A 127,522-nucleotide genomic window follows, 5' to 3' on the forward strand; every position below is an offset into this window, starting at 1 on the left:
CTCTGGCCTGGGCCTTCCGTACGGCCCAGTGGGAAGCCGAACAGGCGCGCGCCTGCCCAACTTCCGAGGATCGTGATAACGAGGCGGGCGGCGCGCGTGGCAACCGCGTAGATCGAGGATAGTGCGCATGGGAACCGCTGATAACCGCGCAGGCCGAGGGAGATTCGCCTGGCGCTCACGCCGGTCGAGGAATTTCGTCTCACCGAACGTGCCGCGGCAGGCGTCATTTGAAATCCCGAAGATATAAAAAGGAGAGGGGAACGAACCATTCTCCCTTTATGCCATCTTTGCGATCAAGCCTTCGCCTTCTTCCTTGCGCTCCAGAACTTTCGCCCTTCCTTTGGCTCGTAGCGAACCCTTCCTCCCCCACCGTTCCAGCACACTCCCCACCCCGAAACAATGCCGAGGGCAGGAAGCAGCCGCCGTGACAAGGGGGTCGACAGCATACTGCCGGAGTCACGGATCATCAACGAGAAGAGGCCAGGCGAGAAAGGTCATCGGCTAGAGCGTTGTCGCAGCGAGATATATACCGCAGCTCCAGGTCGTCGAAGTGCCTCTCCAGCCTCCTGATTTCCGCCACGTACGCCGCCATTTGAGGATCTGTGCACTGGTACTCTTTCGACACCTGGTTGACCACCAGCTGGGAGTCACCCTTGACCAGGAGGCGACGAATCCCGAGGCCCACCGCGGCCCGGAGGCCAACGATGAGGCCCTCATATTCCGCCATGTTGTTGGTTGCTCAGAACTGCAGCTGCACGACGTATAGGAGTTCTTCACCCGTTGGGGAGGTGAGAACCACTCCGGCCCCCATGCCTTTCAGCATGAGGGAACCGTCGAAGTGCATAATCCAGTACCCGGGCGCATCGTGCCCGGGATATGCGGAAATCTCTTCTTGGTCGATCTCGGGTACGGGCGTCCACTCTGCCACAAAGTCAGAGAGCGTCTGACTTTTGATCGCCTGGCGGCTGACAAAATAGAGATCAAACTCCGCCAGCTCCACCGCCCACTTGACGACGCGCCCAGTGCCCTCTCGGTTCCGGAGGATGGGCCCCAGCAGATACGTGGTAACCACTGAGACCCTGTGTGCTTGGAAGTAGTGGCGCAACTTCCGGGAAGCAACGAGCATGGCATAGAGCAGCTTCTGGGCCTGGGGGTACCTTGTTTTGGTATCTCGGAGGACTTCACTGACGAAGTACACCGGTCGCTATACACGGTGGGCCCGGACTGCGGTTTCACTCGAGGGCTTGTCACAGCCCCCGAGCTCAGCGACGTGGTCGGGGCTGGCCGAGTGCTCGGGCTCGACTCCTTGGTTGGGAGGAGCCGGGTGCTCGGGCTCGACCCACTGCTCGAGGGGAGCCGCGAGGACTAGGGAGTGCTCGGGGGCGACCGGGAGCTAGGACCCAGCACCTTGCCCTGAGCACTCATCACGCTCCACCACCAGTACCATGCTCACGACCTGAGGTGTGGCCGAGACGTAGAGCAGTAGTGGCTCGCCCTCGAATGGGGCCACCAGTACGGGCGGCGAGGTGAGATATTTCTTCAAATCGCGGAAGGCCTGCTCGACCTCCAGCGTCCAGTCGAAGTGACTGGTCTTCTTCAGGAGTTTGAAGAGGGGAGCCGTCGCTCCCCGAGCTTGGAGATGAAGCGCCCGTGGGCCGCCATGCAGCCGGCGAGGCGCTAAACTTCCTTGAGTCGAGCCGGGGGTCGTATCTGCTCAATAGCCCGGATCTTCTCTGGGTTGGCCTCGATTCCTCGGCTAGATACCAAGAAACCGAGGAGCTTGCCCGCAGGCACCCCAAAAACACATTCTCGGGGTTGAGCTTTAAGCGGGTAGTGCGGAGACTATTGAAAGTCTCGGCTAGATCTTCAAGCAGGGTGGTGCGATCTCAGGATTTGACCACGAGATCGTCGATGTAAGCCTCGACGTTGCGGCCAACCTGCGAATCAAGGGTAATGCGCACAGCGCACTGGAAAGACGACCCAACGTTACGCAAACCAAATGGCATCGATACATAACAATAAGTCCCCACTGAAGTGGTAAAAGAAGTTTTTTCTTCATCCTCTATGGCCATGCGAAGATCCTTTTTCTTTACCCCGCGGTTGCATCTACAATCTGATCTATGCGGGGTAAAGGAAAATGATCTTTTGGGCAAGCCTTGTTTAAGTCGGTATAGTCGACGCACATGCGGAGCTTGCCGTTGGCCTTCGGGACGATGACTGGGTTGGCTAGCCACTCAGGGTGGAGGACTTCTCGGATGAAGCCGGCGTCAAGGAGCTTACTTACTTGCTCCCGGATGAACTCCTGGTGCTCGGGCGCCTGCCGCCAGACTTTTTGCCTCACCGGCCTTGCATCCGGGCGCACAGCCAGGTGGTGCTCGATCACCTCCCTAGGAATCCCGGGCATATCGGACGGCTGCCATGCAAACACGTCGACATTAGCCCGGAGGAAGGCGATGAGTGCACTTTCCTATTTGCCGCTCAGGTCACCGCCGATTCGGACGACCTGGGAAGCGTCTCCGCCCACCACAACCTCCTTCGTAGGAACGGAGGTGTCAGCAGCGAGTCGGGGTTTGGATGAAGAGGGTCCCTGGCCCCCTGGATGACCTTCGACCTCGGCCCGAGCTGAGACCAAGACCGAGTATAACTGCTCGGCGCAGGAGATGGCGCTGCCGGTCTCGGTGGACACGGAGATGGGGCCCGCAGGGCCCGGCATCTTGACCGTGAGGTAAGCGTAGTGGGTGACCACCATGAACCGAGAGAGCGTCGGGCGCCCGAGGATGGCGTTGTAGGGGAGGGGAAGCTCCACGACATCGAAGATGATGTTCTCCGTCCGAAAGTTATCCCAGCTCCTGAATGTCACGGGCAGCTCGACCCGCCCGACGGGTAGGGAGTGCCCGGGCGTCACCCCGTAAAAGAGGAGCGATGGCTTTAGCCGCCTAGAAGGCACCTGCAGCTTCTCGAAGGCCTCCCGGGAAAGAAGGTTCAGGCCTGCACCCCCGTCGATCAGTACTCTGCTGACCTTTACGTTGCAGATGATGGGGGACACTACCAGGGGTAGTCACCCCACGCCTACAGTACTTGCGGGGTGGTCGGCCAGGCTGAACGTGATTGGGGAGTCCGACCACTTCAAGGGCCTTGCGGCCTCTGCGCTCGGGGTCGCCGAGCACACCTCGCGCCGCATGGTCTTGACGCTGCGGCGGGAGGAGGGCGTGTACACGCCTCCGTCGATGAAAGCGATGGTGTGCTCAGGCTCCTAAAAGCTAAGCTCTTGGTTGTCGGGGGCGGCTCTGTCGTCGCCGCCCCTGCGGGGCTCCTCGCGGTCCCTCTGGCGCTGCTCGATGAGACCTTTGACCGTGCGACACTCTGTGAGGTCATGCCACTTGGTCTGGTGGATCTGGCACCATTTTCCCAGCTTGAGCCTCGTGGGAGCGGGGGCCCTTGCGGGAGCAGGAGCCCTCGCGGGAGCCAGGGCCTTAGGAAGGGCTCAGGCCGGAGCCCTCACGGGTGTGGGCCTTCTGTCGGTGGCCGCCCGGCGCGCTGGCCAGCGGTCAGGCTCCTAGGCTGGCCCATGGGCGGGGCCCTGGGCCTGCTCGACGAGGACAGTCTCGCGCCTCCTTCTCTTTTTCTTTTCCCGCCTGTCGGAGCGGGAAGGACCTGGTTGATCGGTGGCAGGATGCTCAGGGCGCGGAACATGCCACGCCCGAGCCTCCGCTGCCTTGGTGCACTTGTCGGCCAGCGCGAAGAGTTCCGCGGTGGTTTTGACCTCGTGCATGCCCAGCTTCTCGAGTATCCGGTCGTCGCGGACACTCTGCCGGAACGCGACAATGATAGCGTGGGGGGTTATCCATGGGATGGTGTTGCGGACCTAGCTGAAGCGTTGTATGAAGCATCGCAGCGTCTCCCCCTCCTGTTGTTTGACGGCGTGGAGGTCGCACTCCAGACCGGGGCGTGTGAATGTGCCCTGAAAGTTTGCCACAAACTTGTGGCAGAGGTCATCCCAGGAGCCGATGGATCCTAGGGGTAAGTTCATAAGCTAAGAGCGGGCAGAGCCCCTCAAGGCAACATGGAAATAATTGGTCATCACTTTTTCACTGCCGTCAGTCACTTGGACAGCGGTGGTGTAGATTTGGAGGAACTCGACAGGGTCAATGGACCCGTCGTACTTCTCCGGCGGTTCTGGCCGGAACTTGGTGGGCCATTTGACCCGGCGGAGCTCGGTGGTGAACGCGCAGCAGCCTGTGCCGTACCTTGCTGCGCGGGCAGCGCCCTTGGGCAGTGAACGCTAGCGAGCCAGGGAGCCCGGCGGTCATGGGTTGGCATGGAGGAGGCCTAGTCCTCAGCTTCGGCCTCATGCCGGGACTCCCGTTGGCGCTCGAGGGTAACACGCGCATCTTCGACGGCCCTCCGCTCGTTGAGGTGCAAGCGGAGGTCCTGAGCTCCGGTAGTGGCCAGGGGGGTGGCACTTCGCTTGGAGGCCCCCCGGCCAGTTCGACCGCCACCTGATGATGGGCCAGTCTTGGCTACGCCGCGGTGGGAGGTAGCCCGGGAGCTTTCGTCCAACACCTGACGGTGAGCCGTGCCCACCAGAGTGGCCACCTCCTGGAGCCAGCGACCTTCTGGGGTTTCCCCCGCCGCCTGGACTGGCAGGTGCCTGAGGAGAGCTTGCGCCGCAAGCAGCGCACTCCCAGGACTGGCCTCGCCAAAGGCGAGCCTACGCCGCAACGGCGCCCGGCGCTGTCTAGACGTGGATCTAGCGGCAGGAGTTTCTGCCGCCTGCTGAGACTTAGGCGATGTGCTAGCGACGGCGGCGGTGGCGGCCCTGCTGGGCCCAGCGCCATAGTCCCCATGAGAGGGGAGCACCGTGCATGCGGACCGTGGCTGCTGCTGAGGAGCAGCGGCGACTGGGGCCTCCTGCACGAGGGGCTCCATTTCCTCACTGGAGCTGGAGCCGGTGCGTCGAAGACGATGGCCACCTACCATTTTTTCTGCAGGAAAAACAAACAAATTCAGGGATGCAACCCCCTTACCTGGCGCGCCAGCTGTCGGAGGGTGAACTCCTAAAGCAGGTATCCCGAGGGACCCCCTTTGAGATTCGACCTGGGGGATGATTCTGAATCTGTTTGCGGGTGAAGTAAATGGGCGTAAATGCGATGACAGGTGGAATGGAATGATTGAATGCAGAATGCAGTAAATGCACTGGAGGGATTTTTAGACAGGTTCGGGCCGCACTGAGCGTAACACCCTACTCCTGTGTGTATGCTATAAATGCACTGATAATGTTTCTCTGGGATGTTGCTGGTTACAAGAATGTTTGTCTATCCTAGAGCTTCGGGCTCCTTGTTCTTCGGTGGTCTCAGCTTCTGTGCTTGTACTGGGGTGTTCTTCTGTCTTCGGTCTTCGTTCCCGTCCGAGAGAGAGAGAGTCAGAGAGCTGGATCCGGCCTGTGTGTCCCTTCTTGTCCGTGCCCACCGGCTCTCTTAAATACTCACCGGCGGTAGCGTGCCTCGAAAGAGAGGGCACGAGTTCAAAGGCGCCATAAATGGAAAAGTAGTCATCATGGGCTGTTGCGCGAAGTGACAGGGGGGTTGAAAACGTGCCCCCCGCCCGGTCTCGGTCGTCATGATGCGCTCGGCAACGGGCGCCGTGGAGAGGGCCCACTGGGCATCCACAGAGCGGCCCGGCGTGCCCGCCCGGTCTTGTACCCCTGACACAGCAGGGCGGCAGGCGGGGCGCCTTGGGCCTCGCGATGCTATCCTGAGGCACGCCGGATGACATGGGATGGGACCCGTGCATTAAATGTCCCCACGCCCTCTTGCCAAAATGTGGCAGGGACTAACACCGAGCGTGGCTGGAGCAGTTGGAAGTGACAGGCCATGCGCCCTCTTAAATGCGACATCGGGCCTTTCACTGGCTGACACCTCACCGTTGGACCCCTGTGGGGGTCACCGGCGAAGGACTTCTAAGCCCGTCGGGGAACCGAGTACTCGGGGGTCACTGTTCACAGCCCCAAGCACTCTCTCCCGGATATACCTTTTCTTGGTCCTCGGGGAACCGAGTGCTCGGGGGCCACGGCTCGCGACCCCGAGCACTCTCTCCCGGAACTTAGCTTCTTTTGGGTCTTCGGGGTACTCGGGTGCTCGGGGGCTACTGTTCACAGCCCCGAGCACACCCTTCCCGGTACTCAGCTTTTCTGATCATCGGGGGACTTGGATGCTCGGGGGCCACTGTTCATGACCCCGAGCACTCTCTTCCCGGCACTTGGTCTTCGCAGATCGTCGGAGAACTCGGGTACTCGGGGACCACTGTTCATAACCCCGAGCGTCCGCTCCCGGGACTTAGTCTTCTCGCGCTTCGGGGAGATCATCCCCGCGGGAGGTCGCCACGTGGCAACCTGCTGGTCTGGTCTCGGGACTCGGGGACCCCCAGTTCCTGTGTCACCGACAACACCCAGGAGGAATACTCCGGTGTGTACAAAATCCTGAGCACCGAGCCATCTGATAAGGTTATTTTTCCTAGGACTTATCCAATTCAGTTCAAACTTTGTTCTGGTTTCGGTAACATCTTTAGGTATTGTATTCAAAAGATCTACTAACATATAATCTTAACAAATATGTTAGTATCAATGACTATATTATCATTAATCACTAAAATTATAATCATAATTTAATAGGACTATTTTCGCTAATCTTGATAGAACTATTTGTCCAGGTGTGCTCAACCGAACGATCCTATCATCTTCACCAAAAACCAAAGCAATTCAATCATCATTCATCAATGTGCCAGCAGTGATCAGCACAGCATCGCTGAATGCATTGAGCACATGATCATCGATGTGTTAGCACATCGTCGCCTGTCGGTTTCCTCTGAATAACTTTCTATCACACGGTATACAATATACAGAGCAGGGATGAGGGCAGAGATACCATTGGCACTACTCTGCTTAAACTTGTGAAACGCTTGGACACAAATCAGCGGCAGGTGAAAAATTCTCAGAACACTGGTTCTAGTAACTAGTAACTCATTAGGAGCAGGTTGAGCTCCTTGCATGAAGCGCAGATAGGGCATCGGGGAGAGACACCAAACAATGAGTCGTGAATGTGACAAAACACAAATGTAAATTTGATTTAGCATCGATTCATATAAGCTATTTCACAACTATAAATTTTGCAGCAGCAGATCATATCCCCGTGATTCATCTAAGACAGCATCAAAGCTCGAGATGAAATACCAAGCAGTAGTGACGTTACACAAAAACCAAACAGAACTTAAATGCATGGCAATGTGACTTATTCCTCCTGGGAGGCAGACGACTTCTTCTTGGCAACTGAAGACCTCCTTCCCTTGAGTGTCCAGCAGTTGTTCTTTGTCCTCTGGCCACGAACTGGAAGCCCCAGCTTGTGCCGGATGCCCCTGTAGCACCTAATCTCCTTCGTCCTCTCAATTGCCACACGGTTGAAACGTTTCTGTAAAGCATGCCAAAGAACAGAGGTCCAATATTCAGTATTTTCATTCCTTTCGAAGCCAACATCAATATAAAACAAAGTAAAATGTCAGATATGATCGACGGAAGTTAAAAAAAAAGAACTATATATGTCAGCAGAATAAACTTTAAGCCTCCAAACTTTCAAGGAATCATTGATATGCTAATTAGGGTAACCATAGGAATCACGAATCATCATGAACTACCAAATCAAAGAACTGCAGTATTGAATTAGCAAAGGGATCAGGGACATTACAAGGTCTCCTTCAATCATGTACTTGCTGACCTCCTTACGGAGGGTGATGGCCTCCTCCTCAGAGAGCTCCTTTGTGATCTTGTTGTCAAAATTGAGGTCCAAAAGGATCTGTCGGGAGCGTGTCCGCCCAATGCCGTGTATGTACTGCAATGAGTACTCCACCCTCTTGTGGTTTGGAATCTCAACACCACCACACACACACACACACACACACACACACACAAAAAACCAACATGAGGCTAGGTGTGAAGGGTTATCAGAATGAGAATAACAAACAACTCCTATTATCGCATCCACATCAATATTCCAACTAAAAGAACCATCCTTTTCTTTGATACCAGAATCAGACACACATTGCTGTACAATGAATGGCGTTATTCGACAATGTGCTAGGGCAGGGGATTCATATGCATGAATCAATATAAACATCATTTCCTAACATTGCGGCAAGAATTCATCAAGTCACAGAACAGAAGACCATCCTTCCAACATTGACACCACCATACAATTGCACACATAAGCGGCATATACAGACTAGCAGCACACCACAATAGTACTAGCAACTTAGTCCCTTTCGTTCAAACCTCCAAGTACAAGGTCGTAGAAACGCAAGAAACAAGCCGTGTCAATTACCAGCACTCCGGCCGCAGGTGTCAGGATGCAGCGAGCGAACTCATACAAGCACAGGCACGCACAAACCCAAGAATGGTCGCGATGGGGAGAAGAGGAGAAGGATGGCGGGAGAAGTCGTCACTAACCTTGGGAGCCGGAAGGAGAGGGAGGAGCCGCGGCCCCGGGTGGAGAGGGGAAGGGAGGAGGGGGCGATGGGGACGGAGACCATAGAGAGGGTCGCCATTGCTGCTCTCCTGTCGAGCCGCGGAGGGTGAGGGCCGTGCGCTCTGTCCCGGATAGAAAAGAGCCCAAAAGGGGGATGCCGATAAAATTGCTGAAGGCTGCTCCTGACCTGGGCCTGGGCCTCGCCGGAAGGCTTCTTTTGGGCTCTGCACGGTCTAAATGATTAGAGAGTTCGGCCTCGAAAAGCCGTCAAGTCCCCACTAGGACAAGCACAAGTATGCGGACAACGTTCCCTCCAAATATGGCCAAATGGGCCATTCGGGCCGGCCCGGCATGGGCCCGGCTCGGCATGACCCGAACGACCCATCTACTGTAGCAGATCGTGCCGTGTCGGCTCGCGTGCCTCCCCTCGACCCACGACACGGCCTGTCGGTGACCGTGCCGGGCCGGGCCGGCACGGGCACGATTTCGGCCCGACGGGCCGAAATAGATAAAAAAAATATATAGAAAATAAATATATATATATATATAATATAGAAAAAATATATAGAAAATAGATAAAAATATAAAAAATAGATAAAAATAGCTACAAAATTAATATATATATATATAAATAGAAAATAACCGAACATTTACGTGCCGGGCCGTGCCGGCCCGTCGTGCCGCGCGCTCAGCCCAGGCATGGCCCGTGGCCTCGTGCCGTGCCTGGACCGTGCCTACAGTGCCGTACCTCAGACCGGCCCAGTAAGCATGGCCCATTTAAACGTCTTTAGTTCCCTCGAAAAAGAAAAAGCGAATGCTGCCAACGTTCCCTAAAAAAAAGTGAATGCTGAGAGGGTCATATTATTAGCAATACATTTTTCTAGATAATATAATTATCAATACTTTTTTGAGATAATATAATTAGCAACACTGAGAGTGATACAGAACAACTGAGCAACTCTAGGTTTCAGTTGACATAATTAGGTGATACAGGATAGCAGCTAACATCAGACCAGCGGATATTGTGATAACGTCATCTGGTATTAAGGGAAGTATTCAAGTTGTTACATCTCTACAACTAGCATTGGATAGGTATATACAATATCAAGAAAACAAAAGAAAGGGCGAAAATGCTAATACACCGAGCATCTGAATGCAATAGTTGGATGCGCCCAGGCATCATTAGTATGTTCTCTTCCTTTTCAGGATTGTTGGAACGACTACGGCAGATCCAATGAGGAATAGAACAACTAATGTCTTGAAGTCATACAACTCTCTAACTGATTTCAGATCGCCAAGAGCTCTACCAGCCTGCAGGATAATAACAGCAATGATCATTAGCAATTATGAACTCGTTCTTCAGGAGGAAAGAAAAACTAGGGAAGATGCTTCCTAAAGCAAGCAACATGATCGTCAGACACAAACAGATCGACATAAAACGCTAACTTAAAACAAAAGCGGGACTCATTATTTCAGCACGAGATAAAAGTTTGATACGGCCACCGCACACTAGAAATCTTCTTTCTAGCAATAAGAAAATTCTATACAGACCAGTGTTACCTGGACACAGATAAGGGTGTCGGAATCCGACTCGGACTCGGTGTTCGATTCGGCAAAGAAAATTTGGACACGCGAAATACAACTCGGAATCCAACGCGGGTGTCGGAATCCAACTCAGATTCGGAGTGTCCGATTCAGCAAATAATTTTGGACACGAGTGTCCAGGTGACACTTATACAGACTCTCCAATAATGGGACAAAAAATACAAAACGTCCATTGGAAAGAGGAAAACATAATATGGATACCCAGATGGTTGAAGCTCAGGTAGTTTCTGGGTCAAGGAAGTAGCCTTTCAGCACATAACAATTTAACTCTGAACTAATTTAGACTCAAAGAATAATTGCATGCGATGGCCATTCAGGATAGAGTCTAACAAGGGTCCTTCAGATTCCTTGGAATTGAGAACAGATATAGGCTAGCATAGCTGTTTCCTATTCAGAGCCCCAACCACCCCGATGATGATGTTTGCTCATCCAGCATCCACTAAAACCAAGAACCAAGGATTTAATGACACTTATTCTGTTGAAGGCTTGAAGCCATAGCGAAGACATGCTTAGGTGGTTCATGAAACATGATGCCTTTCATCTCCATTTGTACCCAAAATTTCAGCAAAAGTACGACACCATTATATTAAGAACCCAAGATGCTATGGTATTTCGCAGTCTTGATGCTTAAGCACTCAAGTCCATTTTGCAAGTGATTTCTTACCATACAACATGGACTTTGGTTCAGATTATTGATTTGCTCTAATAAAAAAAAAAGTCAAACAATAATATCATTGCATCTGTGGTTAAGAAGATGTTTACCTTTACAGTAATAAAAGATGCTGGGATGAGACCCACTAGTGTTGCAGCAAAGAAAATATGGAAAGGTATGTCAACAATGGGTGACGCCATATTGATGAATGTGTTGGGTAAAGTAGGCGTTATTCTCAGAAAAAGCATATAGTTCAATAGTTTTTCTTTCCTCTTTGCAATCTGCACTAGGAGCAAAAATATTTGTTATACAAAACAAGTTTTTTTTTGTATGAAATGAAGAAACAGCTGAACTCTGCCATTTGTGGAAAGGATCTCAAAAAAGTGCTAACCAACATGCTAGCAGAATACTACCTCTGACTGGAAATATCTCAGTTTTTCAGGCCACAACCAACAAATCAAGGGTCTGCCAATCAACTTGGAGACAAAATAGCAAGATGATGCGCCAGCTGTGGCAGTGAAGACGACCAAAATGCCACCTTTAATCACTCCATAAAGAGCCCCGGCGAGTAAAGACATGAATATTGTTCCGGGGATCATAAATGTCTGCATGAAGATGTATATTGAGCAATACCCCAATATAAAATTTACTTGATGATCTCTTGCATAAACAGCAAGATTGTCTCTGCAAGTTTCAGGGAAACATGTTAGCAACAGATGTCGTATTCCAGAACTATATCCACTCATTTCATTGCTAACATATTCTATAAAGATTGCAGATATGAACAATTACTACATAGTCATCACTATGAATACGAAGATAGCAAGATTTTCTTGTCATCCACTAATAACAGAGTCAAGCAGAAAATCAACCAGAACGAATTGGCTATGCATTTAGTACCATCTGTAATAACAACTAAGATTCAAAATTCTGAGAATACTATGGTTAAACCAGTATATGTAAAATGTTCAAATAGGAAAAGAGCATCAGATGTATTCAGCTGTATTTTTAAACACTGTAAGTATTAAGTAGTAACCAAAATGTAAAGACACCTCAATGTGCTACATTTGGTAAGTGCTAACAATTGGAGATCATGGACACATTCTAGTACATGAAAACAAGTGACACAACAATATTAATGTCTTGATCGTCTATAGAATTGTCAAATTAGCCAAAACTAAAAGGAGTGGTTATGTTGTAACAAGAAACATAAATGTACTACAATTTGGTGAGCGGTTGGCTGGTAGCAACAGATATGCAAGGTTACATCCTAATATATCAGAACAAATGACAAAAGGAGCAAGAGAAACAATCCTATAACATGCAAGTTAGTTGAATGGAGGTCAAATGTTCTGTGAAAGATTGAGTTGGACAAAAGAACAGAACTCCACTGATTATATTTCCAGTCTAAGAAACCCAAATTTCTTGAATAAATGTTCAAATTTACATTTGAAATGGCTAAAGCAGATATATTTATCTACTATCTAGTGTCAACGTTAAATCATGTTTTCTTGATAGAAAACTGCAAAAGGAACTTAGCTCTTGAATCGTTTTAAATCCATGATCTTGTATTCATGTTGCTAGTTTACTAATTGAAATTTTCGTATTGAATGAACAACAAATCAAAAGGAACCTTAACAAACACTATGGGCAAAAATGAAAATATGTAGTTTATCTAACTAAATAAAAAAGGAGATGATAGTCCAAAAAACTACAAATGATTAATTTCGATAGTACAGAAAACAGGCATTGTTCAGTGCTTATATGTATAACTACATACTTCTCTGACATGTAGTACGTAGAGCCAAATATAAATGTGGATAAGATCTTTCGTCTTGCATGGATGACGGTAAAGGGGGCTTTGAAAAATTAACAGATAAGGCCAATATACTTACAAACTTCCCCTTTAATTAGCCAGACCCTAGTGAGAGATAATTTTTTCAGCAAGAAAGTAAGCAAAACGCTGCCCACAACAAAGACCCTAGTGAAAATCGTACAGCAAAAGATCTCCTAACCCTGCCTAATCTCCAACGATGGTTTGACTTGGACCAAGTCCCATTGCTGCAGCCGCTACAAAATCAACCAGGAAAGGGATCCTTCGTGTCCTCTTCCAAGCAATTAGCAACCACCTCGCCGTTTGTTCCTAATTGTCTGATTTGCATCTACCAAAACATAACTTCACCTTGGTTTGATTCTAACGCGTGTACTGACTCGATCTCACCGCGTCACTAATCCCAAGTCTCGATCAAATTCTCGGAATGGTAAAGTATAGCCTAATCGTTAGAAATCGGAAGCCCAAAACTTGCACCAGTAAATCAATAGGCACCTTGCTTGGTACGATTCAAACTACGCTTTCTGAGACACAAACAGCTTCGATCCAAAATACAAGGCCGATCAGAGAGAAAAAAGAGCAAGCGGAAGGGGGATGCTTACTTGAGAAGGCGGACGTCGGCGAGGCTGCGCGGGAGGCGGAGGATCTGCCCGAACTCGCGGCGGGGCGAGGAGAGGAAGACGCAGAAGATCCCGGCGGTGAAGAGCGCGAGCACGGCCGCGAATGCGAACGCCTCGGACCGCGTCAGCGTGGGGCGCACCCCGGCGAGCTCCGGCTTTCCCTTCTTGGCGTCCGGCGAGTCGTCGTGGCCGTGGCCGGCGCCCGCCGCCTCGATGTCGCGGCGCGCGAACGGCATCGCCATGGCGGCGGCGCGGGGGACTCGGATGGCGGGGAGACGCGGAGGAGGAGGCTCCTACCGGGGCTACGGGGCATGTCTCGGAGGCGGACTCATGGGGTGGCGAACGACGAGTCGACGACGACGAGGGGAGGAAAGGAGGCGGCGGTGCGGTGTTGTGTGTTCTGTGCCGCGTCCGCGTTTTTGTTTGGTTTTTGTTTTGTTTTTTTGGGTGTCCTTGTTTGATCCGTTGCGTCGATTTGGGACTTGTCCTTTGACCGAGGAGTTCGAGTCAGAATTGGGCCGGGCTCTCTTGGGCCGCTGCATGCAATAAGCAGTTTAGGAGAAAATAGACTGACAAACGCTATATTTATTTAAAAAAATATTTAGTTTGTGGTATCTGTCTAAAAATACTGAGCTGAGTTTCTGTATGATTTACTGAATTTAAAGATGTATGAGCGGATATAAGAGTTGATATTATGATAGATTACTCGTATAGAGATAATTTTACGATACTGATAAGTGGATCCGTCTGCAAGAGCAGATACATAGTCTATATTTGTTAGACCATTCTGCGGGGTCAGAATGATATCGTATATTCGCATCCACCATAACAAGCTGCAACAACAGATACAAATAATCAAACGAGTTTATTTATTTATTTTACGTATCTATTAAGTCAAGATAAAAAATGCACGAATATATATATATATAGGAAAACTAGTCTGTACTTTCATAGTACATACTATAGTGCTGCCGCTGTCCTCTCTTCCGAGCGATTGTCTCCTCCACGTCTTCCTCCGTCCGAACCTCGTCACCATCTTCACCTGAAGAGACATGTCGACCGAGGATATATCCTTTGTGGAGCTCCAACGTGAAATAGAGATGACATTCATGTCATCGATACCATGAGATAAAAATTCCTTGTGTTGAGTTTGTCTCTCTACCTTATTTACGTTTTCGTATTTACATACTTGCAATTTATCTTGCTAGAGTATGTTGCAATCCTCTTAAGCGGTAGAGTAGACACATTAGATAAATCTAGAGTACATTGAGATAGAAATTAAGATAGGTTTATCTTGTGAAGTTTTTGGAACTGAATAGTTTCTAAGTGTCCTAATTCACCCCCCTCTTAGGATGTCACCGTTCCTCACAACCGTTCCTCATAATAAGTCAGTGCACGCCAGACCATCCGACGTTCAAAAAAAATGGGGTAGTTGGGCAACGGCTAGATTTGGACCTCTAGCCTATAAATACATCCTCACTCGGTTTCATTCATCTCTCTCATGGCCCAGAGGAGTTCATACATTATGTGTGTCATCAAGAAGCAAGAGAGAGCACCTGAGTTGATTTCCAAGTCCCTAATGAACATTAAAGATTTCAAGAGTAGAAATTGTGCATCTAGCTGTAGTTTAGGCATGATGTTGATTAAGTGAAGCTATTGGCTTATTACTTTTGGTGGTTGGCAACACCTAACCAGTCTTTGGTGATTGGAGGTGTCTTGGTGAGCTCTTGAAGTTCTTGTGGGAGCCCCGGGAAGAGCGATTTTGCTTGGTTTGATGCCCGTTAATCCGGAGATAGAGAAGTAGCAATCAAGAGGGAGCACTTGAGTCTTGGTGACTCAAGGGGGAGCTATATCCTTGGTGGATACTCCAACGAGGACTAGGGAGAGTGTCAACTTCTCGATACATCGGGAAAAGATTCGGTATTCTTTTGTCCATGTATTTCCTTTCCTGTATTTACTTTGAGCATTTATCTTCTTGCAAGTTTTAAATTTCACAATTTGATTAGTGTCTTTGCTTGCTTGTACAGTTGCCTTGCTCTAGCTTGTTAGCGTAGTTGTTTTACATTTCTTCTAAGATAAGGTTGCTACCTTTTCTAGTACTCGGTTGAAGTATTTTTAATTAGTGCCCAATTCACCCCCATCTCTTGGGTCACTCGATCCTTTCACCTGTATCTGTATCCAAACAGATTGGATCAGAAACTATCGGTTCCGCTTTCATCCCTAGCGTTCGGTTGCCCAAATGTGCAACGTACCATGGTTATCGAACAAAATTTTCAACTATGTACACCCATCATTAAAGTTTTAGACCAACCACTGTTGTCGAGCCGAGCCCGAGCCCCAAGTCCTTCCAGGTGCTTGTCGTGGGTATCATCCACGATGGTATACTGGCCCTCCAAAACTACGGCTCCAAGAGTGACGTCTGGGGCTCAATATTTCATCCCAACACCGGTGAACTCCTGATGCCCTACCATGACTTCTACGCTGCACCCAGTAGTGTGACAGGGTGCCATTCACTGACTCTAAAGCAATGTGATTGATTACTCATCGAGCAAACAATTCTACTTTGAGGAAATCACACATACTGCCACAATGGACATACACTACTACATAAAGGTACTTCAATGCCAACTCTAAAGGGCCATTTAGAGTGGATTTTGCATCTGGTAGTGATTGGTCGGCACTGAAAGTCATGCCCCAATCACTACTGGTTGTACAACCGACACTAAAAGTGGTACCTTAGAGCAAAAAAGTAAACAAGCTGGCTCATTTGTTGCCACTGTCACGCCCTCTCACCCCTCTGCTCAGCTCGCCGGAGCAACCTTGCTCTATCCTGCATAAGAAAACACGAGGGCACTAAGGCCGCCACTATAGGATATGCTGAAGACACCGACCGTGCACTCCTCGCCGACCACCCTTGCCATGTGCTCCTCGACGACAAAGGAGCAACATCAGTCGCTATGGCCGGATTTGGCCACGACCACAAGCCAACCTCCCCGCCAACCCCCACAATGACCACGGCACGAGGCGGATCTGGCACAGTCGTGACAGCAGCGAGGAAGGGCGGGAAGGCCTCGTGTAGCTCAACGGTGAAGAGGAGGGGCTCACACAACGGTGAAGGTGCCCGATGCTAACACGTTTCCACTCACCGCTATAGCTAGAGAGATCCAGCCTTGGATCTTTCATCCTAGCAAGATCCATGGTCGGATCCGCCGAATCCCACCGTGGATCTCGTAAGGGGCGGAGTTGCTGGTGGGTGAGGATGGAGGAGGAGGCCGGTGAGAGAGAGAGAGAGAGGGAGAGAGAGAGAGAGAGAGAGGCCAGTGAGGGAGGCTGGGACTTAGATAATCGGATGGAGTGTGGGCGTTCGGCCAACCTGAAGAGATAAAAGAGAGAAAGAGAGAGAAAGAGAGATCGAGCTGAGCCTGAGGGCATGAGCCAAAATCAGAGCGCATCAAAATTCCGTGTCCACTCCAAGATTCACTACAGGCTCGAATTATAAACCGACAGTGATAGTATCAGTCCCGATTTGTGTCAAGAGTCGGCACTGGTATTGAGTATCAGTGTCGAAAACCTGGCTCAATCAATGATTGATCGTGGGATGTTACGAACTGGTATTGATACTTCATTAGTGTCGATTCTGGCCTAGACGACGCGGATGACCTATTCTGTTGTAGTGATAAGCATTGTCAAGTAAAGATGACGAGGCTATCGAAGCAGTGCTGGATGCGTAACCATGACATATCGATGAACGAAATGCTAATGATGTGTCATCGTCCGTTCGACGATGATGAGTCCTTGCTTGTCAGAGAAGAAGAAGGTTCGAGAAATATAGGTAGGAGGAAGGAACACGATGATGTCGTGAGTTATCCTTTTAATCTCCAGCTCAATCGTGCTAATTACAGAGAGGTTCCAGTCCTATTAACCCCTAACCGAGCCAACCCACCCACATGCCAGTGTGGCTTACGTCATGCCAACGCCCTAGCTTAACGCCATGCCCGCACAACTCTAACCATCTTACTTGCCTTCTAAACTTGCCTATCGCTACTTGCCTGGCGACTTATAGCTCGTGCCGGACGAAGAGCAAACAAAAGTGCGGACTATAACTGAAGGTTTATCTAGCCCCTAAATATGGTTTTGATAATTAATAATAATTTCTATGGATTAACAATTATGTTGAGAATTATTTGTAGTACGTTCCATATATGATGCATGATTGATAGAGAATAGATTCATTGAGGAATACCAAGAAGATCAAGAGAGATGCATCGAGATCAATGAGTTCTAAGTGATGCTCATGTGATTAAGGAGAAGCTAGACTGGAAGAGATTTGAGAGGTTGAGGATGATCTTAATAAGATTGATAATAAGCATGAAGACCAAGTTACTTATGTAGATCAAGTAACTAAATGTATGAAATTATCAATTAAGTTTTATGAATTAACTCATGTGTTTTGTGCTTGAGAGTGAGTTGGGGTTAGGTTCCATAAGAAGGCATGAGTTGAAGTGAGATATTCAATATGTCAAGTTGGATGAGCAAGATCAAGACAAGCTTAGTGGACAATTTATATGTTTGATGCTTGCGGTTCATGCAATAGTGGTGAACCAGATGAAGATAATGAAAAGAGAGAAGTCTTTCATGCTTGGTGCATAGGAAGCAATCAAGTAAACTTCATCAAGCTTTCGAAAGATCAAGTGAAGATAAAATTAGAAGCTAGGATGATCATCGTCATCAAGAGAAGAGGAGTTGATGACGAGTCTTGAAGAACTATAAGAAGCGTCAGGGCTTAGACGATGTGTTCGTCAAGTCTGATGGGATAGCTCAAGTTAAAGGTATAACTAGAATTTGGTTTCTTGTTTTGTCGATCTAAAGATGCTTGGTCGGAGACCGAATTATAGGATCGATAGTCATACTATCAAGAGAGGCCGTCGAAAGCGTTGCTCGATTATTGTGCTGAATGCTCAAATCATGTATTTAGTGCGGGATGGATTTGTGTTGAGAGTTCGTTTTATGAGTCCGAGGTATCTAAATAGTATTTTGGATTTAACCCTTTGTTGTTGCCAGCCTTAGTGGCGAAAAATGGTTGTGGCCAAGCCTTGGGGGATTAAGTTTTGTACAATAGGTAGAAGCATCTGAATCAGCTTTCGCGGTGTTTCTAGTTTTGATCTAATGTTGTTGAGATCATGAATTCAGTAGGTATGTGTAGCCCTCTGAATAAACTTTCTATAGAATCTAAAATCACCGAAATCGGATATCGGGATCAAAAGTTATCGCCGTTATTTTAGTGTTAGTTGTGCTGCTCGGATGTTCCGATGAACAGTTTTGGATGTTCCAATGAACAGTAATTTCAAACCATCCAATTTTAAGAAACTCGGTATTCTCAGGTTGGAGTTAATTTTTGGATCAGATGTTTCGATGAACAGTAATTTTGAAACTTAGGTTGGAGTTAATTTTTGGAGCTTGGGTTGCTCGCACATGTCGCATTAGTTGCATGTATTTGAGCACTTGGTGTTGATTGTGCGCAAGTTCGGGAATTTATTACTCTTACAGACCATCATCTCCTAGACGGCTCGGTGGTGAATTATCGGCGATCCCCTCAAGTGAAGATTGTGAGGAGGCCTAGAAGTAGTTGCAGAGTAGGGGAATAGTTGGCCATAGTAGAGATGAGGAGTGCATTGTACAACCTCATGAGGAAAAGAGTTGAAAGAGATCAGGTTCAGTGTGACCGAGCTTCCTCAACAGAGATATAGGATATCGGTGGATATCCAAACTTCGATAATATATCATTTGTCTCTGTGTTTCCTTACTCTTGTGTATTACATTAATATTCATGCTTCTATGCTTATTTGTATGTGTATTAAGTTAATTTTATGATATTCAAATATATCATTTTGCACTGATTGGATGCTCCCGATGAACAATATTGGAACATCGGATGAAAAGTAATTTCAGAATATCCGATTAGAGTTTTCTGCATATCTTGCTAGAATTGAATAATATTTATCACCCTAGGATTGTAACACTCATATTTGTTTAGGGTGATTATGCACTAGTTGAGCCTAGCATATTTAGGTTTTTTACTTGTGAAAATTTTGTTAGTTTATTTTCGTTGACCAATTATCAAAAGGGGACGGAGTTTTGCAAAAATATATATTCACCACCCTCTACGCGACATCATTGTCCTTTCAATAACATTCCTCTCCCCTTAAGCAATGGCTTGCCCCCAAGCCGGTGAATCGGGAAATCGATGCTGCAAGTCTTCAATATCTTCATAAGTTGCCATGTTTGTATCCAGACCTTGCCATTTGATCAGACACCAAGTGATTGTGGAGCGTCCTCGTTTGATCAACTTCTGCTCTAGAATACTCTCGGGCGCCTGCATAAGCTGCAAAACAGAAGAGGAGGCAAGAAGTTGCTTACTGACAATAGTACTTGGAGTAATAGCTTGCTTCAGCTGGGATACATGGACCACAAGATGAATTTGACTAGATAATGGAAGATCCATTTGTCTGCCACAACGTCGTCTTTCGATAGAATGGCAAATGGGACATCTATCTGAATGCAAGTTTCTGGTTAGGTTAACGTGCCACCGAGGACTGAATATAAGGTTGCAATTTCAGATAAACCTTATCTCCGACTTGAAATTCATGTGCAGTACGATGCTTGTCAGTTTGTTGTTTCATGCGGTTCTGAGAATGATTGAGATGGTGATGAAGCAAGTCACGCATGACCTCACGTTCTTTCAACCATGAAGCCAAGTCAGGAACAGTGTAGTCAGCTATTGCCGGAACTCCAAAATCGTGTGGTTGGTACCCAAACAATGCTTTAAAAGGTGTAATGCCTAGAGATGTATGGTAAGATGTATTATACCAATACTCCACAAGAGAAATCTAATGTAACCAATTCTTAGGACAAGCATGTACGGCATAGCAAAGATAGGTCTCAAGACACTAATTCACTTGCTCGGTTTGATCATCCGATTGTGGGTGATAAGAGGAATTCATTTGCAATTCAATTTGAGATAACCTGAAAAGCTCTTGCCACAATGTGCTTGTAAAGATCCTATCACGATAAAAAAACAAGAGCTTGCGGAAGACCATGGAGTTCGAACACTCGACTCATACATACTTTAATCACCTGAAGTGCTCTGAAGGGGTGTTTCAAATGGATAAAATGTGCATACTTACTGAATTTGTGCACCACCACCAAGATAGTGTCATACTGAGCTGATTGGGGAAGTCCCTCGATGAAATCCAAGGTCACCACATGCCAAGCTTGGTCTAGAATGTTGAGAGGTTGAAGCAATCTAGGAGGTGCAATTCATTTAGTCTTTGCCTACTAACACACTGCACATTCTTGCACATAATTCTTGATTACCTGTTTCATGTTAGTCCACCCAAATAAGCGTTTGATACAATGATATGTTGCTAAGAAACTGGAATATCCCCCCAAGGCACTATCATGGAGAGCTGAGATAATGTGACGATGAATGGTACTGTCAACCCCAATCCAAATACGACCTCTAAACATGATAGCTCCATCTTTGAGAGAGTAGTCTAAACGAGTGTTACCTGGTAAGGACAGTTTCACCAACAGTTGTTTAGTGAATGGGTACTGGGTGTAACTGTGAACAATAGTATCCAGCCAAGTAGGATGGCATACTGTGATTGTTAATGCTTCATTCGATAACAAATGAGGTCGACGAGAGAGAGAGAGAGAGAGAGAGAGAGAGAGAGAGAGAGAGAGAGAGAGAGAGAGAGAGAGAGAGAGAGCATTCTCCACCTTGTTAATTGACCCTGTTTATACTATATTTGATAAGACAAGCCCATGAGTTTAGTAAGGGCTCTTTGTTGAATCGATGTGCGAATATGTTGCTCTGTCAGATTGATCAAACTTTGGTGATCAGTGCAGATGATAAATTCTGAATGCTGTAAATAAGCATGTCAATGGTCCACTGCCAAGATCATTGCAAGACACTCCTTCTCATAAGTTGCCAATCCTTTGTTCTTGGGGCCTAAAGATTTACATAGATAAGCGATAGGATGGCCACATTACATTAGAATGACGCTGATTCCACAATCACTGACATCGACCTCCACTACAAACTGTTTACTGAAATTCGGCAATAGAAGCATTGGTGCCTGATCAGTCTATCTTTGAGCTCCTAAAATGCTTGTTATGTTGTGGGTGTCCAGTTGAAGATGGCCCCTTTCTTGAGCATATATGTCATTGCTTTGCATATAAGACCAAAATCATTCACAAACTTTCGATAATAATTGGCAAATCATAGAAAACTCTAGAGCTCTTTAGCATCAGTAGGTAATGGCCAGTTTTGAATGTTTATGATCTTATCCCCGGGAGAAACTCCATCTTTTGAAATAGTGTGACCTAGATAACTAATGGTTTGCTAAGCAAAAGCACATTTGGAAAGCTTCACCTTTAATCCTTGCTCACGCGATATATTGAACACTTGTCAGAGATGGACACAAAGCTCTTCCAAAGAACGAATATACACCAATATATCATCGATGAAAACTAGTACACTCTTCCTTTGTAATGGAGCTAGAATCTCGTTCATTGCATTTTAGAAAGTAGCCAGCGCATTACACAACCCATAAGGCATCACACGAAATGACCATAGTGGGTTTGAAATGTGGTTTTATGTTCATCCTCTTCATGTAACCAAAATTGATGATAACCCGCTCTCAAATCCAATTTGGAAAACCATGAAGCTCCTGATAATTCATCCAATAGTTCATCGATGATCGGTAACAAGTACATGTTCTTTACTGTTATCGCATTCAGTTGTTGAAAGTTTATGCAAAAGCGACAGGTACCTTCCTTCTTCCTGACCAACAGAACCAAAGAGGAGCATGAATTGTTACTGGTCTTAATTAACCCAGTTTTTAGCATCTCGGCAACCTGAGTCTCAATCTCGGCCTTCTGCTCCAACGTGTACGATATGGTCGAATGTTGACTAGATTGACTCCATGAATTAAAGGGATGTGATGACCCCAGTGACGATGAGGAGGTAAGTTTGTTGGTTCAATGAAAATATCAGTAAATTCCTACATAATTTCCTTCACTATATCAGGTATGACAACATCGCCCAGTGGAACTTCTTATGACAGATAAACAATATGTTCATCTGAGTTATTCTTCAGTAAATTATCGAGCTGTATAGCGAAAAGCACCTTGTAGTGATCCAGTTGAGGTGTCACACCTTGTAGCATTATCGGTTTTCCTTTATATCTAAAAACCATCCTTTTCAAGTCCCATTGATTCACCATTGGACTGTGCTCCTCGAGCCAATCTATGTCCAAGATTATATCATAAGAACCAAGAGACAACACTCTGAAATTACTCTCCAAAGTGTGTCCATGTGTCCACCATTTGCATTGAGGAATCTCTCGGTTACATTGCATATAGCCACCATCAGCAATCTTCACACTTATTGATGGAATTAGGAACTATTTGTCTGAGATTTTGGCAGCAGTGTGAGAATTAATGAAACTGTGTGAACTGCCAAAATCCACAAGTATCATCATATCTTGATCGACAATCATACACAACAATCGCACCGTCCGAGCATCATTACCTCCAGTGACCGCTACTTGTGATATTGTCATCATTCTGTCACTGCCAGACTCATCCTCTCGAGCTTGAGCCTCCATTGAGTTATGATCTTGAGGCATCTCTAATAACTCTTTGACCATATGAAGTTGCACAGTAGCTGCACATATATGTTGTTGTCCCCACTTCTCTCCACATTTGAAGCATAGTCCCCGAGCTTGACGATATATGCTCTCAGCATTAATAGATGGTCTTCAGTCTGACGATGATCAGTGGCTCTTGCACTCTCAACTCCACGCTGATTTGTTGTAGGTCCATCTGCAGATGCCTTTGCAGAAGGAACCTGGGCCATTGGTGCACGTAGTCCTCCTCGAACAATGCTCATGCCTTCTCCCGCACGGTTGCTCCGAAATCGGGGTGGCACACCCACACTTTCCTATAGTGAAGTCAACGCATGTGCCATATCGAGGTCCTTTGGCTGGTATAGCACAATCATGGCTTGGATATCCTCCTGAAGCCCATCAATAAAGCATGCAGTGAAAAATATAGGATCAAAAACTTGGTTATGCGCCAAAATTGAATGCTTGATAGGTTCAAATCGTGCCACATAATCCTCCACAGTATTGGTCCTTTGTCCGTCACAGGGCAGGGAAAAAAGTAGGTCAATAATGCAAAGTGAAAAACGAGGGCAAACAAGCAATAGGAATAAAAACCCTTAGCCTCATGGAGTAACATAAAAGTGATAAGAGATCGAGCGTCAGCTCGGGTGGCAAGGCTTGCCGTTTAGCAGCCTACCCACCAGCATTTGAACCCCATGTTCAACGTTGGTGCTCACTTGGAGGTGTTAACCTTCAGTTGCTCTCGGGATGGGTCCCAGGCTAGGTTTAGAGTACGCATACATGTGCACGTTAAGCAGGATGTGCGAGCACACTGAGGATCTAGAGCTCTCCAATCTATTATTAGCATGTGTATAGGATGCTCACACGTGTGTCTACATAGGACGTGTGAGTGGGTTATGTGCCTCCTCATATGCACCCTATAAAAAAAGTGAGAGGCCCACGTACTAAACATTGCCACACGTCCGTACGAGCTGAGGGGGTGTGCTTCCGGTGTGGAGACGGAGTGCCCAAGCCTCTTTCCCACTTACCGTCCAGTAAAACAGGCCTTGCCCACGTGCTGATCCAAGTGGCGCATTGCCTACCTCACCTGCTAGTCCAATGGAGCCTCGCCCACTTACCGTATCAAATGGGCCTAACCACTTGCTTCTCTCCTTCACCAAACAGTCTAACTAAGGATAGCCCATTTCCCTTTCATTAAACAACAACAACAATTGAAGCCCACTAACAAAACTGACACACTCCTCTAAAAAATTGACACAGGCTAAGTACGCATCAACATCCAACGGCCAGCAACTCGCGTGTTGCTGTTGCAATCGACCGCTTTGTTACATCTCTCGGTAGGTGAAGTCTAGGCAGCAGTGGCGGTCAGCCTGGCGGCCCTGTTAGCGGCGGATCTCGAAGGCATTGTCGATGACTGGCGACGCCAGTGCCTCGAGACGGTGGCACAACGGACGATGGAGACATGTCCAAGCGAAGGAAGATGTGGAGGAGGCAATCGCTTGGAATAGAGGATAGTGAGCAGCCACAAGAATCTAGCTAGGAACATGTACACGGAATGTCATATACTCATATCACATATAGAGAGCTATTTGGTTACATGGTTAACCGAGTCCGAGTACATGTCATGTTGCACGTCACTAGTGGCATAAGTGGTGAAGCTAGGTATGTATTGGCACTAGAGTAATTTGTTATTTTGACCATATGTACATAGAGGAAAAATGAGTTCTAGAAGCTATATTTACTTAGATTGTATATTTGACACTGCTATGTTTAAGTTCTAGCTTCACCCATATGTCACGCATGTATACAGAGTTTGCCTTAAGCCATATTTAGCATAGTTGCAGATTTAAGATTTCTTAGAGTTGCTCAAACCTAGCTTTAAAAAATCCTGTATTTGAAGTTGTTGATAAATTGAGAGTATTTAGTTAAGTCATTTAGTTTTTATTTAGACTAAAAATAAAAATTTAAAAAACTTTATTTATCATACAAACTTTAGATCCACTATGGATCTCAAAGCTGAAGTTGTAACAAACATACACTTAGTCTAGGAATAGCTAGAAGTTCTATACATATTTGTTTTTGCAAGGGTCGATACCCTACGTAGAAAAACCAATACTTGGTCAAAAAGGATTGCAAAAATACCAGGTTTTAAATTTCTAAGTATTTCTTTAGAAGATCCAAATTCTAATGCTGTATGTATGTGATTGTAAATTATCTTTTGAGAGCATATGCATTGATTGTAATGGTCGGCTGCATGCCTCCTACGAGGTATTTCTTACACTAACGATCTTCCTGACCTCCTCTCAACAACCCCCCCCCCCTCCCACGGGAGGGCATTTCCTACAGTAACGACCTTCCTGATCTCCTGTCTTGCACGAGGCGTTCTCCCTAATCGTCCTGACTCGCCGAAGAAACGTCCTGATCCAAAGCTGGACGCAGGACCGCAACCTGGAGCACCAACTTCTCCTCCTGGTCCCCATCTGCCACCGAAAACCCAAATGCACATAAGCAATCCCTGCACTGGCATGCGCGTAGTTATTTCACGTGCAGACACAAACGGATATCTTTGTATCTTACAGCGACGTCGCCGCCGGCGCTGACAACGGGATCCGACTTCCATTCGCCCCACTCCAGCAACGGCGGGCCTCTCTGCTGCTCCCCCCCCCCCCACCCCCGCGTCGTCGCCGCAGCTGTTGCGCGTACGCGAGCAGCAGAGCCCGGCGGTTGTAGCCGCCGGCCCGCGTTGGCATCGATGGCGCGCGCGTGGTGGCCGTGGACGCGCCATGGCTGATGGGACGGTGGCGGCGCGGCAACTCCCCGTAGGTGGACACGATCACCTTCGCATCCATGGATGGCATTGCCATTTCGATCCGTTGATACGATCGTGTGAGCAGGGTAAATATAGGGAGACCGGTTAACGAGAGCGCTGGCGGTGTAAGAGCACGCACATGCACATATTGTTTTTCTGGTGCATGGGATCGATCAATCGGTAGCCGTGTCGGCCATGCAACAGTTCAACAGCATGCGCAAAGATAGTGTCTTGTGACTTGTGAGGACAGTTCAGCTCGGTCGCTCTCATCAGACGGAAGAGGTAGCTGTTAAACATGGGTTAATCTCCTCCCCAAAGAAATCATAAGTTAATTCGAAAGGGACGTGCAAGGCTAGTAACAATGTGTGGCTCAAATCAGGAGAAGAAAAGACTAGTGTGTGATGGGATGCTTTGACTAGAGTGGGAGAAAACATAGGATCTCTTGAATGGTCATTTGGTGCAGGTAATTTAATCCGAAAGGAAGCCAGCTAGACTCGACATTATTTAGTCTCTTTACTCTTTTTTTTTTTGCGAAGATAGTGTCTCTTTACATTGGTGAAAAGAAGAATCCAGAAGATCGAATGGAGAACTGTCACTCTCTCTTGCAAATTTGATATGCTGCTACATATTATCCGATATGTACACTAGGAAAAATGCTTCATTTTGCTAAGACATAAAAGAAATTAAAGTTGCACTTGCACCGCACAGCTTCAACTCATAACACAGGATGAGTTATGCAAAATATTGCTGCAACGCATAAAATTTGCAATCTGAATTTCTGATGGTGATATGTGGGTGGGATCTGAATTTGCGACTCATAGAATATTGCTACAACCCGAGTCACTATTGTCAAATATCAATCTCACGTGAAAAAGAGTGATGCTATATTTCAAATGTCTAAAAATACCATATTTTTCATTCGACCAACCATAATCACATGATATGCGTTTGTCACTCCCACCATATTAACCTCTTAGTTTTGTAGCTCCCTACCCTAACATTGGTCCATCCGGTGGTCCTTGATTGACTACATCGGCGGCACCCTCGTTGCCTCCCGCTCTGCCTATGCGCCCACCTCCTCCGCTAGGCTTGCCTCCCTCCTGTATGAGTTTTTCTAAGCCTAGTGACTAAGGAAGCCTCCCTTCCCTCCCCTAATCTCTGTCGCCAGTCGCAATTCTTCATTGCCTGAGACATCGATCGATCTCGTTTTCAGGCATATGATCATTACGAGGTGTATTTATATTTTTTTAACATTTTTTAATTAAGGTAAACTCAAGGCATGTTTGGTTTGTGAGATGATGTTAGATAAGAGATATCCATTTATATTTTTGAGACGTTTGATTGGAGTACGGGTGGATGGTATCATCCAACTTTTGGAAATACTTTTCAAATACGTTGGATAAAGTGATCTATTCATTTTGGCCGGATGAGGTCATCCATCTTAGCTAATTAGGATCATGAGTAAAATAATTAGTGATAATTAGCATGTTATATTACTAATTAATATTTATTACTGTGAGATTATGGTTGTTAAGTGTTAGTGTGTTTATTAGTGTACTATTGGTGTGTCGATTAGAGTATGATTAGTAATAATTAGCATATTTTGTTATTAATGAGTAATTGCTATGATTAGATTAGCATTGATAAGTGTTAAATACATATTGATTAGTATATGATTAACTATTATTATTTAAAATTAAGAGATATAATTTAGTTAATTACTCTTATCTTATCCACACTTATCTCTCCAATCAAACAGAAAACTAACTCATTCTATCTTATCAATTAAGCAATTTAGATGAAGATATGAAAAAAAAGGAACAATTATATCTTATCTATCCTTACTCTCCCACCAAACGAACCTATACTAACTAAGATTACTCAGCGGGAAAGAAAAAGCCAGCTCGCGTCGACATGGGGAGCGCGCGCATGACGCTCACGCATCGCGCCAGCATTGCGTTCACACGCGGCACTCCGCAGGTGGGAACACATTCACGTCGCAGTCGAGCACGTAAACTACGCATTCACGTCGCAGTTGAGACCCCGCCGGAGAATGTTCAATACAATTCAGTTGGTCTCTCTCGCACAAAAGATCAGCGAGGGATAAGACGATGGAAGGTTTAGGCTACACAGACCCGTTTAGAAAAAAAGAAAAGGGATTTTCCCGGTTCCTGCTGGAATCGAACTGTTCATGGTGAAGTTCATGCATTCACCATGAGACTCTTAGGTTCTGAACAGGGTATAAGAGCAGTATATGCCACTAGGGAACCCCATTTGAGTAGCTCAACCAATGTAAAGAAGATGACACGGTACTCCAGCATAATCCCAGGTGCTGTTTTCCAATCCAACAGCTGAGAATAGTGGCTGTTATCGCAGTCCCAGGCCAGTTCGTCCCAAATTGTCTTGCCTGCTTCCCCGGCAACCGCCGCCGTGCGCAGTGCGCGCCACAGCCGTTGACAGGCGGTGGATCAGGCAACGGCCGCCGTTCACACGCTCCCGCCCCACTGACCTCACATCCACGCCAACGGCAGCCATCCCCATTTATTTACCCCTCCGCTCCGACACTGACGTCCGGGCCCCACGCAAGGCTGAATCGACCTCTTCTTGATCGTTTAAAACCATATTCCTTTTATTTTATTTTTTTTAATTTTCTTTCCCGTCCTCATTCTTTTTATTTTTTTTCCATATCTAATAACTTCTTTTAAAAAAATCGTAAAAGAAAGGGAGAATCAATAACTCTGAAAATTCCGTTATAAAAAAACTGTAAAAAAAAATCGTAAAAACGCGGAAGTAAACGGAAATCTCTTAAAAAAATATCGTCCCGAAGAGAAACAGGTGGGCGTAACCTTACCGCTTCCCCACCCTCGTCGTCGGAGTCAACCCGCGTCCAGCCAGTCCTCCACCCCTTCCTTAAACCCACCCACGGAAAAACCAGCCGCCCAGCTCCGCCTCTCTGTTGTTGGGCCCGGTAAAATTTGGACCCACCTGGCATTGGCTTGAAGCTTGTTTCTTTTCTGCTGAAAGTTCACGACGCCAACCCCATACGCCACTTCTCCTCCCGGCGAGCAGCCGCGCTCCTTCCCCAAATCCTTCCTCGATGCCGCAGCGCAACCGCAGCTGTGAAATCGAGTTCGAATTCCGACGGGCTCCCATGGAGCTGAGCAAGTAGGCGTTGGTCTGCTCCTCGTATGGATGCAGATGTTCTCGTGGAGCCGTAAGCAATCCTCCTCCGCCGCCTCCTCCTCCGGCCGCCGCGGCGGGGTGGACGCCTCCATGGACTCCAGCAGCCGCGGCGGCAGCGGGAGCGGGAGCCGCGGACGGAGCCCGCGGCTGGATCGCCGCAACGCGGCTAAGCGCATCGACTACGAGGTGGGGGCCGGGGCGGCCGCGTCGGTGGGCGCGTCGTGGTCGTCCTCGTCGTCCGCGGAGCAGCGGTCGCCGGGGTTCCGCCCGTCGCGCTCGCTCGACATGGCCCCCGGGCCGCCCGGCGCCGACTTCCGCATCAGCGGGAGCGTGGAGGGAGAGGTCGACGAGCTCTGCCGCAGCCTGGGGCTCTCGGGGCCCGAGGAGTTCGCCATCCCCGTCGCTGCCTGGGAGGCGCGCAAGGCGCGGTCCAACTCCGACCTCCTCCCGCGCTCCCGCCTCGTCCCGTCCCTTCCCGCCGACGAACTCTCGCCCGTCGCCCGCTCGGTCTCCGCGCCCGAGGCCCAGCCGACTCTCTCCGTCCCTGCCCCCATTTCTGAGGAGTCCCTCCACTCTTCGTCCACTTCCACTGCCACCGACTCGGCGGAGGAGCCCACCGTTGCGACGCCCGAGGAATCCCCCAAGGCTGCCCCTGCCGTTGCTGTTGTGGCTCCCGCCGCAGGCTTGCCCCTTCCTTCGCCAAGGAGGGGAGGCGGGGAGGTCGGGATACGGGGCGCCCGGCCGCCCGTGCTCTCCCCACCTCCGCCAATCACGACACTCGCGCCTCCGCCGGTTAGGAGGTCCATTGTTGCTGATGACATGACTAGGTCTGCTTGGGACATTGTGCAGTCGTTTGCTCCCAGGGAAGAGAGAAGTGAACTGGGAGGGGCTCATGAACGTGTGGACACTGGTCACATGTTAGACACGGAAAAAGAGGACGAGGTTGAGGATGAGGTGGCAGCGGTGGAGGGGGAGCTAAAAGAGTTGAGAATAGGAGAGACGTTCGAAGGGTTCACCGGAACATCTTCGTTGTCCACAACGAATGATGACGATGCATCCAGTACGACTACGGAGGCTATGTTAATCATCTCACCGAATGGCAAGTTAAGGCGAAAGATTAAGTCATGGATGCGTGGTGCTCTTCTGGGAAGCGGCTCATTCGGGATGGTGTTCGAGGGGATCAGTGAGTAAGTGCCAGTGCTAGCTTGAATTTTATTGTGTCCTCATGTCATTTGCATAGTTACTCTCAGTTATCAAAGACGTACTGCTGCCTTTTGTTTAATTTAGGCATATCTTAAAAGTTGTCCTGTTATTTGGCCTTTTCTTCGATTCTTTTGATGAAATATAGGCTTAGCTAGTCCAAATAGCATCTTTTGTAGAACTTGGCACACCTTGTGCCTAGAGTTTACCTCCAGTCATGATTTAGGTAGACAACTGAACATTAGGTTTTTGTAATTCGTTTTAATTTTATAGACTGAAGTTCCATAGCTCAGCAAGGAAATCTGAATGCTATAGAACTCCAAAGAAACATGGTTTGGCAGTATAAGAGGGCAGACCACTGAAGCATTTAAATGGACAAGATTTGTTACCCCAATTTCCTGTCAATGTGTATGCCAACCACTAAAACTTGGTGTAGGTCACAAGATCCCATATGTCATCGAGAGGAAATATTTATTGCTTGTCAACAGCATACTTCAAACGGACACCTTTTGAATAAACATGAAGCTGTGGTTAACAACAGTGGCAGACCCGGGAATTTTAGGTGGCAGGGGTGAAATTTTACCTAGAAATTAAAAGGGCACGATGCACTCGACGTTCAATATAAGTAATTGTTCAAATCACATTCAATATCACAGGAACCACATAAAAAATGCCAAAAATGTATAGCACGGCATAAAGGCAATAAATTTTACTAATTTTGACTCGCAATGCTTGAACCACTCATTAGATGCTCCCAAAACTTTAGAGAATCCAGCAGATACCTTACAAGAACAAAAATATATGAATTCAGATGTTAGTCACAAATAACGCCTACAACAAACAAGATAACATAAGGAATCAAGCATACACAGTTACAAAACAAACATCAATACAATATTCATCCCTCAATGCTCATCACAGATGACTAGATGTATAGAACTCTGGATTAGACAATCAGTATTGCACTACACCGATTGTGATTTAGGGGAACTTACTATTCCGGTGTTGGTAGGGGAGGATGGGACATTGGGTGTAGGAGATCGGGTGGCATTGGGCAACACAGTGTCTGGGCTCCTTTCCATCGCCGTCAGGCAATTGGTGGCTCGGCGCCACGCCAGTGTCACCTCTCGGAGCTCGGGCAGATGGGATCACGACCTCATAGGAGTCACACCCTCACCTCCTCACAGGAGAATGGTGTTGTAGACGCTGGACGGGCTCGGCCATTCGGGGATCATGCTATCAGGGCGTCAAGCGGATCGGCCGCCAGCAGTCCGTGGATGGGCGCTGGCATGCCGTGTCGCGCCGCCACCTGCTAATTGTTGTCCAACTTAGTCTCGGGAGCACGTTGCAGCTGCATGCGGACTGCTCGGTAGTCGGCAAGCAAATCGGGCCTCGCCTCGGGAGCATGCTGCAGCGCGGACCGCTCGGGAACTAAAGGTTGGACGTCTGGACTGGGCAACTCAAGCCCACATGGGGCAGCCTAGGCTAGGGAAGTGGGCAGGGTACTCTAAGTTCGGCCCAGAGACCTGGGGTGGCTGCCCCTAGGGTGGGTCCACCCCTGGTTAACAACCGATTTGTTTGTGATCCCTTTATGTCCAAAGCACCTGACAATGCGCTGGTCAACATATCATAACAGGCAGTGTGTTGCTTTTGGTCTGTCCAGTGATCTCGAGTCTCGATGCTCACCACATTTGTCATTTGTTGGTTTACTATATTCCCAAAAAGGCAAAAATGCTCAGATTGCTATTTATAAGTTGCCTTGTTTTTCTTAAGTCTGTCATCTTTTGTGACCATTTTATTTATATGGTGATAAGTGGATTGTTTGATTGGATGTTGATCTAATGGCTAAAAAAGGTAACATATACCTAAGAAAAATATGTCACTTTACAAATAGAAAATTCCAAAATTGTTTACCCCACACAACATGGACATGGTGTTGACAAAACACAGAAAGACTATATGTCAGGACAATTAACTTTAGTTCTCAGAACCTTATATAGGTAATTATGTACCATATCACATCTTGCAAATATCTTGTGATGGTGCGACTTGCGAGTGTAACATGCATATGAACACTGTGTATGCAAAATCCAGTGTATATGGATTGCCAGTAATCTATAAATTACTGGTGGCGAGCTGAGAGAGCACTGGAGCCATTACTGTTATAGCATGAATTAGCCTTTTTGAAGTCAATATCTCTGTTATCTCATGTTATCTAATTTTCTAGGACTAAGGGATAAGTTTTGATTTGACTTATTTTGAAGAGCCATAACAAGCATCCTTCTGTACATAGCACTTGCCATGAAGTCCAAGCGCGCATAATAACCTGGTCAAACTGTGATGGAATATATTGGGTGCTCTATCTTGTTTACTGTTTCACCAGTCTGGGCAAACTTAAGATAGGCTTTAGGGCGTAGGTTGAGTTTGGCGAAATTATAGCATACAGTACGGTATGGAACAAGTACTCTCGCAACAGACATTTTATTGCTTGATTTCCAACTGCTTTGCCATCAGTAACTTGCTTAAGGCTACTTTATGGTAAACTGTGCCGAAAAGAACCTTTGTAGTTGCAAATTGCAACCTTTTGAAGATGTAGTTAACTGATTAACAGTATACAGGCGATTTTCTTTCATGCAAAATACTTTAGGAATTTAATGCCTCATTCAGCTTCAAAAGATTCTTAGGAGTGACAGAGAGAATGTATCTCACCTGGTTATAGAAGTTAAGTCAAGCACCACTTAAAATAGTGTAAAGTGTATTCTTCTTCTTTTGCCGTGCCATTTGAAAATAATTTATTTTATTTTAATGATATCTATGCAGCGAAGGTGCGTTTTTTGCTGTGAAGGAAGTATCTTTGCTTGACCAAGGAAGCAACGCGCAACAATCTATTCTTGCACTTGAACAGGTTATAGCTGCTGATCTTGATTGTTATTTGCTGATTAATCTTATAATATCATCTGTTGTCTGAGCAGCTACATCTGTCATTATTTGTGCACAGCTCTAATTTTAAGTTTTGTGGTTTCCAGGAAATTGCACTCCTAAGTCAGTTTGAACATGAAAATATAGTCCAGTATTATGGAACTGACAAGGTACTCTGCAGTTTATTTGATGTTTCCTGGTTATGCATTAAGTTCTAGAGATGATTTAATTTAAGTAATCATTATGTTATTCACACAATTTATTTATGTGCATATCTTAGTACTATCGTTCAACTCATGTGACATGTTTACGTTTCATTGCAGGAAGAATCTAAACTCTATATTTTTATTGAGCTTGTTACACAAGGTTCTCTTTCATCCCTCTATCAAAAGTATAAACTACGAGAATCACAAGTCTCTGCATACACAAGGCAGATTCTTAACGGATTGGTTTATCTCCATGAGCGAAATGTGGTTCACAGGTATAAAGCTGCCCGTTTTTTAATATTTGGAAATAATTTAATGCTTGCGATGTTGTAGCGGTAACAATTTGTTTTTTAAACCTTGTTTCCAACAAAGAATAACGTGAGACAGGAAAAATGAGCTTTTTTAGCCCATCTCTCATTCATTTATATTGTGAATAGTATATTTGGGGAACAAATCTGCTTTCTAGTATCTACTTCTGGAACTAACACCAACTGGTCCACCTTCTTAAGAACTTTGCATGCAGCCATGCACACTGTTTAATAAATGGGATGCCTAGCGCTTAATTACTGCCTAGACCGCCTAGGCGGCTGCCTAGCTTGCCTAGGCGCTAGGCATCACCCCACAGCCCACGTAACTACTAGTGCTTTTTAAAACACTGACCATGCACTGCACAGTCCTGAAGGCTGGAGGTTATATTGTTCCTCACGTCTCATAAACAAATGAAGCTATTTGTATGTAGGACCTTATCCTTCCTTTTTTTTTTCGTGTGTCTATTCTTGGGTGGCATGTGAGGTTGAAATGCAGGGTTAGTATGAAATTGAGAAATTCTCAGTTAAAGTTTATGATTGTCTTCCACACTAAGAATTTGGGTTGTGAACCCCCTTGAAGAGGCCAGCTAACACAATAGATGGAGTACAACCTGTCTGACAACCAAGTATTACCATAGGTTGTGAGCATCTGTAGGCTAACCCTGTTAGAGTGAGCACCTGGTTAGCTCACTATCAGCATTTAAGGTACTCCAGATCAAGAACAACTTAAATTTCTTATTGGAACCTCGCAAAATCTGGATTGTTTTAAAACTTGGATAAACATGCACGCTAACTCGGCACTGATAGTTGTGAAACATTATAAATGAGATAGTTCATTATCTTTCTTAATGTTGTTCATTCCTTTTTGGGGGCATGGGATTTGTCCATTTGGTGTTTCCATTACAATAATTTTGGTCAGCTGAAACAATTGCTTCATATCCAGAGATATCAAGTGTGCCAATATATTGGTTCATGCAAATGGATCTGTAAAGCTTGCAGATTTTGGATTGGCAAAGGAGGTGAGCCTCCGTCCTTCTTCTCAGTTATTTGCACGCTCTCATGACAAATTGTCTTATGGTGGCAGTTTTCATGTTCGAATTTCAGATGTCAAAAATTAATATGCTAAGATCATGCAAAGGAAGTGTTTACTGGATGGCACCAGAGGTAAAAGTTACAATTTAGCATTTCTTATTACTGTCATGTAACTATCATTCTTTGTGTTGAGAATGTTCAATTTTTATGTTATTTTGCCACATTTGAACAATACTTGCGTTGTGTCGCTTGACCGGAACTGAATGCACCTTCTCATTTTCAGGTTATTAATCCTAAAAAGATGTATGGGCCTTCGGCTGATATATGGAGCCTTGGCTGCACTGTGTTGGAAATGCTAACCCGTCAAATACCATTTCCTAATATGGAGTGGGTATGTCATGTTTCAACTTTACAGTTTACAGTTACATGACAGCGTTTACCCCATATTGTTTCAAATATTTGCAAGTTTAACTTGTGTTTATTGCGCTAGGCCTTATTTGATGTTTAGAATATTAAATTTTTGGATGAGAGTGTAGAAATTACGATGCAGAAAAACTTATATTCTCTATTTGACTTTACAATAAAGAAGCGCTAGAATTATAATGTTAACAATTTTCCCCCTTTTCTGTTAAATTAGTTAATTGGGATTTGGGGCAGAGCAGTGGGAACTCATTGTTTATTTTCCTTCTGAGCCAGTATATTGCATCTCTTGTAGTTTAAAATTGGAATTACATCAATTGTATCCTTGTGGCTACAAAGATTTATTGGACCTGCTGCTGCCTCAGTCAAGGTCTTTCCATCATTTTGAGCACTTTGGGTGAGAATCGTGCATTTATTAGTTTGTGAGATCATTTTTATGTAAAATGTGTTTTTCCCTTAATAATGTTCTCTATAACCATTAAAGTTGTAACCTACTTGGGCCCAATATTGGTCTCCATCTCTCCGCTAATGTAGCTTTGCTACTTGTAGACAAATGCTTTCTTCAAGATTGGAAAAGGGGAACAACCTCCTATTCCCAACTACCTGTCAAAAGAAGCTCAAGATTTCATTGGCCAGTGTGTAAGAGTTGACCCAGAGAAACGGCCTTCTGCATCACAACTTTTGGAGCACCCATTTGTGAACAGGCCGCTGCGAGCTTCATTTGAATCTTCATCTCCCCCTGCCATCCGCTTGTAGTATTGATAGTGGAGTGTTTCTCTTTGTGAAGCCAATGCTCAGGTCAGGTGCTGGTAAGTTTTTCTTTCTACCCGAGGAATGATCAATCTTTCTCAATTTTTGAGATATTTTAGTTAAATATATTTTTTCACCAGTGTAAACATTACTTGATCAGTGTCGTGTATGCTTTGCAGATCGTCATGATTTCCACTCCCGGTGCCAGAAAGGAACTACGCGGGCTTGTTTATGATGTAGTTTAGCATATGTAGTCAGTAGGGTTAGTGAGCTTCAGCATTGACTGTGTTTTATTGGATTATTTGGGTATTCTTCATCAGGCAAAGGGTTCTCTTCTTGAGGACATTCAGTAGATTTTTGTACATTTGGTAGGTAAAAGGGCTGGAATTGCCTGTGATAGAGTGATGTAGGGTTAGTCGATGTTTGTAAATGTTTGACGTCACCACTCTTCTCACCATGGTTTGTTGCTCGAAAAGCAACTCGGAGCATTGACTCGCCTGTGTTGTATTTCTTTATAGGTGAGACTTGCTTTATCTCACAAGAACGCACAATTCGCATTTGTAGACACAGAATTGTTGTATATATTGCGAAATAGTGAGCATGGAAATAATTCCATAAATAAAAATTGAACAACAAAACAACACATATCCATTAAACATGATCTTGCATGATAGTAACAGTATTTCATAAACACAAATATCTGTCATCATGTTTAAAATATCAACAGAACAAGAAGTGGCTACTGTAAGAAAATTGCTCTCAAAAGATGAATAACAATTGGTCTAAGAACTTCTATAGTTCTTTCATGGACACATCATTAACTAGATCAAACATTGATATAGCAATTGTTCTGATATACTTGCACTTATATTGCTGGTGTTCCACAATGAAGCAAAGAGGATATGCAAATATCTCAGATTCTGTATTGAGCTAAATCATCAACATAGCAAAGCTATCAGAGAGAATTAAAAAAAAAAAACAACAGCAACACTTCAGTGCAAATATTCAGACTCAAGTGGTGCTCAAACTTAACAATATAGATTGAGTAACAAAATAAGGCACCAACTGGCATCTATCAGAGGCAATCCGATAATCAACAAAAGTACAGAGCACAACTTAACCTAAGACTAAGCTATTGTATTACAAGTGCAGCTCGATTTTAGTACTCAAATATCATCATCAAGCAACCTTTCCGTCTAGATCAATAGAGGGGGGGGGAGGACGTTCAACCTCAATACTCATAGTGTAATAGAAGCAAATGAACCAATAACCGAGGCTAGGCACGACAAGGAAGCCGATGTCCCAAAAATCCAATTTACCGTCGTTGGGCAAGAAAGATAGAGATACAAAGCCTCATCGCACCGCGTTGGTGCGTGCATGTGAGCCTCGACACACATAGCTCTGACCTGCACTAACACAAGACTCCTCCACCCGTTCACTTCAATCACCGAATCACCAAAACCCAAAGCCGAGCTTCTCTCAACTCCAGATCAAGGGTGATGACTAAAATCAAAGAGGATGACCGGCGAAGCTCTCACTAACGTCTCGCATACAGTCACATTTACTTTACTGACTTGATGTTGCTTTTCTTGCAAAAGGGTTGCTTGATAATTTATAATCTTTGTTCTTCCAGATATGTCAAGGCCTTGGATTAGCTGGTGTTGATTTGTTTACCCCTTGTGATGTGGTTGAGAAAAGAAATATTCGAAAATTATGTATATGCATACGTTCGCTATCTAAAAAGTCTCGCATGATGCACCTAAATGTAAGCCCTGGATTCAAATGTAACCTATTTGACAAATATGTTTTCATTAACTATACCTACTGCTATAGATTTAATTTACATGCTCTGCTCTTCGGCGATAGGTGCCTGATTTTGATATGGTCACTTACACAATATCCATGTCCAATTATATTGTTGGAGTTACCCGTAGAAGTCTGGAGCAACCACAATACAGTTCATCCGGTTCAAGTGGATACAATCCACGGGTTAATTCTAATGCATTACAGCAGCAGGCAAGCTCTTGGAAAGGGTTGATTTTCTTTTTCATGCTCCTGCTGATTGGTCCTGTACTTCAAAAATAATATTTACTCATTTGATCTCTATTTTCCACAAAGAATATTTGGCAGACAGAATGGCCAGCACGGAGACGCACATTCTGACTCTGATGAAGCAGAAAGCAGGCTGTCTGTTCTAGAACCTGAGGCCTCAGTTGATGAAGACAATTTTGCGACCATGCTTTTGCAATTGAGTGATGACCGTAAAGAAGAAAGTGAAGGCTATGGAGAAAGCTGACATGACATGCATGAAGAAAAATGTCTAGCTGAATCAGTGGGATCCCTTAACTTTGGCGTTATGGATTCTGATTCTGTGGATTCGACTCCTTCAATTCATTATAAAGAATCTTGTTGTTCTACTCAATCTGCAACTGACCAATGTTCAAGAACTAGAACAAGTAAATGTTCCTTAAGCTCGGAAGAGTCAGACTCCATAAGCAGTCATTTGGCGTTTGACAGTGGAAAGAATGACTTGGAGTTGGAAGTTCCTCCTGTCGCAGATTCATAAAGGATTTATGATGGACATGTCAGTTCTCTAGATCATTCTATTCAGGGAAATGGGGAAAGTTTTACTGATCATCCAAAAAAAAAGGATGTGCTGACCTCCAAAAGGACAATGGCACCATCGATCGACACTGTGATGCTCTTGCCTGTGATAGGGAGTCCGTGTGTTCAAGCTGCGAAGAACCCAGATATGGTTTAGATGGCGACCCGTTAGACTTGAGTTCAGGATCGACCCCAAGACATACTACAGGTGGCAATTTGCCGATTGTTTCTGAAGATCAGATGAACAATATAGAGCCAAGTATGGATAAAGCAATCCCTGTTACCGAGATGACAAGTGATAGCACAAGTCGAGAGCTGAATCCTGAATTCAGCAGTATGAATGAATGGGTACCACCTGAAATACTCAAGTTTAGCTGTCACTCGATCTTATAATTCTGCATCATGCGCACAAAAGCGTTCCTAACATTCCTCTGCCTTCCAGGACACCAGCTAATCTGGAGACGAAGCGGCAAAATCAGAAGATAGAGCTAAGAACAGCGCCACTCACATTTTTTTTCTGAGGATGATGCTCCCAAATCAGGGAAAAGGGTGCTGAAGTCAGTTGCTGGAGGAATCACACTTGTCGGCGCGGTATTCTTCATAGTTCATCTCAGATGTGGTATCATGTTAGCATTACAAACAAATTCGATGCAAAGTAAGATTACAAGATACTCTAACATGATACATTTGTGCTGCAGGAGAAGCAAAGAGAGAAGCTTCACGACAGCTATACCATCCCTTTCTGAAAAATCAATTCAGAGCGACTCAAGTGCTAAGAACATGGACAAAGGGAAGGCTGCTGCAGTGTACCCCGGGGACTGGCTTGAGGTTTAAGATGGACATGTGACGCGCCCGCTGGCTGCAAGACAGAGCTAGAAGATGGTTCAGTTTCTCGGTAAAAATAACTCAAGGAGCGACTCGGCTGCTTTGGGCTTTTTAACAAAATCTCGATAAGTTTTGTCAAGTGACCTGCTACGTTAAAGTTCATATCCTGCCCTCTCCATGTACAGAATGAAACAGCATATAGGTGATTAATTACTCTCTAGCAATAATCGAAAAAGTTTTGTACAATTGTATAGTAGTTGTTTGAGACCTTGCAATGCGCAATACTATAGCGGCGCGTGCACCTTTTTTTTGGAAAATTATGAAAATACTATCGCAAAAGATCACTTGTTGCTAAATATCATCACAAAGTTGATGAGTTGCTAAATACCATCGCAAACGCGAAAAACTCTGAAAAATACCATCACCAGCATTAAAACGCCATGATGAGTACTCGACAGCTCCAATTTCAAAATAGTGGTCTTCTGTTACTCTAAAAATCTTAGAATTTTTTGTACGTGTTCCATAATCTATGTACAACCCATTTTAATTGGATTCACTAACAATACTATGTAATTTAAACTAAAATTCTCAAAAAAAGATTACTTTATAACTTCTAACAATTATTAGAGCCACAAATAAATTCCAAACAATCTGGGAAAATTCACTAATATTCTTATTATGTGATGGACTAATTTATAAAATTATTTCCAGCCATAGGTTATATGGTGACAATCAAATTTAATTAAAAGAAGAATATCACATGAAATGATAAAAATGCATAAAAATGGAGTATTACAAAGAAACTCACTTTTTCACCATATAACCTAATGAAGAAAATAATTTTAGAAATTATTCTATCATATAATAAGAATATTAGTAAATTTTCCAATATTGTTTGGAATTTATTTGAGACCCTAATAATTGTTAGAAGTTATAAAAGTAGCTTTTTTGGAGAATTTTAGTTTAAATTATACATAGGATTTTTGGGTGAATCTAATTAAAATAGGTTGAACATAGATTGTGGAACACATACAAAAAGTTCTAAGATTTTTTTAGAAACAGAAGACCACTATTTTGAAATTGGAGCTATCGAGTACTGTTCATGGTGTTTTAACACTGGCGATGGTATTTTTCAGAGTTTTTCGCGTTTACGATGGTATTTAGCAACAAGCGCTCTTTTGCGATGGTATTTTCATAATTTCCCTTTTTTTTTGTTGAAGATCATGTTAACATGAGTTATGAGTGCTCTTGTGATTCAGGCTTTCCATTTGCCATGCAACAATCAAGAACTAACACATGGAGACATCTCAGTACATGTAGAGGTGGGACTTGGGCCAGGCTGGGCCGGCCCTGTCATGCCTCGGGCCACGTTGGGTCATGTTTTCCCAGCACGATCAACACGTCGTGCCGTGCTGGGCTGGCACAACTCGTCTCCTGCGAGGCCTAGCATGGCCCAATGGCACGTCAGGCCGAGACAAGCACAGGCACGACCCGAGCTCCGCGTCGTAGGCTCGCAGCCAGCCGCCAGCCCGCCATCACTGCTGCAGTCCTGTCCATGACCTACCCAATGCTGACCACCGCCCTTCGCCGCCTCCCTCTCCCTCTTAGCGCCCTCTCCGCTGTCTTCTCCTCCACTGCCTCCGCCGCCGAAGAACCCACTGTCTCCTACCTAATTTCCAACTGCGGCCTCTCCCCTGCCACCACCGGGCGCTGCCGCGCAGGCGGACGCTGTCCTCGCGCTCCTTCGACGATATGGATTTTCCAACACTGACATCTAGATTAGGGCGACCTGGACGGAGGTGGATCCATGGCGTCTCCTCAAGTGGCTGCATGCACGGTGTCGAGCGCGATGGCCGCCTTTTCTCCCCTTCCGCGCTGCCCTCTCTTCCCAGTGGGTGGCGGATGGGTTGGTTAGGAGGCGGTGGAACTGGAGCATGGAGTTGACGATGACGACCACGCCGCCCTCTCTTCCCAGTTGGCGGTGACCTCACGAAAGGAGAAGTGGAGGTGGACGGAGCAGACCAATGACGGTGAGGCACATGAACAGTGGCCCGCCGCGGGAGCACGCAACGCTCTCCCATGGTGGGGTTGCACACGAAGAGCTCGACGGGGTGCATGCCATGGCGCTCGGCGAGGTGGTCCTGCTGCCTCACGGCGATCTTGCACCATCGCTAGAGGACAATGAAGGAACGGCGGGATGCCACGAGCAAGTAGGGGCCAAAGTCACACGCGATGTCACTGACGTCATGGTTCGGTGCAAAACCAGGGCAACCACTAAGGCACTAACCGGGGGTAGTTCGCGTCGTCAGCAGTGGGCACGAACACAGGTGGGCGATGCAAGTCCTCGACTTGGTGGTACAGGTCAAGGAGGAGGGAGGCGATGAATGCGTGGTGAAGGCGGTCGTTGTCGCTACTGTCGCTGAGGAGGAAGCGACAGAGGCGGTGGAGGAAGGGCGCCTGGAGGATGCTGCGGCGTAAAGGTGGAACTATGGGACACCAAACGCTCTGCACTTCTCAAGGATGTGGATGTGGGTATAGCCTTGGACGACCTTGAGGAGTTGAGGATAAGTAAGATGCCCTGGCCAGCGACGCCAAAGCATGGCCCAACCGCACCAAAGCTTTTCGTCGCTTGTGTTTTGGCCCCGCGTGGGCGTGGAATTGTACCGCGCGTAGGCGTCGGTGCGTGGGCGCGCCAATGCTTGGCGTCGATCCAAAAGTTACACACATGAACTTTATTAATTGCAGAAGAAAAAAGATGTAATTGGGGAACATGAACTTTATTAATTGTAAATAAATGCTAGTACACGGCCCCGTTAAAAACCTTACACCCGAGTGTGGGGTTTTCCCCAGTAAGGAAAAGAGTACCACAATTACAAAGATAATTAATCCTTGTCTTTGAGCTCGAGATCGGCCATGTCATTTGTGATCTCTGGGTCCTCTAGTTGGTGCTACTGTCGAGTTTCTATGGCTTCCTAGTCCTTGAGGCAAGTGAGTGCCTCGACCATCTCGGGTGTAAGAGACGGCCTTCGTTCTTTGATTATTCTTCCCACTATGCTGAATGTTGATTCTAAAGATACAATTGATACTGGTACAAGAAGAACATCTCGTGCGAATTGGGATAGCACAAGAAATTGACGTCGTTGTCTTTCCACCATCCAAGGAGGTCGATCTGGTCATCATCCTGAAGTAGTGGATCATGAGAGACATGATCCAACTCGAAGTAGTGGTTGAGCGCTGCTGCATTGGGGTTCCAGGTTGGCTTAGCCGACTGAGTTGAGGAAGAAGAGTCCTTGCCCTTCAGCTTCTTCCACATGTTAGCCGTCGTAGTTTTTCTTTTCTCATTTTGTCCTGGTTCAAACCTCGGGTGAGGTTGAGAAAACTTCTTCTGGTACATACCGAAAACTCAAAATATCTCGGATTTAACATGTGAGTAAGCAGCTGAGTAATCAAGATCAAGTGCATCACCAATAAAACAGAAAGCAAGATCTAATTTCTCCAACTTCTTACGTGGATCAAAGACAAGAGCAAAACAATATAAGTGTGGAATAGCATTGAAATATTTTAATTATTTTTCCTTCATTGCATTAACAATAGGACTAGCATTTCTTTTGTACTATGCTCATTAAACATGTCAATAATTTTCATAAGCCATTCAAGAACTAAAGGATATATAGGGTAGTAAATACCAGACATTTATGTTGATGCGTTATAGAATGGTTTTAAGAGACGACGTAAACTTGTCGCAACTTCCCAATTTGTGTTAGTAAGCAATATGCCTATACCTTGAGCATTGATAAAATTGCTGAAAATATTCTCGTACCCTTTTGCCTGTTTTAGCATAGTGTATGTTGAGTTCCAACGGACTTTCATGTCTAGGCCAAATTTTCTTGGTTTTGGACCGTTAATCTTGCAGTACTCGTTGAATTTGTTGTACGCTAATGGGGAGATCGAAAGAAAGTGAATAACACTACGGATATTGTTTACATATTGACTTATCTGTGACATACCTCCCTATACCATGAGGTTGAGGATGTGGTATATACATATTTGGTGGAGAACATATCCACCAATGTAGCTCTGCATATATGGTTCTAGTGTCTTCATGGCCGATGTATTCGTCGATGCGTTATCCAATGTAATAGAAACAATCCTATTTTCTATCCCATATTCTTGTATAACCTAGGATGAGTGCAGCTATAGCCTCTCCAGTGTGCGACTCATCAATAACCCTGAATCCTATGACCCTTTCATTTAGCTTATACTTGTTGTCTATGTAATGGGCAACAACACTAAGATAGCATGTCCTTTGGTGTGAAGACATCCAAATGTCTTATGTCAAGGCAACAGAAAAGCTTACGGCCCAAAAATTTTGTTTCAGAAAATTCATTTTATTTTGGTACCTTCTCATTATATCTCTCTTGGTGGTTTTCCTAGACATATTATTGTACTGTGGACAAAATGCTTTTTTATCATTCTTTCAAAGCTAGCACTTTCGCCCATCCTAATGGGTAGATTTTCCATAACTATATGCCTAGCAATTTCATCGTGAGCTATTTGAGTATCATAAACTCATGTACTTACAGAGCCATCTGCAGAGATTTTCCATAACTATATGCCTATCAATTTCATCATGAGCTTTTTGTATCAATGTTCAGTTTGCACTCTTCTGCCTTATTCTCACATGGCAAACCTTTTCAATCATACTAGATAATGGCGGTTTAGATGCCCCATACCACCATGTAAGCCTGCAAAATATTCTTTTTTGCAATAATTACAGGTTGCACACACTACAAGCAACTTACCATTCCACATTTCTTTATTCTTAGTGAAATGCTTCCAACATTCTGCTACCCCCGTCTGCGGAGTAGATGGTCCGACAGTATCATTGGTCGTCACTGTCTCCGCAACGGGGTAGTTGGCCGTTGCTTCCTCTGGCATGGAATAGCCTTTGCCTTCATGTTTCTCCTCCTCCTCATAGCCATCCGTTCAAATGACAATCATCCATCCCATAGTCTCCCATGCTTGGGGACAAACGACATGGATCGGGAGCCTCGGGCATGGACGAACCAGGACTTGGAGAGCTGCTACGTACATAGAGTCTTATTACTCTTTTTTTCCTACTAGTTCTACCACTAGGGAGTATATTTTTGTATGTGAGGATTTGATGTTGTTGCTAGTGTGAAACTGTGAACTGTGAAGATCATGAACAAATGAGCTGGTGACTCGGTGGCGAAACGAGCAGTGAAAACATAGATTATATAGGCATTATGTGAATGTTAGCCTTTTGCCCGTTGTTGTCACGTCCTAAAGTTGTAATTACGTAATTAAGTCTAATCATGCTTCATAAGTATTAGGTTTAATTTTGAGTAATTTTCTTTTGGAGCATTAGAGCACTTGGTTTTAAGTCAATTGGATGAGAGAAAGAAATTCGAAAGAGAAAGAAATAGATTTGCAGTTGAAACAGGCTTTTTTCTCTAGCATGTGGGGCCCATATGGGTGACCAACCACCTCATCTCCTCTTGGGGCAGCAACCCCCACTAACTCCCTCTCTCTCCCTCATTCTCCCAGCTCTCTCTCTCCCTCCCATTGTGCAGCCCGAGCAGCCCCCCCTCTCTCAAGCTCTCTCTCTTTCTCCCTCGATTCCTCCCTCTAGAAGCTAAATCGAGGTACACATGTGGTATTAACGTGGTCACTAGATCCTAAGCTCCTCATCCATCCAATTCATTTTCATTTTCCCGAATTCAAGCTGTTCTTGGTGTTTTTCTTTGAAGCACGAGGAACCACAGTTGGACTCCTCTTCCTGGGCAATTTCTTCATTTCTTTCATCATTTGGTGGTCACCAACCTCCACAAGTATGGTGGGTAAGTCCCTTAGGTTTCCTTCAGCAAGAATGCATGAATTGGTGGGTCAATTTCGAGTTTAGAGCTAAGTTTGTGGAGTTCTCGAGTTCTTGAGCTTTGGAGCAAAAAGAGAGGATTCATATGAGTTTTGTGCTAGGAATCATGTTGCTAAGTTGGTGAGTGAGTTATAGACTCTATGAACTATCTCAAACATGTTTCCCTTTGGTTTGGAGAGGCTCACAAAAATTGGCTGAGTTTCCCCCCTCGAAGCAACCTCTCTAGAGAACCCGGATAGTCCGGGTAGCCCAGTGAAAACCCCGATGAATTGTGTAAAAAATAGTTAGGGTCTATGATGCAAGTTGAGTCTAGAACCCTTTATATAATGTATATGCATATTTATGTACGGTAGATTTAACATGCAAGTTGAATCGGTCGAAAAGACGTGGCAAAACATGTATTCTATCATAACCCAGAGGTTCACTCGGAGACTCCGGAACCCGGAGGTTCCAAATTCAACCCGAAGGTTTTGGGTGATCCTAACCAAAAATACCCGAGGACCCCTACCCGGACGTTCACCCAGAGAATCCGGAACCCGGAGGGTCTGAGTTCAACCCGAAGGTTCTGGATGATCCTAACCAAAATACCTGAGGACCCTCGCCCGGAGGTTCACCTAGAGACTCCAGAACCCGGAGGTTCCGAGTTCAACCTGGAGTCTCCGGCCTCCTGTTAACTTTTTGAAGTTGTTTAGATCGCAAGGTTTGTTATTATTTTGCCTGTCTTGTACTATTAGCTTATTGTTACGTATATAGTAGCATACATTGTTGCACTTTATTCATACTTATCATTGCACACGTTCTTCTTTAGTGAATGAGGATCCGGAGCGTGATGCGGGTGTGGTTGAAGGTGACACCGAGCCACATGAGTTCTATGAATTCTATGTGGGTAGCATCAGTCAACCACCTGAGCATCAAAGCAAGCATCTAAGCATATTTCTCTTATTAATTTGGATCATATGTGTCTAATATGATAACATATTCTTCATATACGTTATCCATGTTGTTGAGTTGATGTCGGGTCTTATATGGGTAGAACCTATGTTGATGCATTACACCCCATATTGAGTCATTGGTGATCTATCTTCTTGTAACTGAGGTTTAACTTGATGATGTTCTAGTTTAAAAGTTAACTGAAATACTTAGTCATGCATAGATTATTCGGTAGAAGTCGAGCAGTGGTTCAACCCCATTCGCGAGCTATAGGCTTTAATTACTGTCACATTGATAACAATGTTGGGTTAATGGTATTGTTTGGTTGAGTAGTGAGGATAAGGCGAGATGTGGACGGTGTTAGGGTGCTTCTCCTGTCCCGATGTGGAGTTCCCTAGGGTAGGTCAGGATAAGAACCCGAACACCGTAGACCGCTTACATCGCTTAAGCACCGATCATTGTTGTAGTTGGCTCTAGCACTTACCGTACTTACCACATGTCAATCTAATGGTAAGATAAGATGAATACCTCTATAGCTGTAATTATTTGAGGTTGCACATCAATGGTGTGAGCGGACGGGCTTGTAAGAGACACTTGAGGTTGCTTCGAGAGTTAATCTAAGTAGGCTTCGTACTGAGCAATGGTCGACTCAAATGGTTAGGGCTTATTGAGAAAGGTTGGCATGAATACCCCCTTGGGTGGATCTGTGTGGTCACTCAAGCTGTATGGTACTCGAGTCTTATGGATAAAGTTGTACCCCCTATAAGGTGTAAAAATATTTCGAAATGCCACGTTCTCGATCATGAGTATGCTTTTGTCCATTTGCAGCAGCCATAGAATTTCGAGTTTGGTTTGAAATGGTTGTTAGGATGAGATGATTCTTTATAGATGTTCTTACTATGGTTCTTTTTACATATATGTTTAGTTGGTGGTTATGGGTTAGATAGTTGTGTTGGTTACGTCTAGATGCTCACATATGTTTTTTTTTCAAATTTTGCTTTCGCATATAAATTTACTTAAACATGTGGTCGTATTTTTGGTAACATCACAATTCATAATTCTTGAAGTCGGGTTATCTATAAATACCCAATATAGATTAAGTCTTGCGAGTACCTTTGTACTCACGCTGCTCTTTTAGGTGCTACCGGCTAGGAGGAGCTGATCTTTAGCTACTTCATGCTTGTCGAGGGTGGTAGCGAGCATGAGTAGGCAACTACTCGGATGCCATGCTTTTGTGATGGGACCTAAGGGCATATGGCTTTATCCTCCTTTTGTTGTTCATAGTTTTAGCTTCCGCTGCATAGTTCTCTTTGGTCTAGGAGTTGCTTAGTTTCAGCCTACTTCTAGCTCTCTTTTACTATAAATTGTAAGAAATTATAGATGCTTAAGAACTTATAATATAATTTAATTACTCGCTCTTTGTTAAGCTTTGTTGTGATGTGATATGTTGGAAAGATACGTATTTCAATCTTGGGCACAAAAGATATGACGGGACTACCGGAGCAGTATTCTAATTAATCACTAAAGTTGTGATTAAGTAAACGATCAATTCAATGATTAATTAGAATACTGTTTGGACAGTTCCTTACAGTTGCCCCCACTCGATTGAATGCCCTCTTGCTTGATTTTTTTCCCGGTACCTCTCTAGTCATATCTGCTCCCTCTTTAGTCACGTTAGCTCTCTCTTTACTACTATTTCCAGTTAAAAGATAGAAAAAGAAAGCATGGCAAGGTGACTCATGCATGCCGATGAAGCAATTGAACTGAACAATTGTGACTATAACTGCAGGGAAAGCAGGACGGGCATGGGAAGTGGTGCATGCCTGCCATGGAGTGGTGTGTGCTTGTGTGGTGTGATGGAAATGTGTGCTTTGGATCCTTACTTCCTTTTTCTCTATGACATGGAAGAAAGAAACGATGGGGTGCATTGGCTCGGTGCTGCATTGTTGGTGCCCTTTCCCTCCGAGCTGGTTCTCATCGAGGGTGGCTAATGTAGGAGGCATTGTTGTTACTCATCAGTCATAGCGATTAACATACATGCATTGTGCAATAGGTGCAAAATTAGTGTTCGGTTTAGTCCATTGAGTCACTCAAATATATGTTTGTGCGGAGGTCGGGATACCGTTATCTCATTATTAATTTAAATGCAATCTTAATAAACTTCGTCCAAATGAAAACATCTTAATCCAGTAGTAATTTCTTTTTTTACTGCTCAAGGCCATCAATGCTTAAAAGCTGCTTAACCTCTAAACGTCAACCAACCGTTGGTACCCATTAAAATACGAGCGGCGGGCTGTTCAAATGCGAGCGATGGGTTGTTCATACTGACAGGTTCTTTGCGTGCCATCGGGTTGTTTTCGTGCCGACGGGCCTTTTCCATGCCGACGAGCTATTTTTGTACCGATGGGCCTTTTTCGTGCCAACATGCCTTTTCCGTGACAATAGGCCATTTTCGTGCTAATAGGTCATTTTTATGTCGTGTCAGTCTAGACACGACCCAATATTTAAGACAAGTCGGGCTGCCCATCGTGCCTAGACCCTAGGCACGGCCCGGTCCACATGTCCATGCCGTGTCAGCTCAATCTAAATTTTTCCGTGTACCATCCGTGAGCCGTGCCGAATCATCGTGCCATAGAACATCCGGATTCGGTCTGGCCTAAGTTCCAGCACTAGGTATACGGTACATGAATCAGATGCACTTGAGAAACAAAAGGATTTTAGTGCTAACCGTGAACCACTGGTAGCAGATGAGCACATGCAGCAGATAAGAAAAGACAAGACGAGCATCTGTCGATTTTTTGTGTCGGAAAAGGTTTACCTCTTTTCCCCCTAAGATGTCACGGCAAAAGTCAATGGACTTTTTAGCCCTGCTTTTCACTTACAAAACGTAATCCATCGAGCTTTTTTTTTTTTTTTGAGGAAACGTATTCCATCGAGCTCGTTACGTGGTGCCTGCCAGTTGCGCGCAGACACGTACGCCACGCTACGACGCCAGATGAGCGGACGGCCCGGCGCAACCCCGTACGGTGCCAGGAAGCGGGGGTCTTTTTTTTTTTTGGAAGGGACCATATGGGCGATTGTATTAGGAGAAAGAAAAGAACGGCATAAGGATGACAAGGTTAAGGTTACAAGCGAGTAGGGCGGGTAAGGCCGAAAGAAGAGAAAGATGATACACAAACAGAAAAATACATGACTAATTTAAGAATCTTTTTTACTGTCTCTAAGGGCTATTAATACATGTGCATATGTTAGATCCTAAGTCATCACTTTCTCTTATATCCTTACGCAAAAACACGTCTTCCATGAGTTCATCTTAAAAAGTCCGACAATTACATTCTTTCCACCGCTCTCAAAGGATAAAAATGATCAGAGTCTTACACCTTTCTTTAGAGATCATGTTTGGGAGGTCCGATCTTCCCACCAAGCTTCAATGGAGTCAGTGTTGGTCCATGAGGTGCAAAGAAGGTAGATGTAACCATTCTGCTATACATGTTTAAAGGCTTTTGGTGGTCAGACACTCAATGAATGCATATTGGGCAAAAATATTGATCGTTGCATTGCTGGAGTTGCAGGCGCGGGGCTATCCATACTCAGTCCTGGATAAGGAGCCATGCAAAAAAAAAAAAAATAGCATTTTGGTAGCGTCTAAGCCTTCCCGATTATTTTCTTATAAGTTTTGTTTGGCAAATCTGTGAACTGAGCCTTGTACGCTGATTTAGCTGTGTATGTCCCATGGGTCGTTTGCGTCCATTGCGCCCAGGTGATTGTGTCCACCATTTGTCCTAAATGGACAGCGCTAATCCTCTCCCACAGATTTATGAATTATGCAATTATCGATGTAGCCAAATTATGTCCAAGGTCATAGATCCAATTACTATTATGAGATCATGTGATGAAAATTAGTTTGAATAATGAAACCCTCAGAGCAAAGTGATTTAGCATAATGATATTAGGATGATATTTATGAGTTGCTAAGATATTGCTTAGATATACTTTGATAGTATAGATAGTTTGATGCACTATCAGTAGTTGGATTTGTTTATGTTAGTGTGTTGGTTTTGCTTGAAGTTTACATGATGTTGTGTGAACTGGTCTTGAGTCAAGTTGGGAAGGCCTTGTGCTCATACTCGTTTATTGATTCATGTGCAGGTGTTGCTTGAAGCCGAACATGGTCGATGATAGACCGATGAACTAAGTTTAATCCATCCAAAATTCCGCTAGAATATTTTTTGTTTGATTTGTAAAAATTTCAAGTGGATTTGGTTTGATTTCAAGTAGCTTTTCGGTCAACTTGACTAGGTTTCGATCTACTCGATTCTGTTTGATACAGTCTTCTTCGACTACAGATAGTTCTTGATCCACATATGTGGTTGACTCAATTTTTGTTGGGTTAGTTTCATATTTGAATCTAGTTTCAGCTATCCAAATTTGAGGACAATCGGACAAGCGGATCTTTGTTGACATTATTTTTACTAAAGCATGTACAATCTGTTTTGAGTGGGGTACCGAGTTTAAATCGATTTTTGATTTAAGCGAATTAATTCTTGAATTTGATTTCTGCAATCATTCACCACCCTCTGATTGCCTTATTAGAGTGTAATCGATCCTATAATTATTATCAGAGCCTTAATTCATTCTAATTAATCTTAATCGGTAACTAAAAATATGGTTTTAGATAGGTATTCCACTAAACCTTATGTTCTCGATGAAATTGATTTTTAGTTCTTGAAAACGAAGATGGAGGTCTATATTCAAGCACAGGGCTTTACAATTTGGAAAAAGATCTACAAGCCATATATGATTCAGAAAACAGTGAGGTGACGGTGTAGAACATGCCACCCATTAAGGCGAACAATAAGACAAGGAATTTGTTTATCCAAGGCTTAGGAAGAAGCAACTTCAATCGTGCGATACATCTCAAATCGGCATGAGTGGAAAGCACTCTGCGATTATCATGAAGGTTCATCTATCATTAAAGACGTACATCAAGATTTATATAAGAAAAAATAAATGAAATTTGAGATGAAACCCGATGAGTTTTTTTTATGATTTCTTTCCTCACTTTAATAAAATTCTTAGCAATTTGCGTGCTGTTAATGTTACATATACTAATGCTGAGAATACACGTCAATTACTAGGAGCTTTAGATATATCATTGTGGGAGATGAAGCTACATCTATTAGAGAATCTACTGTTGTGAGTACTCTTACATTAGATGTTATTTATTCTAAATTAAAAACTCATAAGCTAGATGTCGTTGCTAGAAACAATGTTAATAAATCAATTGCTTTGGTCTCTCAACCTAACATGTCTCATATTGAATCTTCCTCATCAAACTTTTCATTATTTTCTATATCTTCACTAACCGATGATCAACTTGAATTGATTCCTGAAGAAGATTTAGTACTACTCTCTACTCGTTTCTCTAAAGTATTACCGAATGTGCGTATGAGGAAAAGAGAAAGTTGAGGTTCTCAAAGATGATATGAATGTGGTGATCTCAACTATATTCGTTCCAATTATCCTAAGCTTACAGAAAAGGCATCAAACAGGAGAAGGAGAAAAAGAAGCGATCGTTCTATGATAGGAAGAAGAAGAGTTTTCTTAACTGTAAGGTTGTGCATCAAGTTTTTTCGGCGCTCGAACAAGTCAACCTGGGTGACATTGATTTAGAGAGCAGTGAGGATGACACAACATCCAAGAGCAAGACATTGCGTGATTTGACTGGGTTGTGTCTCGTGGCAAGCAACAAAGAAAGCCGCACCGAGGATGAACTTAATAGCGACGGTAACAAGGTATTACCTACTTATTATGATCTATTTAATGCTATTGTTCATCTTGGTACACTCTTAGAGAAACATAACAAAAAAAAATTAAGAAATATGATGTTTTAATTGAATCACTGAATTCTGAAATTGCAAGACTTAAGTTTTTAATTCGTAATGATGATATTTGCAAGTCATGTGACTTAAGTTATGTTGAGCCCACTTTTCTTAGAGATGTTCATACTTCTACTCTTGAGAAAATTATAGAAGAAATTGAGAAGAATGAGAAACTTATTGTGTTAAATTGCAGACAAGTTAAAAATACTAGTTGTGCAACATCTGATTTGCTTGATTCAACTTTCTGTTCTAATTGTTCAATTCTAGAATTGAAGTTGTATGATGCTAATACTAGAGTTTCGCAGATAGCTAATGACATGATTACTCATGAGGTTCTTTCATATTCTAATTATTGTAAACAAAAGAAACACATGAATGTTGTTGGTAATAAGTGCATGTCTCTTTCTAAACAGATCGATTACTTGAAAGGAACTTTAGAATATTTTTCTAAGGGAAAGAAAAATCTGGACCTGATTTTAGATTCATCTAAGTCAAGCATATGAAAACAAGATTTAGGTTTTGATCCCTATGCTCTTTCTAAGACAAATACACTCACTGTTGCTAGAGCTCTTGGTAGTGGCAAAGTTGAAATACTTGTTGAACCTGGACCTAAGAAGGTTGTTTTTAAGTCTGCTGAATTTTTATCTTCTACAATGAATGCAAATGTTGCTTCTTCTTCTAAATCTACACATCAGGTTAAATACACTTGCGCTCATTATGGTAGAGGTGGATATTTAGTAGAGTTTTGCTTTATACTAGCTAAACAACACAGCAAAGAAAATTTTAAGGCTAGGTCTAATTTCTAAAAGGCACGTGTTATCCATCGTAAGGTTGTGACACCTCACTTTATGCTTCAGGTGAAACAATAATCACCTTTTTGCTGCTCGTGTAACTCGTCAAGAGCCTACTTGGACTTCTCGAGTTGAGACTACTCGAGCTGCTAGTGCTTCTCGAGTTGAGTCTACTCGGGTTACTCGTATTTTTCCTACTCGCATTTCTAGTCGAGTGACTCAGTACTAGATCGCTAAATGCTTTATTACTAACCCCAGTACTGAGTCATCGACATCTTTTGTTTCTTTGTAGGTTTCTCGAGCAAGAAAGGAGAATATATGGTTAGTCAATTCCGGATGCTCATGCCATATGTCTGGTAATATGAATTGGTTACCCTCCCTTGTACGTGCATCTCGTACTAAGAGTGTTATATTTGGAGATGCTTCTTCTACTTCTGTTATAGCAAAAGGTACAATACAGGTAAATGACAAGTTTATATTCAATGAAGTTGCTCTAGTTAAGAACTTGAAATTTAACTTGCTTTCTGTCTCACAAATGATTGATGAAGACCTTTAGGTGTATTTTAAGAAAAATGAATGCAAATTATTAGTTGCATCACCTTCTTCTAAGTTGTTTTTAGTATCTTACATTTTGGAATAGTTTTTAAGGCTAATTTTGACGCATCACCTTCTTCTAAGCTTAGATGTCTTGTTGCAAATGATTCTAAAGATCTATTCTTTTAGCATCGTAGACTTAGTTATATTGGTCAAGATCATCTCACTCAAGTTAGTAGTTTAGATCTTATTCGAGGCTTGCCAAAGCTTAAGCCTGATAGCGAATTAGTGTGCTCTTCTTGTAGATATGTTAAAATGCATTTAGGTTCATATCCATCTATTACCATGGTTATAACAAATGCATCTGGTCAACTTTTGCACCTTGATATTGTTGGTCCTTCTAGAGTACAATCATTTGGAGGTAAATAGTATGTATTTGTTATTGTTGATAATTTCTCTAGATATTTTTAGGTTTTCTTTATGGCATCTAAGGATGAAGCTTTTGATCATTTTAGGAATCTATTTCTTAAATTATCTGTTGATCTCCGCGGTTCATTTAGAGATATTAGAAGTGATAATGAAACTGAATGTAAGAATTCTTCTTTTGATCACTTTTGTGCTGAAAAATGGATTGAACATCAATTTTCATCACCTAGAGTACCTCAACAAAATGGTGTAGTTGAAAGAAATAATAGAACTCTTGTTGAGACGTCTAGGACTATGTTAGATGAATTTTCTACTCCTGGGTTGAAGCTATATCTACTTCTTGTTATATTTCAAACCATGTTTTCTTGAGATCTAAATTGAATAAATCTTTATATGAGCTGCGGTTTGGACATAAGCCCAGTGTATCTCACTTTAGAGTTTATGGCTATAAGTGCTTTGTGCTGAAATTTGAAAATTTGGATAAGTTTGAGTCTAGATCAACTGATAAAGTTTTTCTTGTATTTCCTACTCGTACTCGTGGTTATCGTGTGCTTATTTTGGAGACTAACAAAATTATTGAAACCTATGAGATTATTTTCGATGAGGCTAGTCCTAGAACTAGACCAAATAATACAGGTATAGGTACACATGTTCAGAGGAGTCTGAGAGCATATTTGTGGATGATGATGAGGAGTAGGAGGATGAGATGTTATTTCATATGACACAATCAGTTGAGGATTATTTGGTACCTTCGACTACTTCGGCTACAGTTGGACATCCTCAAGCTACTACATCATCTGTGCATGTTTAAGGAGAAGAAGATATTGCTTCTGGAGTCAATGCTCTTTTGTACATTCAGCAGAGTCATCCACCGAATCAGATGATTGAAAATTTGCATGAACGAGTCACATGGTCCAGGTTTATTGATTCTAATTCTTATGTTCATTCAGCGTTTGTTCCTTCTTTTGAACTCAAAGATGTTTCATATGCATTAACTAATGAATCTTGGATCAATGACATGCATGAGAAACTTAAAAATTTTGAATGCAACAAAGTATGGAAGCTAGTCGCACCTCCTTCAGGTCATACACTTATCGGTACTAGATGGGTTTTAAAAAATAAATAAAGTGGGGATGGTGTTGTTGTTAGGAACAAAGTTAGACTTGTAGCTTAAGGTTTTACATAGATAGAAGTGCTAGATTTTGAGAAAAATTTTACTTTGGTTGCCAGCTAGAAGCTATTAGAATTATTTTAACTTTGTTGCATCTAAAGGTTTTAGATTATATCAAATGGATGTCAAAAGCGCTTTTCTGAATGGATACATTAATGAGGAAATTTATGTTAAGCAACCACCTAGTTTCAAAAATCCTATATATCCAGATCATGTGTACAAGTTGTCTAAACCTTTATATGGTTTAAAACAAGCCCCTAGAGCATGGTACAATAGGCTTAAAACTTTTTGGGTTGAAAAGGGTTTTGTAATAGGAAAAGTGGGCATGACGTTGTTTGTGCTCAAGCATGGTAATGATCAACTATTTGTTCAGATTTATATAGATGATATCATCTTTGGTTGTTCTTCTCATGCTTTGGTGTTTCGGTTTTTAGAAACGATGAGCATAGAATTTAAGATGAGTATGATGGGTGAACTAACATATTTTTTGGGTCTTCAAGCCAAACAAACCAAACAATGTACTTTTGTTCATCAAAGTAAGTATATACGAGACCTGCTACGATGTTTTGAGATGGAAAACAACAAGCCGATCATGACACCTAGTGGAGCAATAAAGATGCTTTATCCTGATAAAGATGGTGAGGCAGTTGATAAAAAAAATATAGAAGCATGATGGGATCACTTTTATATCTCACTGCTTCAAGACCAGACATGCAAGTTGTCGTATGTTTGTGTGCACGATTTCAAGCTTCTCCATGTTCTTCACATTGACAAGCTGTCAAACGGATTCTCAGGTATCTTCATGACACTTAAGACTTCGGCATATGATTTTTTGCTTCTTCTTGTATTATCTTAAGAGCTTTTTCTTATGCTGATTTTGGAGGCTGTAGAATTGATAGAAAAAGTATATGTGGTATATGTCATTTCTTATGTAATTCTATTGTTGCATGGTCATCTAGGAAACAGTCCTCTGTTGCATAATCTACTATTGAATCTGAATATGTTGCTGATTCTAGTTGTTATTTATAAACTTTTTGGATAGTTGTTATACTTAAAGATTATAAGGTTAATTTAAAGAGTGTTCCACTTTTCTGTGATAACACTAGTGCTATAAGTATTGCTAAAACTCATGTGCAACATTATTGGACTAAACATATTGATATCAGGTTTCATTTTCTTAGAGACAATGTGGAAAAATAGAACATTGAACTTCTCCATGTGGATATTGAACACCAATTGGCAGGTATTTTTACAAAACCTTTGTATTCTTCTCATTTTACTTTTTTTCGGTGAGAACTAGGTGTTATTCATGCTATAAGATTGTTTTGAGCGGGAGTTCTTATATGTTGGAGCTTTTTCGAATGAGAAAACAATGAAATATGATGAGTATCTGTCGGAGGGTTAACTCCTGTCGCAGGGATCCTGAGGGACCCCTTTTTAGAGATTCGGCCGGGGGGATGATTCTGAATATGTTTGTTGGAGAAATAAATGGATGTAAATGCGATGGCAGGTGGGATGGAATGATCTAATGCAGAAAAGAGTAAATACGCTGGGGGATTTTTAGACAGGTTCGGGCCGCACTGCACATAACACCCTACTCCTGTGTGGATGCTATAAATGCCCTGAGAATGTCTCTCAGAAATGTGCTGGTTACAAGAATGTTTGTCTATCCTAGAGCCTCGGGCTCCTTGTTCTTCGATTGTCACAGCTTCTATGCATGTACGAAGGTGTTCTTCGATCTCTGAGCAGGCGCTAGAGAGTTCGAGCACTCCTCTGTACCAACTCAGACTCAGTCTCGATCTCCGCTTCCGCTCCCTTTCTGTCCGCGCCCGCCGGCTTCTTAAATATCCGCCGGCGGTGGCGTGCCCTGAATGGGAGGGCACGAGTTCCAAGGCGCCATAAATGGAAAAGGCAGTCATCATGGCCTCTGCGCGAAGTGACGGGGGTTGAAAACGCGCCCCGTGCCCGGTCTTCAGTCGTCATGATGGCGCTGGCAACGGGCGCCGTGGAGAGGGCCCACCGGACAGCTGCAGAGTGGCCCGGCGTGCCCGTCCGGTCTTGTTCGCCTGCCACAGCAGCGCGGCAAACAGAACGCTTCGGGCCTCCGAATGGCGCGGGATGGGACCCGTGCATTAAATGTCCCCACGCCCTTCTGCCAGAGTATGGTAGGGACTGACACCGAGCGTGACGGGAGCAGTTGGAGGTGACAAGCCACGCGCGCCCTTAAATGCGGCATCGGGCCTTTCACTGGCTGACACCTCATCGCTGGACCCCTGTGTGGGCCACTGACGGGGGTCTTCCTCGACCATCGGGGAACCGAGTGCTCGGGGGTCACTGTTTACCTCCCCGGGCACTCGCTCCCGAAAACGCCCTCTCTTGGTCCTCGGGGAATCGAGTGCTCGGGGGTCACTGTTCACCTCCCCGAGCACTCTCTCCCGGATTTGATTGTTCGGGTCCTCGGGGAACCGAGTGCTCGGGGGCCACTGTTTACCTCCCCGAGCACTCTCTTCCCGGTACTCGGCTTTCCTGGTCGTCGGGGGGCTCAGGTGCTCGGGGGTCACTATTCACCTCCCCGAGCACCCCCTTCCTGGTTACTTGGTCTTCGCAGATCATCGAGGAACCTGGGTACTCGGGGACCACTATTTGTGACCCCGAGCGCCCTCTCCCGGAACTTAGCCCTTTTTACCTTGCGGAGATGACCCCTGCGGGAGGACACCACGTGGCGGATTGCTAGCCTGACCTCGGGATTTGGGGACCCCTGGTTCCTAATTCACCGACAGTATCATATATGATACATATGTGACTTTTAATGCCAATGCTTATGTTACATGGGAGTTTTTGCACTTTCATATCTATATATGTAATTGTGTAGTTTTTGTCATGATTTTTTAATGGAATGAAAACTCAAAGTAAATCTTGTCACGGTTAAACTCTCTTGATTGATTTAATCTTTGATAAAAATGCTATATGTGAAAGACTCAAAGAAATAAAAAATGCTAAATAATAGTTGATAGGTGAAAGATCAAGGAAGTATGCGTTGTCACACTTCTTCTTTACGAGACTGCTATCTTTGCACTTTGATATGAACTTGGAAGAAGCCATGTAGGATCGCAACCATTGCCTTAAGATTCTGATTGTCTTTTTGACATAGGCTTGACATAGTTGGATAAAATAAGGCTGGTAATGCATATAATTCCTTACAAAATAATATGAAATGTTCTTGATAGCACCAAAACAATGCTTTCCTGTCGTAACCAAGCATAATCTTGGTGCATGAATGGAAGAGAGCCATGTCTTCATTATTGAATGCCAAGGGGTAACCTATCCTAGGGCTCTCCAACTTCAACCACTCAAGCCACATCCAACGAAGTCGAAGCGCCTGACTAAATTTGTGGAGGTCCAGAATTCCAAGGCCCCCCTTTTCTATCGGCCTACATACTTTACTCCATGCAACTTTGCAAGCTCCCCTGCTGCACTCATCATTTCTAGTCCATAGGAAGCCACGACGGAAACGGTCAAGCGTTTTGTAGAATTTTTTGGGCGGCTTGATGGAGGTGAGGAGATATGTTGGCAGGGCGGAGATAACCAACATCACCAAAACTTGTCTCCCAGTCGCGGTTAGAAGCCTCAGTTTCCAACCGGATAGGTGGCGAGCGGCCTTATCAAGGATAGTTTGCAAATGTATTAGGCGCAAGCATCCTAATGTCAACAGAAGTCCGAGATATTGCATTGGGAAATTAGCAACTATCCTAAAGAAGATTCCTAGGACCTCATCTAAGTCCGCATATTGGCATCTGATAGGAGAGATAGAGCTCTTTTGTAAATTAACTTGCAACCCGATGGAATCTTCAAAATCCTTTACGATAGTCAGCAGGGTTGCAAGCTCGCGCCTCCATGGGTTGAGGAAAAGGATTGCATTATTAGCATATAAAGAGAGGCGTAGGCAAGTTGAGCATCTGCAGAGGCAGGACAATCTTCTCATCTCAGTCGCTAAGTCCAAGATGTGTTTTAGTGGGTCAATTGTCACGATGAACAGATATGATGATAACGGATCGCCTAATCTCAGACCTTGTCGATGCAGCAGCCTTATCTCAGACCTCGTCGATGCAGCAATTGTTTTCCTTGGGTGCCATTGAGGAGTATGGAGGACAATGAGAAGGCTAGTGTGGCTAGCTCAATTAGTTGAGAGTATGGATATACATCTAGATCACTCATGTTTAAATTTTTTTACACGAATTTAAGTATATATTTCTTCTTATTCATAATACTACCTAGTTACTTCTAAGTTGATCGATCCTCAGGCCCGACATCCGGCTCCGGCACGGAGCACGACAGAGAGTCAGACGATCCACGCGCATCTGGGAGCGTCAAGTAGTCAGCATGGCACATGGCCCGTGAGCACCAGGTGACGGCTGGAACTGGAACCTGCTCATCTCATGAGTCCACGTCCCTAGCGCCAGCGCTTGGGCGGAGGAGGAGGCGTGACTCGTGAGCCCGCGGCGTGCCACTCCACGCGACCATACCATGCCATGCGTCGGGTCGGAACTAACCTGTGGTACGTATGCCCGATTTCCCTTGAGGTTGCTGTGTCGTCGAAAAGTCGGGAACCATCGACCATACAACCATAGAAGCAAATTCTATAGAACCATGTCTTAAGAATAACTCTCTCCCCTGTGATGACACGTATCTACACTCTCTCTTTTTTCTTCAGTCCAACTATTAGATCACAGGATGAATAGCATGGATTGAATCTCACGAGAATCTTTTTAGATAGGGTTCTATAACATTTACTTCCAACAACCATGACGTGCGGCTGTCGGTCCATTACCAATTAGAGCCAAAAAACTAGGCTACTATCATCATCATCACTACGTGCATCATGTTTCCTGTACTCTCGTAGTGTCATGTAATCCATCGTTTTACCTTGAAAAAATGGTCGGACGGATTACCACGACTGTTGGGTACATGCACAACAACATTATAGAACAAAAAGGAATCAACGTGCCCCATCATCCATCTGCGAGGGCCCCCCACCGGACAGCACAAAACAGGGTACAGACCAGACAAAAAAGTTTGCACCGAACCCAACTCGAAAGCGTCGTGCAGACAACGGGAGCTCACCTCATCTCGTCCGTCCCTCGAATCTACAAACGGAGCCAGACAGGCACAGAAAGTGTGTTTGGTTCCGTCCAGCTGATGCGAATCTATAAAGACGCGGCTAATGCTCGTGCATCCTCCGCACCGCGGCCTCCTAGACATTCATCTCCACAGACATTCATCCGTAAATTGTTTTTGATCTATTTTTTGCCCAAATAAAAGGCTAGCACATGATGTTAAGAAACTACAGATCTGAACACATATAAAATTGCAAAAAAAATTTGTAGATCTTGGTCATGGCAGGCAATGAAGATATCCTGTTTTAATTAATAACCACCCTCGATAGAACGTCAATTCGCTGAGTTACAAGGCTTTGCACAATTCATTGTGCGTCGCACCTTTTTCATTGATAAGGTACAAAATATTTTGCACAGATCCAAAAGATACACCAAGATATAGGGCAATTGAAGCTGTCATGTCAACTTCCTCATACTTTCTCAACAAGTGAAATTCCTAAAAATAAAAAGCCTCCTAAGTAAACAGCTACAGTAAGGTATCTAAAAGAATCTATATAATGGCACCAATAGAAATTTTCATGTCTTCCATTTGCCCATATATATGCTAAAGTTGTCGACATATTAGTATATATGTGCCTATGGGATATAATTAATCTGGCTGCATGCTATCGTTAATTTGCCTGCATAATATAATTAATTGGTATACCTACATAACTGATAAATCTGAGAAATAAAACATCATATCATCATCATGAAAAAAATAGACATACATTACATGGTCGTCTCAAACTAACAAGCACATATGCTATGACAGTATACTAGATGTTCATTCAATCAGTTATACGAACAAACATAAAAATATAGATTCTTTGAAAAGGAACAAATCAGTAAGCAAAAGTACAATTATGTGTAAGCAAATCAATTGTTCCAACTAAGAAACAAAAGGCAGCTCAGAGTTAGGATTGAAAAAACCAAATCAACAGAACATTTGCACGCAAATTATGTGACTTTGAGAAGCAAAATTTGGATAACTACATATAAAATTGAAAAAGCAATTTTATCCATTACCTAGGCAAAATTGAAGCAATTTCATACCTCCGAAAAGCTGTTCCTAGGCAAATTTACATAATCCTAAAAGCAAATCGCTGCAAAATGGTGATATCATCAGAGCTCGATGATCTATCGTAACACTCATAGGTAGGGTGCAGTGGGAAACAAGCTGTCTAGACCTAGAGCTTGGGCTACCATCACGCTAGATTTGAAGTGGCTTTCCATCTCCTGGGCAACAAGGGTGCACGGACGGCAGATCCTACCTCTGTTCGGACAAAGACGAGCACCTTGTCACGGCCAACAGAAACCTCACCAACAATTAGTTGCGCCGTTTAGTTGCCAAATTTGGTAGACTTGGGACCTGACCTCACCCTTACAACAACGAGAGAGAGAGAGAGAGAGAGAGAGAGAGAGAGAGAGAGAGAGAGAGAGAGAGAGAGAGAGAGAGAGAGATTTTGGGAAGGAATGAGCGGAGGAAGCCACACCCTGGACAACATGGGTGCACAGGCAGCGGATTCGACCTATTTCCAGACTTCGACGAAGGTGAGAATCTCCTCTCGGCCGCCGAAAACTACACTAACCGTCAGCTGCACCTTCTAACTGCTAGATCTGGTTGATTTGTGACCTAATCTCACCCTTGTCCCAGAGAAAGGAAAGAATTTGGGGAAAGAATGAGCAAAGGGGATGAGCAATTGATTGGAAGAGGAATGACATGAGCAATTGATTTGTAGGAAGAACCATCAGAAGGGATGATAGATTGACTTGGGAGAGGAACGAGCAGAGGGGATGAGGAGAAAAGAGCGATAGGGAATAATGGAGAATGAGAGAGGTGTGCCATGTGCGGGCCGCGGAAGCGATGGTGCAGGCCACCGAGTGAATGCCCGCATGGTTGGAAACTAGTCTTTACTAATAGAAATATGTTTGGATGTTCGAATCCATTATTGCAACCATAGCCTACCGAATACAAATATACAGTTTCATCCTAATCTGGTAGATGTAGGCTCAGTATGTGCTCATACAGATAGGTTCACTTTTCAGTGTCATAAAATCATATTTATATCAGTAACCAATCACAATCTTAATTTTTATATCCGTTCATACGAACTTACATTCAGTCAATCAAATAGAAAATTAGTTCAACTTATCTAAACATATATAGCTAACCAATCACTATTCATTTCAATAAATAAAATTTGACTCAACATTTTCCTCTCAAACTATTTATATAATACAATGCTGTAAAATCTTGTCCGAAAAACCAAACGCATGCAAAGTGAGCCCAATTAACGGCGCATGGGCGGACCCACCATGATGCATGGGTATTCAATTGAATACCCAACTTTTTTGCAAAAAAATTGATTATATAGCAGCTATACTACGTATATATATATCTAGTTAGACCAACTTACTTGTTTGCTGCTTCAATTTATCATATCACCTAGCAAATCGTGAGCCCAAGCTACTATCCATCCTCCACTCGGCCTATTAATTAGAAAGAGCCCATCTTCTCATACCACAGCAACAAGCATCAAGAGTTCATAATCTTCATATTGTGACTGTCCAGTTCGGCAGTCAGCAGTTGAGCGTGAATTTTTTATGCAAGTTAAAGATAGTGACATCATTTAACGCTTCCAAGCCATAAAGGAACACAAAGTTAAATTATAATTTTCTTTTAAATATTTTGTAATTTCTCTTAATTAGTTGAAACTTCTCTACTACGAACAATTTATACTTTAAAATTTACGCTACTATAGATTTCTCGTATTTTAGATTGAATATTTTTTTTAATATTAAATACTCAATCACAAAATCCTGAGTCCGCCACTGTAACGGCGGCGGCAGCAGCAGCATCCGCCGAAGTCCCACCTTATCCGTAGGGCGAGAAAAGTGAGGTTCGAGAGATCCACCCACCCACCAATCGGACTGCTAACCCGAGTGGCGCTACGCCAAAAAGAAATGGGTTCCCGTTTCGGAACAGCAGCACTGCAGTCTGCACACTCTGCAGCAGCGGTCAATTCCGGCGCCTCGGGTGGGGGCGGTAAACCGGCTCAGTCCACCTACGTCTTTACCTGCGTGTTGGCGACGGAGGCGGAGATGGGGGAGGCGGCGTGAACCCGCGAACCTTGCAGCGCGGCGGCGAGCGAGCCCTGAGCCGGAGGGAGGTGAGTAGTCTCTCTCTCTCTCTCTCTCTCTCTCTCTCTCTGAAGCACTAGAGCTAACCAGTAAGATAAGAATCAGATTTGGTGCCAAAGTCTTAACCCTGCTTCCCTCTCGAATTGGAGCTTGCTTGACTCGAATTCTAGGTTATCCTTCCGCTGTCGCTGGGATTCAGTTTTCTGCTAGACCCTGGAAACGCTCAATTTGATCCTGTCAAGCCTGTAATTCGTTCAAGAAATCAACTTCTAAAGTAAATTTGGGAACTCTGGGGCTATGTCTATATCCAGATATTTTGATACCATCTCAGGGTTTGTCAGGTTGTGTAGACCAAGGAATGCGACTAGATAGAGTGAATAAGAGCATCAACAAATTTTTGAAAGGTCTATCCTGATATTTTATCCAGCGCGTCTCAAATAAAAATAGAAGTAAGGAACTGAGAGAAACAAGAATAAATCACACCGAATATCTCCGAAAAGATTGTTTTGATCAGTTTCAATGGATGGATCTGAATTCTAGGTTCTATAAAAAACAATTTCAAGTGTTATAATTCACAAAAACTTGCAATCGATGAGAAAACACTCAAATCCAAATAACTAGGCACCGGATGAAGAAACTCTTTAAGTTGATGAATCTAGAGGTAAGAAATAGTTCACAACTAACTTATAGATGATTCTTATACCTCTAGCAATAAAAAGAATAACTTCAACACAATACAAAAAATTCAGCTCTCCAACAAAAACGAAAAACACAACACAACTGAAAAACTTGTAATTATGCAAGGGAGCTAAGAGAGTGAAACTAGGAGATAGACACACGGGTAAGAGGAAACACAATATTCATTAATTGCAAAGGAATATTGTATTTTCAGCTGATTACAAAGTGGTTTTGGATAAATGACTCTCACATAGACCATAGGCTAAGCATTCCTCTCTTTCTCTTCTAAAACCCTAGAACTCAACTCTCAAGCAGATGTCTCAAGGAGGCTCTCACAACCCTCACCTTATATTTATAAGCATTAAGAGCTTCTTTACATCCCAAGTTTCCTAGATTTTTTGTATCCCAAGTAACCTAGATTCTAGATTTCTTGCATCCCAAGTTTCTTAGATTTCTTGCATCCCAAGTAACCTTCCTGATGATAACACGCATACTCAGTCTTACGATCTTTACCACCGGTAAGTCTCTTCCGTTTTTGATCCCTCGAGCCATCTTATCACTTGCATCGGTATCCCTTTCACTTGACTTTATCAACACGCTATCTACATCCATCTTCTCAAGCTTTGCTTGCTCTTCACGTGTACAGCTAGAATCACCCTTGACTCCGCCTGGCTTTCTTGATCGTTCAACACCAAGTACCTCGCTTAGCCCTTATTATTTGTCGATCGTCAAGTTGCATCCATCACATACACATCATAAGACAAGCACACAAGTTTCTTCAACTCTATTTCTCTCCATCTCCGGTTAGTCATAATCATAATCATACATTGTAATACATAGACATGCTAATGCAAACCAAATTCAACTTACTCAATCTTTGCCAATGACTCATCACATATAAACCAAAGTATATATCCACTTGGTTTCTCGGGTTGATCTCAGGGGTGGGGGTTCTTCGGTCCCATACCTATAATGGAACCATGTGCTTATGTTGTGTAGTATTTTGGAAATAATACTTTGCAAGTTTCACTGCGTTTACTCCATTCAAGTATCTGTCTCGGTTTATTTCTGAAACGGAAACAAATGTGTGCTTGTAATTTCATTTCAGCACAACTAAGCAAACCTTCTGCTAACTCCATATATGCTACTACTCCCGTATGGATACTATCATACTAATTAATGCCTTCCAAACAAGTACAAAAGGGATATTACTCTCTTGTAGCCCTCCCTCTGTCGTCTCTGATGATATTTTTGTAATTGACAACTTGAAATATATGTGCCTTCCTTCTTCATTATTGTGTGCTCAACAATGAACTGATTTGTGACTTTGCTTGTTAACTGGTTCAGCCTGGGACAGCTGGGGTTGCTGCTACCATGATCAGTTTATGTATGTTTTCTCGCCAGGCAAGTTTTACCAAGAAACTCCATTGATGCTACAGTTAGAATAGAAGGAAGATGGAGCTTCTCAGCATCGTCATAATTGTGTCTCTGCTCCGGTTTTCTGCATCTGATCGTCAAGGTTATTCACGGGTCTATTATTTGTGTATTTCATTACAATGAGCTCTAAAGGTTTCTGAACTTTAGATGGATAATAAAGAAATTTCTTTCTTTTTTTTCCTTAGGTGATGCACTATATGATATGAAGCTGAAACTGAATGCTACTGGCAGTCAGCTTTCTGACTGGAACCAAAATCAAGTTAACCCCTGCACTTGGAATTCTGTTATTTGTGACAGTAACAACAATGTTGTGCAAGTGTAAGTTGCAGCAGTTGACGTTTCTTGTCACTCTTATTTTTGTTTGTTTACTATCTTATTTTTGAAAAAAAAGGCATTCACTACATGAGCTCTAAAGGTTTCTGACAAGTCCAAGTTTCATTTGAAAGTTATTTGCTTGAGCACGCAATTATTAACTTTGATGCACTTGCACATGCGATCTGCAATACATTGATGTGCGAAACTCATAATTGAGCTATATGACAGTGGTGAAAGCATATTTACTTCATTTTTTTTTGGTAATCCACCAACACTTCTCTTGACCTTGTTATGCACATTTCTTATTAAGGCATCCAATTTCTTCTGACTTCTGAGTTTATCTTACCTGATGGCCTCCTGCAGAACATTGGCTACTATGGGATTTACTGGAGTTCTGTCATCAAGAATTGGAGAGCTCGAATATTTGAATGTTCTGTAAGTGGGCTCTTCTAAATTGATGATGTTCCTTCAGATGTTAGGTGGTGATTGCGATGTAATAGCCTCTGTATCTTAGGATTCTATTCAACCGATTACTTGATTAGCACATGAGAAATCCTGGGTGTAAGTTTTTTTTTTGCTTGCTAGATGAAGTGATAGTTGTGTTGTTATGTCACGTCACCATTCTCATCAGGTCTTGTCAATCGCTGTAATGTATGATATTGCAGGTCCTTGCCTGGTAACAAAATCACCGGTGGCATACCAGAGCAGTTTGGCAACCTCTCTCGTTTGACAATCTTAGATTTGGAAGAGAACCTGTTGGTTGGGCCAATACCAGCTTCTCTTGGCCAGCTTTCAAAGCTCGAGCTTCTGTATGTACTGAAATCCTTATTCCTTTGTTTATGAATGTTCAATGACTTGACATTCCCGTTTTCCCTTTCTGTTTCTTAACAAGGATACTGAGTCAGAACAATCTCAATGGATCTATTCCTGATACGCTAGCAGGCATCTCAAGCTTGACAGACATGTAAGGATTAATACTAATATTAGTGGTTTTTGCTCATAGGAATCCACATATATGTATTCGTGTCATATATTGACTAACTGTTTTTTTAATGATGGCAGTCGGCTAGCTTACAATAAGCTATCTGGTCAAATACCTGCTCAACTGTTTCAAGTTGCACGTTACAAGTAATGTGGGATCACTATAACATTTATGTCCATTTTTTTTGTTGATTTTGAGGGCTAACAAAGGTTCATTTCCTTCACAGTTTTTCAGGTAATAACTTGACTTGTGGAGCAAATTTCCTCCATCCTTGTGCCTCAAATGTGTCTTACCAAGGTAACAAGCCATATGCTTCTGTTCGTTATTGTACATTAGTCAAATAGCACAGATTACAGGCTTTCGTTTGGATGTCTATCAAATAATTTTGTGGCATCTGATAATCTTTTCACTTTTTGATAGGTTCATCCCGTGGTTCGAAAATAGGCATTGTGTTTGGAACAGTTGGAGGAGTGATGGGGCTATTCATCTTAGGGTCTCTATTTATTATCTGTAATGGAAGGAGGAAAAGCCATCTACGTGAAGTTTTTGTGGATGTATCAGGTAGTGTATTTGCTGCATAATTTTTTTTTAATCACTTTACTGCAGCTAAGGATTTTAAGTCTTGTTCATTAGCATTTTTGTAAGAAAAGAAAAGATGTGATTCACCATCATCATTTCGTCATGTATTAAACCAGAAAACCAATAAGCTCTGGCAGGGATATGGGTTTCTGAACTCAGGTAGTGTTTTTTTTAATGCAGCTGAGGTAGGTATATTGTATACTTAATGCAGCTGAGGTAGTGTTTCCAGAACATGCTTATGCATGCTAACAAACTAGTTTTCACTGGCACATTCTGCTTACTGCACCAGTTTGGTACTGGTGCTGGCACAGGGACAAAATTAGCGGGCAATATATGCAAACAGTTTAATGTTTACCACCTCTACTAATCAATCGTCTCATAAAAGCATATGCAACTGTGTTTCTGAGAGACCATGTCAACCATACAAATTTGTAAGGTATTGTTGGTACGCATTTGCATTTAACTAACCGATCTGATTACTTATGGTACCCAGGTGAGGATGATAGAAGAATCGCATTTGGCCAGTTGAAAAGATTTGCATGGCGAGAATTGCAACTTGCAACTGACAATTTCAGTGAGAAAAATGTTCTTGGACAAGGGGGGTTTGGGAAAGTATATAAAGGAGCACTTCCAGATGGTACTAAGATTGCTGTAAAACGGTTAACTGATTATGAAAGTCCTGGTGGAGAGGCTGCCTTTTTGCGTGAAGTCGAGCTGATTAGCGTTGCAGTTCACCGGAATCTTTTAAGATTGATTGGCTTCTGTACAACACAAACAGAGCGCCTACTTGTTTATCCTTTCATGCAGAATCTTAGTGTGGCCTACCGTGTACGAGGTCCTTAATTTCTTAACCAATCACTTACTTTTTTTCATTACGTACACTTCTACACTTACAGTATGAGAATCATTTTTGCTGATTTGATAGGTCATAGTCAATCTACTATTTTTTTACATCCTAGCTGTATCTTATTACTATGTATGTACAACTAGTTTTGTTAATGTATATTGCACTGTATACATCCATGAGTGGAAAACTTTCACAACTTTTGCTATTTCCCATCCATAGTGATTTTTTTTTCAATAATCCATTTTCTTTTCTAATATGTGCTCATTGTGTTGGACGATTTAGAATTTAAACCTGGGGAACCAATATTATATTGGTCTGCAAGGAAGCGAGTGGCTATAGGCACAGCACGTGGACTGGAGTATCTGCACGAGCACTGCAATCCTAAGATTATACATCGTGATGTCAAGGCTGCCAACGTCTTGCTTGATGAAGATTTTGAACCGGTTGTTGGTGATTTTGGCTTGGCCAAGCTGGTGGATGTACAGAAGACATCTGTGACTACTCAAGTCCGTGGAACTATGGGTCACATTGCACCTGAATATCTGTCCACAGGAAAGTCATCTGAGAAAACGGATGTTTTTGGTTATGGCATAATGCTTCTTGAACTAGTAACAGGACAGCGTGCCATCGACTTTTCACGCTTGGAGGAAGAAGACGATGTGTTGTTGCTTGATCATGTAAGCCCATTCCACTCTTCTATAATGGATCGATTCAGGCTGTTATCTGAAGTTATTTTGTGCATAAGGAGCTTCAAGATCATCCCATTATTTGCTTGCGCTGTTTTGATGAAAGTGCACACGCCTCACGACATTTTGTTTTGGCATTACGTCATTATGATTTTGCTGCGAATGTGCAGGTCAAGAAGCTGCAACGAGAAGGGCATCTAGACGCCATCGTCGACCGCAACGTAAACAGTAATTACAACGGGCAGGAGGTTGAGATGATGATCCAGGTTGCGCTGCTCTGCACCCAAGCCTCGCCCGAGGATCGCCCGTCCATGTCCGAGGTCGTCCGGATGCTCGAAGGGGAGGGCCTGACCGAGCGGTGGGAAGAGTGGCAACAGGTTGAGGTGACGAGGCGGCAGGACTACGAGCGGATGCAGCAGCGGTTCGACTGGGGCGAGGACTCCATTTACAACCAGGACGCAATCGAACTATCCGCTGGCAGATAAGGACCTCACAGTCAAATGTAGCTTGTCGTTGCAGTGCTAACATATATTGCAATCTTGTGAAACTTGTTAGCAAATTTTCTGCTACTTCGTGTGATGTGTATAAGGATGTTTTTTTTTATATCATCCTTGCACAGGGGCCATGATAATTTTGTTTGTATCGTTCTAATTAAGACATTGAAAGGTCTTATCCTTAGTGTGCAAATATACATATCTTACTTAACGTGTATGTGTATGCGTACCCTATGTTACGCCTACTATCTATCTTACAAGCAACTTGAGGATAAACATACAGTGAAACCCGAGTTCAATTCTGAGAATCGAACCCGGTGGTAGCGCTCACACCTGAACGGCTCGTTCTCCTGCCACCGGGCTGAAATCACATGTAAGCGTCGGTTTGACGAAGCCGAGATTGTCTAGTTGTTTGTGCTACATGTGCTTTGTGTTGACTATTTACATTTGCCCAACTTGCTTAAGAATCTAACCCTAAGTTGGTTTTTGGCCGTGCACATGCACCACCGTGAAGTGGATACAAACTCATATTTACCGCATGTTACTATGAAATTACATGTGTTACATTATGTAGAAGAAAGTGGTGCAACCGATGGTTTTGGCGCTAGCTTCGCCCCTACCTGAGCTGCCGTAATAATCCTCGGCGACGCACGCCTCCCGCTACAATCAATCATCAGCGCGCCGAGCAGCGTCGGCGGATCAGCTCGCCAGCCCGGCAACCCGAGTGGCCGGCACCGACCGAACAGAGGCAAAAAGGGCCGCGTCACGTGCTATATCAGGAGCAAACACCGGTGAGATTAAAAAAAACCCGCACGCTGCCAAAAGCTGCTCACTTCCCACCGACGAGAGTGACTGACTCTGACTTCGAGAGGGTGAGAGTAAGGCGACCGAGCTGCTATGATGGGCGCCGCGGCGGCTGCCGCTCCGCCGGCGCATTGCCTACTGCAGCTGCTGCTACTGGCCCTGGCCCTCGTGCCGCTTGGTGGCCATGGGTTCCGCGTCCGTGCCGTGGGGGCAGACACGGGCGGGCTCAGCCGGGCGGCGTTCCCCAAGGGGTTCGTGTTCGGGACGGCGGCGTCCGCGTACCAGGTCGAGGGCATGGCGGCGTCCGGCGGCCGCGGGCCCTGCATCTGGGACCCCTTCGTCCACACCCCCGGTAATGCATCGCATCACCAGTAGACAATATACTTCACTAGTAAAGCAGATCCTTGTTTGACTGCTATGCACAGTGATTCGCAAGTACTTCCTCGGAGGTAGGTTATTTTAGACTTAGATCAAATGACCTTGTTGCCCCTTATTTATTCTGCATTGGAAAATATAACGTATTCGTCTGTGAGAGTGGTAGCATTTATTAAACAAGGGTAAGAAGGGAACAAAAGAGAAAAAAATACATAGAAGTTTGAGAATGACTTATATTTAGAGAATAGTTGAGGAGGCTAAAACGACCTATATTTGCAATCAGAGGGAGTAATTACTTTGCGTTCGCCGTAGTGATCACTAGTCAGTGCGCAAAAAGCGATCAAAGATGGATGGAACTGCATTGCCATTTGGTTGGCTCAGATAGTAGTGAGGATGGAAACACTGGGAATTGTGCCTCAAAAGTCAAATCTCAAGCTGAGGATGGGATCTACAAGCTTGTACTTGAGAAATTAGTGGATGCTAACTTTGTCATATGTGTAATGAGCAGGAAATATTGCAGAGAATGCGAATGCAGATGTTACAACAGATGAATATCATCGCTACAAGGTACATGACAATCAGATGGGTCCCACCTCTGTTTTTGAATCCCATTTGGGTTACATGTACATAAAATTTATTGCCTAAGTTTTAAGTTGATTGATGGTTCTTGAATACTTATTTTCCTGGCCGTGAGGGTGCTTTCCGTTGCACAGTTACTATCCATATTTTTTAGAAGGAACTGCTATCCATATTCCTTTCAGACATAAAACAAACATGACAAAATAGAGGGCTCCATGTGAACTCAAATCTGGAAAGAAGCTTTTATTAAGGCTAGAGTTACTTGTGTTTAATTTGACATAGCTAGGCTTGATGCATCGAACTGCTTTAGAATCTATGTTTTTGGAAAATCATGAGGCATTAAATTAAGAAATTCTGGAACCAAGAATTAGTTCTCTCAATCTGATGTGTCCTCGAAAAAAATTCTGTCTGACTTTTGGTGTCCTTACAGGAAGATGTTGATCTCATGAAAAACCTGAATTTTGATGCATATCGGTTTTCAATCTCCTGGTCCAGAATCTTCCCAGGTACATAAAACCCGACTCTACCAACAACATCTACTTGAACTGTTTAGTGGACTACTCATGAGTTTCTTATTAGATCCGTTGATGCATTTTGTTGATGTAGATGGCGAAGGAAGAGTTAATGAAGAAGGTGTAGCATATTACAACAATCTTATAGACTACATGCTTAAGCAAGGTAGGGATTCAAACACGAAAGTTCAACCTTCAAAGATTTGATGGAAACATTATGTTCCTCTCCGAATGTTCCCTTCAAACTGAGCAGGGCTTACTCCTTATGCCAACCTTAACCACTATGATCTTCCACTTGCCCTCGAGAAAAAGTATAAAGGCTGGTTAAGCCCGAAAATTGTGTAAGTCAGAAACAGCACTCTTATCTTTGTTACTACATGTTGAATCTTGTACTATATGGCCTTGCCTACATTCCATACATACATAGTTGAAATTCGAGGGTTCATTGTTGATTAATGCATATCAACTTGTACCGGGAAAATTGCCACTTATCCCGTTGCAATGATTAGAAGATGGGTGGTGGTTTAAACTTGATATTTTGCATTAATAGCAAGTTAGCAACCAAATTTGATGGTGGCCTTAGTACTTTTACGTTTTACCTGCATGGACAATTATGAAGCTTTATTGTTCTCTCTCTCTATACACACACACACAACGAGTTTATTCTGCGCCTAGGTGCAACAGTGAACTACGTTGCGCCACCCTCAGTTGTTGCAGCCACCTTTGCACCACCACAGTTACGACAACACATATAGGTGAGTTACGATCACATGATAAAAAATGTATAATTACGAGAAGCATTGTAGTTTACTGCTGCGTCACCCCCAGTTACGATTAAGAAAATAGTCAGTTACGACAGCACAGATAGTTGAGTTACGATCACATGATAAAAAATTCAGTTACGATAGCAACTATACTGTCTTTTGGATCGTAACTGGGGTGTGCGCAGAGGTGACCCAGTTGCGATCACAGTTACGACTAAGAAAATAGTCAGTTACGACAGCACAGATAGTTGAGTTATGATCACATGATAAAAAAAATCAGTTATGATAGCAACTAAACTGCTTTTTGGATTGTAACTAGGGGTGTGCGCAGAGGTGACCCAGTTGTGATCACATGACAAAAAAAAATGTATAATTACGACTAGATAAGGTACCCAGTTACAACCATATATGTTTATAGTAACTGACATATCTTGTGAGTCGTAATTATACTGTTTTTTGGATCGTAATTGCGGGATGACGCAACAGTGAACTACAGTGCGCCTAGGCACATAATAGATATACAATATAAATATATATATAAATATATATTTCATTTGCTCTTATCATAATTTGTAAAGAAGTAGGGAATTTTCTTAATATTATTTTTTGCAGGGACATATTTGCTGACTATGCCGATTTCTGTTTCAAGACTTTTGGCGATCGAGTCAAGAACTGGTTTACATTGAATGAGCCAAGGATAGTAGCATTACTTGGCTATGATACTGGGACAAACCCCCCTAATCGGTGCACCAAATGCACTGCCGGTGGGAACTCAGCAACAGAGCCTTACACTGCTGTTCATAACATTCTCTTATCTCATGCTACTGCAGTTGCAAGATACCGCAGCAAGTACCAGGTATGTTCTAGTAAAGAAGATAAAACAAATAGAAACAATTTCACTGACTTTTTTCGGTGTTAGTAGCTGGATAATTTGCATATCTGCGAGACTACGGCAAAAACAAATACTGGAAACAGTTGCACAGACAGTCTAACAAACTGACTGAACCTGCAGGTGTTAATTGAGAACCTTTACAGTACACTATGATACTAGATGATGGAGAGTATCATTGTTGTGATCTAACCGTCCATTTTAGTAGATATTATTGTAATTATCTTGATACCCTTAGGGGTAATTACGTCATTTACTGACCGGACTTCGGACTTTCGTCACCCATCATCGACCGACCGACGGAGGGTGGAAACCCTAATAAATGAAATGAACAGAATAAGTGAAAGCTTATCCGAAGAATAAACTAACATTTTGATCTTCCCTAATTAAACATATAATTTACAAGTTTATTGTAGTTTTTTTTCCAATCCTACCCTTATGATACCCATGATACTCTTTAATGATACCCATGATACTGATGGACGATAGAGTATTATTGGGCCAATCTAAGCCATCGGATAAAGAAAATGGACGGTATGCACTCATTTAGGTGTACTGTAAAAGTCCTCTAATTTTTTGTTGTTCTTAATGCTTAAACAGATAGTTTGTAATTTTCCCTCTTTATCGTCTTATGGCCAACAGCTATTGTACTATTGATCCTACAGTCTAGTAGAAACAAGAGGGCATTAACTTTGTTGAAATTAATCACTCTTATTTTTCTCCCCCTTTTGAACTGCGGGCAGGTGCATCCTTGTGCTCTCTGTGTCTTGAGTTAGCATTTTTGTAGTACAGTTGAACTTGAGTTAACTATCCTGTACCACATGTTATCCTACAAAAAAAAGAACTAATTTTCCATGCTGTGCCAAGTGATCTAATGACAAAAACTATGATGATTAAAGTGAAGTACACTTCTGGTTGCAAGCTCGGAATGCTTTTGCCATGTCCTGTGGTTTGTATCCAAAACTTGCTTGCAATTTGGACAAGTGAAGAAGCATGTGCATTTTATAGTGAAAAATAATTTTCTATGATTTTGCTGATCCATAACTTCTTTTTTCATCTATAGGCAAGTCAGAAAGGCAAGGTCGGGATAGTTCTAGACTTCAATTGGTATGAACCTCTTACCAACTCAACAGAAGACCAAGCAGCAGCACAAAGGGCCAGGGATTTCCATGTTGGTTGGTAAGATATTAATGGCAATATGCGACAAACTTCAAGTTTTTGGTTGAACACAATTACCCATATTGACAAAATGAAACAACCACAATTCAGGTTTCTTGATCCATTAATAAATGGACAATATCCAAAGGTAATGCAGGACATTGTCAAAGAGCGGTTACCTAGTTTCACTCCTGAACAAGCTAAGCTAGTCAAGGGCTCCGCAGATTATTTCGGGATCAATCAATATACTGCTTACTACATTTCAGACCAACAAACGCCTCAGCAAGCACCAACAAGCTATTCGTCCGATTGGGGTGTTTCATACAACTGTGAGTTAGCAACTTATGGGTCTGATTTTATGTATAAATCATCACTACAGTTACTTAACATATCATCACTTTCTTCTTCCCCCTTCAAATTTTGCAGTCCAACGAAATGGCGTAACAATTGGACAGCTGGTATGTAGCTTGTTCCTCTCACCTTTTAAATTCTCTATCAGACTATCTGTGTTACAAGATTGGCAACTGCAAAACTAACATGACAATCCGTGATGATGCATCAACTTGTTTAGGCAAATTCCAATTGGCTTTACATCGTCCCAACGGGCATGTATGGAGTTGTGAACTACCTAAAGGAGAAGTACAAAAATCCGACGATCATTATATCTGAAAACGGTACTCGAAACAACCTATCTCCTTTAACTAAAAAAGCTTGCCCTGTCTCTGCTGCTCAGTGAATTGCACCTCCAAATTATTGTGCCATGATACCAGGAATGGATCAACCTGGAAACCTCACGCGCGAGGAGTTCCTGCACGATACTGTAAGGGTTGAGTTCTACAAGAACTACCTCACCGAGCTGAAGAAAGGGATCGACGATGGCGCAAACGTGGTCGCCTATTTCGCGTGGTCTCTCCTCGACAACTTCGAGTGGCTTTCGGGCTACACGTCCAAGTTCGGCATCGTCTACGTCGATTTCACGACGCTCAAGCGGTACCCCAAGGACTCGGCGTACTGGTTCAGAGACATGCTCTCAGGCGCTGGTTCAGAAACTTCAGGCACTCAAGCTGGTTCAGAAACTTCAGGCACTCATCCGGCTGGTTCAGCTTCAGCGGCCTCGAGTAGCCCTCCCCTGTTGCTTCCTCTGTTGGTTTCCTTGTGGTTTCTTCTTCCTTCCGTCTTCGTGGTTTCCTCCATTTAGGAATTATTTTTTCTACTGGAACAGTACATGTAGTGGACGCAAGCAGCATGTTCGTTTTACAGACAAGTTGCATCGAAGAGGGACCTGTAGTACGAATCGGACTATGATTTAGGGCTTTTTTCCCGCCCTTCTGCGAGGATTCAGACTTTCAGAGCCATCTTTGTACGGACATCATGTTTACGGATAAATCGACCCTTTTCGTGTCTGCTTTGATTGAGCTTCACGTTTTTTTTAGAATAGATTGAACTTCGCATTGATCAAACTGAGACGACTCTTTGACTGTCTAATGTTTACTGCCAAGTTTTATGCTGTTTGAGACTTAGAGAGTTTCTCGTCATGGTGAGTGTGTTTTGTTTTTTTAATACCGCTCCTCTTCCCAGAGTTTTTGTTAGAGCCTTTTTGACGAGATGTGCGGTGTATGGGGCTCGAATCTTGGCAGGGACAGCCTTCTAGAACTCTCGTCATGGTGAGTGTGACTGGTGAGCCACAAAGGTGAGGAAAGAAAGAAAAAAGCAATTTCAGTGTTGTACGGAAACCGTCGGCAGCTTGGACGGAGCTGTGTTCTAGAAGGAAAAAAAATGCAATACTTTTACTCGTAAACCTTGTGTTCCAGTTCCAGATCGGTAACACCATGTCTACCCACACAATTTACAAACAAATTTTAAAAAGCTGACGCGTCAATGAATAGCCACTCCATGCTTCGTGAATCAAGCCATCTCTGACGCTTGCTGCTGAACCAACCTGTTGCTACCACGTCAGTTGTGCGTAGGATTCGAGTAATTTTTTTTACGAAGTGTAGCTCTGCCCAGTTCCAGACCCACTTGCCTGCTGAACGTGAGCGGCTCCGGTCCTCGTGAATCCGTGCGTCGCAGTACTATACAACCTTCCGTTTCGAACAGCAGTACACTACAGGGAAAGGTATCAGTACGAGGAAATGTCCTTGCGCTTCCCACGCGAAAACTTCGACGCCCCTCGGTTGTCTCCAGCTCCAGGCAGCGCGGTTGATTCCAGCTCGCCAGCGGAGTGGTCACGCTCACGCGCCGCACCGCGAGATATTCGTCGCGCTGCCTGCCAGGTTCGAGGAACGTACCACCATCGCCACCCGGATCCAAATCATGTGACTTCACACAGGCGCGAAGTCAGACAGCAGCAACAGTAATTCGAGAGAGGAGCTACAGTAATAAACAGCCTTCTGTGTTCACTGTAACATCAGGTACTGTGTATAGATCTCTGTTCACAAACTATCGTGTAGTTACTGTAGCATAAAAAATCTTACCATCCAGCTCAGATCTAATAGCTCACGTCAGAGCGAAAACAGAGGATCTCGTTCCCACAGGAAAAGATCCCTCCACATGCGCCCGCACCGCCCCGCCGGTGATTCCCAGAGGAAAAGAGCGCGCACCACCCGCCGACAAGCGTCGTGAACTGGCCAGCATTCCCGGCCCTCATCACGGAAACGAGGACGCGGAGACACGCGGGCACGGCCCCTGTCGGGCGCAAATAGCGAACAGGCTAGTCTTTTAGTGCGCTACTGATGCAGCAGGACTGGGGACCGTGGAGAGAGGAGTGCCCGCCCACTGTGGGGGTGTGAGCGTGACTTCTCGTGTGAGCCGTGACTCGAGCTGCCGCGGGCTGGCGAGCGCCATGGCGGGTCGGTGGGCGGTGCTGCTCGCGCTGCTGGTGGCGTGCGGCGGTGCCCGCGCCGTGGGGGCGGGGGGCGCGAGCTGGCTGGGCGGGCTGAGCCGGGCGTCGTTCCCCAAGGGGTTCGTCTTCGGGACGGCCACGTCGGCGTACCAGGTCGAGGGCATGGCGTCCTCCGGCGGCCGCGGGCCCTCCATCTGGGACGCATTCGCGCATACCCCAGGTAGCAATCATCTCTTGCTTGATTCGCTTCACCTGTGCGGCTGTGCCTGCCCCTAAACTAGAGGCCTCTGCTTCGACTAGTGCGGAGGCGGAGTCTGATGCGTAAGCGTACGAGATCCTAGGTATCATCGATGCTCGTTATTCACTCACGTCAATTACCGTACGTTAGCATGCTTAGTAGTTTGTCATGTAGCCTTCAGAGATGGCATACACGAGCGTATGTGATTGTTACTTACTAAGCGTCGATTGCCCGCTGGATCTGGGAAAACAGTGAGAATACCGATAATTGTGACTAAACATGTAGTACTACATACCGCGGACGTCTATTCGATTAGCCCTTTTTGGGGGGATTTTCTACTTGTTTTATTGTTTAGTTGATCAGGACATTTAGAGGACAGGGTGCATTTAGGTAAAAATTATGTACCAAATATGGAATGTTGGACAAAGGCTAATCTGATGTTGATGGGTGCGTCCTAAGCACTGCATTGATCGAGATCTATGCATCTTTGTACTTGTGAACTCTAGGCTGCTGTTCAGCTTAAACTATTTTCCAAATGTTCGTGCCTAAACTTGGGCCGTCAAACTCAGAAATGATACGTTGATATATGCTCCAACTTTTAAATTCCTGCCTATTAACATTCTCTATTTTGTGTTGTAATCAACAGGAAATATTGTAGGGAATCAAAATGGAGATGTTGCAGTGGATCAATACCATCGCTACAAGGTATATGACTACGAGAATTCAACAAAATCCAACTAGGTTTTATGCAGATGATATTTGAGGTATTAGAAAGTTTGGTAGCCTTATATTCAATCCTTTTGTTCCGCAACAGGAAGATGTTGATCTCATGAAAAGGTTGAATTTTGATGCCTACCGGTTTTCAATCTCATGGTCCAGGATCTTCCCAGGTAGATAAATCTGACTTAAGTTGTAGCATGGTATTACACGAGCAAAAGTTTTTCGGTCTTACTACCGCTGATGCATCTTTGGTTTATGTAGATGGCGAGGGAAGAGTCAATCAAGAAGGTGTAGCGTACTACAATAACTTGATAAATTACCTGCTTCAGAAAGGTATGTCATAAGCTGGAATAGAAAAATTCGACATCTGAGGCTTCCATTGTAACCTGTGCAAACTCATGGCTGAATATCTCCTTGAAAATTGAGCAGGCATTACTCCTTATGTCAATCTTTACCACTACGATCTTCCTCTTGCGCTTGAGAAGAAATATGGAGGCTGGTTAAGCACAAAGATGGCGTAAGTCATTCTAAAAAATAAATAAATGTTTATATCTGTTCATGTCTTGAGATTCATTTATGAATCTTAAAAGGTGAATCCTCATGTTGACAAAATATGAATATTGAATTGTTTCTATATTTTCAAGAAGACTGCACAATATAGAAGCACTCTTATTAAGATATGTTAGCCTAGCTAAATGTATCATGCTATAACTCTAATGTCACAAGTTATAGAAGGTGGAACACTATATTTATATATCTATACAATTTGTTTTGCAGGGAACTGTTTACAGACTACGCTGACTTCTGTTTTAAGACTTTTGGCAATCGTGTAAAGCACTGGTTTACATTCAATGAACCAAGGATAGTGGCTCTACTTGGTTATGACGTAGGGTCAAATCCTCCTCAAAGGTGCACCAAATGCGCTGCTGGTGGGAACTCCGCGACAGAACCTTATATTGTTGCTCATAATTTTCTCTTGTCACATGCTGCTGCAGTTGCAAGATACCGCAATAAGTATCAGGTATTTTCTACTTAAGAATCTCAGAGTTCCCCTGACAAAAACCCTTATAGAGCTCTTCTTAGAGTAAATTGTACTCCCTCTGGTCATAAAGACTTGACGTTTTGGACAAAATCCGGTCAAACTTTAAAAACTTTGATTAATAACTTTTAAAATATTTAGTTTGGCAACATTAAAATCATATATGTAGATTTGTCTTTAAAAAATGCTTTCATTATCTCAAATTTATTGGAGTTTATAAATGTATTCTAGCAGAAAATAGTGGTCAAAGGTACACATTGGAGACCGTGTCAAGTTCAAAACATCAAGTACTTTTTACTGGAGGGAGTATAATATTAGAATCGGCTTTTGGGAGTGCAGACCAAACTATCATCTTTTACTAAATGAAGTGTCCAGTCCTAAAATTACATATCACCAAATGAAGTGTAGCAGGGTGTCTATATGCTTGGAACAATGCTCCACATACTTTCAAGTTTCTATTTTTATTCTTGACTCATGAAATGCAATAACTTTCTTTCCTAAATAATTGGACATGTAAGCGGCATGCAATTTATGTATAAGGCTGTCCAATTTGTAAGATATGTACGACTTGTCAATTCTCATTAACATCTTCCTGTCAAAATTGCTGATGGAAGAACGAAATAAAATTTTCAAACCGTAGGCTGCTCAAAAAGGAAAGGTTGGAATAGTTCTAGACTTCAATTGGTATGAAGCTCTTTCAAACTCACCTGAAGACCAAGCAGCGGCTCAAAGAGCCAGGGACTTCCATATTGGTTGGTAAGCTATTCGAATATCCTGTCAGAATCTAAGTTTTGTTAAAAGAAAAGTACAAGTGCTAATATCATCGACAATTGCATTTGATGCAGGTTTGTTGATCCATTAATAAATGGGCATTATCCACAGATAATGCAAGATCTTGTGAAAGAGAGGCTGCCCAGGTTCACTCCTGAGCAAGCTAAATTGGTCAAGGGCTCAGCAGACTATATTGGGATTAATCAATACACAGCTAGCTACATGAAGGGGCAGAAATTGCTCCAGCAGACACCGAGTAGCTACTCAAACGATTGGCAGGTTCAATATGTTTGTGAGTTTCTTACCTTAAAGTTTTACCTAAATGCATTTACTTCAGATATTTTCACCTAAACCTTCGCCCCCTAAATTCTGCAGTTGCACGAAATGGCAAGCCAATTGGGCCACAGGTATGGAGTTATTCGCTTCAACCTTTCTCAACATCATTTACTTAGCTAGCACTACATATTACGATATCAACACCGACAAATTAAAAAATAACACGATGAATCCTTGATAACTAATGCATGAATATGTAGGCGAATTCTAATTGGCTTTACATAGTCCCGACGGGGATGTATGGTTGTGTGAACTACCTCAAGCAGAAGTATGGAAATCCAACAGTCTACATAACTGAGAACGGTATTCAATACAACCTCATATCCCTTGAATCCATAGTTTCATGAATGTGCTGTTTATCAAGGTTCAAGGGATGAACACATCAATCTTGTGGCATGTTCCCAGGAATGGATCAACCTGGAAACCTGACCCGCGACCAGTACTTGCGTGATGCCACAAGGGTGCGGTTCTACAGAAGCTACCTCACCGAGCTGAAAAAAGCCATCGATCAAGGCGCAAACGTGGCTGGCTACTTCGCATGGTCTCTCCTTGACAACTTTGAGTGGCTGTCAGGCTACACGTCCAAGTTTGGCATCGTCTATGTCGACTTCAACACGCTCGAACGGCACCCGAAGGCGTCGGCCTACTGGTTCAGAGATTTGCTGCAGAAACACTGAGACTCTGAGACCAACCTGAAGCTACCATTTTGTTCAGTTTTCCAATTTGCCTAGTGTTCGGATGGCACGACGATTCAGTGCCAATTCCGTGCTAGGCTATGGAAGTGGGAATAAAAGATGATAATCAGACACTCCGGTTAATTGTGCATTCCATGTTGTTATCAATGAAGTTATCAGTATGTTTCATGATGTTATCAGTATGTTTCAATGAAGTTTGATATGATATTAATTGAACATGTTTGAAGTGCTTGATGAGGAGTGAGTGATCTTCAGTATTCTTGTTTGGTCAAAATGTTAATATTTTTCCTAGATGTTATTTGACACAATAATTCAGAGAAAAACGAGTTGATTAACTCATTTTGGCAAATGTAGCCAGTTCAGCATCATCCCAAAATTAGGCAGTGACGCCCTAAACTGCAACAAAACAATGCTCATTTCTCTCTGTCCGCTGTCTAAGTTTGCCGTCCCCGGCAATTCCATTCTGGCCTCACTCACCCAAGCCCACATCGAAACATGCATGAACCAAACGCGCGCCAATTTGCATGCCAACCTCGACCAGACACGTACGGCTCGGCCCCCACGGTCCTAAGCTCCGTTCGCGCGCCACCGCCGTCGCATCGCCATGGCCACGGCGCCCGTCAAGTTCGTCGCCCTCGCCGTCGCGATGGCTGCGGCGGTCGTGCTCAGTTTCTTCTTCCCCTACCGGTGCCGCCACCTGCCGACGCCCTTCGTGTCCGGCGGTGTGCGGCGCCTCATCGTGGTGAGCAACGAACAGGAGGTCGGCGAGGATATGGACCTGGCCGACGGCAACGTGCAGCTGGTGTGCCACGGCTTCAGCGAGCACAACTACAGCCGGTCGGTGTGGTCGGAGCGCGCCAACATCCCCAGCGGCACTTCGGCGCGCCTGACGCTGCCCGCCGTGCGCGGCGACGAGGTGTTCGAGGTGCTGTGCTCGTACCGCGGCGCCAACCGGTGCTGGGCGCACGGCGTGCGGGTGTTCGGGAACCCAGGCCACGACAACCTCTTCTGCTCCGAGCATATCGGCGGGTGCGCGGTCAGGTTCCGCAAGGACGGCGGCGTGGAGAAGCTGTACGAGACGGCGGGCGGCTCCACCGCCAACGGGCGGCCCGACGTGCAGCCGCCGATCTTCATGGGGTTCGTGCCGGACTTCGACAACGCCAGGGACGGCGGGTGCGCGTCGAAGAGCTGCGTCGGGAGGAAGATCAACAGGGTGATCGGCGAGGAGAGCTGTTGCGACGATTCCTGTGGGGGGTGGGAGAAGGCATCGCCAAAAAAATGATCCATGCTCATGCATGCATGTAGAATTCATACCTGATTTTTTGTATATATAGAACATTGTAATTATACATGAATAGAAGACTCTTGGATCCAGTTCAATCTTGGTTCACGACACAGATACTGCTGAATCAATCAGGGTTGCCTCGGAATAAATGGGTTTTCGGATCCGCATTGTCAAAATAGAAAGGGGAAAAAAACATGTCCCAAGCAAAATAATAGCATCCTTTGAACAAAAAAATCTAGACGAGTTATGATGAGCTTTCATGACGATTAAGATAACATCTTGACAACGTATGGTACAACAATGGTGATTGTAATATTTCAAAGGTCTAGACAATATTGAAGCCCATCAGTCTCTGGATCTGAAAAAGGAAAACCGAATGAGAGGAAACATACAACAATAATGCGATTGACAGTGAAATTGTAAGTTGCTGCAGACAAACAAAACATACATCCTTTTGAGGTCTCCAACATAAATAATCGAGCAAAATCTAGAGAACTCGTAGCAATTGCATCCTTCCAGGCTCCAGCATAGGCATGTGACTGATCGATTGCTTAATCAGAGTCTTCATAGACACCCTCGTCGTCAGAAAGCTCATCGAAAGAACGGATATCCAGTTGATAGCGCAAGATGCCACCAATGCCACCAAATCCTCTACAGAACTGCGACCCCTCTTGAGATTTGTTGGTAATAAATTCAAGTGTGCAACCGAACTTCTTGTACTCGTTTGCAAACCATTCCAAAAGCGAGGTTTTATCCTGAACTTCCAACTCAGCATTGGTAGATGGATCGCGGAAATTGCTCTGGTCAGCTTCTTGCTCTTTGTTCAGATGTTTAATAATAATTTCTCCAGTTGCATTGTTCTTAAGCACATATCTGTTGACATCGAGGTTTTCCCACACTATCAAAGTCTCCACAGCACCCATTTCAAGAGCCTTTAGTGTGTCATCAACACCAAAGACATACTTCCCTGTATCTTGGCTAATTTCTTCAAAATACTTCCCAATCAACTTTTTCTCCTGTATGAACTTCACATTTGCTAGGATTTCAGCTGATAACTCAATTGCTTGGTTGAAGCCATTCTCACCACCATATGAGACGTCAACAACATTAAGTATTTTGGCCTGGAGGCGCTGATCAAACATGTCAGATTGGCTTAGTTCTGTTTTAAAATCAGCAGAACCAGCCAATATTAGTCCAGCAACATTAGGCTGACTGGTAGCTGGGTTGATGAAGAACTGAGTAGCAAGTTCAGCTGTCTTTCGGACATAATTATGACGTTTTTCCATCCGAAGCCGAGCAAAACGCAGAGCAGATTGACCTCCTCTTCCATGCTTCTTTGGGAGATCAACGGTGAATTTGTGAAGCACTTCACGAGTATTGCCACTCAGTGTGCCAAAAAGAGTTCCATTACCATCCATAACAATGAAGCCAAACTTGTCATCAGATTCCAAGAGCTCATTCAAAGCTTCAGTATGGAACTTGTTGTCACAAAGGTACAAGGATGCGTTGATAGGCTTGAAGGGCTCAAAATCAATAGTAACTTTCTTTTCCTTGCCATCTTCAGTAACGATTGTTCCAGTGTAGAGAACCAGACCATTTGGGGGAACCTTGTTATACAGCTTCAACCTCTGCTGAGCTGAGGTGATGGCTGCCAAAACAGATTGCCGATTGACTCTACTCTTAATGTTTGAAGCAGTACCATATTCATCACCCAACATCTTGGTCACACGGGAGATTTGATCACGAGGAGGCATAATCAGAGAAATCATGCTTGTACCATTGCCTCTAGCAGACTCCAGCCCCTTGATCAACTTCTTAATCTTCCAAATCTCAATATTCTTGTCGGTTTCTTGACCGTCAGACATCTTGGCAAAAGTATGGTACTTGATTTACCTGCATAATACCAAATGTAAAGACTATGAGTATGAGAGACAGGATTACAGAAGCTGTCAAGGACAAGATATTGAACATAACTCAATTATAAATAGAGTAATACAAAAGGGAGAGTAAAACATTGGCTAGTGAATTGGCAATGGCTATTTTCTGAAGAAAGAATGCCATCCAAGCTCAGATGCTAACAAGTCATAGCAGCAGAGCAAATCATTATACTTCAAAACCAAAAGAGCATTAATTCAAATTTATGATCTTCAAATATTTTGTACAGAATATAATTGTAATTAAACGGATATAACGTCTAAAATTCACAAATAACCCCACAATCAAGGCACATACAAGTTACAAAGAAAACCATGAACCGCATGTTGCTTTTTACAAATAAATAACTACTTATGACATGATGATAGCAGAACTAGCACCAGAGGCATGGCACGCATGAAGAATATCAGAGCTGATGCTACTTGTTGCACTCTGTATCCAGGAAATATATTGGAGGACTGGTTTCACCTCGTTTTGGAATGTCAATTCAGTCAAGATTACTTGGAGGTTATGGATATGCTGCTTCTAGCTAAAACCAAGTCTGGTCAAAAGAAAGTTTTATTCAGGGGGTTAATTACATTTGCCCTCCAGAATATTTGGATTCAAATGAATAATTGGGTTTTCAATGAAGTCCCCACGAATAAATATAGATAGAAGAGAGTCCTTTTACTAAACGAAAGAGCTTCATCGCCTATGATGGAGGCTTTGAGTAGCTTGATGGCTTATGTTTATTGTGATTCCTACATGGAAATCCTTAAAATGCAGCAAAAAAAATAGAAAATTGGGATAATTCCCCAACAGATGATTCTGTTGAACACTTAATTAACAGGACATGCTGGTTAATTCACACAAATACGTGACTCGCAGTCCTAACCAACACCCAATAAATTAACCAAAACTTATGGGAGCAAACCGTCGGTGCTCATTAGGCAATTCCATTAGAATATCATTAATTTGTAACACCTTACAGAAGACAAATTACCGGCAGCAGCCAATGGACAACATCCAGTAGATCAAAAAGTTACTGCACTCTTTGGTACTGATACTAACGAACGCGCACATAGCGATACGTATGGATAGATGGAGACTTCCAACATCATTCGTGGGTTTTGTTGACGTTGTTTTCTCAAGAACGGTATATAGGCTAACAAACTGAAGTAGTAGCATGGAGGTGGCTTGGAAAGCAAGCAAAATGGAGCCACTACAGTGAACTGCCACTCTCGGATAGAGATGGCATGCTCGTCCTTGCAGTACACACACCCAACAATTCTGGATGCTTTCCGTACTCCGTCGCACAGCAAACTGGAAGGATTGAAGCATACATCCCCAGAACGAAAGATTCAGATTTGAGAACTCAGCTCACAGCGAAGAAGAGATCCTGCAGAACAAAACGAGCAAGCAATCCAAGCAAGCCAGGCCAGGGTTGCTTACCAACGAGACAAGGACGAGGGATGGGACTGCGTTCTTTCGGCGGAGCCCTGATGGAGGCGTGTTCGGCGGGGAGTCGCCGCGCCGCCGCCAACGGCAGGGGAAGAGGAGAGGTCGATTAGTTAGGGCTGGACCGCAGGGTCGGGCGGCTAATTTTCATACTGTTTTATTTGGGTTTTACTACTCCACAGTGGTAAATTTATGATTCGATTTACAGTTTATAAATTTAATGGATCTATTTGTCAGTCTTAATAGAAAATTGTCATTCTGGTAGAATGGTAAAAAATTAAATATTTTATTTTATTTATAACTCTATGGCTCATTTGGACTCTCGTGTTGTCGGTTTTATCTGAGATCTTTAATTAGCCTTTTATTAAGTTAGCCATTATTTATTTGAAGATATCTGACAGAAACAAGTCTCACATGTCATGTTCATAATAAATAGCATATTAAGGATTAGATAGTTTTTTGGTAGCATATCATAGATTTATCCAAAAACAAACACATTAGGCTTTTAGCAGAGGAGTGGCAAAAATAAAATGTGCAGAATTTTGATGCAAAGCAAATAATAGTGCATTCCTTGTTGTCAAAATCTCCCTTCTTTAAAATGTGCATATTATATATTGGGACGCCATGCGTGTTTACTAGATCTTTATCTAATGAAAATTTCCCTTCTCAATATTATTAAAACATTTCAATATTTTTTAAACCTAGTTCAACAATTTTAAAAACATGTCAACAATTTCGGAACCAAGCTCGACAATTTTTGGAACCTATCAACACGTTTGGAAACCTAATTCAATTTTTGTAAATCTAGTTCACCAATTTCTGAAAGCTGTCAATAGTTTTTTAAACCTAGTTTAATAAGTTCTGAAACATGTCAACAAAATTTTAAACCTTTCAATAATTTTAAGCTAAAAGAGGAATGTGGTCATTTAGCCAAAAACATAAACTTAGATAAAAAGGAATTATCTCTTTTAGCCAAAAATAGAAAATAGTAAAAAAAAAAGAAGGAAAGCGTTCACTAGACCGTTCACTACTTAGCAATCTTCTTAGATCTTTTCTAAGATTAAGACGAATGGCCGGCCCTTCGAACCTCAGAAGCTATCCTACTTTCATAACTACCACTACGAATGATCTTCCTTGTATAAGGGTGAACACAAACAGCTTCGCAATAATGATACAAGCACGTCCCTCCAGACGGATACATTGATCCATTCTAGTTCATTTGGTAACTCAAAATCGAGTGGAATGTTTTCCAAATCGACACACTGCACTTCAGTCTGCCTGTATGACTGCACATTCCTAATTAGGAATTGATCATCCTATCAGGATCAGAGCCTGAGCTTGTCCTGCTACACGCCAATGCAATTGGAGGGTGACCTTCTCTGACTGACTAGTCCATTGGAAAGTACATTTCCTGGAGTATCTAGGTTAAAAGCTCCGACACAACCACATGCCAAGTGGTCGTCCTTGACAAACAAGGCTCACAAATCACAATCTTGTTATCAAACGCACAGATCACTCCTTGTTATCAGCAACTGTACCGGATTCCATGTGAACAATGGCGCAATATATCAGCTCATTGCAGGACGAAAGCTGGTATTGCGTTAACCATATCTAAACTATCTTCATCGCTTAAAACAGGGTCAATTTCACAACATTACGTTGCTAATACACCAATACAAGTCCAAGTTCATATGTTGAAGTATGCAATATGACAAACCAGAAACCTGGCCCTAGAGTATCAACTCTGGACATGTAAATATGATATGCAAACAGATGGCGGCATGTAGTACATCACTTCAATGGAAACATTCCAGACCAACGACTGCTTGTAACTGCAGCCAGCTGCACAATTTGTCGGATCCGTACTTGGCACTGCACTAGTACTGAAGGCAACACTGACCAGGAAAAGGAAACAAAACTACAATTCAAATTAGAGTATATAGAGTGCTTTACAACACCTATGGTTTGACAGTATTTCCATATGCTGGGTTAAAAAATAACGTATATCCAACACACGGCCTACCAAACTTCTCTAAACACTAATCAAAAGTTATGACCTACCAAATTTCTCCAAACACTAATAAAAAAATTTGACAGTATTTCCATATGCTGGGTTAAGAAATAACGTATATCCAACACACGGCCTACCAAATTTCTCCAAACACTAATCAAAAGTTATGACCTACCTCTGCAACTTCTCTACTTCACCCCCAGGTATCTCCCGAAAAATTCCATGCCTAGCAAAAGGGACATCCAAGTCACATGGTATGAGAAGAGGTGCATGAAAGACTACTCGCCAGAGCTTTTGAAAACAGCTTTTTTCACACGTGTGTATCAGCTTATGCACCTCTTTCAGCCTCCCGGGAACAAAAACATAGGATGGTCAACCCCATAAAAATAGGAAAAGCATGGTCATCTGTTACTGAAGCTGCCTGTTTGGGTTCGTGTAACATAGGAGAGGCGTGCAGAAGGAATCAGAGGGGCTTCCTCATCAACTACTGCAGCTTCTGATGCCAGGCCTCCAATGACAGTCCCATCGTTGTTGTCCATAGAATTGTCAGGCCTGTGTATATTTAAGACCTTCTTGTCCTGCAAATAGACGGGAGACTTCAGCACCTGAGCGGAAGCATTAGAATTTGAAGGTAATCATTTGGTCTCACCAACTATTTCTCACTTGCATCAAACCTGAAGGTTCGTTCTCAAGCTATATTAAAGAGGTACAGAAGTTGTATCCACGAGAGCCAAACACTGAAAGTCTAAAACAGTATTACTCAACCTTATGGCTATAAGGTGGTTTGTGATGACATGGACATGATGTTAGAGTTAATCTTGTTTATGTGTTTTGTGTGATTATTAGTCAGATGTGTGGGAGAGTGCTCAGTAATTGCATGCATGAGTTATTGTTGATTAGATAAAGCCATGAACTCCAGGAAGGTGTGTGCCGTGGAGTTGTGGCCAAGTCAGGTGAAGTGTGTCGCATGGCATGGTGCTGTTAGTGCAGGTTAGTTAGTGGAGAGATTAGAGGAGATCTGCATGCAAGAGGTTGTGTCGTGCATGTAGGAAGTTGATTAGTGGTTAAGCCATGGAGTGCTTGGCCGGGTCGTGCGGCCAAACATGGCGGACGTGGGTGAGTGCCGGCCACGGCAGTGCGTGGCTATTTAATCATCCCTGTAATCAGTGTGTGGAAGTAGAAAGTGAGAAGGCCAAGTGAAAAGGCTCTGGTGTGCAGAGCAAAAAAGTCTTCCCTGTGTGTTTTGGTGTGCTCACTGAGCGTTGATTTCTTGCTAGCTTCTCCACAGTACGAAGAGTTGAGTTCTCGCGTTGAGTTCCAGTCCGTGTTCGAGTGTTAGCTTCTTTCTCTGTGCGTGTGTGAGAGCGAGAGCTAGGCCAACATTTGGTATTCAGAGCCAAGGTTGCGTGCTTGCGGCCATGTCCGGCGACGGTTCTGTGTACACTCCGCCGGGTCGACGCAAGGGTGCTGCCGGCAGCGACAACGACGTCAGCGGCAACAACGGCAGCCATGAGCTGGTCGTGCAGCAAGTGAAGGAGGCGGGGGTGACGGTGCGTTACCCCATGCTCTCCGAGAACAACTACGGCGTGTGGGCAGTGAAGATGAAGATCTTCATGCGCGCACAAGGCGTGTGGGCGGCCGTGGAGGGTGATGAAGCCGTCGATGAGAAGAAGGACCAAACGGCTCTCGCCGCTATTGTCCAAGCTGTGCCGGAGGCTGTGGTGATGGCCATATCCGAGAAGGAGACGGCAAAGGAGGCTTGGGATGCTCTCAAGAAGATGCATGTTGGTGAAGATCGTGTGAAGAAGGCCCGAGTACAGACTCTCAAGAGGGAGCTTGCTGGTATGTACATGGGTGAATCTGAGAAAGTTAATGAGTTTGCTTTGAAGGTTACCACTATCGTGAATGAGATACGCTCTCTTGGCACGAAAGTGGAGGAGGTAACTGTCGTTGAGAAGCTCCTGCACTCTGTCCCTGACAAGTTCCAACCACTTGTCAGTACCATTGAACAATGGGGCGATGTGATGGAGATGTCAGTGACAGAGGCTATTGGGCGCTTGCGGGCGTTCGAGGAGTCGTCAAAGGGGCGGCAGCGTGACAGTGAAGGGGGGTCGCAGCTGCTGTTTGCGGGCGCCGAGCCGCGGCTCACGCGTGCCGAGTGGGAGGCCAAGGTCGCTGAAGAGAAGAAGAGTGGTGATGGCTCCGGCAGCGGCATCAACAAGAATGGTGAAAAGAAAAAGTATCGCAGCAAGTTCGACAAGTCGAAGATTGAGTGTCGCAGGTGTGGTGAGCTAGGGCACTTCGCAGATGAGTGCGATGAGCCGAGGAAGACGACCAAGGAAATGGCGCAGCTTGCCGTTGCTGATGCAGATGATGAGCCAGCATTGCTTTAAAGTCCGAAGTGGAGGTGCAGAAGAATAAAGGCAACAAGATTAAGGGGGAGATTGTTAGAGTTAATCTTGTTTATGTGTTTTGTGTGATTATTAGTCAGATGTGTGGGAGAGTGCTCAGTAATTGCATGCATGAGTTATTGTTGATTAGATAAAGCCATGAACTCCAGGAAGGTGTGTGCCGTGGAGTTGTGGCCGAGTCAGGTGAAGTGTGTCGCATGGCATGGTGCTGTTAGTGCAGGTTAGTTAGTGGAGAGATTAGAGGAGATCTGCATGCAAGAGGTTGTGTCGTGCATGTAGGAAGTTGATTAGTGGTTAAGCCATGGAGTGCTTGGCCGGGTCGTGCGGCCAAACATGGCGGACGTGGGTGAGTGCCGGCCACGGCAGTGCGTGGCTATTTAATCATCCCTGTAATCAGTGTGTGGAAGTAGAAAGTGAGAAGGCCAAGTGAAAAGGCTCTGGTGTGCAGAGCAAAAAAGTCTTCCCTGTGTGTTTTGGTGTGCTCACTGAGCGTTGATTTCTTGCTAGCTTCTCCACAGTACGCAGAGTTGAGTTCTCGCGTTGAGTTCCAGTCCGTGTTCGAGTGTTAGCTTCTTTCTCTGTGCGTGTGTGAGAGCGAGAGCTAGGCCAACACATGAGACAGTTTAAGTTGTAAAAACTAGGGCTATATATGTGCTCTAAACTCTAGTTGAACCTAAGTGGACGAAACTGCATGGCGTATGTGTCTAATACTCCTTTTATTGAGATCATGTGTCTGATACTAAGGGTCTGTTTGTTTCAGCTTATAGATTATGATCACAATCTGCAATCTGCAACAAACATGACAGATTGTAAAAGCTAGATTGTATAATCCAGCCTCCAGATTGCAACAGTCCAGCAATCCGCCTTCTACAAGCTTCTACAGATTGTACAATCTAGCTTTTTACAATCCACAATCTACAAACTGTTTTTCACAATCCACAGCTAAAATAAACAGGCCCTAAGATTCTGGTTGGCAGAAGTTGGTTAGAGCATAGAAGAACAAGAATAAGCTGAAGAAACTAGAGATAAGAGAGGTAAGGCATGTCTTGCATTGCTAAGAGAACAAAAGAATAACAGGAGAAGAAGAAACAACCAATTCTAGTCTAAAACATTGTATGTCTTATGCGACAACATAATGCTCATGGTTGGGGCAAAATGATAGAATTTTCCTAATAGTAGTGTTTTACACGACAACAAAATGGAAGTTGGGAGAAGAGCAAACAAGATGATGAAAATGAAACATGAAACAACACTATCCTATCACATTTACCTCTTTGAAATAGAGGTACATTAAAGTTCTCTTTTTACATAAACAAGGGGAGAAGAGCAAACAAGATGATGAAAATGAAACATGGAACAACGCTATCCTATCTCATCTACCTCTTTGAAATAGCGATAAATTAAAGATCTCTCTTACTGGCATATTAAACAAGGGGAGTACCTAACAAATTTCAAGAAAACTAAAAGCCTGTTTGGCAAAGCTTCAGCTCTAAGAATTTTTGGAGCTGCTCATCCCTAGCTGCAGAAATTCTTGGAGCTGGAGCTGTCGACAAATTGAGTCTTTGGTTAAGGCAACTTGTTCTTATTTTAGACTGAAAACAGATATTTAAATCACTTTATTTTATCCTATAAACTCCAAATCTCGCATGGACCTCGAAACTAGAGCTCTGCCAAATAGGGTCTAAATACAAAAACAGCATCAAGAAACTTGTACTGACTACTGACCTTTGTTGCTCTATCAGGAGTGTTATCTGCTGGAAGCTGGTTTGCTTTGCCATCTTTCATCTTCAAATAATTGTACAGGACAACACCAGAAAGAGCTACACACAAAATTGAAGCTAATTAAGAAGTCTAATAGCAACAGGCATATGTAAAATAAAAATGTGAACATATTATTCAAGATGCAAAAAAACAAAAACTTAATTACCAACTGCGTATCCAATTATGTTAAGGCTTGTAATAATAGATTCAGGAAAGATAATGGTTGAGAGGGCAATAAGTATCCAGTCCTTCAGAACTCCAGCAACTCGAATGGTAACAGCTCCAGTTCTTCCAATAACTAGGAATATGGATATATTCAATGCGAATGCAGAAAGTGCATTCAGAAAAAATATTGAATAGTTGAACTGAATTTGAGACACATCCATTTCTGGCTTTTCCAGCAAATACCATGGAATAAACAGGAAGATGAAACTGCATGAAAGAACAATACAATCAAGAAACTGCATGCAAAAAAAGGATAGGTATATTAAAGACACTTAGATTTTAGAACATGAAATAGTTAGCTCAATTTGAAAATGAATTGCATTGTAATTATAAAGTACAATACTTGCACTGAAAGAGATGCGACTGGCATAAAGGATAAAGGAATGAAAATTCTTCAGCATGGCTCTACAGTCTACACTTTGTATCTCAAGGATATACCCCATTACATACTTAAGCTAGCACAAACTTGAGATACTTGAATTGTCATGATCAGCTTATTTTGTACCCAACTAATACGACTAAACCCTTTGGTTATCTATAATGCATATGATTGGATTTCAAATGATGTAAGATACTCTTGCGAAACTAGCAGAGCGAGTTCATGTTTTACACTGAATCAGTATCAGAGAGTAGTATTCTAATGCTGTGAAACTATGACTATCATATCATTTCATTGCCCGTGTTTCGAAAAAAAATCATAACATTTCATCGTGTTTAGATGAATGTACCTCAGAAAGTACAGAGATAGTACATCAAACCATCAGAAGGGCATGGAAACTACTGTTACATTTTCCATTGTCTTAGGAGAACCAATTATACTGCAAAATTCTAGTACTTTCAGTTACAAATATATGTTACAGTAGAAGGTAGAAAGTCCTATCGATTATATATAATGCAAGTAGAAAATTCTTATTGATGAATTACCACACAAGCCTAAGTCAAGGAGCAGGTTCATCCAATATGTGATTAAGGACATCCTGTTCATGATCATATATGCAAAACATTTTACCAGCAATATTCAGCCAATTTGAGATGTGAAAGCAATGACCACAATTGCAATCTTGCATATTTTTGGAATATAGAATACCGGAGTTAATGATACTGTATTAAATGACTACATGTAACTAACTCCTTGAAATTATACATAACTATGCATTTCTAAGTCGTTGCTATCAAGAGCAATTTCAGAATATTTTTTGAAAAATATTTTGTAAGAGCAAGATCATAATATAATAATTTCATTTGACGGTCCTTGCCAGAAGCTATATCAATCAAGAGAGCATTTACAATATCAGATAGAGTTTCTGGTACCTGCAAGGGGCTATGTAATACAGGCTTGTGATAGGATTCAGGGTTAAGCCCTTCTTTTGGAGAAGGACCTGTGTTAGGACCAGCCTGAGGGCTTCCGCAAAAATGCCAGTTACTTGGTATAATGTTCCAATCACATTAAAGTGAATCTCGCCATATGATGAAACTACAACACCAACACTGACCAACACCATGTTCAAGAAGAGGTCCCATCTTAATTTGTCGGTACCGCATATAACAGCCATTATAAATGTTGCTACAGGCACTGCATTTCAAAGCACCTCAAGTCAGTACCATCACAACAATAATATTGTATAAGCTATTAAGCTCATGGATGAATCTTTGCAGTACAATATAAAGGGAGTAGCATGCGAACGCACTCAAGGCCTTGAGCATCTGAATGAAGGCCACAGAAATATACAAGTATGCCGTGTTGCCAAACCTGAAAAAAAAAAAAGGCAACCAAAATCGATGTATGAGTGTTATACAAGGGGAAAACATGGTTTGCACACCTGATTTAAGAACTCTACAGGGGCACTAAGAATTGACATGCACAATAAGGCGTATGATGGGAAGTTAGTAAATAGTAGTTCACATGCTAGTGCCAGAAGGTAACAAAGTTATAGTTGGTACACGGATTCAATTTGCATATCAAGGATTGTGGTACTGCAGTGCACTGCAAAGCTGCCATCTAAATCACATACAAAGGGAAGGAATGAATAAATTCCGTTGAGTAAGTGGAGTGTTTTTTGCCACGGTTGTGCTTTACAAAATTCTAGAACAATAAGACTAATACATCTATACCTTCCCTTATTGATATTGACCCTTTAACAAGTTATATGAACAAAAGTAACCAAACCAAACGAAAGCCCATACATAGGGCACTCTTGCATCCATACAACAACCTAGTGTAACTAAGCCTACTAATGTATTTCACCCACAACTGTTGACAATTTCACATGATACATAAGTCATATTATTCTAGCAATTGGTGTACCAGGCAAATGGTGCAAAAAGACAACCTGACAAAAGCTTCGTAATATAAATTAGATCTGCAACTCATTAGCGGCAGTGCAGCACATTATCGTAAGGAAATCAACCAGATCATTACGAAGCACCAGCACTGCAAGTATCATACTGTGTGTGCATGTTTACAATCAAGTTAGATAAGATGTTTTACCATTTAAGGCATTTAACTTGATAATATTTTGTGCATGCCTGAATAGGCATGCTTTTGATGCAGGAAAGTAATAGAAACATCCTTGCAAACATAACAGAAATGAAAGATCAAGACCACATTGTGCACATTTAGCTTACCACAGACTTGATGCGAAGAAGGCACTAATTGGAATTACACATGTGGCATATCTGCATAAAGGGGTCAAATGACTAATGACTAAGAGTCAAACTTATATATAATGAGAGAACAAGAAGCGAATGCTCTTACATATGGAAAGTCATCTTAACGGGTGCAACAACCTGCATTACAAATGATAACAAAACAAATCCATTAGCTCCACAAAAAATTAAACGACATTGCCAGACAGCCCAACAATCTAAACCAAAGATTGCGATAAAAAATTCATTTCTCATCTGTTCTTGCATAATAGTAATTGTTACTTGAAATAATAATTTATGGGTCACTTGGTTGAAATAGGAACATCATTAGACAGAACAATATGGTATACATCAACAGTGGAAGCTTATAACAAGAAAATGGCGCAGAGAAGACCACCTTAAAAACTCGGACCAGGAAGAATGTCACGATTCCAGAAAATGCCATGTGAATCATTGTAAGAGTAATAGGAAAGGGAAATTTGAAGTACTTTGGAGATAGGACCCACTGCAGTCACAAAAGTTGAGAGAATTAAGTTCATAATCAAACACCACATGTACCAAAATAGAAGCACATAATACAAAACGTAATGAAAAGTTCTGACTCTGCATTATCAGCACACAATTCCGTAGAGTGCGAACGAGCACATTGTACGACAATCAATGACAGTGACAGTGTGCTGTAGCAAAACCATGATTCAACTAACAGTGACAGCTAAAAGTTCCTATAGAAATTAACCACTCCAATAGACCGTTCACCAACCCAACAATTAACAAATATGCCCAATCGAAGTAGAACCCCTACATAACAGAATCACATAAACCAAGACGTAAAACGCTAAATCTGCACAGGAGCACGAACACTTAGCAAATTAACTGGACTTGGGGACAAAATGGACAGCAGTTCACCATAGAGGCACACGCCATTTTCCTCGATTGCTTCGCCACCGACTACAGAACGAACCCTACCTTGCTTCACCACCACTCTACCGCACGGCAAATAAAGAGGCACGCATAAACCCGCTTTGGAAGGAAATGATCCCTACTTTGTTGAACAGGATGACTCCCGACGAGAGGCAGACGTAGATCAGTAGGTAGAGGTAGGTCAGCAGGAGCTGCCTGCCGATCATCTTCGCGGCGGCGCCCCCGCCTAGGCTCTCGGGGAGTGGCGGTCGCTGGAGGAGGATGCGGAGGTGCCGGCTGGAATCAGATCGGAGATGCGGCTGGGGGGATGGGGAGGAGGAAGAGGCAGGGGATGTCGCGCAAAAGGTACAGGGCATGTGCAGGAATGTGATTTAAAGTGGACGGATCGATCTTACAGTACTGTTACAGTACTAGTGTAATAGTATTTTTGGTTACTGTATTTCTAGCTATTTGATAAAGTTATGAGTATTTTAGTGGACATAATTTGTTACCTAATAGGTATACAGTTACGGATACGAATAAAATTTATCATATTTGTGTACATGTTTACCTGTGACTATATATATATACATAAGTAGACCGTAGATAGTCCAACTCTAACTCTAATCCCCATCCACTCGATGCTGGCTACTAGCCCGCCACCATTTCACACCTTATCCCTATTGATCCACCCAAGCACCCGGCCATGACACCAAGCCAATCCACCACCGTCCCTCTGCCGTTTGAGATCCCCGCGCTCCCTCCGCCCATTTGTCGTCCCTCCGCCGTCTAAGATGCCCGTGCTCCTTATGCCGTCCCCTCTACTCGTCTACCGTCCGAGATCCCCACCATCCCCTCCGACACCAAGCAAGATGTTCACATGGTGCACGGACAAGAGGATCCGACCGCGTCGGATGTTGCAGGGCGTGCACCGTTGACGCCTGCAGTAGCACACACACTACTGACACCTGCTACTCCGTCTGCAGCCCATTCACCGTCTGCCGTCCAAGAGACCAAGAGTCTCGCCGCCTGTCCACATGCCGCATTGTAAGGTGGTTTTTCTTCTCTCTGTTCATCTTCAATTTGCGAATCTTGGTTGATGGTTGATAGCTAGCTAAAGGTCTGAAAGACCAATGATTATGCAACAAATTTGTTGAGAAATCCAACTAAATATCATGGTACTTCGTGTTCGTTCATGCCTTGTTATCTCTGCATTGCTTTACCTAGTTTTGGCTTACTTGAATTGTGAAGTACTACTTGGACTCGTAGTTGGACACAAGCCCTCAACCATTCACATGGGTAAACGGTTATATCCATAGATTATTCATACAGGTAAACGGTATACTCACAGGTAACGAGTACTCCCGGGTGATAGGATTGTTCCCCTCTCTTCACCTGTGAGGTGTTCACGGGTATGCCCGCAGGCGAGTTAAAACTCGTGGATATGGGTATGAGAGAGCACTGTTTGTACCCACCACATTCAATTGCCATCCCTAGTCTAAATCTCCGACGGCGACATCGAGCATTAGAAGCAGAAACAAAGGGGTATGTGGGCTAATGGGCCAGCCATTTGGGCACAGTGTGAAATTAGAAGGGCCTGGCCAGCCCATGAGGTTAGATTAGGTATTGTTTGGCTCAGCAATCTCTACTATATAAAATTTATATATGAGTTAGTTCCGTGTTATTTCTTCTCTTACTTCATTTCATCTAATATTTTTTTAATTTAAATAATTTATCTACTTTTACTATCCATCCTCGTCTTTCAACCTTCCCGCCTCATTTTTAGCTACGAATACAGGACCAACTTTACTAATAAAAATAAAAAAAAAGGAGAGAAATTAACAAATAATCTTCTCCTCATTTCGGATTTCATCTTAAATCAAACTATCGTTCGCTTTCGACATATTCGTTCAACGATACTCTCATAACACATCTACATCTCCATATCTTAAATTTATACTTGATGTTACCAACTCTAATTTTTATGTTTTTATTACAAGATACGAACACTTAGCTAGTTTTCATTGGACTAAGAGAGACCACCTCGTGTCTTGTGACCGTCGACGATGAGGTGGGGACAACGGGCCAGACGGGTGCTGAGCGGCGACGAAGTGAATCCCAAAAACTTTCTTAGAGTAGAGAAACCTCTTGAATTTTTGTTACTGCTGTGGATTTAAATCATTATGATTCTCTTCTCTCCTTGCCAACTATAAGGTCATCTCTAATTATTTTTCTTTCATTTTTCTTTTCTTAATCTCTCTTCATGTTTCTATTCCTTTTATTTTTTTCTATCTTCAAGAGTTTTATTTCGAAGTAACGGAAGTGAAATGAGAGAATCCAGGTGAAGGAAATGACTTTAAAAATCCTTTATAAAGAAAAATCGTTAAAACATTAAAAAAACGAAAACCTCTTCACAAATAAAATATAACTCACAAAAAGACTCCATTAAAAATGATCTAACCATCCTTTTGGCGTCACAGCATTACCCAACAAGCCCTTCTGCTCCTTAGCAACTCGAAGGAAGTCACTATCCGGCTTGGTATCGTCATATTTGGCGAGTTGAATTTTTTTTATCTCCAACCGATTCTCCAAACCGTCTCGTTATTTCAGCCACCATTGGGGAGCAGAGAGAGACTCGCTATCTCCTTAACCCGTTTGGGACCTGTGGACCCACGTATACAGTACTTGTCAGGTCTACTATTCCTTCTCATATGCTCTATTTAAAACACTGATCTTCTGTGCTTTAAAAATCCTAGAACTCTTTATATATGTTCTATAATCTATGTACAACTCATTTTAACTGTATTCATCCAAAAATCCTATTTAAAATTTAAACTAAAATTCTTCGAACAAGACTACTTTTATAACTTGTAACAATTGTTAGGGTCTTAAATAATCTCTTTAAAATGTGAAAAAACTCACTAGTATTCTTTTTATTTGATGGACTAATTTTTAAAATTATTTTTAGCCCTAGGTTATATGATAAAAAAGTGAGTTCATTTGTAATACTCTATTTATATATATTTTATCATTTCATGTGATATTATTCTTTTAATTCAATTTGAATTCAAACATATATAAAATTTAGCCATTAAAAATATAACCATTGTAAATATTTTTTATTTATAGGATACTAATTAAATATATATGAGTAAAATTTAGAGAGCGAGATTTAGGAGTCGGTTGTAGCACGTGGAGAAATAGAGAAAAAATCTTTTAAATATACTCTCAATATAAAGATATAGGAAGCGGAATTTATAAAGTTGGTTGAAGATACTCTTATGATCGACATAGGCTTACCACGATGAACCTTGTTAAGATAAAGGTTTCAAATAAAATGGAAGATGGATTTTAAGATTAAAAAAACAATTAATGATGATTTTCTACGCAAGTTATGCATAGTACGACTAAAAAATTGGTATCTATTAACATTCTAACGGGCCTGACTCCTGGAATTCCTAGGGGCGTAGGTCACTGTAGCTGCTGTAGTCGAGTACAGACAACCAGGTCACGATTTTTTTTTTATATTTTTTAATTAAAAATTTAAATAAATAGACTCCTCGTAGTAACATTTGTTAAAAATAGACGTCAACTGCTTTCTAAAAAGGTTGCATCCCTTTTAGAGGGCGGTAAGGATGATCACGATAGCAGGGTACCCCTTACTGTCCTCTGAAAGGGTGAGTGGGGCTAACCACCCTCTCAGGGGGCGGGTAGGTCCAGGTATGGTTTGTTTTTTTTTTTAATTTTACGTTTGTATTGTTCAATATTAAAAATAGTGCGCATTCGTTCGGTGAAAAATATTTAAAATTGATATGTTGCAAATTTTGGATCAAAATGGTAAAAAAAAAGGCTAATACGGTATAATGGAGTTGTGATATTTTGGAAAATATGGATCATTGTAAATTTGTCGATATTTTGGACTAGTTTAAGTATTGTTGGGAGGATGTAAAATCAAATTTTGTGAACAAATTATAGATGTGAAGCACTCGCAGCATATTACGCGGCAATGAGGTTACAAACGGCGACAAACATTACATGAGACATACGGTGGAAAACATTATTTGGGACCCTAACCACGAAGACACGACGACAAAAAATGGTGGCATGTACGGTACGCATAAAGACCTACCTAATACTGTGTCGCTCCTAATCATAACATGTCTTAGGGAGTGAAAACATGCCGGGTTACATTAGATGCTCTCTACTGAGTGCACCTAGGATACTTGTCCTTTCGTAGGGCATCGGGACCTGCCGCCTTAGCGCTTCCTTGCCCTCTCAGCTTCGTGGGCCTGAGCCGCGGTATGGTCTCGCATTGCCTTCCTCATGCACTCTTCTTCCTGCCACTTCAGCCATAGTTCCCCTTGCTGTTACTCGTACTCCCGGCGTGCGTAAGCTTTCCTCCTCCACCGTATGGTCATGTCGACCCACTGTTTTTTATCTTCATTTTGCTCAATGTCGAGCCATTCAATGAAGTCATAGATAGGTGTAGGAGACTAGACAAATAAAACAAGATGAGAGATTAGTAAAACAGTGCGTGAAATCGGGAAAGATGTGGCTGCTCTTTGTCGCTATACCGGTGGGTACTCATACGGTCCATGTTGAGGCTTGTCGTATTGGTAGTTGGCACACACGAAGAAGCGTAGGTCATAGGTGTAGGAGATATCATGGGACTCGCGAAGCCTACAACGGTCACCACAGAAGCACATCGGTGGTTCAACCCCTTGGGATATGAAAATCCCCTAATGTTTCTTGGGTGGGCTTAGTGAAACTGAGAAAGATATTACAGTTGAGACAACTGGGAAATGAGTAGTGTATCCATGCATGAAGGTGGGGTTATTTATGGTGGCGGAAGGCAGGTGCATGGAGTGGGTGTATGAGCTTGGCGGAGGGCTGGAGCATTGGATTTTCTCTTGAAGAATGGAAAAGTTGAGGCATTGATGCTAGGCAGAAATTTCATGTGTCAAGATACATGTGTTGTCATTTAATTTATGGTTAAAGCTCTCCCATGTGATCACTTCTTGTCTACAGCCTGCGCAAGGACAAATATGTTGTCATTTCATAGTTAAAGTTGAGTCGTGCGGTCACTTCATGTCTGCAGATTACGCCAGGACAGAGGTGTTGTCATTTAATAGATAAAGTTGAGTCATGTGGTCACTTCGTGTCTAAAGCTAGACTCCCGACAGAGGTTTCGAGTGGTCACTTCGTGTATAAGTAGCTTTGTAAGAAATACTTTTATAGGTCTGCCGTGAACGGTTCATACAAAGCCAAGGACGATAAAAAGTAGCGTGTGGTCTCGTTGGATTAAGAAATGCGACTAGCGTGCGGTCACATTAGAATAAGAAATGCAGTTATGACATGATAAGTAGAAGAGAGTAGACATGTCTGAATATATAAGAATAGTTCGCGAATCGAAGATGCATATGTAAGTTACAAAAGCAAATGTATAATCCTATTGTTGTCTCCCCCGCTGACGTCGGCCGTTCCCACCATCATGGTCCTGGTGCCACTATCGCTGGTTGGCCCTCACATGCCCCCTAGAGTAGGTCAGGGCGTCGGGTAAACCAACTTGCCTGGTAGGCCTAGTAGGGATCAAAGGTGTCGATGCCTCCTACTGGGTGTGCTGTGTCCAAAGTAGAGCACTGGGCAGCTGAGACTGCGGGAAGACGTTGTAGTCTGGTGTACCCCCGAAGAAGTCCCTCACGAGGTCGAACAGGGGGTCTGGCCCAGGCACATCCTTCTGACTCGGGTATGATGACTGTGAAGGTTCCACTGGCGTCCATGTGTACTGACTCGAGGGGCTTACAAACAGATGAATTTATTAGATATAGAAAATGTGCAAATGAAAGTATCTGTATACAATACAGTATTATACATGTGTGGTATGCAGGTGCAGCAGTAGATGGCCAGGTGTGCATGTCGTAGTAGGGGGCGAACGATGGTGGTGGGACCGGTCGAGGTGCAGCTGAAGACGGTCGGGCCTCATCTCCGTAGTAACCTGCGGACAATATTAGATATACTATTGAACATATTGAATACGGCAATGTAGTGTCACCCATTACCTGAGTGGCCTGCAAGAGGTGAGGGTGTCGGCACTGGGCTCGGTCTAGGTGGCAGTGTCGAGACATGTGTAGGTGCGCCTAATATTTGTTTAAAATTAATGTATCAATAACAAATGAATATCTCTAAACGTTGTGCGTATGAAATATCCGTACCTATTGTGTCCGGGCCTGTAGGTCGTGGTCCAGGTGGCCGTATGGGTGCCGGCCCCGGTGGACGGCGTTGCATATCAGACTTCCTGGACGACTCTGCGTGGACCCCACTCAACTTGGGAGGAGCCTCGACGACGTTTGCGGTGGACCAGCAAGAGGTAAGCTTCAAGGCCCGCATGGTCTTTTCGAAAACCCGCTTGACAAACCCCGCTACATCCGCCGCACTGAGCTGCACCCCTTCCCTAAGGCGGTCCATGGTTCCAACCGTGTCCCTATGGATATTCCAACCGCGTCCCTATGGATATCATAAATGATATCAGCTTGTGGAAAAAAACAAGAAATGAGAATTTCAGTTTATAGTTGTTCTTATGGGATTATATGCTAATTAAATGAGATGTTAATTACACATACCACTAATGCAGCGTCCTCATCCCAATGGCCCAGGTAGGCCTCTGTAGTCGACGCGACGTGGGGCCGGACATCCTCTGGGGTGAAGGTGACCCATGTACGTGTACGTGGCACGTACCACCGCAGGTACTCCTCGAAGCTCCGCTCATTGAAAGGACGAGCCTCCTCCATGACATCCTCAAGGTCATGGGACCATGCTGAGACGTACGGCGCCAAGCGATCTACCTAAAGGTTGCCACCCGGCTGTCCCTTTCGTGTATACCTGCAAGTCAACCACGTTAAATAGACTAATAATGAGACGAATGCTATGAATTATTTACTTGATTTTAGTTACCTGTGGACGTGGCCTGGAACTGTGCGAATGTTGACGAGGGGGAAAGCCTGGTAGCGCCCGAATTGCCGTATGACGTGGTGGGGTGAGTACTCCTCGACGTAGATGTCGAAGACGAGCGACGTCTTCGTAAGCCAGTACTCCTCGTCACGGGTACACAACAGAGACAAACCCATAGACGTACGGGCTTGGATGGACAAGTAGCTATAGGGGGTCCAGACCACGTCGTCTGGACAAAAACGGTCGAACTGCGACCTAAAAAGCTCGTACGCGCTATGGGCCTGCTTATGCGTCCAGTGCGGCTGTGGAGAAACATAGTCAGAATCCAGAACAAAAACATGTGAGAAATAAAGCATTCAAATATTACATACGTACCCGGCGTCGACACCACATCGAGGCCATGGTGGGCCCGTCCTCCTCGGGCTCGCCGTACCATTCCTCAGGGTACGGGGAGCGGTCCACAACTAGCTGGCCTATCGCGAACCGCTTGTAAGACCACAACTGCAACAGTAGTGGGCACCCGGCAAATGTGGCTAGTGGCTCCTTCTTCGTGCACGCGTCGCACAATGCCCGATACATCGCAGCAAGGAGAGTCGAGGCCCAACTCAACTGTGGGACATCATCGGGCTCCGCATCCGCTATCCACCTCGCGTACGGAACAAGGCTCCTCGACACCAGTGGCCTTGGCCGCTGGTGAACTTAACCCAGCCAAACAAACAAAGCAGGTAGGCCTCCAAATTCCTCGAGACCAAGTATAAGCTGGCCTCAGGGTGCATGTATGCAGGCTACAAGTAATGCAAATGATGATGAGTAAAATATCTGAAAAATCGTAAATTAATTGGGAAGTTAAATTGGAAGGTACCTGGAACTGTAGGATCCACTTCTTCGTGGGCCCTCGCGGATCTGATAGGAACTCAAGCACGTAGGGGAGTGCGTTGTCAGTCCGCTGAGCAGGGGAGAACCGCTTATGCATGACGTTCATCTAGTCTGCATCCATGTTGACGACTCCAACGGCGGCTCCGGCGCAAGGTAAGCCTAACAGGTAGGCTACGTCCTGCAACATTGGAGTCATCTCGCCGTAGGGGAGGTGGAAAGTATGGGTCTCAGGCCTCCATCGGTCAACCAGGGCAGCGATCAGCGAGCGGTCAAAATAGAATCGTCTCGCTGCTGCCTCAGGGTTCTCCGTCGCTCGGGCCTCCACCAAACGACAAAGCGGTAGGAGTGTCGATGCTGCCAACCTGCACCATTGGGAATAGAACATGAATGTGGGGCATGCAATACATAAATAAATCGACACATACGTAGCTAATTAGCGACATATCAGTGCTTCCAACGATCGTCGATCGTAAGTAGCTCCTCAGGGCCACGTGGTCGGAATACCCCTAACTCCGTTTGATGAATGGCAGATAAGAAGCTGCGGTGTCTCTTGTCCATTGCAAGGCCAAGAAGCTCGGGGGTAGGAGGGTGCATCATAACTGCATTAAAACTAAATGTACATAAATATATTACAATATGTAGACAAGAAGAATATATATTGAATCAAAATATATATTGCAACTACATATACATGAATAATATGTACAATCTGTTACATGAAAATATACACATAGTTATGTGAATAACATATTACATACACGTACGAAAAGTTACATGAATATATTGCAACATATAGGTACAAATGTAAGGTCCAAATGCAATGTAGGTAACTAAGGCTAAGACCGTACAAATATAACAGCAAGATACGCTAAATACATTCACACTAAACCGCGGTCATACCCCCACCTACACAACAGGTACTTTTTCGGACAATACTTGTACGTGTGACCTGTTTCATTGCATTGGCTGCATCGCTTCACCCTTGAACCCACCTCAGATTCATCCATATCGTTTCGAATCCGGCGAGTTTGTCGACGTCCCGGTGCGTTCTTCATCCTTTCGAAATCTGGCACATAGATTCGTGAGGGACCTGGATTACTTGTAAATGTATCAACAATACCGTAGCCATATAGCTCATGGTTCCATGTGTTCAGTATCTGATCCTTCATAAAGTACTTAGAAACATATTGCCTGGGAAGCATATTGTGTTCCGCACATGCAGCTATGATGTGTGTACACAGCCTGTGTAGCAATTGTGGCTTCTGGCACATACAAATGCATGAGCCACTCCTAAGCATGCACTTTTGCACATGCCGCTCACATCTTCTACCCCTACAACCCTTATCCCGGCACAGGACACTGAACCTGTGCTCTGTAGTCCCCTCTTGATTAGCGCGGTGCATGTGTGCCTTCTTTGTAGCCTTCTCCATGTACTCACATAGCATCCATCCATAAAGCATACGGTTATCCTCCATTGCCTTCGAAGCAGCTGTGTAGCAATCAATAAAATATTTGCAAGTCCCATGCATAATACCTTCTACAATTCCAACAAGTGGGAGAGACCTCATACCCCGCATGACCCAGTTGTAGACCTCAGCAAGATTAATTATCATTATCCCATACCTTGCCCCACCACTGTCGTACATCAAAGCTCATTTTTCTTTTGGCTCATTTTGTATCCACTGCGAAAAGTTCATGATAGTTGACCCTGACCTCCTTACTATCTGAGGAGTATCTGTTGGGAGAGGTCCAAAAGCAATCGATTCATCACATGTGGCTACTAGCTCAGCTGTCTGCTTCATGGTTAGTTCGTCTAGTCTTGCCCATAGGGCATTGAACTTTCTCTGTTGAATCTGACTGCACAATTTCTTGAAAAGCTTCATCAAGTCCTTGTTTTTTAACTGTTTGTAAAAGTTTGCACCCATATGCCGCATGCACCACCTGCTCTTCAAGTCGGGCCACTTTGCTGTAACACATCGTCGAACACTTCCATATTGCATATCCAGCAAAACCTGCAACAACCCTGCATGTCTATCATGAATCAAACAAACATCTGGCCGGTCCAGAACGATAGCATGCTTCACCCGCTAAAGGAACCAATACCAGCTATCCCCGTTCTCACTCTCCACGAAGGCAAACCCTAGTGGCAGGACTTGGTTGTTCCTGTCGACCCCAATTGCAGACAATATCTGTCATTTATACTTCCCAGTGAGGAACGTTCCTAACAAGCAAATGATGGGTCGACAGTGCCTAAATGTTTTGATGGTTGCCACAAATGCAAAGAAAGCACATTGCAATACTCGTTTCCCGCTATACTCCACCTCAGTCGAGGGGTAACGCTTGATGTTATAGTAACTTCTAAGGTTTCTTGCACATATTGTGGATAATTGATGCGGTAGATTGTGATATGAATCTTCATATGTCTCAAACCTAATCTCAATAGCCTTCTGTTTCACCCAACATGCATTCGCGTAGTTTATTATATACTGGAACCTTTGCTCAATTGCACGGATTATTGATCGTGGCTCATATTTCAGGTTGTCTACAATCTCCCCATACATAACATTAACAACAAAAATAGATAACAGGTTCCGGTGAGAGAACTCTATTTTCTCAATATGACAATTATGCTCCCTGACTATTGAGCATTGCCAGTAGTCAACCCACTTCCCCCTAAATGCGTGCACCAGCCAAGGACAATCAGGCACCAAACACTTCACGTCTTACTCCCTTTTACTCGACTTCACAACCTTAAACTGCCTCCAAAGAGACAGCGACCAAAATTTAACTGCATCAATAACAGACTCCTTAGTAGGGTATATAGCACCCTGAGACACCTCATTATCATGATACTCCCACGGTGTCCAATCAGCCTCACTATCCACTAGCTTCAAAAATTCCTCATTCCTCCACTCTGCAAGAACAGGAACATTTCCCTTCTCATCGGATAAATCCTCACTGACAATGGCTTCCTCCAGCTCTTGATTCGTCATCTCTATCTCTTCAATTATGCTAGGGATATGCTCTCCCTCATCGGCTACACCCCTCGGTTGCATCTCACGAATATCCCCAACATCTTGCCTGGCCCCAACATTTATCGGGTCTGATTCATCTACCAATGTCTGACTTGTTCCCGCTACTACTTTTGCAGAGTTTATCTCTGTTGGATCCTTCTGGTACGCCTCAGCTGACAAAACCAGAGGTCACATGATATATCTACATACTATCTCCAAGTAGATGTCGTATTGATCGGGACGAGCTCGCCAAAGTAACCCTGATTAGCACGGCTTAGTACAGCTCTCAGTTTAAGATCATATTGCTGGGGATCCAGTTGAAAATGACGCATCAGCCACTTGCACACGCCCACTATGGTCCTCTCATTGACTCTACTAAGACCCTTAACGACATGCTGAAACCCAGATAGATCTACACCGTTAGGACCATAACTAATTTGATCTTCACCATAATATATCTGAAAATATAATTTATGTACCATCCCTGGAAACATCCGAAAATATATCCAATGTTAAAACCGGAAAACTATATTTCTGATTATCGAAACTACAACAAAATTACCGACACTGATTATCACCTAACAATAGGTTCTTTAATATTGCCCCTAAGCAAACTAAGCTAATTAAACTAATTAACCATCCGTCTACTTAATAAAATTTCTAATTACCTACAATTATTACTTACATCATTATTCTATACAATCTAGATATTAGAAACTACCATACTATAAATACTAATATACATCTAATGGTTATCCTACCACGTCGTAATTAATATTTATAATAAATTACAAAATACAGCATTTTCTACATTTATAAACCCTAACTCATATCTAATATAGCTATTGTTATACCGCTAAACCCTAGATCTAGTGGTACTTCACTTACTAATAAAAACATGAGTATAAAAAATTTATCGGAAAATACGCCTCAAAATCCGCCGATCGAAATCAGTAGGGCTTCACCGCACTGCCTCCATCTCATCTCCTCTCCCCTCTCCTTTTCTTTTTCTAGAATAAAATGAGAATTTTCTCTCATTTTTTAGGTTTAAATAATGGAAGGGGCGGGGCCGGTCCCCTAACCGCCCCTGAGAGGGCGGTAAGGGGCTGACCGCCCTTCCAGAGGGCAGTAAGGGTTACGGGCGCGAGGATTCCTCCTACCCGTTCTGTGAGAGGGCGTTTAGCCCCACTCGTTCTTTTAAAGGGCGGTAAGAGGTGATTCTGCTACCGTGGCAATCCTTACCAGCCCTTTTACAGAGCGTTAGGCGTTTATGTTTACAAATATTATCGCGATGGGTCTATTTATTTAAATTTTTAATTAAAAAATATAAAAATAAAAAACTCACCAGGTCACTCTCTGTTTCATCCGTTGGTACGTAGAAGGGCCGGTAACAAAATCGTCGTGTTGTGCTCAATGCGAATCGCGGCTGCTCCACGCGTCCACGCTCAAGTCATCGCTGGCTGGCGAGGCAAGCAGGCGGAGGCCCAAAACGTTGTCCCGACGGCCAGACGACGCACAGCAGACACGGGCGCAGCGAAGCGCGCCTACCGTCTTACTAGTTGAATACACTTGACCTTGATACCCTTGACAATATATATTATGCTAGGTCAATCTTGTCAGTCGAGCCCCCTATATTTAGTTTCGGGCTCCGCCACTGGCTTCACCTATCTGATTGTATTAGTCCCTAACCACCGTTCCTTCGCCTGATGTATATCTAATGTCTTTTGCATGTACCGTTAATGTAGTCCCTAGCGGAGGTAAGTCTTTTGTATGTACCATTATGTCAACCTCTTGCTACATTTCGTTAACGTTATGGCAGTGGAGGTGTTAGGCTATAATTATTGTTGATAGTAAAAATGGTACAACTAAACTTTGTTTATAAATCGGATAGTCTCGTGATTAAGATTGTATCTTTATCGGACTATCCAGTGAGTAAAAATGGACTTTATATAGAAAACATGTTCTCTGTATAAATTGATCCGACGAGTGCTTTGGTGCAAATACCAGACTATTCGATACTCATAGCTTAATCTTCGTTGAAAATATGTTCTCTGCAAGAATTAGTCCGATAAGACATGTAATGAACTCCAGATTATCCGGAGAGTATATGGACGATTTCTCATAGAGAATTACTCTCTGAAAAAATCAGTCTGGTGCATGTTCCATTAAATACACCAGAATATCCAATGAATTCAAAGGTGGATTGTGCAGGAAGTTTTACTCTACGGAAGAAATCATCCGGTGAAAACATCTGTGAAGCGTCGGATTATCCGGTGAATATAAAGGTGATTTTGTGCAGAGAAGTTTACTCTTTAAAAAAATAGTCCGGTGTATTATCCAGGGTAGCATCGAATTATCCGGTGTGTGCAAATGAGATTTTTAATTTTTTTTTTGATTGTTTAGAAAATCATCAGGTGAAGCCTCTGGTGAGTTTATTTCAGCCATCGTAACGTCTCATATACGTTAAGACGCAGTTTAGGGTTCCAACCGAATTAAACTCACCGAAAGGTCCGGTGTTCAGAAATTTGTTCTCGTCAGAACATCCGGTGTTCAGACCAAATCCGAGTCGGTTTATGTTTGAAGATATGTTCGGGTTTCTTTCATGTTTTTTGCCGAACATGGCATGTTTAGGGTTGGAATAGAGTTCTACTTTCATTCCCCAGGACCAAGACCATATCCCCTAATAAATAGTTGAGGGTGGCAGCCGATTGCAAGCAACAACTAAATAAGTCGCAACTATTGCATCTACTTTTCGTTATATTTTACTTTTCTACATTTTAGGATAGTTTTAGAGTAGTTTATCGCTGCTACTTCGAATCCCTATGATTTAGATAGTAGTTTTTTTTTATCTATTTGCTCGTAAATCATCCGAGTGGTGATCTCTAAGGTTGTCAATCAAAAATCTTTTATTTGTTTGCTTGTAAACAAGTCACGTGTCACTATGAAAAACGATAGTTATCTAGAACGGATCCTTGTGTTACGTGGGATTACCAAATTCCAGTCCAACATCTAGCTATGGTGTACAAGATTTACATATAGACGAATGCTTTCAGTAGTATTAGTTATAGGCGTGTGATATGAACGTATTCGTGGGTGTGTGAATGTGGAGTGCATACATAATAGTGTGTGTACACGCGTATTACCTTGTAATCGAAAAAAAAAATCAAACTTCTCCGCTAACTCCTCAGTGTCTGCATATAATCCCTTTCGCTATGCCACGTCACATGGCAATGGTGGAGCCACGTTAAAACGAATAGGGTCAATTGACGCCACATGTTTTACAAATTACACCTTAGGCTCTATTTAGTATAGCTTCAATTCTTAGATTCACTTAGGATCTGAAGTTTGTAAGTTAAAATAAAATTGCTTAAATATTTATTTAGTTTAAAATGCAAATAAAATAGCTTACTCAAACATCTTAAGACTATCTATATCTCCAACTCTAAGAATTTTTAAAGCTAAGAATACCTAGCTCTAGAATTATTGGAGTTGAAGATATGTCAAATATGCCATTAGTCAATTTGCATAAAAAAGAACGCATTGGTAACAGTTTTAGTGAAGTTGACACTACGGGTGTAATCGGAACGCATACGGACGGATATCGCTGGTCATATAACTTATCTTATATTTTTTTATCGGAATCGGAGCTAGACACGGATAGTGACAGATATAGATATAGATGCAGATAATCTTAGTCAAGAATACGGATCGATAAAGATCGAATTTGTGACGGGTTAGATGCATAGAATATCGGTCATGAATATTTATTCGGATATTGAGTAAAAGCAATAACCATATATCGTATATGTTATGATTGTTCGACTATTCCACATATCCAAAACTCAACTATATTAAAGGTCCAATAAGCAAATCACTAATATACTCCCATAGAAGGAGTTATGTTAAAGCGAAACCGGAGAAGTTATGAGTGCCCAATATGCTGACTGAAGTTTTCATTAATTATTTGAACATATTAATAACTTCAAATGAAAAAAGTATCAACAACAAACTTGTAGACCTCGTCGATAGGCCTGGCCATTCGGTTTTTGGGTTATGTTAGTTTGGTTTTTTTTGTGGTATGAATATTTCAGTTTTTAGAGAATACAAACCAAACTTCTTGGTTTTTTTTTTTAGAAAACTGCCCATTTACAGTTTCGGTTTTCAATCAGTCGCTAGGCGCTGGAGCCATGGAGTCACTGTCATGGCATCACCATTGCAGTCCCGGCCGCACTGCGCTCTAGCCTCTTCATGTTACCCCGCACACTGCCCCGTCGCACTCGAGCCTCATGTCTCTCCTCACCTCCCCCACGCCATTTGGCATGGCTACCGTCCAAGGCCGCGCCGCTCCGCGCTTCTCCCTCATGTTCGCCGCCATGCCGTGCTTATCCCTAGTGTAGGCGGTCACACCGCGCCGCACTTTTTGTGGCGCTAGCGCACTGAGGCGATATCTCATTCATCATGCAAAGGCGCCTAGAGAAGTGCGGTGGAAAGAAGCACGACGGCGGCCGGGGGGGAGGGCGGGGGAGGGGTCGCGACGCCCGATGTGGATGAGGTTGCAGGTGGGTCGGGGACTCGAGGTTCGACGATGGTAGGTGAGTGGTGACTGGGTGAGTAAGCAGATAGGCGCATACGACGGCGTAGGGTTTTCTCAGTAGTGCTAGCTGGGCGCACACGAGGGGGGAAGCAAGCAGCTTGGGCTGGTTAGGTCATCGGTGGGTGGGCGGGTTGGGGTAGCTCAGCAGGGCTGTGAATGCCAGGCGAGAGCACACAACAGGCTGAGGTGTTGGGTTGTCGGTCTTTGAGATTTTTGTTTTTAAGACTCCACAACCGAACATAAAACCAATCACCGAATAACACAAAAACAGGAACCGGACCGACCACCAAATACAAAAAAAAGCTGACAATTTTAGCGGTTTGGTTCTGGTTCGATTCGGTTTATGGATTCCGGTGTTTTTTTGCCTAGGCCTACTCGTCGAGAGCTATAATTTTCATATAGAGGTTGTCTTCATCCTATTCCATATAAAAAAAGTTATAATCTCTAGAAGATATGCTTAGATAGTTGTTGGATAGTCTTCTGATATATCTGATTTTATTCTAAGATATCCAATATCTGACGGATACATGGCTCCCTACATCCGATTCTGATAATTGATACAACTATCCAAGATCTGATCCGATATTCGAGTTCTGATTAGCATCTAAAATGGTTCAGATAATTGGGCGGCAGAAAAAAAAATCCGGCCCATTTTCACCCCTAAGTGACACAACAAGGTTTTCCTCCTGGCTCCGCCACAGGTTTAGGTGACAGTTTTAACTCCAAGGTAGATAGCAGTTAGAAAAAAAATCGTAAAACTAGAAATAGATTGACAACACTATTGAACAACTATAGATTTAAGGATTTTATCATAGTACTACATATTTAGCTAGAAATTTATTGCAAAATTACATATTTAAGAGATTTTATCCAAAGCTATAGGTTTAGTAAAAACTTATCACAATACTACAAATTGAAGGGGTGTAAGCTCTTTCACTGCAGGTGGGGCCCAACTGGAAAATAAAAGAGTGCAAGGAACTATGAATCCCTCTCCTTAAATATGTAGTTTTACAATAAATTTATCACTAATTGTAGTCCCATGATGAATTTCCTTGAATCTATAGTTTTGTGATAATTTTATGAACCTATACATAGTTTGTGAAATTTACTTTAAAAAAGAACTCCTAGGTGGATAACAAGTTTAGTAACCTTTTGGTTCTTGGATAGGCTTGCCAATGGATCAGGGCGGGCGGGTCCCTGCGTGTTCTACACCTGGCGCGGGCGAGGGCGGGTGCACAATTTGCCCCACGGGGGATGCGGGTCATGGAATCGTTTTGTCTTCGGGTTTGGGCGGGGGCAGGTATTCACCTGCAGGCATCCACAAGCCCCTGAAAACAGACTACAGTGGAGTTGTCCTGTGGCCAGGTGAGCCCTACAACGGTTCGATCTCTGCTACCCAAACCCTAGCTCCCGTGGTGTCATGGCTGCCGCCCACCTAGGTGTGACTACACGAGGGGCGCGCACGCACCACCCGCCTGGCCACCGTGGATCTATGAATGCCTCAGAATATCGGATCCCACCCACGCGGCACTGGTGCATCCATCACCACATTCTCCTTCCCTCTTCTCCTTTCCTCTCCCACTCCCTACACGGCTCCAGCCAGCTATCATCGCATGGGTGAGATCGAATCGGGCACGGGCTATGCCAAATCGAACTGGGTGGCAATGAAGCGGGTGCGCAAGACATAGGATCAAGCACATGCAATGGAAAATCGAACTGGTCAACAATGAATTGGGTGCATGCAATGTGGAATCGAGCATAGGAGGTGGCGAATCAAACTACTTGGCAGTGAATCAAGGGTGAGCAGTAGCGAGTCAGCGGTGAATCAGACCATGGGGTGTAACATTCCAAATTCTCAGCAATTTTGAAATCAACAAATCACTTCAAGGAAATCAAATCCAAATAAAATTTCAAAACCTTTTCCTCTCTCCTTTCTTTCTCTCTTTCCTTCTGTCTCGCCAGCCACTGGCCCCGTCGCCAAGACGCGACAATGTCATCGCCTAACTCTGCCACCACCTAACTCAGCCACCGCCTAACTCTGGCACTAACATAACTTCTGCCACCCGCCATTGGAACCCACCATCAACCGTTGTAGCCCTCGCTTGGGTATCAAGGCCCGGTCACTCGCTCCTCCGCACCTCACCGCCACTCGCCGAGGCAAGCACCACCCTACCCCCTCATTGTTTTATCCCTCCGACGGCAATTGCCATCGATCCATCACTAGAGACCACTGCCGGCCAATTAGGCCCTGCGATGAGCTTCATCCGGCAACCCTTCACCACCCTTGTCACTCTGCCTAACCCCTCCCTCTCTCTGCTAAGCTGCCACTGAGCCACCATGGTCTTTAACCTCCGCCTCTATCGTCGACTGCCGATGGTGCCTAACCGGCCAAACCGAGCATGAAGATCCCTCCCTCGCACCCCACGCTCACTCCCAGTGCCCAAAAACCCTGCCCAGACCATCTCTCCATGTTTTCCCCTATTAGCCGCCGTCGCTCCCAACCCTGACAAGTGACTGATGAACAATAACCATTTTCTTTTTTCCAGGTTTAAATTTTGGAAGCCCATTTCTTCTCTATTTCAGCTCTGATTTTGATGATTCTTTCATCGATATTCATCTAAATTCAAGCCATATCCCTTCTCATCAATTTCATGATCTTTGAAGTTTATTTATGTTTTTATGTGTATTTATTTTGTTTGTTGTGTGCCGCGCTTTAGAGACCAGAGCGTTAAAAGAAGAGGAGGAGCCGGGAGTGCAGAACTTTGAGCAGGACCCTCTCGAGGTCATCAGTGGAGGCAAATCTCAATCAGTTTTCCCTCGTTGATCGTATTGTACCCAGTTTTTATCACCACAACCCGTAGCAGTCATTTTTCACCAAATAATTGCATAAAATATTATTTGTCAGCATAATTTAAATTGTTGATCTAGTTATGCCCTAATTATATATTAGCCAACCTGATTGCTACAAACTTGAATATTACCTTGATAACCCTAGAATTATTGTCTTGGCAATATTAACTACGCTAAGACGAATCACTTATTACTAGTATACTTAAGATAGTGTATTACTCTATTATTTCATGCTTAATCATAATTAGTTTGCAAAATGTGTGAAACTTAGTGCTTAGTGTTGTGTGGGTTATCGGGATGGAAAGCCTCGCCATGCAGCTATTAACAAAAGAGAACATGTCAAAGCAAGGGCAAATCAGGATTCCCGTCAGGAATGCCTTGGGAGTCTAAGTGTTGCCTGTGTGTAGGCTAAATGTGGGGATATTTGCCTTGGTTCGATTAAGGATCGAGTTGATATCACATCTTACCTAATCTTTACAGTACATCCACAACCTTCTATGTGGCAGGACTTAGTATAAACCCTGCTAGCTAGTCTGCTAGTCGTCCAAAGATAGGAGTGCAACGGAAGACCATGGAGTAGGTAAAACAGGTGTAGGCTTGTCGACCCGGTTGGAGACCTAGCTTATAGGCCAGGAACCCCTAGTTAGTGCCTGTAGGCGACTAGTGGGATAATGTTATGGTGGGTAATGGCTTTGTTGAGTCACAATACCACGATGGTGGTATGCTGCATAACTCAGCTTATGGGTAAAATGTATCACTCTAGAGAGGTAAAAATATTCGAATAATCGTGTCCACGATCGCGATGAACTACAGTTCGGTCACAACAACTAGCGTAGGTTGCGTGCATTTCCTTGGGGTGTGAGTGGGCAATGTGTGCCTATCTTTGGGAAATAGTTCCGATAGTATGTCGTGGGTTGTTGTGGACAGAGTATTCAGTAACATTAAAACTTAGGCTCTGGTGACCTTCCACCATGGTCGAACCCTCCTTCATTTAATAATGATGTTATGGTTTTAACAAAATCTGCTTTATTGAAATAAACCCTTGCATGTGTAAAATTGACATTTTCGCAAAATTCAACTTATAGCCATATTCTTGTCAATATTGTATGCATGTATTTATACCCCCTTCATGTAGGGCTAGGGTTAGGACTTGCTGAGTACACTTGTACTCACCTTTGCTTATGATTTCAGAGGAAGATCCGGACTTCACCAATGCCGACAGTGAGGTATGACTATGGTATCATCTATTTTAAGACTTGTATTAACCAATGACTGATTAGGGGCTGGCATAATAAAGTTTTAAGCATCGAGGATGACATGGGGTGCTTCATGGGGATGTTCAATCAAACACAGGCGGTGACTTCCATCGAGGAGCACTGTCTGGCAATTGTCGTTGGCCGCTCTCATCGACACTGGCTTGGTAGCTGGCCTCGAAATAGGGGGGGAGTTCACCAGAGCTTTGGCTGCCGTTGCTAGAAGGAAGCCCATCACAGCTTGCAGCGGGCACACCACATAGCAGGTGCAATGAGCATAGAGGAGGAACTGTTGTTCAAAAGCATATCACCCGCGGGTCCCTGTCGGGTTTCGGGTCCCTGCTGGGTTTAGGAGCGGGGGTAGTTTTGCACCCATCAGATGCTTCGGTTTCGGGTCTGAAGCTCCTGAAGGCCCTTGTTGGGCAGGGAGATATATGGGCCTTCTCGCGATTTGTATCCAAAGACTAGTTGACGGCCTTGGGCACTCGAACGTGTAGACTATGGCAAGTGAAGAGCTGATGGATAGGAGACAAGAGATTGATGCCAAGACTAGATCTTTCTATGGCATAAACTACTTGAGCGAGGATAGGATCAAAACCCTTGCCGAGTTGCATTGATCGCTTGAGTATAAATACATGTACAAGGTCAGTTCAAGTACAACAACTATCCCTATTCCTATGGATCTAACATTATATGAAAAATAGCCAAAGGAGCCACAAAATTAGTAACAGGTCGTAACATGATCCACCACTTATGATAATAGTGATGGGTCGTAGTCATAACATGACCCATCTCTTATGATAATAGTGATGACTCATCAGTGACGGATCATCCTAGACAAGTCATTAGTGATAGGTCAAAACTTGACCGTCATCAATGACGACTCATCGGTGACGGGTCATCCTAGACCATGGTGACGGGTCAAAATTTGACCCATCACCAATGATCAACTCATCAATTGTGAGTCAAGTTTTGACCCGTCACTAATAACCAACTCATTAGTGATGGGTCTCCTAGGACAGTCATTAGTGATGGGTCAAGTTCTGACCCATCACTGATTAGCAACCATGCCCTTCCGGTTAATTAAATAAGTGCATGTAGTCATATACTATTAAGAAGTTTTACCAATAAGATGGAAGTGGTTGTCATAGATGAAATCAAGATCCTTTTATGTGGGATAGGTCAACCAGGAGCACTTAAGATGATAATGGCCAATGCTACCTATTGTTGGTAACAATAATACATGAGATATTACCAAAAATATTTTTATTTTATCTCATTTTTTGTCATCTCAGCAGCACTATATATGAACCATTGTACATTTCTACTCAAGTTTGATGCAAGAGGTGATGGCTATGAACATAAATGCGCGTTTCAAAAACTATGTAGAAACTTTCAGGGGCGAGAACTCAATCTTCCAAGCCATTTTTTACCTCAAAAAATTCAGCAAACCTAACAACGTTGGAGAGAAACGGATGTAACTTTTTCTGTAGATGTTCGTAGAGTAAAAAAAATGTAGAAATCGGAGTCCGTATGCAAAAGTTATGCCCGTTTTACTGAAGACACTCTGGGTTAACTAGTTCACGTTTCTATTATACAATGAACATGAGTGATGGCTCATAACTGTGACCCGTCACTTATAACCTTCGGCAAAAAGGTTAAAAGGATAAAATATCCAGCTCCATTCAGAAGGCATGCGAGGGTGAGGTGGTAAGGTCGGTACGCGCGTGACGCTAGGTCATGGTTTTGATCCCGTCAGACTGCAGAGTATAAAAACAATGTGAAAAAATTGACTGTGACACGTGGCGAGTGGTGATGGCCCTAGGTTGGGATGGCTCAGGTGATTTTTTTTTTTACTTTTTTTGTGTGAAAAATGCAAAAACCATTCGACAGTCATAAGTGACGTGTCACAGTTATAACCCGTCACTTATGTCCTTAATAAGTGACGGGTCAAGTTTTAACCCATCAGCAATGACCTCATTAGTGATGGGTCATTATACGTCACTTATGACTAGTCATCAGTGATATATTTAGTGTGACTAGTGCGACACCTGTCACCCATGACGATTATGACCTGTCACTTTTGAGCTTTTTTCATGTAGTGTAACCGAAGGAGTAGGAGACTTAGGGACGTGAGCGACATCATGGTGGTTATTCGCATGCATTCCTATAGACATGGTTAGCCACTCGCTAACACCCCACCATAATCTGCGCATTGCCAGTCGATGCACAGACTAGAATGAAGTCATTGAACATCAAGGATGGTAGTCCTTTTGTCATGATATCTGCAAACTGCTGCCCTGTTGGAGCATGTAGAACACGGATATCATTAAGCGCTACCTTCTCGCGGATGAAGTGAATGACCAACTCTATGTGCTTGGTTCACCGATGGTTTACGGGGTTGGCCAACATGTAGACGGCAGACACGATATCACATAATACAATGGTGGCCTTCGGTATACAGCAATGAAGCTCCCAACCATACACACTAGGTGACAGTGTTGGCCACGGCTCGGTATTCGGCTTCTGCGCTCAACAGAAAGACCATGGGCTGTCTCTTGGACAACCATGGGACTAGCATGTGTCGGGGCACCCTGCCCAATCCATATCAGAGTATGCAACGATGTTCGTCAATTGCAAGCCGTGGATGTGAATGCCAAGGTTGGTGGCGCCGCGGATGTAGTGGAGTATGCGCTTGATCAGTGCCATGTGACAATCATGCGGGTGGTGCATGCGCAGGCAAACTTGTTGCACGGCGTACGCGATGTCCAAGCGTATCATCGTCAGGTACTGGAGTGCCCTAGCCAAATGGTAGAATGTCAGATCATGGAACTTGGCTCTAGCTGAGCTGGAGAGTTTTGCCAGCCCGTTCTAGTAGCTCTTCGGCGTATTGAGCTTGTGACAAGAAGAAGGCTGATTTCGACCATTGTACGTTGATGCCGAGGAAGAAGCTGAGAGTGCCCATGTCCTTGACGGCGAACACCAACTGCAGCTGCTGAATGAGCTCGTATAGCAGCGTTGTTGTTGAAGCCGAGATGACCATGTCAATATGTCATCAACATATAGGAGCAGATACATCATGTCTTTGCCCCCATCGTAGGACATATAGGGATGGGTCAGAACATGTCTCCTTGAAGCCGATCAACAAGATGTAGCAGGCAAAACTCGTGTACCAAGTGTGTGGCACTTGGTTCAAGCCATAGTGGGACTTGGACAAGAGACAGACCGCATCGGGCTGTGACTGATCGACAAACTCGGCCAGCTGCATGCAGTAGACACACTTGCGAGGTTCCCGTGGAGGAATGCATTGGTGACATGAAGTTGTTGTGCATGCTAGTTCTTAGAGGCGATGATGGATAGGACCGTCTTGATGGTCGCCGAATTGACAACGGGTGCGAAGGTGTCATCGTAATCAATGCCAGAACGCTGGGTGATGCCACGAATGACCCATCGCGCCTTGTAGCACTCGAGGCTACCGTCGGGTCAAAGCTTGTGCTTGAATAGCCACTTCCCAGAGATCACATGAACATCACGCGGTCTGGGAACAAGGGTCCATGTTTTGTTTGACTGCAATGCGTCAAACGCCCGTTGCATCACGGAGCGCCAGTTGCCGTCATGAAGCGCAGCGCAAACTGTGGCTAGGATCGGTGAGATTGATGCAGATGAGCTCGTGGTCAGTGCGTACTTAGGGTTGGGGTTCATGATGTCGACCCTAGTTAGTGTGACCATTGGGTGGATGATAGACACAGTAATGGTGGACGCTGGAGTAGGCTCGCTGGGTGAAGGGAAGTCATCGAAGCTTGGCGTGCCGTGGCGTGCCTTGGGCGATGTGGAGGGTGCGCCTAGAGGAGACATCGTGGCAGTCGAGGTTGTCAACATGGTCGAGGCAGGTGAGCTCGGGGAAGCATCAAACCGCATTGGAGATGCGCCGCCTGTAGGGTACTGGACCGAGGCGAGCGCAGGTGACCGGTGTGCACCAGAGGCAGATGAGGTCCCGCAAGTCAATGAGTACGCACGCCATGGACCTAGTGTCGTATCGGGTTCACATCAATGCGGCGAAGTCGTGCCGCAGCGCATGGAGTGGCCTGAGTCGCGCGCATTGGCCCAATGTGCGCCGGTCGTAGGCACTAGGGTGTGCTGATCACCACGCAGTTGTGATGTTGCGCAGCGTGTTCGGGTTACCTGAGAAGGGTTAGTTGGCGGTAGGATCGGATTGACAGGTGTATGCGTGATGAAGTCAAGTCGTGTCGAACCAACTAAGTCCCGTTGGAACGGAAAGCAATGTACATCGAAGATGACATGAAGGGAAGTGAGCACGCACCTGGATTGTGGATCCTAGCACTAAAACCTCTTATGGTCTGACGAGTAACCTAAGAACATGCAAGGGAGAGAGTGAGGTTACAGCTTGTGGGTTTATGTGGGAGTCATATTGGGGTAGCATAGGCACCCAACCACTCTTAGGTTGTCATAGGAGGGAAGACACTGAAGAGGAGCTGGTACAAAGTCAAAAGCCCGCTAGAGTAATACGGTCGACGATTGATGTGGTAGGTGGCCGTTGAGACCTCGGCCCGGAATGTAACCGGCATGTGTGAGTGGAAGAGGAGCGTTCACATGCAGTCATTGAGGGTCCGCAAGCTCTGCCTTACCATTTTGAGGTGACATATAGGGGCATAAGAGACACAGCGTGATGCCACGGGAAGAGAAGAATGTGCACAATGCAAAGCTATCAAACTCGCATCCATTGTCAGTTTGCAAGGCAAGTGTAGGGTGTTGGAACTGAGTCTGTGCATAAGCATGAAAAGAAATCAAAGATTGCAACACTTCATATTTGTTGCGCAAAGGAATTGTCCATACATAGTGTTTAAATTCATATAGAATTACAAGGTTATAGCGAAAACATAAAATACTAGTGACCATAGAAGTCCAGTCATCCAAGTACAACAATTGAAAGGGAAATAAACTAAAAGATGAAGAGGATGCAAAAGGTAATCGCAAATTTTTACCAAGTTGCCAGGCGTGGCAAACATGAGCCGTTGATTTATTACATGTCAAGTCGAATGAATGTAGTGTGTGAGCTAAGGTGTCGCAGTCGGGATGCCCTAGACGTTGGTGCCAAAGATCAATACTTGGAACAACTACGTGTAGAGCAGTGGTTGAGGACAACCGAAGCGGATAAAGGTCACTGGTGCTATCACATCGATGAATCACCTTCCTGGTTGCCAAGTCCTTGTTGGAAAAGCTAACATGATCAAATTCAATTGACATAGAATTGTCATGAGTGAGAGCGGGCACTGAGATCAAGTTCTTAATAAGAGCAGGAGAAAGCAACACATTATGAAGAGAGATGGGAGTAGAAGTAGTGGCAATGGTGGTTACGCTAGAGTGAGTGACCAGGATTTGGACACCATTGCCAACTGTGATGAAGGAAGAGATAGGGAAGGATTTGGTAGAGGAGAGAATATTGGGATAAGCCGCCATGTGGGAGGTTGTCCCGGTGTCGAGGAACCAGTCGGAGGTGTCGATTGTCGAGAGCGCCATCACACCCACGGTGGTGAGAGCGTTGAGGAGGGTCGTTTGGTCCAAGGCCGAAGGAGACAGAGTAGTAGCCGATGGCGTGCCATGCATCGCAGTGAGCACCTGCTATGGTGGCATGCTTGGACGCGGTCCAAGGACACTAGCGCACGGAACGACAGGGGCCACGCCCACACCATACTGGTCGATGGGTTGAAACTTGGGATCCATGTGCTGGGGCAAGCAGGGTTGGACGAGGCTGCGCGTTGGTGCTGCCGGAGGAGGAGTTGCCATTGTCGTCATTCTTGCCTTTCTTATTCTTGTTCTTCAGGCGCGGGATGTTGTTGTTCTGGCATGTCATGCCCTTGCCGTCTGAGGGAGCAGCAGAGGATGAGGAGTCGTGAGCGATGATCATGGCCTGGGCGGTTTGGTCCTGAGCGTGTTGTTCATTCTGAGGTTCTTCAACAAGGAGTCATGAGCGGGTCTCCATGAACACACAGAATGGAGTCTTAGAGCTGAGCACGGTGACCGCAGACCGGTACTTGGAGTTGAGGTCGTGGAACATGTCAAGACTTGGCTCAGCTCGCTGTCGGGGTGGCCGAAGTCGTGTTGGCTATCGACGAGCGCCTTGAGCTTGTTGCGGTACTGGGTAATGGTCAGCTCACCTTGATAGAGATTACGGCACTTGACCTCCAGGTACACGATATGATTGATCTAGTTGTCGAGGAACATCCCCTCGATCTTGATCCAAACCTTCAACTGCCATCAATTTTAGCTGCAGGATGATGTTGAGGATCTCACTAGAGATCGTCGTGTACAACCAATTGACGATCGGCTTGTCAATCATGATTGAGTCAGCGTTGGGGCATTGTGGAGCACGCTTGACAAAGACGTGGTAGTCGAGCCCAAACTTGCTGAAGACCGACTCGAAGAAGGTGCGCCACTGGCTGTAGTTGGACTCTGCAAAGTCCAGAGTCACCGGAGTGTGAGTGCGGATGTTCACCATCTGGATGACGGAGACATTCGGCGGTGAGACGTCATGAGGCACTTGCAAGTCGGAGGAGGGAGAGGAGCTGGTGGAGGAGGCAGAGGGGGAGGAGTTAGGGGAGAACAAAGGGTTTTAATCTATGGGGGGTGCTGAAGCATGTTCAGATTAAGCTTGGGAGAAAGAAGAAGCTGCCCGGGTCACTGATACCATGAATGAGGATAGGATCAAAACCCTTGCCGAGTTGCATTGATCTCTTGAGTATAAATACATGTATAGGGTCCATTCAAGTACAACAGATATCCCTATTCCTATGGATCTAACTGAAGGAGCAGGAGACTTGGGGACGTGAGCGACATCATGGTGGTTACGCATATGCATGCCGATAGACATGGTCAGCCACTCGCTAACACTACTTCAGACCTTTTGTGTTACATCTGAAAAAATATTCGTAACTACTAAACACCTGCTAAAAGGTTATTGTGAGATTTTCAAAAAATTAAAAATCTTTCAACTAGGTTCGGAAATTGCTATCAAATTGTCAAACATTGTTAAACTAGGTTTTAGACTTTGTTTACAAGTTTCAGAAATCATGGAACTATGTTCATAAATTGTTTACATGTTTTCAAAATTGTTGAACTAGCTTTCAGAAGTTATTACCCAGGTTTTAGAAATTTTGATGGCCTGACGTTCACCAAATAATTGGACTCGTTGGTGACATGGACCCGAATTTCTCTGAATTAACAGACCGAGATAATTACTCTACACAAGTAACATCAATTGGTCTAAGACAATGTCCATTCACCGATTCAATCATATAACCACGGGTTTCTCTACAATTACGCCAGCTGCGTTGAATCAGAGAGGCAACAAAACCAAAGAAATTGCCCGGCAGCAGAAGTAAGCAGGACCGGGGATTTCAATTTTATTTTATAATTTTTTTCACTAGCGAAAAGATCAAAATTTGTAAAATTTTATCAAAATTTCAGTTATTTTTCATCCTCTACTATGTGAGTACTACATGTCAGTGAAATTTCAGTTAAAATGAGATATTTTGTTTCCTTTCAAAATTCTCAAAATTTATGAAATTTCACCGAAATTAATTCGGGAGCAGGGCTGACGTACGTCGCGAGCGCAGGAAGTCCAGTGCCCTCGATTATTTTAATGGCCGGGCCAAAGCGACTTGTTACCGTTCCACATAAGTTAACGACCGAGTAATCGCACCGGCCCAGCCACGCTCGGTCGCTGCTCCCGTTCAAGTCGTGCTCGCTGCTTTGGCTAGCTACAAGGACTTGACTCGAACGACTTCATCGCCACTCGATTTTTTTTTTTCTAATCAAAATAGCGTTTTCGATTAGTAGACTGAACCATCCTTCTTGCACGTATAAAACGGCATCTGCACGGCTGCAGCCGTTGTACCGGTGACCGGAGCTGCGGAGGAGAGCTCAGTATAGGGAGTGCGCGGTGTTGATCGATCGATCTCCATGGCGACGCTTCACCAGCACCACATCAAGGCCCTGACGCCTACGTGGCTTCTCGTCAAGGCTACGCCGGCGCCGCCGAGGGACGGCGCCAAGAAGCCCGCGCCGACGGCTGACTACTCGCCGCTCCTCCTGTCCCCATCGGTGTGGCAGAAGGCGCAGAACGGGAAGAAGAGGAAGGTCGACGGCCGTTGCGCCGGACGCGCTGGCGGCCTGCCGGCGTCGCCGAGGATCAGCTGCATGGGGCAGGTCAAGGGGGTGAGCAGGGGGTGCTCGAGCGCGCGCGGCCCGGCGTCGAGGGGTTCGGGGTACGGCGGCGGCGGCGGAGGCGGCAAGGTGGCGAGGCTCGTGCTCGGGCTGTTCGGGCGGCGGAGCCGGAGGACGTCGAGGGCGTGCTCCAAGGTCAGGGACGTGCCTCGTGGCTCGGCCTCGGCCTCGGCTTCCAGGAGTTCTCGTGGTGCTGGTGCCGGTGCGGCCGTGGCAGTGGGCATCTTTGACCCGCCGCTGCCGGTGGTGAGGCGGCCAGTGACGGACGGCAACGCGCCAAGCCTTTGGGAGCGGCGGCGCGGTGGCAAGGCCCTGGAGGGTCTTCGGCTAACGTAGAAAAATTTATCGGTAACAAAAATTTATGGAATGTTAGTGATAAATAGGTTTATCTGATTTATTGAAATTTTATCGATTTTGACAAATTTTTAAAAAAACTGAATTTATCTAAAAAATCACATAGATTATATCCAAACTATTTGATATAAAAAATAACACATAAATAAATTAAGGTTTGAGGTGGTCTGTCAGACTATAGTATGCATACCGATATTTTGTTACTCGCGTGTTAGATCCGAGAATCAAAGTCGTCTTATCAAAAATTTTAACCGATAAGTAAATTTATCAGGCTCGTCGGATTATCGAATTTATCAAATTTTTTCGACGACAATTTTTTCATAGCGTAGAGTGCTGCAGAGTTCAGCTGCGGTTGCTACAGGGGCACACCAAACAAAAGCTTTACACGACTAAGTATAGTGACGATATGTTTCTAGAGCTCTATTCAGGTTCTTGCGAGATAAAACTGCTTACTGTAAAAAATCGGTGAAATCGCTGCGTTCCTGATTGTACCTTAGCTAATCTGTAAATTCGTATGTTGACCTGCTATAAGAAGCATGCCTGAAAGCTTCATCGTTATGTATACGCAGTTAGTTCATTTTGTATATGCTGAATTTGTTAACATAATTAAAGTCTTGTAGTAGCCGAATCTGTAGACATATGAGTGTTCGTAAGAAAAATGAGGAAAGAAGACCTACATAGAAGGCTTGAGAATTTACGACTCTGCCCTGGCCTTCCCTCTAAATCCTGAAGGAGAAGGCATCTGAGATTATGTTCAAGGGATTTTTGTTACAGGCGAAAATCCTATTGTGAAGGAATTTTCGTCCCCTTTAGTATTATAACGGTTTCCCTTTAGGATTCTCGTCACGAAGGAATTCTCAGGATTATTCCCTTCAGAACGGGATTCTCTCTTTTTTCACTTTGCGATTCCCCTCAAAAAAAAAAGTTGTTAGAGATAAGAAAAAAAAAAGAAATGAGAACGGGAAAGAAAATCAGGAAGGGAACAAAATAAAAAAAATATAGTTAGAGATAGTCTAACCCCTAACCTAAAGCCTGAACCATAACGGCCAACAACAGTGGCGTGCTAAGGTTTGAGACCCTAGGAGGACAACGCAGAGCAAGTGACAGCGTGCTAGGGTTTAGACTTAGGGGGACAACACCAAGCAGGCGGGATTAAACAACTAACATAGGCACTTACAAAATTTTAAAGTTAATCGATTTCAAGTCTGTTTATGTTAGCGGTGGATTATAAAAAAAAATTATAGATTGTAAAAACTGGATTGTATAATCTGCAGCAAAATATATTGTAGATTGTAAAAACTGGATTGTATAATCTGCAGAAACTGTTAGAAGACGGATTACGATATTGTTATAATTTAAGAGCTGAATTATACCATCTAACTTTTATAATATAATTTATTTATTTTAACTTACATATTATGATCACGGCTATATTAAAATAAACAAGACCATTCATCCTCCGCGTCGGTCGACCAATGTACTGAAGTGGAGCAGAGCTGCGCTGGAGAGTGAGAGAGATAGGAATCTAGAAATTTTGGGCCATTTGGGCTTAATTCTGGGCCGGATGGACTGACATTGAGTAGGGCCAGTAGATAAAGTAGAACAGTCAAAGACTGGCTGCTCAAATACATTTACGAGTACATGCAAAGCGGGCACGGACATGTGCAACCTTGTTTTCCTCCCTAGCACGTAGGAAGTAAACGTATTAGCTAGGGGAGAACAAACCTAAGTTTTGAAAACTTGTGAACTATTGCCAGCAGTGTTAAACATTGCTCCCAACCAAATCAAACACTAATTGCATCAGAAAGTTTCAATTTTTTTTTCAAACTTGAGTTTTTTTTTTCACCATCCCCAATTCAATAGCTTCTTCTCTCCGTGAAACAATGGGGCGCCAAGTTGTGGAGGTTCATGAGGGAAAGTAGTCAACATAAAATAGGCATCATGTTCACCATTAGTAAAATACCATTACTTGATCACTTCTGCGCTGAGAGAATCCGTTTGAGTTACCAGTCTCCAGCTTTATAAGGGCCAGCCACAGCGTGGGCAACCGGGCATCCATGCCTAGAAAAAATAGGCCTCATGTTCAGGGACATTTTGTCCGTGCATGGATGGCGAGCTTTGGCCAGAGTGTCGGAGTTAATTCCTAATAATGATACTAAGGTATAATTACGATGGGCATATGATGGTGATCTTAGTTGTATGTCCTAGCTGTGTGTGTGATAAACTCAAGAATAATAGGGTTATCTAATTTCGAGCCTCTTTGGAATAATAGCTCTATATCATGTGTATTTTTTTATATGGATCTAAATAAACTCAATACACTTATCTTGTTCTCCGTGTCTCCCTCTCTTTATATATCCAAAGGAAAGAGGACTTACATAAGGACCTAAGCTAGATATAGACCTAGCTAATCCTTCTAACATATGTCAATTATTACGGCGAGTGACCGCATTCCACTTGCCATGTCGGTCTGCAGGGTCTGTACCATCGGTCCCACGCCCGCGCCATCCTTATCCCCACACTCCATCTGCGCTCCTGCAAAATCTACTGCCACGCTTTGTCAGGTTGTCCCATAGTGTTTAATGCTACAGGATAGGACATGGCAAACCTATGCCGGCCACGCCTAGGTCCACTCGGAAAGATGACCTAGTTAAAAGATAACACTTGAGTAGAAAAGTATGTAATGAAATTAGATTGATTAGACACATAACGACCCTGCGACAAGAGAAAACTGGTCGCAGGGTTTCCCTCTGAGACCTAGAGACTGGTCGGAGAAATTGGTCGTATGGTCGCTAGCTGGACGCACCGAGGGACCATGCTCGTGCCCAATCATAACGTGTAGAAGAGGTTGACATTTGACCCTCATGGGTCTCCTATCAGGAGAGCCTATTATTCTTTACACTGACACGGAGCATTCTCACTGTCACCGCCCTCGCTGGTGAGTTCCGATCGTGATTTCCCAGCCCTCTTTCTTCTCTGATGTGCGTGCTTGTGCCTTATGCTAGGCCGTGTCGCAGCTGATGATATGTGCCTGTGGTCAGGCATCATGCCATGTGTGTGCTCATTGTCGCTATGTTGCTATCTTGTGCTTGCTTCTCCCCAGCCTAGCTGTGGTGCTGCTGCCTTCTCTGAGTTATGCTTGACATGTATGCCATTGCTTTGTCTCTGTGACCGGTCTACCTGCTATGGATGCCATGCTCAGGCCCTGTGCCATAAGAATCTTCGAGTTTCAGCCGTGCATCATCAAAGTCTCGTACTCCGGTCACACGCTAGTGAAGTTTAGGCTCTGGCCACGAGTTGTGATAGCCTTGTTGTCTGGTCAGCATGTTCATGCCTGTGTTGTTCGCCATTGTGCTGTTCAAGCCCGCCCACCCGTCTCTGTTGCACGTCATTTTGCTGTTCAAGCATAGGGGCCTTTCTCCATTTGAGCGTCGTTGTGCCTGATTGGTGGCCCGACCGTCGTGCATATCTATCTCCATTGTCTATGCATCATAGTGCCCACTTAGGCCCGATCGTCATGCTTTTTTGTCTCTGTTGTTCTTGCCGTTGTTCTGTGGATACCGGGCTCCAGCCATATGCTGCTGAAGCTCTATGCCCCGATTGTGTGATGTTGTCGCCCGGGCTCCGGTCATATGCTGTTGAAACTCTAGGCTCTAGTTATCGCATAGTCTCGCCATGTCTTGTCATTGTTGTTCTGTTGGGTATTGTTCATTCACAGTGTGATCTGGCCTTGGTAATTTTGGTTGGTTCTCTCTGAGAGGCCATCATCTGATGGCCCTATTCTTGTATGGCTGGGTTCGCTGACTTGTTACTGTTAGTTCAGTTACCCTGTTGTCATTACTCTGTTCTTTCTATTGCTCATCATAAAACAGGGACGTTTGTGGTCACATTGGATAGCTCTGGCTGTTATTATCTATATGGGCGGCTGCCAACTTAGATATGATG

General features: G+C 43.8%; 8 protein-coding genes and 3 pseudogenes across 13 annotated transcripts; 6 read left to right on the forward strand and 5 right to left on the reverse strand.

Moving 5' to 3' along the window:
- Positions 1–7,071: 7,071 nt before the first annotated feature.
- On the reverse strand, positions 7,072–8,805 carry LOC133914174 (small ribosomal subunit protein uS13c-like; annotated as a pseudogene).
- Positions 8,806–9,533: 728 nt separating this feature from the next.
- LOC133915636 (uncharacterized membrane protein At4g09580-like) lies at positions 9,534–13,680 on the reverse strand. Its single transcript, XM_062358866.1, has 4 exons — positions 13,204–13,680; positions 11,184–11,454; positions 10,881–11,051; positions 9,534–9,824 (listed from the first exon to the last, which is right to left on the reverse strand). The coding sequence occupies exons 1-4, from the start codon at positions 13,461–13,463 to the stop codon at positions 9,696–9,698; spliced, it is 831 nt and encodes a 276-aa protein (XP_062214850.1). The 5' UTR covers positions 13,464–13,680; the 3' UTR covers positions 9,534–9,695.
- A 15,052-nt stretch (positions 13,681–28,732) lies between these two features.
- On the forward strand, positions 28,733–36,229 carry LOC133915637 (mitogen-activated protein kinase kinase kinase 1-like). 2 transcript variants are annotated; one of them, XM_062358868.1, is made up of 9 exons: positions 28,733–30,089; positions 32,923–33,007; positions 33,129–33,191; positions 33,345–33,502; positions 34,479–34,554; positions 34,640–34,699; positions 34,851–34,958; positions 35,283–35,384; positions 35,537–35,675. In XM_062358868.1, the coding sequence occupies exons 1-8, from the start codon at positions 28,912–28,914 to the stop codon at positions 35,373–35,375; spliced, it is 1,821 nt and encodes a 606-aa protein (XP_062214852.1). In that variant the 5' UTR covers positions 28,733–28,911; the 3' UTR covers positions 35,376–35,384; positions 35,537–35,675. The 2 variants fall into 2 exon arrangements, with proteins under 2 accessions (XP_062214852.1, XP_062214851.1); XM_062358867.1 differs by lacking the exon at positions 35,283–35,384 and adding an exon at positions 35,917–36,229 and having other exon boundaries at positions 28,737–30,089; positions 35,537–35,796.
- An 805-nt stretch (positions 36,230–37,034) lies between these two features.
- On the forward strand, positions 37,035–38,303 carry LOC133914582 (protein OPAQUE10-like; annotated as a pseudogene).
- A 24,585-nt stretch (positions 38,304–62,888) lies between these two features.
- LOC133915638 (LRR receptor kinase SERK2-like) lies at positions 62,889–69,322 on the forward strand. Of its 3 annotated transcripts, none has more exons than XM_062358870.1 (12): positions 62,889–63,122; positions 65,119–65,290; positions 65,394–65,526; positions 65,887–65,958; positions 66,189–66,332; positions 66,416–66,487; positions 66,586–66,651; positions 66,732–66,802; positions 66,926–67,066; positions 67,578–67,919; positions 68,214–68,608; positions 68,788–69,322. In XM_062358870.1, exons 2-12 carry the CDS (start codon positions 65,227–65,229, stop codon positions 69,100–69,102), a joined length of 1,815 nt encoding a protein of 604 aa, XP_062214854.1. In that variant the 5' UTR covers positions 62,889–63,122; positions 65,119–65,226; the 3' UTR covers positions 69,103–69,322. The 3 variants fall into 3 exon arrangements, with proteins under 3 accessions (XP_062214854.1, XP_062214855.1, XP_062214856.1); XM_062358871.1 differs by having other exon boundaries at positions 65,176–65,290; XM_062358872.1 differs by lacking the exons at positions 62,889–63,122; positions 65,119–65,290; positions 65,394–65,526 and adding an exon at positions 65,547–65,783.
- Positions 69,202–69,295, reverse strand: LOC133917203 (U6 spliceosomal RNA; annotated as a pseudogene).
- A 586-nt stretch (positions 69,323–69,908) lies between the features above and the next one.
- LOC133915639 (beta-glucosidase 8-like) lies at positions 69,909–75,645 on the forward strand. The gene is made up of 11 exons (XM_062358873.1): positions 69,909–70,267; positions 70,799–70,857; positions 71,300–71,375; positions 71,476–71,547; positions 71,635–71,722; positions 72,758–73,001; positions 74,098–74,213; positions 74,304–74,521; positions 74,619–74,650; positions 74,764–74,866; positions 74,963–75,645. Exons 1-11 carry the CDS (start codon positions 70,009–70,011, stop codon positions 75,388–75,390), a joined length of 1,695 nt encoding a protein of 564 aa, XP_062214857.1. The 5' UTR covers positions 69,909–70,008; the 3' UTR covers positions 75,391–75,645.
- Positions 75,646–76,800: 1,155 nt separating this feature from the next.
- On the forward strand, positions 76,801–81,067 carry LOC133915640 (beta-glucosidase 7). 2 transcript variants are annotated; one of them, XR_009909361.1, is made up of 11 exons: positions 76,801–77,254; positions 77,919–77,977; positions 78,087–78,162; positions 78,254–78,325; positions 78,422–78,509; positions 78,770–79,013; positions 79,672–79,787; positions 79,877–80,081; positions 80,178–80,209; positions 80,339–80,441; positions 80,544–80,688. XR_009909361.1 is itself a non-coding variant. In XM_062358874.1 (11 exons), exons 1-11 carry the CDS (start codon positions 77,035–77,037, stop codon positions 80,813–80,815), a joined length of 1,500 nt encoding a protein of 499 aa, XP_062214858.1. In that variant the 5' UTR covers positions 76,807–77,034; the 3' UTR covers positions 80,816–81,067. The 2 variants fall into 2 exon arrangements, 1 of the variants encoding a protein (XP_062214858.1); XM_062358874.1 differs by having other exon boundaries at positions 76,807–77,254; positions 79,877–80,094; positions 80,544–81,067.
- A 1,253-nt stretch (positions 81,068–82,320) lies between these two features.
- On the reverse strand, positions 82,321–85,643 carry LOC133915641 (eukaryotic peptide chain release factor subunit 1-3). 2 transcript variants are annotated; one of them, XR_009909362.1, is made up of 3 exons: positions 85,485–85,643; positions 82,567–84,011; positions 82,321–82,476 (listed from the first exon to the last, which is right to left on the reverse strand). XR_009909362.1 is itself a non-coding variant. In XM_062358875.1 (2 exons), exon 2 carries the CDS (start codon positions 83,981–83,983, stop codon positions 82,670–82,672), a length of 1,314 nt encoding a protein of 437 aa, XP_062214859.1. In that variant the 5' UTR covers positions 83,984–84,011; positions 85,485–85,643; the 3' UTR covers positions 82,321–82,669. The 2 variants fall into 2 exon arrangements, 1 of the variants encoding a protein (XP_062214859.1); XM_062358875.1 differs by having other exon boundaries at positions 82,321–84,011.
- Positions 85,644–87,393: 1,750 nt separating this feature from the next.
- Positions 87,394–95,841, reverse strand: LOC133915642 (probable sugar phosphate/phosphate translocator At1g48230). The gene is made up of 9 exons (XM_062358876.1): positions 95,588–95,841; positions 94,942–95,049; positions 94,654–94,685; positions 94,524–94,574; positions 93,587–93,648; positions 93,210–93,471; positions 91,840–92,105; positions 91,638–91,732; positions 87,394–88,079 (listed from the first exon to the last, which is right to left on the reverse strand). The coding sequence occupies exons 1-9, from the start codon at positions 95,819–95,821 to the stop codon at positions 87,903–87,905; spliced, it is 1,287 nt and encodes a 428-aa protein (XP_062214860.1). The 5' UTR covers positions 95,822–95,841; the 3' UTR covers positions 87,394–87,902.
- A 27,025-nt stretch (positions 95,842–122,866) lies between these two features.
- Positions 122,867–124,161, forward strand: LOC133914175 (uncharacterized). Its single transcript, XM_062357312.1, has one exon. The coding sequence runs from the start codon at positions 122,960–122,962 to the stop codon at positions 123,557–123,559; it is 600 nt and encodes a 199-aa protein (XP_062213296.1). The 5' UTR covers positions 122,867–122,959; the 3' UTR covers positions 123,560–124,161.
- Positions 124,162–127,522: the final 3,361 nt, after the last annotated feature.

This window comes from Phragmites australis, chromosome 4 (genome assembly GCF_958298935.1).
Source record: "Phragmites australis chromosome 4, lpPhrAust1.1, whole genome shotgun sequence".
Classification (NCBI taxonomy): domain Eukaryota; kingdom Viridiplantae; phylum Streptophyta; class Magnoliopsida; order Poales; family Poaceae; genus Phragmites; species Phragmites australis.

Coding starts and splice junctions, on each gene's coding strand:
- LOC133915637 (XM_062358867.1), top strand. CDS start 28,912: ATGCAGATGTTCTCGTGGAGCCGTAAGCAATCCTCCTCCGCCGCCTCC. Junction 34,555..34,639: donor ATTTTGGATTGGCAAAGGAG/GTGAGCCTCCGT, acceptor TTCGAATTTCAG/ATGTCAAAAATTAATATGCT. Junction 34,959..35,536: donor CATTTCCTAATATGGAGTGG/GTATGTCATGTT, acceptor TGCTACTTGTAG/ACAAATGCTTTCTTCAAGAT.
- LOC133914175 (XM_062357312.1), top strand. CDS start 122,960: ATGGCGACGCTTCACCAGCACCACATCAAGGCCCTGACGCCTACGTGG.
- LOC133915641 (XM_062358875.1), bottom strand. CDS start 83,983: ATGTCTGACGGTCAAGAAACCGACAAGAATATTGAGATTTGGAAGATT.
- LOC133915639 (XM_062358873.1), top strand. CDS start 70,009: ATGATGGGCGCCGCGGCGGCTGCCGCTCCGCCGGCGCATTGCCTACTG. Junction 71,376..71,475: donor CTGGTCCAGAATCTTCCCAG/GTACATAAAACC, acceptor TTGTTGATGTAG/ATGGCGAAGGAAGAGTTAAT. Junction 74,522..74,618: donor TTGGGGTGTTTCATACAACT/GTGAGTTAGCAA, acceptor CAAATTTTGCAG/TCCAACGAAATGGCGTAACA.
- LOC133915640 (XM_062358874.1), top strand. CDS start 77,035: ATGGCGGGTCGGTGGGCGGTGCTGCTCGCGCTGCTGGTGGCGTGCGGC. Junction 79,788..79,876: donor AGGGACTTCCATATTGGTTG/GTAAGCTATTCG, acceptor CATTTGATGCAG/GTTTGTTGATCCATTAATAA. Junction 80,442..80,543: donor AGTCTACATAACTGAGAACG/GTATTCAATACA, acceptor GCATGTTCCCAG/GAATGGATCAACCTGGAAAC.
- LOC133915642 (XM_062358876.1), bottom strand. CDS start 95,821: ATGCCCTGTACCTTTTGCGCGACATCCCCTGCCTCTTCCTCCTCCCCA. Junction 94,575..94,653: donor GTTAAGATGACTTTCCATAT/GTAAGAGCATTC, acceptor CCCTTTATGCAG/ATATGCCACATGTGTAATTC. Junction 91,733..91,839: donor CATAATTGGATACGCAGTTG/GTAATTAAGTTT, acceptor TTTTGTGTGTAG/CTCTTTCTGGTGTTGTCCTG.
- LOC133915638 (XM_062358870.1), top strand. CDS start 65,227: ATGGAGCTTCTCAGCATCGTCATAATTGTGTCTCTGCTCCGGTTTTCT. Junction 65,527..65,886: donor AACAACAATGTTGTGCAAGT/GTAAGTTGCAGC, acceptor GGCCTCCTGCAG/AACATTGGCTACTATGGGAT. Junction 68,609..68,787: donor ATGTGTTGTTGCTTGATCAT/GTAAGCCCATTC, acceptor GCGAATGTGCAG/GTCAAGAAGCTGCAACGAGA.
- LOC133915636 (XM_062358866.1), bottom strand. CDS start 13,463: ATGGCGATGCCGTTCGCGCGCCGCGACATCGAGGCGGCGGGCGCCGGC. Junction 11,052..11,183: donor TGAGATATTTCCAGTCAGAG/GTAGTATTCTGC, acceptor CTCCTAGTGCAG/ATTGCAAAGAGGAAAGAAAA. Junction 9,825..10,880: donor CATCTTTTATTACTGTAAAG/GTAAACATCTTC, acceptor ATTATCCTGCAG/GCTGGTAGAGCTCTTGGCGA.